This window comes from Thamnophis elegans, chromosome 10 (assembly GCF_009769535.1).
Source record: "Thamnophis elegans isolate rThaEle1 chromosome 10, rThaEle1.pri, whole genome shotgun sequence".
Lineage (NCBI taxonomy): Eukaryota > Metazoa > Chordata > Lepidosauria > Squamata > Colubridae > Thamnophis > Thamnophis elegans.
The window spans coordinates 62517551-62645526 of record NC_045550.1 but is presented as its reverse complement, the minus strand read 5'-3'; the positions used below and the strand labels follow the sequence as shown (position 1 = coordinate 62645526).

At 45.1% G+C, this 127976-nt stretch overlaps 4 protein-coding genes across 5 annotated transcripts in view; all 4 read left to right on the top strand.

Annotated features, from left to right (window-relative positions):
* The window catches only part of LOC116513722 (probable guanine nucleotide exchange factor MCF2L2), a 73620-nt gene extending 72261 nt beyond the window's left edge, over positions 1 to 1359 (top strand). Inside the window, exon 5 of the mRNA XM_032224905.1 lies at positions 1345 to 1359. Coding sequence (XP_032080796.1) covers positions 1345 to 1359 — 15 coding nt within the window. The remainder of the gene's footprint in view (positions 1 to 1344) is intronic.
* A 38590-nt stretch (positions 1360 to 39949) lies between these two features.
* On the top strand, positions 39950 to 82386 carry LOC116513721 (guanine nucleotide exchange factor DBS-like). The gene is made up of 11 exons (XM_032224903.1): positions 39950 to 40053; positions 40628 to 40697; positions 43115 to 43207; positions 47898 to 47990; positions 49937 to 50062; positions 50901 to 51122; positions 55225 to 55317; positions 57128 to 57206; positions 62194 to 62266; positions 72792 to 72895; positions 82283 to 82386. The coding sequence occupies exons 1-11, from the start codon at positions 39950 to 39952 to the stop codon at positions 82384 to 82386; spliced, it is 1161 nt and encodes a 386-aa protein (XP_032080794.1).
* Positions 82387 to 86639: 4253 nt separating this feature from the next.
* On the top strand, positions 86640 to 98844 carry LOC116514382 (guanine nucleotide exchange factor DBS-like). Its single transcript, XM_032225951.1, has 5 exons — positions 86640 to 86739; positions 91819 to 91937; positions 95732 to 95844; positions 96553 to 96656; positions 97588 to 98844. The coding sequence occupies exons 1-5, from the start codon at positions 86712 to 86714 to the stop codon at positions 97683 to 97685; spliced, it is 462 nt and encodes a 153-aa protein (XP_032081842.1). The 5' UTR covers positions 86640 to 86711; the 3' UTR covers positions 97686 to 98844.
* Positions 98845 to 108882: 10038 nt separating this feature from the next.
* LAMP3 (lysosomal associated membrane protein 3) lies at positions 108883 to 125103 on the top strand. Of its 2 annotated transcripts, none has more exons than XM_032224785.1 (6): positions 108883 to 109104; positions 114116 to 114783; positions 116421 to 116543; positions 122031 to 122088; positions 123411 to 123578; positions 124923 to 125103. In XM_032224785.1, exons 1-6 carry the CDS (start codon positions 109062 to 109064, stop codon positions 125060 to 125062), a joined length of 1200 nt encoding a protein of 399 aa, XP_032080676.1. In that variant the 5' UTR covers positions 108883 to 109061; the 3' UTR covers positions 125063 to 125103. The 2 variants fall into 2 exon arrangements, with proteins under 2 accessions (XP_032080676.1, XP_032080675.1); XM_032224784.1 differs by having other exon boundaries at positions 114113 to 114783.
* The last annotated feature ends 2873 nt before the right edge of the window (positions 125104 to 127976 follow it).

Below are 127976 nucleotides of genomic sequence, written 5' to 3'. Positions count from 1 at the left end.
CACTACTCATCCTCTTCACCACCTCTTTTCCTTGTTACCTTCTGGCAGGAGGCTTCGTGTTATCCTAAGCAGAACATCTAGATTTGGTCATAGTTTGTTCCATATAGCATCAACCTTGTGAATTCTCAAGCTTCCTCTTTCCAATATGTATTCAAGATGGACAGTGATTAATATATCTATATGTATTTATGTGTGGGGGTGTGTGTGGAACTGTGGGTGCATATATGGATATAGTATGGTATGGTATAGTATAGTATGTGTGTTATGTATGTGTATACCAGGGGTGGGTTCCTGCCAGTTCTAACCTCTTCTATAGAAGAGGTTCCACAAATCTACCGTGCCATTTAGAACCGATTCCAGCTCCCTCCCGCACATCATCAAGATGAAGAGCGAGAGGAGGAATTCTGGGAGTTGAAGCCCACAAGTCTTAAAGCTGTCAAGTTTGAATACCCCTGGGTTTTTTTTTCCCTAAAGGGTTAGGGGTGCAAGGGTCTTGTAATTTGACAGCTTTAAGACTTGCGTACTTCAAATGCCAGAGTTTCTGAGCCAATATTTTGATTGCTAAGCAAGAGCGTTATTAAATGAGTTTCCCCACATTTTACAAGTTGGCCACTCTCACCCAGTCACGTGGCTGGCAAGCCACTCCCACCCAGTCACATGGTCAGCAAGCCACTCCCACAAAGCAGGCCACACCTACAGAAGAGGTTCTAAAAAAATTTGAAACCCACCACTGGTGTATACTTTGAGAGCAGGAAACACAATTTCACTTTCGATGTGTGCCAGTGTGCCCACAGAAAAAAAATGACAATAAAGGTTATCTATTTATTAAAACCAAGATTAATTTCAGACTAACAATCAAGCAGTAAATAATATCCCAATCAAGGAACTGCCAACCAAGCTTACAGTAAACAGCCCAACCTAGGTCCACTTCCATCAGTACTGATAGGCAAGCCACTGAAAAATACACGGAGAGCAAAACCTACTTCCTGCCGGCATTTGTTTAGCCCCCACAACTGCATCCAGTAACTTGTTCAGTAAATGAAGGGACAGCTAAATGAAACTGGCTGCTTCAGCTTTCCTTTCCATTGCTGACCTGCAAAAGTTGTAAATGCAAGGATTGGTTGCAAGATTATTTTGACATCATCAACATCATAACTGCGAACAGTTATGAGGCAGTTGCTGAATGAGGACCTCTAGAGACTTCTTGTGGCTTATTAAGACTAGCAAAGTAATTAATTATCAGAACAGGACACTCAGACACCTACTGGTACTATTGTTGCTAGGTGATACTATATATTCTAACAGGCTCATAAATAGGTCTTTTTTTCCTTTTTATGGTTTTAGCTTGTGCTTCAGTGATGGGTTGTAGGAGGTACGCCCTGGTACGGGCATACCAGAGCCTGCCCGGAGCACCGGATACCGTTCCGGTAGGGAGCCCCGGAGGGCCCGCCTGAGCTCCTTACCTGTGCTTAAGCCTTTGGCGCTTACGTGCATGGTGCATATGGTGCTTGCGTAACGCTCCGCTGAGAAGCTGGAGCGTTGCGGAGGCTTACAGAAGCATCGCAGGCAAGTATGACGTATGTGCGCGCGTCCATGTGGATGGCGCCGGGGCCATTCCAACCGTACCATTTGGAACGGAATCCGGAACCCACCACTCTTCTGCTTGTAATTTAATATTGCAGCCCAATTTCCTGCAGCATCTGTTAAACAAAGTCACTACTATTATTTTTAAATGGAAGGTTTGCACAAAATGGTGTCAGCTCTATTCTTTATCTATATTCTTTATTCAAGTCATCAATACAAATGGTAAAGATTTGTTCGTTGTATTTAAGTACAATGACAATAAAGATTATACTATGCTGATACAAGGTGCAAAACTATGAACCTATAATAGACTTCATTTCTGTTTTATGGGGAACCTTTGATTTTTCAAGTTTTGTATCTACAAATTGTCATCTCATCTAGACCCGTCTTAACTAATCAAAATTTAGTCTATTTTGTCAACGATTTCATAGAAATCAATATATATTATGTCATTTACATTCCCACAATTGACTAAGAAAGCTACCAATTTTTTAAAAAAAAAGTAAGACAAAGTTAAATGAGCAAGACTAGTTCTTGACCCACCCACACTGGTAATTATCACTTATTTTTCAAGATGTTTATACATCAATGTCTTTTTGATCTGCTCCAGAGTCTTAATAGGTAAAGACTAACTTGTAGTTGAATTCTCTTTATCTCCATGTTTTGAAGGCAGGAACTATGTATGTTCTCCAATTATCCATCCCTTTATCTCTCCTCCCGGATTCCTCAAGATAAAGCCTGAATTCAGACCATCAGTTAGTAATCTCAGTACTATGGGATTCAGTTCATCTGGCCCATATTTACATTCATTTAAGTAAAGTGGTTACAATCTTGTCCCTTCATCCTGTTCTTCAGTTGGCTGATAGAGCACATATTGTTTATCAGACAGGGCTGAGTGAGAATGCTCAATCTGCTTTGTGGTTAACTATTAACGCGTGGTATATTAACTCATTTATCTTCCTTGTATCTTGATCTTTTTGAAGAAGCCCATTTAATGTTTGTTAGCTTCCCGTGTTCCATCCACAGAACCTATGTGCATTAGCAGCAGAACATTTACTCCACACTGTTTGGTTCTATGAGTAGCCCTCAATTTATGAGCCTTCTTTCAGTGACCTTTCGAAATTACAATGGCCTCAACGAAGGGATTTATGATCTCTACCGGAAGTTATGGCCATCTCAGTCATGTGATAAAATCCCGGCACATGGATGTGTACCTTTCCTTACAGTCATGGTAGCCTGCAAGAGCCGGGGTGGTGCAGTGGTTAGAATGCAGCATCACAGGCTAACTCTGTCAACTGCCAGCAGTTCGATCCTGACCGGCTCAAGGTCGACTCACCTTTCCATCCTTCCGAGGTCGACAAAATGAGGACCCAGATTGTTGGGGGTGATATGCTGACTCTGTAAACTGCTTAGAGAGGGCTGTAAAGCACTGTATATAAGTCTTAAGTGCTATTGCTTCCCCACCTACGTATCTCCTCACCCATCTAGGCCAATCTGCACAGCAGCACTCAGCGGTGGCCTCTTCAATGACTATTCTCCAAACCGGTATCCCTTTCCCTCCACAAGCAGGCCTTCTTTTGCCTCTGAAAGTGGACTTTCTTTAGCTTCTCAAGCAGCTCTCCCTTATCTTCTGCAAGATCCCATTGGAAACTGGTCTTCTCCCACAAATAGGACACATGAACAACAGGAGCCTTGTTCTCATGATGACAGCAATAGCATTGAGACTTATATACCGCTTCACAGGGCTTTACAGCCCCTCTCTAAGCGGTTTGCAGAGTCAGCCTATTGCCCCCAACAATCTGGGTCCTCATTTTACCCACCTTGGAAGGATGGAAGGCTGAACCAACCTTGAGCCTGGTGAGATTCCAACTGCCAAGTTTCAGGCAGCCGGCAGTCAGTCAGGAGAAGTAGCCTGCAGTACTGCATTCTAACCACTGCACCACCACAGCTCTGACATTATCCGTTCAGTGATTTCTGACTCTTGATGATTCTGTGGGCCAGGTCTGTCCACATCTTCCAATCTGGCACCACTACTTTGAGTTGTTCTATGCTCTGGCTGGTGTCCACCCATCATGTGCTCTGATGGCCTGATTTCCTTTTACCCCAACTCTTCCCCAATGAATTATCCTGTGTGACGTGGCCAAAGTAAGTGAAACACAGTTTTGCTTTCTAGTGACATATCTGCTGTAACGCACTCCAATACCCTAATGTTGGGAAAGATTGAAGGCAAAAGGAAAAGGCAACAACAGAAGATGAGATAGTTAGGTAGTGTCATCAACGCAATGAATCTAACTGAGATAGTTAGATAGTGTCATCAACGCAATGAATCTAACTACAGAAGACAGAGGACTGGAGCCCCATAGGGTCATAGAATCAGACACAACTTGATGAATGAACCAAGACTTCTGGCTGAAAAATATAGGTGGTTCTTGTCTTACAACCATAATGGAGCCTGCTTATTACGGTGGTGGTGGTCATAAAGCAGATCATCATGCGAGCAACTCAATTTTACTTTTTTTTAGCAGTCTTTAAAAACACTACAATTGAAATAATAAGGTGGTTAATACCATTTTATAATGCCTTGGTAGTGCCACATTTGGAATTCTGCATCCCGTTTTAGTCACCACGATGTAAAAAAGATGTGGAGACTCTAGAAAGAGTGCAGAGAAGAGCAACAAAGATGATTAGGGGATTCGAGACTAAAACATATGAGGAACGATTGCAGGAACTGGGTATGTCTAATTTAATGAAAAGGAGGACTAGGGGAGACACGATAGCAGTCTTCCAATATCTCAGTGGCTGCCACAAAGAAGAGGGAGTAAAGCTATTCTCCAAAGGGCCTGAGGGCAGGACAAGAAGCAATGGGTGGAAACTAATAAAGGAGAGAAGCAACTTAGAACTGAGGAGAAATTTCCTAACAGAACATTAATCAGTGGAACAGCTTGCCTCCAGAAGTTGTGAATGCTCCAACAGTGGGAGTTTGAAGAAATTGGACAACCATTTGTCTGAAATGGAAAATGGAAAAGGATTCCTGTTTGAGCAGGAGGTTGGACTAGAAGCCCTCCAAGGTCTTCCAACTCTATTATTCTGTTCTTTTATCCTATTAAGTAAACCCATTCTTCACTATGGAACATTTTTAGCAAAACTGGAAGTAAACACTGTTTTCTCGCAAAAACATAACTCGCAGCCATGCGACCACAGGACACTACAAATCCTAATAATGTGGGTTGATTGCTGAGCACTCAAAATGTGGTTATATGACCATAGGGGGATGGCCACCAAAACTAAGTTATAAGTAACTCCATCTAACTTCAAATGGTCATAAGTCAGGGGCAACCTGTGTTGCATTGCAGGCTGCCCACTACCTGTATTCTCCAATGTGAAGTTCAACTTTAGAAATAAAGCTATAATTTTTCTGGATAGGGGAAAGAGGCTTTTTTTTTAAAAAAAAAAACCTCATATATCTCATAAAATTTTCAAATCTCTTTGGAATTCCACCTGGAAGGGCCAACAGAGATTAGATTCAATCTAACTACATTCCAGCTGGACAGAGGGACAAATCAGTACCAACCTTTTTTACTGGAAGAGGAAACTACTAATCCAACTACCTTTTCTTCCACCATGAAAGACCAAACAAAAACAAGGACAGCTTTAAAACAGCCTTGCACTGATGATGTTACCTAGTCTGGTAATGAAACGTCTGAAATAAAATCACCAAACTCAGCCCCAAGGACCCCACAATTCAATCCTGAGCTACAAATCTTCTATCTGTAAAGCTCTGAATGGCTGGCTGATTATGTACAGGTAGTCCTCGGCCTACAACAGTTCATTTAGTGAGCATTCAAAGTTACAACAGCATTGAAAAAAGTGACCTACGGCCGTTTTTCAGTTACTTCAATTACTAATTTTATCAACTGCAGGCAGTGATTCACTTAACAATTGTGGCAAGAAAGGTCGGGAAATGGGGCAAATCTCACTTAACAAATGTTTCACTAAGCAGAAATTTTGGACTCAGTTGCTGGTAAATTGAGGAATATCTGGATTTATTTCTGTTTGAAGTTTGGTTGGCTCTCAAGAGAAACGGAAAGATCGGAATTCAGTTCCTACACCTGAAGCCTTTATAAACAAGAGAACACAGACTCTGACATATATGTATGTATGTATGTATGTAGGTAGGTAGGTAGGTAGGTAGGTACGTACATACATACGTATGTATGCCAAGTACCACAAACTTGAAAAAATTTGGCACGTATGTTCTTGGCTTCTAAGTGCTTGCTAAGAAAGGATTTGTTGAAATGACCATCAGATCATTATACAGTAATTAACATGCTCTAATGCTAACCAGTTCTACTCCCCCTCCCCACCTGAAAAGAACTCTGTTCTAACTGCCCGTTGCAACTGGGTGCTGGTGGGATTAAAGGGCTTAAACCCATCTATTTTATTGTTGTTCAATTTACAACAATGTAAATAATAATATCTCCTGGAAAGCAAAGAGTTTGGGAAGCATGTAGAGTGCAAAAACTTTTTTTTTAAATTTACCTCTTCAAAATCATGATGCGTCTTATACTCCGGTGCATCTGATAGTCCGAAAAATATGGTAAATGCTTAGTTTAGTTTAAAAAGTTTTAGTGCAGATAAAAAAGTGGTCTGCTCAGTTAAATGGGATGAAAATTAAAATTCAAAATCGAAGCATTATGGAAGCCAATGGTATGGAATCTATAACATGGAAATAATACAGTACTTTTTTAAACTATTCGTTAATTTTCAAGCTTTAAGTGTCAATTTATCAAGCCCGATGACATAGTTTAGTAGGGAAGCAGGGGGTAGCCGCTAGCTAGGCACATACACACACATATATCTGAATTTATTTCTGCGTGGGATAAAACAAAGCAAAACAAACAAATCGCCTTTGCCATTTGCAAGGGAAGAGCGCACGGAACGATAGGTATATTGAGGAAATTCGGGAAAGAAAAAAGAATCCAAGGGAAGGAGAGAAGTTTAAGTCCTGGAAGAAAGAAACGCGCACCTGAAGGGCAAACGAACCCAGGCGGTTCGGCAGCATCAAAATAAAAGGGGGAAAATCGAGACGCTCCGGTCGGCGCACATTCAGACTTACCCGGGAGTAACCTTAAGCGAGATTAAAGGGACCGATTTCCAAGTCAACCGGAGGCGCGTTCGCGGCTTCAAATCAATGGGTGGAAGGAGGGTTGAAACGGGGGGGGGGGGGTTTTCCTCTCCCACCCCCCTTACATAGCCTTCGCGGGTGGAAAGGCAGGGGAGCCCTTGAGAGTCGGCCGAAAGCAACCCGGGACTGGAAGGTAGAAGGGAGCCGGTTGGTCGAACCCCCGCCGCCTTCCACCACCCACCCACCCACCTCCACTTCAAAGGCGCAAAAGGCGATGTTGCAACGCTGCAGCAGGTGGCAAAAGCCGAAGCGAAGCTGGATGAGCTCGTTCCGTCGGGTGGCAACCCCGCTGGGGAATCGGCCAGGGAGGGCGGCGGCGGCTTATGGCCAGTGAAAAATCACTCTCCGCCAGGCGGGACTGGTGGAGAGCCGGCTCGGCTTTTTTCCAAAGAGAAAGAAAGAAAAGAAAAAGAAAGAACGAAAGAAAGAAAGAAAAGAAAGGGAGAAAGGAAAGAGAAGCAGAAAGAAAGAAAAGAAAGAAGGGTGAGAAAGAAAGGAAAGAAGAAGAAAAGAAAAGCAAGGAGAAAAGAAGCAGAAAGAAAGAAGGAAAAAAGGAAGAAAGAAGGGAAGAAATAGAAGGAAAGAAACAGAAATGGAGAAAGAAGGAAAAAGAAAAGAAAGGAGAAAAAGAAAGAAAGAAGCAGAAAGAAAGAAGAAAAAAGGAAAGAAAGAAGGGAAGAAAACAGAAAGGAAAGAAAAGGGAGAAAGAAAGAAGAAAGAAGGAAAAAGAAAAGAAAGAAGCAGAAAGAAGGAAAAAGGAAAGAAAGGGAAGAAATAGAAGGAAAGAAAAAGGGAGAAAGAAAGGAAAGAAAGGAAAAAGAAAAGAAAGAAGAAAGGAAAGAAAGAAGGAAAAAGGAAAGAAAGAAGGGAAGAAATAGAAAGGAAAGAAAAAGAAAGGGAGAAAGAAAGGAAAGAGAAAGAAAAAGAAAAGGAGAAGGAAAGAAAGAAAGAAAAGGAGAAAGGAAGGGACCGGGCGAGATTTCAGAAACTGGAATGGGGGGGGGGGGGAATCTAGGGGACCCCAATAGATCGGCGCATTGCAAAGCCAAGGATCGGCTTCATCGAGGCGGGGAAAACTTCTACAACCTCAAAGCAGCCGAAGCCGGCAGGCGAAGCAACTTTTTTCCCTGGGAGAAAGCGAAGAGGCCGCTTGGCTGAAGCTTCCTTTCCTTTTGCCGGGCACCTTCTTCGCCTTCCGACGGGCTGCTTCTCTTCCCCACCCTCGCAAAAAGCCGAGCATTCGAACGCGTTCTCCCCGCTCGCAGCCCAACCACGAAGGAAACTCCAGCTGCTGACCTCTCTGTCCGGAGCCTCCGGGGATCTTCTAGTCCAGCCTCGTGTCGTGACGTCCAGTTGGCCCGACTGGCTTCCACTGCAAACTCAAGCGCTCCCTTCAACCCCGGGCAGGCGAACGGGGGAACCCGAGTCGCCCCGGAGGAAAAAAAGCGGCCGAGGTTCCGCCGTGCCTAAGGGCTCCATTCAGTTTTTGCTGGGCGGCTTCGAGGGGCGCTGATTGGCTTAGACGGAGAGCGCTGATTGGCTTAGACGGAGAGCGCCTCGTTTGCATCCCAGCCCGGCCTCGTTTACCTTTGCATCCCGCCTTCTTTTCCACCCTCCGGGGGTTGGAGGCGGGGGAGAACGATGGGGCTTGTAGTCCGGCACATCTAGAATTCCCTTCAACCGGAAAGACAGGTGCGGTGTCTCGACCCGTATGTCACAGTCCGGCAAGAGTGGATTTGAATGTCAGAGGAAGACAAGGATGTCACTCACTCCCCTGGCAAATCTATAAACCCCGATCGGGGAAACCAGAGTTTGGCTGCGGGCAAATGAAACCTGTGATGGCTTCAATTAATTGCTTGTCTTGCATAGCGGGCAGTGCTTGGATTCCCAGAACAATGGACCGCAAGGTAGATATCAGCCCGGATATAACAGTAACAGAGTTGGAAGGGACTTTGGAGGTCATCTAGTCCAACCCACTGCTCATGCAGGAGACCTGTACTAGGGATTAGAACCTCCGAACTGCCAACCTTTCTGATCGACAAGCTCAGTGTCGCTTAGCCACTGAGCCACCTCGTCATGCTAACCCCATATATTGTCCAGTGTTTTCTGGATCTTTGAGAGAATATAAATCTTGTATGTGGTTGTGTGAATCCACTTTTCTGCTCTTAACCAGGTTCACATGCAGTAAAATGCATCATGTGCCATCAGATATTTTCCAACTCTTAGCAAGCACCTGTATTTTCTCCCCGAATACCATGATAAGCTACATTTAGGTAAGCTACATCATACTCATGATTTGGAGAATATTTTCTAGAGTATGTTAGTATTTCTCAAAGTCTCTGGAGATTCTCAATCATGCAGGTTATGGTGGTCCCAAAGTTGCTTTTTCAAAAGGCAACTAGACTTCCTTGCCCCCCCCCCCCCTTGAATTTTCGCTCCTCATCCAAGAAAGTTCTTCAGTTCTGGTTTGTGTTTCTCAACCTCAGCCACGTTAAGATGGGTAGACGTAGGCTTTAACTCCTAAAATTTCAGGAATTGAGGTCCACCCATTTAGTTGAGCAACGCCACTTAATCTAGAAAAAGGAAACGGATACCTGGCAATTAAGAATCATGATGAGATCCTTGATTGAAATTTATGCAGGATTCTTAGCCATGATGAGCTGCCAGACCAAACCATAAACTATGGCTTACTTAAAATAAGCCCTATTTTATGAGTTTACATAGGATCCAGACTGTTTAACCAAGTATATATACTGTTTGCTCAACCTTTGCCAAACTGAAATGAGATTGGCTAATCTTTTGTGCGTTGTCTGGCTTGGCAGTCTTAACTTCCAACAAGTCAAGTTGTCTGGGCAAGAAGTTTGAAGAGAAGTACAAGTTTAACAGGCTTTTCATCCCGGAAGATAGTTTATTTCTTTCACTTATAAAAAAAAACAAAACGATCCCTTCCATACACTTAAAGCAGTAAGTTTGTTGTGAAACGTCTCTGCTGAGAAAAAGATGAAATTTGGATCCCTAAAACTTAAAGCTTTACATCCTTGGAAACCTTGGCTCCAAGACTTTGTGCTAATTGGTGTGCTGAATTGGTTTTGGCATATATGTGTTCTATACATTCCTGAGCTTTATGGGGGGGGGGGTGTTAAAAATATTTGTGGTTATGGTTCAGGCACAAAATCCTATCTGACTCTTTGCAACCCCTATTGACCATAACACTCCAGGCCAGGGGGGGATTGCTGCTGGCATTACTGCCTCCAACACAAGAGTCCTCATCAGAGCTTTCCCCAGACTCCAGGAATGGCCCATGTTCTTCCCCAACCTCCTCACTATCCGAATCTACTGCCAGCTCCGCTGATGACTGGCGGACCACAACAAAAACAACTCTTTTTGATCAGTTTTGAATGCTCTATTCTCATATTTATTGTTCAGTTCCTAAGTTGTGTTCCACTCTTTGTTACCCCAATGATCATAGCTGTCCTCCCTTGTCTTCCGGAGTTTCCGAAACTCATATTCACTGGTTGATGACACCATCTAGCACTCAAGCAATAGCACTTAAACTTATATACCACTTCATAATGCTTTACAGCCCTCTGTAAGCAGTTTATAGAGTCAACATATCATCCCTAACAATCTGGGTCCTCATTTTACCAATCTCAGAAGGATGAAAGGCTGAGTCAACCTTGAGCCAGTGAGAATTGAACTGCGGACAGTCGGCAGAATTAGCCTGCAATGCTCAGAGGTGGGTTCCTACCAGTTCGCACCTACTCGGTAGAACCAGTTCGTCAAATCTACCGAACCGGTTAGAAGAGGTTCCACCAGTGGACCTGGAAAGCAGGCCACACCTACATTTTTTGAAACCCACCACTGGTCCTTGGAGATGATTATTCTACACTATCATGCTCCTATTTATAAAACTTAGTGCCTCTGTGAAAGGGAAGGATGACTACTGCGTTTGTGGTACAATCAGAACATTGCGTGTGTTGAAGTTGTTTTAACGCAAACCAAAGATGCCTTTTAAAAAACAAGTTTACATCATATTCTGATGCATGCCAGTGCTGTGTGAGAGGTGATTTAAGGTGGTTCTGACAAGTGTCGTCGGCATCTTCGTATCCGGTCACATGGGCGGCAAGCCACTCCCATCCGGTCACATGGGCGGCAAGCCACTCCCACAAAGGAGGCCACACCCACAGAGTAGGTTCGAACAATTTTTGAAACCCACCACTGGCAATGCTGCATTCTAACCACTGCATCACCAGGGCTCTGACCATTTCAACCACTGCCTTCCCCTTCTCCCTTTTGCCTTCCATCTTTCCCAACATCAGGGAAGGAGTCCTCTCTTCTCATTCAGTGGCCAAAGTATTTGAGCTTCAGCTTCAGCATCTGCCCTTCCAAAGAAGAGTCAGGGTTGATTTGTCTCAGGATTGACTGATTTGATCTCTTTGCAATCCAAGGGACTCTCAAGAAGTCCCTCAAGGGTCTTCTTCAACACCATCTATTCTCCAAATAATGCCATAAAGTAGGCTGTTCCCAGTTTGCAGATAAGAAAGTAAACGCCACTACTGAGGAAGGACTATCAACTTTCAGAAATATCACCTGGTTTCCTAATCATTGCAGGAAACCATCTGCTCTGTCAACATTTGCAGAACCTTGTTGAGTTACATAAACACCACTGATAGTAAAGAAAGCTATTCTTGAGAAGTCCCAGCAATCTAAATTACATTGTTTCTCATTGTTCATTTGAGGAACAAATACTGATTCATTTATTTAAATAAATTAGTATTTATTTCTGATAAAGCACGATAAAAGGAGAAGATACTTCATGGAAAACGCGGCGATCACATTTTCCTTTGTTTACTCTGATTGTCATGTTACCGTTGGATGCTTGCAAGACAATAAATTAGAAATTTCAGTGCTGAATCTCTGCCTTGAGTATTTCATTCTACGTAGTTATGGCAGATGCATTTACCTGAAAAAGTAAATTTGATTAATGCAAATCTTGATTAGTTGTTGGGGTTTTTTTGGCTGAGAAAATTCTATGAAATCAGTCCATATGACTGATACTACATATGGTTCACTGTATTGGATAAACCCACAAGCTAATTTAATTCAGTAGGTAGGTTAAGCACATGATGGGAATACCACCAACTATCAAACATACAACACCCCCGTCCCCCCACCCGGTGACAGTCATTCACAGCCCAACGTTTTTTTCTTCCTCATTGTTTAGTCTCTAAACAGCATCTTCTTGTTACAAAGTTCAGGGATCTATTACAATATCCATGTTCACTTTTAGTTCCCATTGTTAACTTTCCCAGATTTAAGTCCCTGCTGTTCTCCTTGTTGCCCACATATACCATAGGTTCCAGTTAAGATAATGTTCTCTTTCTCCTTTGTCTCTCAGCCAACCCGTCATTCTGTCCATTTCTGCACACTCATAAATCTTAAACATTACCTTAGCTGGAACTTATGGTATATGTGGGCGACAAGGAGAACAGCAGGGACTTAAAATGGGGAAAGTTAAAAGTGAACATGGGTATTGTAATAGATCCCTGCATTTTGTAATGAGAAGATGTGGCTTAGAGACCTAACAATGAGGAAGGAAAGAAAAAAGTTGGGCTGTGAATGACTGTCACCGCGGGGGGGGGGGAGGGGAGGGGGGGTTGTATGTTTAAAATTGTATTTGTATTTGTATGTTTTACTCTTAAAAAAATGTATAACTAATAAAGATTACTTTTTAAAAAAAATCTTTTTAATTATGGCATCTTCCGATGGTATGGTAGTAGATTTCCAAAACTGCGCATAGGTTATTCTTGCGGCCACAATTATATGCCATATAGATTTACTCATGTTTTCTGGTTTTATGCTTAGTAAAAAAGTCTCGGGTTTCCATTCCATACTTGCCCCAGTAACCTCTTTTAGCTAGTTTTGAATCCTTCTCCAATATTTCGTGGCCTCAATACAAGACCACCAAATATGGTAGAATGTGCCATCCCTTCTTCCACATTTCCAACACAGTGGGGATAACCCAGGAAACATTTTGGCTAACCTCTTTGGGGGAAAGTGCCATCTATAAACCATCTTGTATATGTTTTCTTTAAACGCTGTAGATATCGTAGGTTTAATAGTCTTATTCCATAGATCCCACCATTTGCCCATTTCAATCTCATAGCCAAAATTTCTCTCCCATGCTATTAGAAGGCTTTTATCCATCTCTTTTTTAGCATCTTGGCAGGTCAAAAATTGATAGATCTTCGACAACATTTTCTTATCTCCGCCAAGCAAAATCTTATCCAACTCCTGAAGATTTGGGTAGATCCCAAACCGTTCCTTATCGCTTTTAAACCTATTTCTAATCTGTAAATATTCCCACCATTCCAGATTCCTGCCCTGCTGCTCTAATTCCATCTTTGTTTTCATGTTGCCATCTTCTGTCATAATGTCTTTATATATTATGTTTCTTGTCCAATTAAATTTACTGGGATGCGTTAAGGCCTCCAACGGTGCCAACCAACACGGAACCCTAAGAATGTACTTTTTCCTCATCTTTTCCCACACCCGCATCAAAATCTTCCAAATATAATGTCCCACTTGTTTTTTCTTTTGAAGACATTTCACTTCTCATCCAAGAAGCTTCTTCAGCTCTGACAGGATAGCGGGAACTAGAAGGATTTATATGCCTTGCAGACAGCTGTTAATTTGCATCCTTTTAAAGCCAACTGTTTTGCCAACTGTTTCTCATGGTGGCTCCTTAGCTCCAGGAACCGCTTCTTGTTGGGGGGGGGCTAAGGAACCCGGGTGGGCAGGTGAGGAGTGGCTGGGAGGGGAGGGTGGGGAGTAGAGGCCATTGAAGCGCCCCTCGACATGAATGACATCAAGTTGGCCATGCCCACCCAGTCATATGACCAGCTAGCCACGCCCACCCAGACAGTCATTAGGCAGATCATATTAGTGGGATTTAAAATTATGAATTTTATAAGGTCCGAAAGGTTGGTGAACCCTGTTGTAGATGATACCATTTTGAGGGGTCTTTTGGTTTACTTAGGATATTTTGCAGAACTTTCCAGAGTTGGTTTGTGTCCTGTAGTGATGCCATGTGATTAAAATAGTCTGTTGGTGGTTTCTTGAGTTGTTTTAAATGTACGGCAATGTTCCCCTTTTTACAGCTTGGGTTGAATTGTGCTATATATTGGGTTGAATTGTCAGGCTCTTTTTCGTAAAATTGCATAAACACCCCCTTCATCAGAAGATCTTGTAGATGTGATCTGTTTCCTTTTTCTGCTCTTCACGATTGCTGCAATGTTATTCTTAAGCAAGGTTAAGTTGCGGGAAGCTGGGTTGTGACTTTGGCAGTGGAGCACCTGGTTGATGTGGATGGTTTTTCACTACACTTCTATTTCTAGTTTACCGTCGTAGTCTCAGCTGATAAGAATATCCGGAAAGGGTAGTGTCTTGTTGTTTTCTTCTTCCCTTGTGAACTGTATTCCTTTGAAGACGTTGTTGATAGTATTGTGTGTCTTCTCTACTTGGTCCTTTGTAGGGGTGGCATTCACTTACCTTCCCAAACAGTTCGCAAATGTGAATGTGTTTGTGTGCTTTTGGTGAAGAAAAAAAATGGCCTAAATGGGATGCCGTAGAGCAGTGGTAGGTTTCAAATTTTTTTTAGAACCTCTTCTGTAGGTGTGGCCTACTTTGTGGGAGTGGCTTGCCGGCCATGTGACCGGGTGAGAGTGGCTTGCCGGCCATGTGACCGGGTGAGAGCGGCTTGCCAGCCATGTGACTGGGTGGGCTTGTAAAATGTGGGGAAACTCACTTAACAACGCTCTTGCTTAGCAACCAAAATGTTGGCTCAGAAACTCTGGCATTTGAAGCACGCAAGTCTTAAAGCTGTCAAGTTACAAGACCCTTGCACCCCTAACCCTTTAGGGAAAAAAACACCCCAGGGATATTCAAACTTGACAGCTTTAAGACTTGTGGACTTCAACTCCCAGAATTCCTCCTCCGCAGAGCTGAAACCGGTTCTAAACGGCACTGTAGATTTGTGGTACCTCTTCTATAGAAGAGGTTAGAACTGGCAGGAAGCCAACCCTGCCGTAGAGCCAGGGCAAGTGGGCGGGGCCACCCACAATTTCCGCTACCAGTTTGGGCAAACTGGTCCAAACCGGTAAAATACCATCTCTGGTCCTTTGTTATTATAGTGAAAGGACTTTATCTATATACCTGATCCAGATGTGTGGGAGTGCTAAATTCCAGACATTGCATTATGAACTCTGCTATGATCCTGAAAGCGATGATCCCATGGGTGTATTTTTGATTTGTTGATAAGTGTGTCCGTTGTATTGAAAGTGTGTGGCTGGTAAGATCCATGATTCTGGGTGTTTCAATCTTTGTGTAAAGGTAAAGGTAAAGTTTCCCCTCGCACATGTGTGCTAGTCATTCCTGACTCTAGGGGGCGGTACTCATCTCCGTTTCAAAGCCGAAGAGCCAGCATTGTCCAAAGACATCTCCATGGTCATGTGGCCAGCATAACTAAATGCCGAAGGCATACGGAACGCTGTTACCTCCCCACCAAAGGTGGTTCCTATTTTTCTACTTGCGTTTTTACGTGCTTTTGAACTGCTAGGTTGGCAGAAGCTGGGACAAGTAACGGAAGCTCACTCTGTCACGTGGTGCTAGGGATTCGAACTGCCCAACTGCCGACCTTTGTGATTGACAAGCTCAGTGTCTGAGCCACAGTGTCCCTAGATCTTTGTGTATTTGATCTTAAATAATAAGCCAAACTCCCACAAGAGAATGGGATGGACTTCAGATTTCTGCCAGGACAAGTCCCCTTTTACGATTCAATGAATTACAGGCAGTCCTCAACTTACGGCAACAATTGAGCCCAAAATTTCTGTTGCTAAGCAAGACAGGTGTTAAGTGAGTATTGCCCCATTTTACAAATTTTCTTGCCACGGTTAAGTGAATCACTGCAGTTGTTAAATTGGTCACACGCTTGTTAAATGAATGAATCTGCCTTCCGCGTTGACTTTGCTGATCAGAAGTTCGAAAAAGATTATCACATGACACTACAACCATCATAAATAGGACTCAGTTGCCAAACATCTGGAATTTTGATCATGTGATCCTGGGGGGATGCAGGGGGATTAACCTGCAACGGTTGTAAGGGTGAAAAACGACCGCAAGTCACTTTTTCAGTGCCTTCGTAAATTCAAACAGTCGCTAAGTAAACTGTTGTAAGTCAAGGACTCCATGTATTTATTTAGGCACATGGGGACAGGAGGGAAATGAAAAAATAATAATTACACTCAGAACTTCTAAACTTTTCCTCTCTCTACTAATCATTTTCTCACGTTATCTTCCAAATGAGCCTCCTACATTGTAAGGGATCAGAGCCTTACTGTCTGTGTAGAATGTGGTTGAGTTTACCAAGGTAGCGGTTTATGAAGTATTCAAACATTTGTTACTTGTGGGGAACACCCAGAAAGAGCACAACTTTTGTTCTTTGCCAGATAACAGTGGAATGTTGGCTTCGACACCTGTATGAGTAATGCCGTATTTTTCGGAGTATAAGACCCACCTTTTTCCCTCAAAGAAGAGGCTGAAAATCTGGGTGCGTCTTATACACTGAATACAGCACAGCTTGCCTCCAGAGGTTGTGGGAGCTTCATCACTGGAGGTTTTTAAGAAGCAACTGGACAACCATTTGTCTGAAATGGTAGGGTCTCCTGCTTGAGTAGGGGGTTGGACTAGACGACCATCTAGGTCCCTTCCATGATTGATTCTGGTAATCTTGAGAGTTAGTTTCATTTCATGGTTGAAGGCTATGGATTAGGTTTGTGAATTCTAGATATGCCTTAGGCACTAAGCAGAGGTGGCATTCACCAGGTTCTGACCAGTTCTGGAGAACAGGTAGCGAAAATTTTGAGTAGTTTGGAGAATACCACCTCTGGCCCCACCCCCATCTATTCTTTGGCTCCCAAGTTCCAGCTGATCAGGAGGGAATGGCGATTTTACAATATCCTTCCCCTGGAGTGGGGAGGGAATGGCGATTTTACACTATCCTTCTCCTGGAGTGGGGAGGGAATGGAGATTTTACAGTATCCTTCCCCTGGAGTGGGGAGGGAATGGCGATTTTACACTATCCTTCTCCTGGAGTGGGGAGGGAATGGCGATTTTACAATATCTTTCCCCTGGAGTGGGGAGGGAATGGCGATTTTACACTATCCTTCTCCTGGAGTGGGGAGGGAATGGAGATTTTACAGTATCCTTCCCCTGGAGTGGGGAGGGAATGGCGATTTTACACTATCCTTCTCCTGGAGTGGGGAGGGAATGGCGATTTTACAATATCCTTCCCCTGGAGTGGGGAGGGAATGGAGATTTTACAATATCCTTCCCCTGGAGTGGGGAGGGAATGGAGATTTTACAGTATCCTTCCCCTGCCACACCCACCAAGCCATGCCACGCCCACCAAGCCACACCCACAGAACTCATAGTAAAAAAAATTTGAATCCCACCACTGGCACCAAGCCAGCTGGATGACCATGGCCATCGTCTTGATTTTTTTCATTTGCCCCTTCCCCCTGCCCAATGAATGCCCCTGAAATGGAATAATATTTATTAGGTGATAATGGGAACCAGTACTTGTATATTTTGCAAAGGCTGAAAATGTCAGAATGAGTCAACCCCCAGCTGACTCATTCAGCTGTCCCTCCCCCACCCCTCCAGCCTTCGGTAGGTACAAGTTGTGAGTTGTCTGGTTTGCTCAGAGAAGATACAGCACACGAAGACCTTGTGAACCATATCAACTTTTCCCCTTCTTCTTATCCTGACAAACATGGGAAGGTATCCAATCTGATAACTAAGCAAGCAGAATTCAGCTAACAGTCTCCTAATTCCATCATAGATAGTCATCTTCCTTCTTTGTTTTCCAACTTCCTTACAAAAATCCTTCTGTAGCTTCTTAACACATTCCAACTTCTGTGGAGTCTTGCGACACCCTCTGTGCATGCACCACTCCCAGTGAGGCTGGTAAGGTCAAGAAACAAGGACCACTAGGATTTCTAGAATGACCTTTATCCCTAGTAGGTGTTCTGATCGAGGCTTCCCAAGAGCATGAAGCAAACTCCTGGTCCCGACAAAAATCCCTTTTATTAATTTACTGTGAGTTCTGCTCATTCACATCCAGTCTTTCAAGGGAGGATTTTCAGTCACAGACCTTATCTGGCTTGGAGACCTGGCAGGCCGATATCTGCAAAACTTGGCAAGGAGTCTCAGAGAGTCATAAACCAATTAAGCAAACTAATTGTCTCCTGCAAACTCCATTCCCCTTTTATTTCCTTTGGGAGGGGCCATTCATCATCCACCTGTGGCCTTACTCCCAAGTCGACCTCTGTTCTTTAGCTGTTCCCTTCATCTGGCAACTCTGTGCATGCGCACACTGGGAACAGGCTCCAGCTGTTCGTCTGCTCCACTGATCTCCAACTCTGGAAGCAGCTGATAACTGTCAGATGGCCCTCGCCCATCTCTGCCTCTGACTCAGAGCCCTCATCAGAATCTTCCCCAGACTCCGGGAATGGTCCATGTTCCTCCCAGCCTCCTCATTGTCCGAATCTGCTGCCAGCTCTGCTGGCTGGCCACAACAATAGCAACAGAATCATGAAAGCCTACCAAAGCCAGTTTTCCAATACAATGTATACCTAGTGTAATTAAGCTAATTAGTAATGTATAGCTGTGAGCGTTGGCTGAGTGCTGAGGTTTCAAATTGTGGTGTTGGAGAAGACTTTTGAAAGTCCCTTGGACTGCAAGGAGATCAAATCAGTCAATCCTAAAGGAAATCACCCTGGTTGTCCTTTGGAAGGAGAGACATTGAAGTTGAACGTCAAATACTTTGGCCACCTAATGAGAAGAGAGGACTCATTGAAGAAGAACATGATGTTGGGAAAAGAGCGCCGTGAAAATATTTACAGACCTCTCGTATCCTGGACATAAATTGTTTCAACTCCTACCCTCAAAACGATGCTATAGAGCACAGCACACCAAGACAGCTAGACAAAAGGACAGTTTCCCCCCGAACGCCATCATTCTGCTAATCAAATAATTCCCTCACCACTGTCAAACTATTCACTAAGGCTGAATTACCATTACTATTCGTCTTCTCATCATTCCTCTCACCCATCTCCTCCCACTTATGACTTTCTTTGAAATGGTATAAGGTCTCCTGCTTGAGCAGGGGGTTGGACTTGAAGACCTCCAAGGTCCCTCCCAACTCTGTTATTCGGTAGTTGATAACAATAACAGCTGATATTGCCCTTGGGTAAGGTTGAATTCCAGTCATCTGCTTATCTTATTCTAGACAGGAAGAAAAATCCCCCCTCAACTATAACTGAGTTGATGGCAGATAGTTTGTTTGCTAGGGCATCACAGCAGAGGTGGGATTCAGCAGGTTCTGTCCAGTTCTGGAGAACTGGTAGTAGAAATTTGGGGTAGTTCAGAGAACCGGTAAATACCACTTCTGGCTGGCCCAGAGGTGGGTTCCTACCAGGTCGCACCTATTCGGTAGAACAGGTTCGTCAAATCTACCGAACCGGTTAGAAGAGGTTGCATCAGTGGACCCGGAAAGCAGGCCACACCTACAGAAGAAGTTCCAAAAATTTTTGAAACCCACCACTGCCACACACACACACACACACACACACACACACACACACACACACACAGATTGACACAGAGAGAGAGAGAAAGAGAAAGAAAGGAAGAAATAAATAAAAAAAAGAAAAAAGAAAAAGAGTAAGAGAGAGATGAAAGAAAAAAAGGAAAAAGGGACAGAGAGACAAAAGGAAGGAAAGAGAGAGAGAGAAAGAGAGAGAGAGAACACATGGTCAGCAAGCCACTCCCACCAGGTCACATGGCTGGCAAGCCACTCCCACAAAGGAGGCCACACCCACAGAGTAGGTTCCAAAAAATTTTGAAACCCACCACTGGGCTGGCCCCACCGCCATCTATTCCCTGCCTCCCCAGTCCCAGCTGAGGGAATGGGGATTTTGCAGTAACTTTCCCCTGCCACGCCCACCAAGCCATGCAATGCCCACCAAGCCATGCCCACAGAACGCAGTAAAAAAAATGTGAATCTCACCACTGCATCACAGGTATTCCCCAGCCTGGCCATTGGTTCTCTGTTACCCTTCTACAAGTTGGACAGTGGTCACAAACTCATTTTTGACCACCAGTGAATGTTCCCTTAGCTCCTTTTCTGCTGTTGGCACGTTCTACAAAAGGTCTCTTTTTCACTCTGCTAACGTTCCTAGTAATAGTAGCCTTCTGCGTACCAGTAAGCATCAGCCCCGGCACAAATGGAGCGTGGAAAGGAAGCTGTTTATAGGACGCTGTTTTTTTAAAAAAACCAATAATTTCAAAGCATAACAAGAGTTGGTTGATTGGTAATGCTTCTCTCCTGTCTTAATGGGTTCAAGTTGCAGCCCAAGAGTCACTGGAACAATTCCCAACCCCCAAAGTGACGGTTATCAGTTGTATTAAAACTGATATGCAGAGAACAGATACGCATGGTTTGATCTACAGCAGGGGTTTCCAACCTTGGCAACTTTAAGACCCATGGACCTCAACTCCCCGAATTCCTCAGCCAACTCGCCTTTATGAGAATTGAAGTCCTCAAGTCTTGCCAAGGTTGGACAACCTGATCTATAGTTCAGGGCACGTAATCTATGTTAGCAATCAAAGACGGTAGAGCAGTTAAACTTTGCCAGTTCCCGTCAAGGCTGAGGATTTCTGCCATGCCCACCAAGCCACACCCACAAAACCGGTAGTAAAATTTTTTTAGTCCCACCACTGAGTGGGGCTAATTAAAAGGATGTCTAGATGCAACACCCCTAGCTTCCTCCCCCCCCCCAAAATAATTGGGATCATTCCTCTTTAAGGAAAAAAAAGAGCTTACCTTTCCTCAAGTTTGTAAAACAAGCGTGGCTGTTTTCTGTTCTCAGTATTTAGAGGATTGTGCTCTTTTCAAAACAGAGCCAGTAATACTTGCCTTGCAGAGGCTGTTGCAAGGCTTAAATAGACGCTTGTGTAATAATCCTGTTGAAACTCTTCTTTTTTTAAAACAACTGTTATTTGCAGTGCACCTGGCTCAGACGCAACCTCTTTAAGAAACGCTCCAGTTATTTAATGCTTTCCACAACTAAGGGAAGGGAGAAGTCAAAGATTAATAGCAAGCTTAGCGCCCTGTGCAGGTGCCATATACTGTGGTGGCAGTGGTGAAATTAATTTTTTTTTGCCACCGGTTTTGTGGGCGTGGCTTAGGGGGGTCATGTGACTGGGTGGGCGTGCCAACTCCCCCCCCACCACTTTTTCGTTTTCAAAAGTTTTATTTCTTTTAAGGCAAACATTTCATCATTCCTCAATCAGTAAGACATCGAAGTACAATTTCTTGTATATCAAAATAATTCTAGTTTACCACCAAATTCTTGTCTAGCCTAATATATACCCCTCCCTCCCTACACCCTCTCCCCCAACCCCCCTCCACCTTCCCCCCCCCGACTTCCCAGAACCCGTACACGGTATGGATTTCTAACAAACGCAGTCTAAAATCTATTGAGAAAAAAAAGAAATAAAAAAAATTAATAACATTCTACATTGACCTTAGCTTCTTCTTGCTGAACCAACTTTAAACAATTTAAATCATTTCTGATCTTAAGCATAGGCTAACTGGAATTTCTTGGTCCCATATTTATTTTGTATATAGTCAATCCATTTTTTCCAGTCTCGTTTATATCTCTCATTTGAGTGATCTTTAAGATATGCCGATATTTTAGCCATATTCCCCCCCCCCCCACTTTTTAAAGCATTTTTTCCTGACTATTCGCCCAAACCAGCAGGGAAAAAAATGCTTTAAAAAGTGGGGGAAAAGCTTCCGACAATTATATGGCTCAAAGCTGAGCTGCGCGATCCTCAGAAGTTTTTTTTTTTTTTACTACAGTTTGCAGACCCAACAACAATCATCCCTACCAGTTTGGCTGAACTGGGCCGAACCGGGAGGATTTCACCCCTGTGTAGTGGGTCCCGGTAATGAGAAGACTTTACGATAAAAAGACTAAGAAAAAGGAAGTGTTGTTTGCAAGACCTTTGGGAATTATTGGGTATCATTCTGGCCCTATTACCCCCTAGCAGCGAAGAAGCTATGGGACTTAGTTTATGACTTGGAGAAGAGGCTCATAAAGGTCAATCCTCTGCCAGGAATCTCAGGTTACATAGAAAATTTATATAATTTTTGTTGCAAAAATTCTGGCTGCTCTAGGAGAACAATGTTGTTATGCAGTCAATTGTTCCTTGAGGTCTACCAGTGTTGTGGCTAGCAGAGCTGGCAGCAATTTCGGAGAGTAAGGAGGTTGAGGAGGAAGATGGGCCAGTCCTGGAGTCTGGGGAAGGCTCTGAGGAGGGCTCTGTGTCGGAGGCAGAGAGGGGGCCAGGGCCGTATGCCATTTATCAGCTGCCTTCAGAGTCAGACATCAGTGAGGCAGACGAACAGCAGGAGCCTGTTCCCAGTGTGTGCATGCACAGAGTTGCCAGACGAAGGGAACAGCTAAAAAACAGGGATCGACTTGGGAGTAAGGCCACAGGTGGACGATGAATGGCCCCTCCCAGAGGAAATAAAAGAGGAGCGAAAGAGGAGTGGAGTTTGCAGGAGACAGTTAGTTCGCTTAATCAGTTCGTGACTCTCCTTGCCAAGTTTTGCAGATATGGCCGGGCAGCTTTCCAAGCCAGATAAGGTCTGTGACTGAAAATCCTCCCTTGAAAGACTTTGCTGAGCAGAATTCACAGTAAATTAATAAAAGGGATTTTTGTCGGGACCAGGAGTTTGCTTCATGCTCTTGGGAAACCTCGGTCAGAACAACCAGATTAGAAAGCATTTCTTTTGGGCGGCCAAAATCTAGATCTGTTTTTTCCCCCATTTTGGCTACTTTAAGAGGTATGGATTCCAACTCCCAGAATTCCCCAGCAAGGAATTGGGGAATTCTGGGAGTTGAAGTCCATGTGTCTTCAAGTTGCCAAGGTGGGGAATATCCTGGCTAGACTCAGTGAAGCCTTACTTAACCTTTCCCCAACTGTCTTCTTATCAGCCCTTCAAAGTAGAAAGCAGGAAATTAGAAACCAGATTAGGAAATAAACTTCTCTAAAATACTAGTTTGCTGGAAGGCTGCCAGCCTTAACTCTTTCCTCCTTCTTACGTCAGAGTCAAGGTAGACTCACTTTATGTTTGAAATGTTTTCTTCTTTTCCCAAGCTTATTTTCTGTTTTACTAAGTGTCCCATTCCTTTTCCAAAACCATCACTGCAGTTCTCAATAGCTCTCCAAATGTATCCTAGGCCAAGTTCCCAGAATTCCTAAACTTGATGGCCAATTTCTGGACAGGAATTCGGGAAGTTACAATCTGACTAGCTGATAACCTGGCATTGTCCAGGTATTTATTTATAGGGGGGAAATGTCTGGACCAAACATAATTTCTAATGTTGGATTTCCCCCCTTACCTTTACCTTAGAGCCGAGGTGGCGCAGTGGTTAGGGTGCAGTACTTCAGGCCACTTCAGCTGACTGTTATCTGCAGTTCAGCAGTTCTAATCTCACCGGCTCAAGGTTGACTCAGCCTTCCATCCTTCCGAGGTGGGTGAAATGAGGACCCAGACTGTGGGGGCGATATGCTGACTCTGTAAACTGCTTAGAGGGGGCTGAAAGCCCTATGAAGCAGTATATAAGTCTAACTGCTGTTGCTATTGCTATACCTTGTAGAATACTGTGAAGCTGTTACCATGGCAACTCCACTGCACTGTACAGTAGAAGCCATTTTACAGTAGTACAGTAGAAGCCATTTAAAGGCACAACAGGCTATATTGTAATAGAGCACACACCCTGAAAGGTGTTAGGGGCGTCTTACCCCCTCAGTATTTGTTTCCAGAGAATAAGTCATCTATGTACCAAGTTTGGTTAAAAGGTGGCGCTTGAGGCGTTCCAGAGTTATGCTAGAACACACACACACATTTCTTTAATATATAGATCTGTGATGGCGAACCTATCCCACAGGTGGCACACAGAGCCCTCTCTGTGGGCACGTGAGACATCATCCAGCTCAGCTGCATTGCGCATGTGTGCATTCCTCCCGCTGGCCAGCTGATTTTCAGGTCACTGTCATGCATACGGGAGGCATACGTGCATGTGTTGGTGGGGCAGGGGGTTGCACACGCATGTGTGCGGGGCGGGGGAAGCCCCCCTGCATCCCATTTTTTGTCCTAAGAAGCTTCAGGGAGGCCTGCTAAGCTTAAAATTGGGTGCAGGTGTGCGCATGAGCAGAGCTGCCAGAAGACGAGAACAACTAAGAAAGCAGGGTTGACTCGGGAGTAAAGCCACACCTTGGAGGTGATTGGACTCTCCCATAGGAAACAAAAGAGGAGCGAAGTGGGAGGGGGCTTTTGCAGGAAACAATTTGTTCATTTGGTCGTTTCAAGAGTGGAAAGTTCTGTTTGTGTCTATAAGAGACTGTGTGCTAAGTTTTGCCTTTCCCTGAGTTTGGATACTAGTTATTTGGCAGCTTTCCAAACGAGATAAGGTTCGTGTTGATAAACATTCCGCGGAAACACTGTCTGCTAAGCCTTGCAGACTGTGAATGAAAGGAATTCACAGTCGTGTAAATAAAAGGGGTTTTGCCAGGACTCTGCTTCTTGCTTTTTAAGGAAGCCTGGGTCAGAACATTGTTAACCGAAGTTGAAGTCTTCATCTTAGAATTACCCAGTCTGAGTTACTCTGAAGTTAACTCAGGGTAAGTACAAGGAGCAACGGTGCTTATGTTGCAGCTGGATTAAAGCTGAAAGGACATGTGACCTCAGATGCACCCAAAGGCAAAGGGGAAATTTAGTATTGCAAACATATGTACATGTTTCTCTATACATCCAATCTTCTACTGAAGTCAAGAACATCTTAGAAAAAAATGAAGTAACCGTAATTATTAGCAAGTCATTGCTTAGATACAGTCCCTCTTCCCCCATCCCTCAAAATATAGAATGATTCCCAGTTGACTCCAAAGTAAGTTCACCAATATTACTGTGATTCAAGTCTATATTTCAACAGACACAGAGAAAGTGAAAGGTAAACAGTTCTTAGCAACGTATTGACACAATGCCAAAAACAATTATGATTTTAATTGTATGAGGATGAAACGCTAAAGTTGAAAGTAAAATAGAATCTGGAGTAATAGGAAAAGTTGGCCTCTGTGTATGAATGAAGCAGGACTTATAGTAATACGCCCAATAAATTTTAATGTTTATAGGAAGTGTTATTTCCCAATAGCCTAAAGCAATGATGGCGAACATTTTTTGTCTTGGGTGCCAAAAGCACTTTTGCGCACTTTCACGTACACTCGCGTGCCACCCCCATAATTTAATGCCCCCCCTCATGCCATGCCTCCTGTGTATGTGCATTTAAGCCCCGCCCCACTGGCTTGCACATGCGCGCATGACTTTCTTGGAGCCTGGGGAGGGCAAATATGGCCTCCCCCGCACGCTCGGAGGCCCTCAGGAGGCCAGAAACGACCCGTTTTCCAACTTCTGGTGAGCCCAACATGTCTGTTTTTTGCCCTCCCCAGGCGCCAGAGGCTTTCTAAGAGCCTGGGGAGGGTGATAAACGGCCTAACACGCAAACCGGAAGTTCAAAGGGGACTTCTGGGTTGCCCGTTGGGCCGTTTTTCTCCCTCCGGAGGCTTCAGGAGGCTTCCCACGGCCGAAAATCAAGGCCGAAAATCAGTTGGCCAGTGCGCGCATCCGTGCTGGAGCTGACAGGGCAACACTTTGCATGCCCTCAGAAATGGCTCCGTATGGCACCTGCCATCACAGGCCTAAAGGAAGCCTCTATGCATGTACATCAGTAGATAGGCAACACTGACATTAAATTGACTATATACTCTGCGAGCAGAAATGGAGAAGTTCTATTCAATCAGTAAGAAGTCCGATCTGGGGCTCACTGCAGTAATTCAAATCATAAACCCTTCCTTGCCAAAATGCAAGTCAAAGTAAAGAAAACGAGTAAAAAAAAATAATTCAGACCAGGGGTGGGTTTCTTGCCCCGTTCCAACCGGTTCGGTTGGAATGGGGCCGGCGGCGTCCTCATGCACGCGCGCAGTGCATGCATGCGTACTAGCATCTGTGCGATGCTCCAGCTGCTCCTGGAGGATCGCGCAGGCACTGTATGCGTCCTGAGCATGCGTGGAAGCGCAGGGCTCTCCCGAGCTCCGTTTTCACTGGCAGAGGGTTGCAGGAGGCTGTGGCAGCTGAAAATGGAGCTCGGGAGCCCGTTTTAACTGGTGGAGTGCTCAGGCCACCAGAGGTGCCGCCAACACAAGTGATGTCGAGCTGGCCATGCCCAGCCCAGCTCCCGAAAGTCAAACACAACCCTGATGCGGCCCTCAATGAAATCGAGTTTGACACTCCTGATCTAGATTCTCCCATTGCATCTGTAGGTCAGTGGTGGGTTTCAAAAATTGTTCAAACCTACTCTGTGGGTGTGGCCTCCTTTGTGGGAGTGGCTTGCCGCCCATGTGACTGGATGGGAGTGGCTTGCCGCCCATGTGACCGGATATGAAGATGTCGACGACACTTGTCAGAACCACCTTAAATTACCTCACAAACAGTACTGGCCTGCATAAGAATATGATGTCAACTTGTTTTTTAAAAGGCATCTTTCGTTCGTGACCCGTCAAAAGCGCGGTCCACAAAAGCGCAATCGACGAAAACGCGCATTTGACGTCATCACAGCGCGACGAAAAAAATTAAAAATTGAAATAAAAATTAAATTAAAGCAAGCCGATTCACATAAAGGTAAGGGTTAGGGTTAGGGTTAGGGTTAGGTTAAGGGTTAGGGTTAGGTTTAGAGCGTTAGGGTTACGTTTAGCGTTAGGTTAAGGGTTAGCGTTAGGTTTAGCGTTACATTAACGGTTAGGTTTAGGGTTAGATTTAGGGTTAGGTTAAGGGTTAGGTTTAGGGTTAGGTTTAGGGTTAGGTTTGGGGGGGTTAGGGTAAGGTTTTCGCTTTATTTTTACATTTTTCGATCACAGCGCGATGTTTTCGTCGCGCTGTGATGACGTCAAATGCGCGCTTTCGTCGACCGCGATTTTGTCATCCGCGGTTTTGTGGTGGAACCTCTTTGGTTTGCGTTAAAACAACTTCAACACACGCAATGTTCTGATTGCACCACAAACGCAGTAGTCATCCTTACCTTTCACAGAGTCACTGAGTTTTATAAATATGAGCATTATAGTGTAGAATAATCATATCCAAGGACCAGTGGTGGGTTTCAAAAAAATTTGGAACCTCTTCTGTAGGTGTGGCCTGCTTTCTGGGTCCACTGATGGAACCTCTTCTAACCGGTTCGGTAGATTTGACGAACCGGTTCTACTGAATAGGTGCGAACTGGTAGGAACCCACCTCTGCTGTAGGTATTCCTCGACTTACAATCGTTGTTTACTAGTTCAAAGTTACAGCAGCACTGAAACAAAGGGACGAGCATTTTTCACCTTTATGACTGTTGCACCACCCTCAGGGTGACATGATCAAAATTCAGACCCTTGGCAACTGATTCGTCTTTATGACGGTTGCAATCCTATGCAGACCGGCTGGGGGTCAACTGATCCTCTTTTGCGACCTTCTGACAAGCAAAGTCAAATGGGGAAGCCAAATTCATTTCACAACTGTGATCCTAACTTCACCACTGCAGTGATTCACTTAACAACTGCCGCAAAAAAGTTTGTGAAATGAGGCAAAACCTACTTTTCTCGCTTGGCAACAGAAATTTTGGGCTCAGTTATGGTTGTAAGTCAAGGACTACTTGTACTCATAAAGCCACTGAGTTTAATTTTAGATTTCCAGCTGAAGGCAGGGCTCTGAGCTCATGTATAATCCCTGCAAATTAGAAAAGCACCTTTGGTAAAAACAAGACTCCATTACCCTCTTCTGCCTCATATAATTGTTTTTCTAGCTACCTCAGTGCTTCTCCTTTCTGACCATTAGTGGTGGTGTGGGGGAAGGAAATGATTGGTTTTTCTTCTTAAAAATTCAAAAGAGCAGCATTTTCCCATAGGAAAGAAGGTTTGCATTTACATGAAACTTATTCCGAAATTCATCAGTATCAAACAGACTGTTTGTAACTATCCAAAATTAACATTCCAATTACCGTTTTCCTGTTTATTCCTTCGCCCCCAAAAATAGTTTTTTAAGTCATCAGTTTTGAATCTTTATATAGCCATAAGAGATCTGAGTCCAAACATCCATGAATTCTGTTGACTCTTATCTATCATGAGTTTGCCTTGACCATTAGTACATCAGATTTTTGTCTATAGATTGCATTTAACAATTTTTAGTGCTTTGAACTCAATTCCTGTTTACTCACACCTGACATTGACTAAGGATTGAAGGAAACATATCTAGTGCTGCAGTGGTGGGTTTCAACATTTTTTAGAACCTCTTCTATAGGTGTGGCCTGCTTTGTGGGAGTGGCTTGCCAGCCATGTGACTGGGTGGGAATGGCTTGCCAGCCATGTGACTGAGTGGGAGTGGCTTGCCAGCCATGTGACTGGGTGGCCGTGGCCATCTTGTAAAATGTGGTGAAACTCACTTAACTTGCTTAGCAACCAAAATGTTGGCTCAGAAACTCTGGCATTTGAAGCACGCAAGTCTTAAAGCTGTCAAGTTGCAAGACCCTTGCACCCCTAACCCTTTAGAAAAAAAATGCAGGGGTATTCAAACTTGACAGCTTTAAGACTTGTGGACTTCAAAAAAAAGAAGACAAAAAAGACAACCCCCCCCCCCAAAAATAAATCATCATCACATGCAGCATGTCGTTTGGTTACAGTTGTTTTAAGCTCTGCATCTTCAAATAATATTTACCATCTCAGATATTTCATCTAATATAACTAAAGGCCTTATTTTCATTCTACAATATATATTTACTTAACATTAGCATTATTTTCCCCCAGAGAGTATACTTCTATTTATTGTTAACCTTGCATTTCATACCTTCAAACAGAGATCTTATTCCTTCATTGTTCAACAAAGCATCGCTGCCTATATATACCAGTTTTCATTTGTTCCCCTATTAGAATTGCTTTATCAGCAGCGACATATCATTATAATAAGTTCTTAACCTTATACATTATATCCCCAGACCTTATGTTAATACTTCATTGTGTCATTATTAGATTATTTCACAGCATAATTATATCATCATTTACTTTTTTCAATTAAGGCATAAGTATATCATTTTTCATTTCCAAGGTGTTTTTTTTTCCCCCAGCCACCGATAAAACAAATCCCATATCTTATAAAATTGTTCATCCTCTTGCTCTCTAATTTCAAATGTCAATTTACTCATTTCAGCACAGTCCATTATTTTTCGGATAACTTCTTCCTGTTTTGGTATTGTTTCGTTTTTCCAGTTTTTTGCAAATACAATTCTGGCTGCTGTTAACACATTTACAATCAGATATTTTAAGTCTTTGTTATAGGTTTCTGGTATAATCCCCCTGGTTTAAAGTCTATTTGTTTGTGTGTCATTTTCTCCAACCACATGTGGATTTTAGTCCAGTATCTTTTAGCTTCAGTGCAAGTCCACCACATGTGGTAGTATGAGCCAGGTATCTGGTGACATTTCCAACATTTTTCTGATTTATTCTTGAACATTCTTGCGATTCTGGTCGGGGGTATGTGCCACCTGTAGAACATCTTATACAAGTTTTCTCTATATGCAGCAGACATTGTCATTTTGTAATTTTGAGACCACAATTTCTGCCAATTCTCTAAATCAATCCCATACCTAAAGTTTTTTCCCCAAGCTATCATAGTTTCTTTAACTTGTTCTTCATGCAATTTAAACTCCAATAAATATCCATATAGTTTTTTAATTACTTTTTCATCAGTACCTGTTAGAATTTTGTCTAACTCAGTCATTTTATTATACTTTAGTTTTTCTATCTTCATTATATCTAGATTGTATCTGTACATATGAATACCAGTTCATTTCCATCCCTTCTTGTTTCAACTCTTGACTAGATTTGAGCTCACCCTCTATATTCAATAATTCTGTATATCTAACTGTTTGTTCCTTTTTATATATTATCGGATATGAAAATGCTTCAATTGTTGATATCCAGACTGGAATTTTTAAATAATGTAGTCTTTTAATCTTTTCCCAATTTAACAACAACACCTCCCTTACATAATGTCTTCTAAAGTAACCATGTGATTTAGTACCCTTGTACCATAAGAAAGCATGCCATCCCAACAGCAAGTCGTGACCTTCTACATTCAATAATCTAGAATTTCTTAATAATATCCATTCCTTAATCCACATCAAGTTTGTTGCCTGATAGTATAGCTCCCAATCAGGTAACCCAAAACCTCCTCTCGATCTAACATCTTGTAGTAATTTAAGTTTTATTCTAGCTTTTTTCCCTTGCCAAATAAATTTCAAAACTATTTTATTTAAATCTTGAAAAAAAACCTTACCCAATCTGATTGGGATTGTCTGAAACAGATATAGAATTCTAGGTAGAATGTTCATTTTAATTGTAGAGATTCTTCCCATCATTGATAAATGCAAATTTTCCCATTTCTCCAAGTCAATTGCTATTTGTCGTTTTAATCTGGTATAGTTATCCTCTTTAAGAGCGAGTCAAACTATTCTCCAAGGCATTTGAGGGTACAATAAGAAGCAATGGGTGGAAACTAATCAAGGAGAGAAGCAACTTAGAACTGAGGAGAAATTTCCTGACAGTGAGAACAATGAATCAGTGGAACAGAAGTTGCCTCCAGAAGTTGTGAATGCCCCAACACTGGAAGTCTTTAAGAAGATGTTGGATAGCCATTTGTCTGAAATGGTATAGGGTTTCCTGCCTAGGCAGGGGGTTGGACTAGAACAGTGTTTTTCAACCTTTTTTGTGCAAAGGCACACTTTTTTCATGAAAAAAATCACGAGGCACACCACCATTAGAAAATGTTAAAAAATTTAACTCTGTGCCTATATTGACTATATATAAAGTGTTTTTCCCACGGCACACCTTACACTATGTCATGGCACACTAGTGTGCCGCGGCACAGTGGTTGAAAAACACTGGACTAGAAGACCTCCAAGGTCCCTTCCAACTCTGCTATTGTATTGTATTGTATTGTATTGTATTGTATTGTATTGTATTGTATTGTATTGAAAGAAGACTCCAAGGCTCGAGTTTCCTCAAAGTTCCATTTCATATTGTCACATCTGGGAAAACCCGAATTTGAAAGCTTCCAGGTTTTTCCCACCCAAATGAAAGTTCAAGTCCCTACCCAGCACCCATGTGTCCGTCGCATGGTCCAATCGGGTACCATCCAAAACTGGAGATGCCTCCCAATCACACAGTTCCAGGTTCAGGGCAAGATGTCCTTGACTCTCTGAGAAAGAATGTTATTTAGGCTATATATCTCCCATACTCCATATAATACCCCCTCCCATTTTACCACAGTAGAAAATGTAGGCCCAAAGTAAAAGATGGCTTCCAGGACTGACAATCTGTATATTTCCTGCACGTTTGTGATTTTTGACACACACTAACTACCCAAAAGCAAAGAAATCTTGCAGGAAGTTGTAATCACACAGTGGTGGGATTCAGCCAATTCACACCTATTTGGGAAAACCGGTTGTTGGAAGAAATCTCCTTTTGTTTTTTCCCCACTTTACAGGGCTAATCCTGTAAGGAAAGCAGGAAGGAAACATTCTGGTGTTGTTTCTAGCCTGATCTTTATTGCCCTGCTTACAGAAACCCTAATTACATTGTAACAGCTAAAACGAAGCACCCATCGACGTGAGTGATGTTGAGTTGGCCACACCCACCCAGTCACATGACCACCAAGCCCCGCCTACCCAGCTGGTCATTAGGGCAGAGAACCGGTTGTTAATTTATTTGAATCCCACCAATGGAGTCACACCACTCCCACTGGTCATTCTATTACCTGTTTAGGTAAATAAATACTGACTTAATTATTGGAATTCCTTTGCCACTGGAATTATTTTTCTATTTATGATGTATACTCTTCTTTGATCACAGACAGTCAGCACTGGTGTGACAAATATAGTCGGTCTAAAATTTAATATTCCTTTTCGCCATATCAGATTGCACCTTCTTTCTCTTAAAGGATGAGCCAAGAGGTTGTCACAAGATTGCCTAGGAGCTTATAAAAACATGACAATATTTGCACATCTTACAAACAGAGAAACAAACTGACCACGGAAAAAGACTATCCAGTCTACCTTTTGAGCTTATTTGGTTTTTTTTCCTTTTTAATTTATTTAGTCATTATTTTAAATGATTATATTATTTACATTTTATTTATTTTTATCATAACACTTCTTCAGTTTACTCTTGTTCTACTGCATGAACCCATTTTTTAAATTTAGAATTGTGGCCTCTGAGCTTTATTGTTTGCTTATATTATAATGTCATAAATATATGACATTATAACAATGCCTTCTGGATTCTGCACTTCGTTGTCTTCAAATCCCTACGTGGCCTGTTTGAAAGATTGTCTTTTCCCAATTATATCTACCCGTCCCACCAGAGCAGGGAGGCAAGGGATAGCAATAGCACTTAAGACTTATATACCGCTTCACAGTGCTTTTACAGCCCTCTCTAAGTGGTTTACAGAGTCAGCCTTTTGCCCCCAACAATCTGGGTCCTCATTTTACCCACCTCAGAAGGTTGGAAGGCTGCGTCTGGGGAGATTTGAATTGCCAAATTGCAGGCAATCAGCAGTCAGCAGAAGTAGCCTGCAGTACTGCACTCTAACCACTTTGCCACCATGGAATGTTACAAGTCCCCTCTCTTAAGGAGACCCATCTGGTATAAGGTGACCAGTCATTCTGCTTTTGGCGGGACAGTCACGATTTTTAATAATTTTTCCCGCGGCGTTTTAAAAAAGTCCCGATTTTTGTAGAAAGGGTGCCCCCCCTCTTTTGGGTCCACCACGTGGCTTCCTCTTGCAAACATTTTCACTCATTTTTCCAGGTCTATCTTTGTCTATAGACTAGTGGCTGTGGGCCGGGAGGGCGGCCTGCGGGGCTGGAGGCTGCACGGTGGCTGTGCGCTGCTGAGCACTAGCAGGAGTCGCAGGGTGGGCTGGCCGAGCGGCCTCGCATGCAGCTCGCCTCGCCGCCCGATGGAGGCTACCTGGCTGCTTTCCCTCCACCTGAGTCACCTTTTTCCTCCCCTTCCTCCTCCTCCTCCTCGCTGCGATCTGGATGCCCGACATGCCTTCCTTTCCTCTGCGTTCGGCCCTTTCGTGTGGAGCCGCGGAAGATGCCACTGCCACCCCCTCGCCGGCTCTTCCCGCCCGGACGCCCGCCGCCCAGGAGCCGCCCGAAGCCTTCCTGCCCACCACCGGCTGTACAGTGGCCGACTCGCCCCGGGAGGGCTGAGAGGGAGAGAGGCTGAAGAAGTGTGTATGCAAAGGAGGGGGAATTTTAAAAACTTCTGAGTGAATCCAGGAAGAGGAGAGGGAGGAGGGAGAGAGGGAGAGAGAGAAGCTGAAGGAGTGTGTATGCACAGGAGGGGGAATTTTATAAACCTCCCAGTGAATCCAGAGGAGGAGAGAGAGATAGAGAATTTGAAGGAGTGTGTATGTACAGGAGGGGGAATTTTAAAAATGTCCCAGTGAATCCAGAGGAGGAGAGAGAGAGAGTGTGTGTCTGTGTGTGTGTGTGTGTGTGTGAGAGAGAGAGAGAGAGGTGGAAGGAGTGTTTATGCACAGGAGAGGGAATTTTAAAAACTTTGGACTGAAACCAGGAAGAGGGGGAATGGAGATAGAGAGAGGCTGAAGGAGTGTGTATGTATGCACAGGAGGGGGAATTTTAAAAACGTCCCAGTGAATCCAGAGGAGGGGAGACAGAGAGAGAGGGGGGCTGAAGAAGTGTGTATGCACAGGAGGTGGATTTTAAAAAGTTCGGAGTGAATCCAGGAAGAGGGGAGAGAGAGAGAGAGAGAGAGAGAGAGAGAGAGAGGCTGAAGGAGTGATTATGCAGAGAAGAGGGAATTTTAAAAATTTCGGAGCAAATCCAGGAGAGGGGAGAGAGAGGCTGAAGGAGTGTGTATGCACAGGAGGGGGATTTAAAAAAGTTCAGAGTGAATCCAGGAAGAGGGAGGAGAGGGGGGGCCTGAAGGAGTGATTATGCACAGAAGAGGGAATTTTAGAAATTTTGGAGCAAATCCAGGAGAGGGGAGAGAGAGGCTGAAGGAGTGTGTATGCACAGAAGGGAGATTTTAAAAAGTTCGGAGTGAATCCAGGAAGAGGGGAGAGAGAGGCTGAAGGAGTGTTTATGCACAGGAGAGGGAATTTTAAAAACTTCTGAGTGAATCCAGGAAGAGGAGAGGGGGGGAGGGAGAGAGTGAGAGAGTGAGAGAGAGAGAGAGAGAGAGAGAGGCTGAAGAAGTGTTTATGCACAGGAGGGGGAATTTTAAAAACGTCCCTGTGAATCCAGAGGAGGGGGGACAGAGAGAAAGGGAGAGAGAGTGAGAGAGAGAGAGGCTGAAGGAGTGTTTATGCACAGGAGAGGGAATTTTAAAAAACTTCGGAGTGAAACCAGGAAGAGGGGGGACAGAGATAGAAAGCGGCTGAAGTAGTGTTTATGCACAGAAGGGGGATTTAAAAAACTTCAGAGTGAATCCAGGAAGAGGGAAGAGATGGAGGACTGGCTTTTCGCTCCGATTCCTGAGCCCCAGCTGTTAGTGACGGAGGAGGAGGATGAAGGAAGGGGTTGCATTTTGTCAGGCTGACAGCTCATTCCTAGATCGGGTTCCCCTGTCTCTCCCACCCCTTCTGCACAAGATATCAGCAGCCCCCGGGCTGCGAGCTCCTCCCACTACGGTAAGCCAAAAGGTTCTTTCTTGCTGGCCAGAAGGTTCAATCCTGTCGCCTCGTTCCTTTGAGTGAGGTTTCTCGAGGAGGGGGAAAACAGGATGCCGCCGCTTTCGTTTTTGGGGAGGTGGAGCGGGGAGCCTTCCGGGGAATGTCAAGGGCTGAGTCCTAACAAGGATAACGGGTGGGGAGGCTTTGGGGACTCTTTTCCTATAAGCTCGGTGAGTTGGGGGCTTGTTCGCGCGGGGCACCTTCTCTGCGCTTGGTTTAATCCTCTCCCAACCCCAGCTCAGGAATTTGGGGTTTTCTTCAAGAGAACCACCTGTTGGATAAGCTTGAACGTGGGAACAAGGAGCTGATGGTCTGGGACTGATAATCATGATTTCTGAGAATCCTTCCCTGGTGAACTTCCTGGGCTCCCATGGTGCTTGGGCTGGTATCATTTTTAAGGGGTTCTGGACAGAGCATCCTCATGTGGCGGATATTGGAGAGGAGTTTCTGATATATATAGAGCCAAGGTGGCGCAGTGGTTAAATGCAGCACTGCAGGCTACTGCTAGATCAGCAGTTCAGCGGTTCAAATCTCACCGGCTCAGGGTTGACTCAGCCTTCCATCCTTCCGAGGTGGGTAAAATGAGGACCCAGATTGTTGGGGGCAATATGCTGACTCTCTGTAAACCGCTTAGAGAGGGCTGAAAGCCCTATGAAGCGGTATATAAGTCTACTGCTATTGCTATTGCTATATCTCAGCAAACCATCTAACAATGAGTGAAAGATTATTAGAATGCTAACGTGTCCGTTCCTCCCCCACATCCTTTTGCGGCTAAATTTTTGCAAGACACAGTTTTGCTAAGCTCCCCAAGCCTCAGTGTAAGCGAAAAGGGTGGAGAGAATGTCCCTTATCCCCCCCCCCTTTATATAAAAGTTTTGAAAAACAATCATCAAAAGCTGCGCTGCTGTCTCAGCTAAGCCATAAGGAACAGCAAAGAAAAATTTTCCCCTCTCTGCCAGCGAAAGTGTGATTAAATGACTTTTGGAATATACCTCTCGGCAGAAGAATTTGATTAATGTGGTTGATATCACGAATGATAACTGTGTGAACAGATGTTCTGAGACTGAATAACATGTAAACAGTATAATCTGCCAGTGTATAAACAGAAACATTCTTTGTCATTGAGATTATTTTGACATGGAAACTGCTTTGGTGATTTGTGTGGGATCAAAGCTAGTTTAGCAAGGGCTTTGGGAGGGATTTTAGTTTTTTTCTTGCTATTTAAAAGCAATCCCTTTTAATTTTTGTGGGGTTGGAGACATAATTCTCCATTTACCCCCAACAATCTAGGTCAGTGTTTTTCAACCTTGGCAACTTGAAGATGTCTGGACTTCAACTCCCAGAATTCCCCATTCTGGGACTTAGCAATAGCAATAGCAGTTAGACTTATATACCGCTTCATAGGGCTTTCAGCCCTCTCTAAGCGGTTTACAGAGTCAGCATATCGCCCCCAACAACAATCCGGGTCCTCATTTCACCCACCTCGGAAGGATGGAAGGCTGAGTCAACCTTGAGCCGGTGAGATTTGAACCTGCTGAACTGCAGATAGCAGTCAGCTGAAGTGACCTGCAGTACTGCACTCTAACCACTGCGCCACCTCGGCTCTATGACTTGAAGTCCAGACATCTTCAAGTTGCCAAGGTTGAGAAACATTGATCTAGGTCCTCATTTTACCCACCTGGGAAGGATGGAAGGCTGAGTCAACCTTGAGCCTGGTGAGATTTGAACTACCAAATTGCAGGCAGCCGGCAGTCAACAGAAGTAACCTGCAGTACTGCACTCTAACCACTGCGCCACCGCGGCTCATTATAATGAATACTGTTGTAAATGCTGACTATTACTGCACAAAGATATTTGTACCCAGACAACACACTATTTAATGGAAGATGGAATTATTATACTAAAAAATGAAATAAAAAATAAAAAAAGAAAGAAAGAAAGACTCCAAAGACATAGTATTGCCAAGGGGGTAATAATGGAGCCCATCAAGTGGTTGGCTTGATTGTTGTCTTATTGGGTTTTGCATTCGGGGAATCACCAGGATTGAGTTGATAGGCCATATACAGGTAGTCCTCAACTTACGACCGCAATTGAGCCTAACATTTATGTTGCTGCTAAGTGAGAAATTTGTTAAGTGAGTTTTGCCCCAATTTCATGACTCTGCTTGCCACGTTCCTGAAAGGAATCATTACAGTTCTTGAATGAGGAACACGGTTGTTAAGTGAATCCGCTCTCCCCATTGATTTTTCTTCTTACAAGGTCGCAAAAGGGGATCACGTGACTCTGGGACACTGCAACCCTCATAAATGTGAGTCTGTTGTAAAGCGAACCAATGTAAATGGTGTAACCATGCGGATGATACAAGGGTCGTAAGTGTGAAAAATGGTCATGTCTTTTTTTCAGTGCTGCCATAACTTTGAACCGTCACTAAATGAACTTCTGTCAGTCGAAGACTACCTGTAAATGTTCTTAATAAATAATAAATCTGAATATTCAGGCACATCGTCTCATTTATGGCTTTGGTATCTCATTACAATCCTCCTTACAAATATTTACTGACTCTCTCTCTCCCCCACCCTCCCTCTGTCCCTCTCTCTGTCTGTCCCTCCCTCTCCCTCCCCACCTCTCTCTCCCCCCCTCTCTCTCCCCCTCCCTCTGTCCGTCTCTCTCTGTGTCCCTCTTTCTCTCTGTGTCCCTCCCTCCCCCTCTCTCCCTCCCCCTCCCCCTCTCTCCCTCCCCCTCCTTCTCTCCCCCTCCTCCCCCTTTCTCTGTCCCTCTCTCTGTCACTCTCTCTCTCTCTGTGTCCCCTCCACTCCTCCCCCTCTCTCTGTCCCTCCTTCCCCCCTCTCCCTTCCCCTCCCCTCTCTCTCTGTCTCCCTTCCTCCCTCTCCCTCTATCCCTCTCCCCCTCCCTCTTTCTCTCTCTGTGTCTCCCCTCTCCCTCTCTCACCTTCCCCCTCTCCCTCCCCCTCTCCCTCCCCACCTCTCTCCCTCCCCCTCTCTCTCTCCCCCTCCTCCCCCCTCTGTCCCCCTCTCTCTCTGTCCCTCTTTCTCCCTCTGTGTCCCCTCTCCCTCCCTCCCTCTCCCTCCCTCACCCCCTCTCCCTCACCCCCTCTCTCCCTCCCCCGCCCCCCTCTCTCTGTCCCTTCCCCCTCTCTCCCTCCCCTCTCTCTCTCTCCCTCCCCCTCCCTCTCTCCCTCCCCCTCCCTCCCCCATCTCTCTCTGTCCCTCTCTCTCTCCCTCCCTTCCACCCCCTCTCCATCCTTCTCTCTCTCCCTCCCCCTCTCTCTGTCCCTCTCCCTTCCTCTCTCACTTTTGTTTCCACAGCCATATCATAAATGAACTGATAGAAACTGAACGTGCTTACGTAGAGGAACTTCAGAGCATAATTGAGGTACGTCGAGGATCTTGCGAAACATGAGCGTTGAAACTGAAGTCAAAGACAGTGCAAAGGCTTTTACCAGTTGTCTTCCTTTTCCTTAGAAGCTTCAGTAAAACTACCCTGTTTCCCTGAAAATAAGACCTCCCTGCATAATAAGCCCAGTCGGGATTTTGAGCACATGCACTAAAATAAACCCTCCCCCTAAAATAAGGCCTCCCTAAAAATATTGCAACACAGTTGGAGCCATGAGATGACCACGCTCACTACCTCCTGCACCTCAAAAATAATAAGAACACCCTGAAAATAAGGCCAAGTGCTTATTTGGGGGGGGGGGGTGTCAAAAGAAAATAAGACACTGTCTTATTTTCGGGAAAACGTGGTATCTGATTTTACTGGTGAAAGTATGTAGACCTACATACTTGCTTTTTAAAACTGGCACCTCAAATGTTCATGCATTTATCCTCTCATCTATCGCATGATTCTTTGCTTTTGCAAAGGCTCAAGTCCCAAAAATGATTAGGACAACCTCTGCTTCAGAACTTTAAAATAAACAGGTTGAGTAGATGTATTTATTTATGGAATTGGACAGTTCTGGTGCTCCAGATTAAACAACTGAATTCTGGGAGTTCAGAAGTCCACACATCTGAAAATTGCTGACGTTAAGGCTGACTAGGCAATAAGGGCTCAGTGGCTAAGATGCTGAGCTTGTCGATCAGAAAGCTCGATGGTTCGAATCCCTAGCACCACGTAACGGAGTGAGCTCCCGTTATTTGTCCCAGCTTCTGCCAACCTAGCAGTTCGAAAGCACATAAAAATGCAAGTAGAAAAATAGGGGCCACATAAACGCCTTCGACATTTAGTCATGCCAGCCACATGACCATGGAGACGTCTTCAGACAGCGCTGGTTCTTCGACTTCGAAACAGACATGAGCACCGTCTCTAGAGTCGGGAATGACTAGCACATATGTGCAAGGGGAACCTTTACCTTTAAGAATGTCTGGACTTCAAAAACAGTAGGTTGATAGGAAATACATGATGAAAAATGAGAAAACCAGACAAATTTGCTTATAGTATGAAATGAGTCCAGGTAGTGGAATTCACATGTTGAGTTGCAAAATATATATTCCTTTTGGTGCAGAATTTATCTACTTTGCGTTCAAAGGGAAAGGCCAGATTTAACATTTCCTAAGCAATCTTAGAATGGAGAAACTGACCTGAGGGGCAGGTAGAAGATACTTCTCTGCTTCTGATATTTTACTCATTACTGATAGTTCGGTCTCCTCTCACTGTTTTCTCTCTTTCTCTCAAATAGGGCTATGCATCAGAAATGGAGAACCCTGATTTAATTCACTTGATCCCAGCTGTAGTTTTGAACAAGAAAGAAATTCTTTTTGGAAACCTCTCAGAAATCTATGAATTTCACAACAGGTTTGTGGTGGGACTCCGAATGCTGCTACAAAGTGTTTCTTTAAAGGACGTGTCTTTTAGAGGCCATAAAACGGGGGTGTCAAACTCAATTTCATTGAGGGCTGCATCAAGGTTGACCTCGGGGGCATGGGTGGGCATGGCCAGGGTGGATTGTAGCCACCTCGACGTCATTCATGTTGGGGTGCTTGTGGTGGCCCGAGCACTATATCAGCAAAATCGGGCTCCCGAGCTCTGTTTTTGGCTGCGACAGCCTCCTGCAACCCTCTACCAATAAAAATGGAGCTTGGGAAGGCTGCGGGCAGCCCTTGCAAGTTCCGTTTTCGGCACTGATGATGTTGCCTAGTTTGGTAATGAAACATCTGCAAGAAAACAACCAAGGACCCCACAGAACAGTGATGGAGAACCTTTTCACCACCGAACGCCAAAACCGGAACGTTGGTGCATGCGCCTTCATGCGCGCGCAGGAGCACCGGAAACTTGAAGACCAGATGGCTGGCGCGTGTGTGCCTGTTTTTTGGCCATTTTCACTCTGTGTTTGGGCCATTTTTCAGCTGTTTTCGGACCAAAAACTGTCTGAAAAAGGCCCTAAAAACAGGCTGGTTTTTTGGCTGGTTTTGGCAGTTTTTCAGGCTGTTTTCGGGCACTCAGGTGCTCACAAAGATCGTCTGGAAACCATGCGCCCTAGAAGCCAGAAGAGCAGCTGGCGATGGCACACATGCCCACAGAGAGGGCTCTGTGTGCCACCTCTGGCACTCGTGCCATAGGTTCGCCATCACAGCCATAGAACTTATTCTAAATGAGACAGCAGCAATCAACAATCTTAAACAGCATCTCTGTCTTCCTCAGCCACGCGACTTTCCTTAGTGGCCATTTTGCTGAAGCAATTGTGTTTGCTAAACGAGGAGCCTCTATATATATATTCTCCAAAGCCGTGCCGAAATTATTGAAATTATACCCCGCAGACCTCCGTTAATCTAACTTGTTAGGGGAGCTTGTAGGTTAAATTCAGGGGGGAGGGGACTCAGCTGAAGAGCCCCTTTTAAACTTCCGCTTTTGTTTTGTGTCCATTCTAGAATCTTCCTCAAAGAGCTGGAAAACTGCATAGAAAAACCTGAGCTTTTGGGTCGGTGCTTTTTAAAAAGGGTAGGTGAATCGCAGTGTTTCTTTTAATCTGGTTTCTTGACAGTGTTCTGACCAACTTCCTTTGGCATCTATTCTTCTTCTCAGGCTGGGCTTTTAGTGGGCAGCGAAACGGGAAGTCATTGAGGTTAAGAAACTTGCTTCGGCAGTTAACAAATAACCAAAAACATTAAAAGGTCACCTTCCTTCCTTCCTTCCTTCCTTCCTTCCTTCCTTCCTTCCGGTTAGTTGGCAAGAGGATGCTAGAGATTTTGTTGTCCCATATATTTTCATTTCCATCTTTCATTCTCTTCCCCTCCCCAACCTGCCACCACTCCATGCCTTTTCTTACTGCACAACTTGAGAAACAAAAACAAGTAGCCCTTGATTTACAATTGCTTAGTGACCGTTCAAACTTACGACGGACCCGGAAAAAGGGACTTAGAACCCAGATTCAAACTTCCAATGTTTGGGCTACCCCCATAGTAATGGGTGCTTAACACTTGCCCTGCATTTATGGATATTGGCAGCAATGGTGGGTTCTGGATCCCAGTGAACTGGTACGGTGCAACGGGGCTCGGGGTCCATCACATGAACGCGCGCAGCACACATGAACAGCATGTGCATGCATCCTTACCTCCTGCGACACTCTGTGATGCTCCAGCTGCTCGGCAGAGCTTTGCACAGGCGCTGTACGCTCCGTGTGCAGAAGCGCCGCAGAGCTCAAATACAGGTAAGGATGACGGGCAGGCACATAGGCCCTCCGGAGCACCGTACCGTAACAGTACCCGGTGTTTCGGCAGGCACCGGTACGCCTGTTCTGGGGCGTACCGCTTGCAACTCACCACTGATTTGCAGTATCTTGCATCTCATATTGCAACGACTTGATTGAGGTCATTTTGACTAGAAACTGATATTTACTTCCAGCTTCCAGCAAAAAAAAAAAGAATGTCTCATAATCAGGGGTGATAATCACTCACCTTCCCTACTTGTTCACAAATGTGAGCCCACTCATTCGCTTAGCTCACATGCGCCCCATCTGCACCGGCACTCAGTCTTCAACACATGTGCTTTGGCAAAAAAAAAGTGCCTAAATGGAATGGCATAGCGCTGGGGTAGGTGGGCGGAGCCACTAATGATTTTCCGCTACTGAAGATCAACTCGGCTCAGAGAGAAACTAGGTGCTTGTTTCTCTTTTGTGTTTTGGATTTGTTTCTGAAACATTTCCTGAAGGTCGCCTATGGTTTGAGAATAATAGGATAACAGAGCTGAAAGGGATCTTGGAGGTCTTCTAGTCCAGTGGTCACCAACCAGTGGTCCATGAGAAAAATAAGGTGGTCCTCAGAAAAAAATATTTGCATTGTTATATTTTCACTAAATACTATTTATCTTTTTTAAAAATCGTATTAGGGGTCTGCGGGATTTAAAGTTACGAATTTAGTGGTCCCTGAGGTCCGAAAGGTTGGTGACCCTTGTTCTAGTGCAACCCACTGCTCGGGCAGGAGACCCTCTAACATTTCAGACCAATGGTTGTCCAGTCTATTCTTAAAAATCTGCAGTAATGGAACAGTACGGTAGTTATCCAACATTTTCTTCAAAACTACCAGTGTTGGAGCCTTCACAACTTCTGGAGGAAAGTCGTTCCACTGATGAATTTGTTCTGACTGTCAGGAAATTTTTCCTTAGTTCTAGGTTTGTGCTCTTCTTGGTTAATTACAATTAAAATTGTTCTGCGCATGCGCAGAAGCGAAAAACAAGATAGCAATAGCAATAGCAGTTAGACTTATATACCGCTTCATAGAGCTTTCAGCCCTCTCTAAGCGGTTTACAGAGTCAGCATATTGCCCCCAACAATCCGGGTCCTCATTTTAACCACCTTGGAAGGATGGAAGGCTGAGTCAACCTTGAGCCGGTGAGATTTGAACCGCTGAACTGCAACTAGCAGTCAGCTGAAGTGGCTGCAGTACTGCACTCTAACCACTGTGCCACCTCGTCTCTTCTGCGCCGCCGATGGCGCCGACTGAGGAACAGGTTTGGGGGCGTGGCAGGCCTGGGTCGCTGCCGGTTCCAGCGATCCAGGCCGCCAAACCACTACCGGTTCAGCCTAACTGATCAGAACCGGTAGGAAACCACCACTGGTGGGGTGGGAAGAGAGGGGTGGGCGGGGCCAGCCAGGGGTGGGAGTTGTTGTTTCTCCAAACCGGCCATAGCATTAGCTACGGGTTCTCCCAAACCTAAGCGAACCCATAGCATCCCATCCCTGAGCATGACCCATAAGCCTAAAGCAAAGCTTGCTCTTAAAATACGAAATGTGCAGTAGACATGATGCAAAGTTACAAAAGAAGCGGTTTGCACATTCTGGTGCATTTATGTGAGGAGAAAGTTTCTCCTTTGGGCATGTTGACTGACATGATTCAACACCGACATCTTTTGTCTTGCAGAAAGAAGATCTCCAGATCTATGAAAAGTATTGCCAAAACAAGCCAAAGTCAGAGGCTCTTTGGAGGCAGTGTGGGGACAGCCTTTTTTTCCAGGTATGCTCAATATAAGAAGCCAACTGAGAGACCGTTTGTTCTCGTGTTTTAGAAGTCTGTTAGAAGATCCCACACCAGGCAAAGGGTTAGCCTAATCAGTTCTTCTTAATTCTGGATACTTTTAAGGCCAGTGGACTACAGCTCCCAGAATTCCCCAGCCAGCATGTAATAGAATGTCAGCATTCCATATAGCATCCCAAAGTAAATCAGAGTCCAAGGCAAAGTATTGCTCAAAGTTCCAATTTATGAAGAGAGCCACGTTGGCACATCTGGGAAAACCTAAATCTGAAAGCTTCCCAGTTTCCCCACCCAGTTGAAAGTTCAAGATCTTGCCCCGCATGCACAAGCCCATCACATGGTCCAATCTCCCATTGCCATGATGGCAGTTCCACCCATCCAGTTCTGGTCAGGTGCGGAGACAAAGATGACCTTGGCTTTCTAGAAAGAATTTTGTTATGGCTATACAATCCCCACTCCAATTTTCCCACAATAGGAAATGCATAGCAGAATAATAGAAAGTGTGGCAGGCCAAAGATCCAAAATAAAAGCTGGCTATCTATCTATCTATCTATCTATCTATCTATCTATCTATCTATCTATCTATCTATCATCTATCTGTCTGTCTGTCTGTCTGTCTGTCTGTCTGTCTGTCTGTCTGTCTGTACATATATTCCTCTTATAATTATTAGTCTGTACTATTTTATATACAATATATCCTACTCCCCACCCTTATTTATTTATGCAGTTTTGCTTGTTCTCTGATTGCTTAATCTTTCTTCCCTTAAAGATGCATATTCTTTGCATCTTTCCTCTAGCCATTTGTACCATAAATTCTATACTAAATAATAATCAAATTTTTCTTTATGTTTTTTTTCTTTATGTTTTTTTTAAGTCTGTCCATCTCAGCGCACTCTAATACTTTTTTTATCACATTTTCCTCTGTTGGTATATTTTTGTTCTTCAGTTTTGTGCATATAGGATTCTTGCTGCAGTTGTTACGTGTAATATTAAGCATAAAAGAGCCAAGGTGGCGCAGTGGTTAAATGCAGCACTGCAGGCTACTGCTAGATCAGCAGTTCAGCGGTTCAAATCTCACCGGCTCAGGGTTGACTCAGCCTTCCATCCTTCCGAGGTGGGTAAAATGAGGACCCAGATTGTTGGGGGCAATATGCTGACTCTCTGTAAACCGCTTAGAGAGGGCTGAAAGCCCTATGAAGCGGTATATAAGTCTACTGCTATTGCTATTGAATTTTTTTAATCATAGTTCCCTGTAATCATCCCTAACACCATGTCAGACAAATGGTTGTCCAATCTCTTCTTAAAAATTTCCAGTGTTGGAGAATTCACCACTTCTGGATGCAAGTTGTTCTGCTGATTAATTGTTCTAACTGTCAGGAAATCTCTCCTCAGTTCTAGTAGAGGTGGAGACGAAGCAACATACAAGGGGGAGGTTCAAAAATTATCCCCATGGTGCTCTGAAAACAATTTGCACCTGAACACCAGCAAGACAAAGGGGATGGTGCTAGACTTCCAGAAGAAGAGAGAGGAATTTCCCCCACTTTACATCCAGGGGGGCTGTGTGGAGAGAGTCCCCTCCTTCAAATTTCTGGGAGTTTATCTTAGCAAAGATTTCACCAGGCAAACCTTTTCGGCACCGAGTGCCCAAAACGGAATGTGCATGCATGTGCGCACCGGTGTGCTGAAAACCCAAAAACCAGCTGGCTGGTGCACGCAGGCCTGCTTTTTGGCTGTTTTTTTGCGCCATTTTCAGGCTGTTTTTCGACCCGAAAACAGCCTGAAAAATGGCCTGCAAACAGGCCCTGAAAACGGTTTTCAGGGCATTTTCCACTGCTCCCCTGCCCACGAAGACCAGCTGGCCAGCACGCATGTGCATGCCAGAAACCAGAAGATCAGCTGGTGATGGCACACTTGCCCACAGAGAGGGCTCTGCGTGCCACCTCTGGCACACGTGCCATAGGTTGGCCATCATGAGTATAGGGTTTCCTGCCTGAGCAGGAGATGGCTGGACTAGAAGACCTCCAAGGTCCCTTCCAACTCTGTCATTTTATTCTAGACACTTGGCTGAGTTGCTTCTGAATATTATCTTGTTTTCCAGGAGTCGAATAATGTTTAAGCTCCCCTTATTTATATTATGGTCACTCTCTGCATATTTCTAACAAGGTCACCTCCCTTCCTCTTTACAAGAAAATAATTCTGCCAGAGAGAAGTTCCCTGAGGATGGGCTCCAGCGCGAGTCCGAAAGCTTGGAAGAATAAACCTCTGGTCTTGATGACCCAGATCGAATCCTGAAACATTATCCTGGGACACAATATATTTCCCTCCATTCGTGAGAGATTGAATTGCTAGTGACACCCAAGAGCATCCAGTAGCTGCTTGAACTATCCGGTGGCAATCACACTATGCATGTCTGTAGCTGAAACAATGGAAGTTCTAGAAGAGGGGAACAAAGGCAGTTTGAGTGTCAGCGAAATGAATGGCCTTTGCAAGTTAGCATCCAAATCTCTTTGCAGGAAAGGAATGGCAATTGGACGTTTGCAACCTGCTGAAAGAGACAGATCACTCAGATGAACTGCTGTGTATTTTTCTTTCTTGTAGAAAGTCAGTGTTAACGTCTGGTGGCTGCCTGGGCAAATGCCTGCAGTTTTCTTGACAACCTTTTCAAAAATGGTTCACTCTTGCCTTCTTCTTAGGCCTGGCAGAGAGTGACTGGCCCAAAGTTACCCAGCTGATTCTGAATCTAAGTTAGGATTAGAACTAAGGTTTTCCTGGTTCTAGCCTGAGAACCGTTAACTGCTGCATCAAACTGATACATCAATTTATTTTTGTACCACTGTGTTATTTGTCTATAGGCCCAGGATACCTGCGAGACCACCTACTGCCACCAGTAGCCTCCCACCATCCAGTGTGATCCCACAGAGTTGGCCTCCTCAGGGTGCCATCGGCCAGACAGTGTCGGCTAGCGACCCCCAGGGGGAGAGCCTTCTCTTTGGGAGCACCTTCCCTCTGGAATGAGCTGCCCCCGGAGCTACGCATAATCTCCGACCTCCGGTCCTTCCGACGCGCCCTAAAAAGTTGCCTTTTCCAGCAAGCCGGCCTGGCCTGAATAGAATAAAATATAGGATTAATTTGGTTGTTAATTTTAATTTAATTTTTAAATTTTTATTGTAAATATCAATTGGGGGTTTTTTTTGGATACTTTATTTAATGTCCCTTTTAATTTTTGTAATATTTGTTTTCTTTTCGCTTCTCATCAAAGAATCATCCTCGGTTCTGACTGAATGCTGGGGAATGGAAGGATTTATATGTCAACCCTGAAGCTCAACTGACGGAGGCCATTTTGAGGCTTCAGGGTTGCCACACTGGAGCTGGGGGATAAGGAGGGGGGAATTTATATAGCTGAGTCCTTGGGAGAAGGGCGGCATATAAATCCAATAAACCTATAAACCTACGGAGATTCTCCGTCATCTAGGTCAGTGATGGTGAGCATGTGCCGGAAGTGGAAGGCAGAGCCATCTCTCTGGGCACGTGAACTGTCACCTGTTCTTCTGGGCTCCAGTGTGCTGGCCAGCTGGTCTTCACATGCGCATGCATGCCATAAACCAGAAGACCTGGTAGCCGATGCGCATGCCATAAACCGGAAGATCTTCCTGGCAGCGCAAGTGCAGGGAGGAAATGCTCTTCCGGTTTCCTGCAAGTGCGAATTCCCGTTTCGGCACTCAGTGCCAGAAAGGTTCGCCAACACTGATCTAGGCCATGGTTGTCCCAAAGGTGCTTTTTTTCCCCAAAAGGCAACTGGAGTTCGTTTTTTCTTAAAGACATTTCGCTTCTCATCCAAGAATCATCCTCGGTTCTGACTGAATGCTGGGGAATGGAAGGATTTATAATATCAACCCTGAAGCTGAACTGACGGAGGCCGTTTTGAGGCTTCAGGGTTGCCACACTGGAGCTGGGGGAGAGGGAAGGGGAGAATTTATATAGCTGGGGGTTTTGTAGCCAAAGCAAAATATTTTCTCCTGGGAACCAAGGACATTTCTACGTTTGGCCGGATGAAAAGGGGGGGGGGGTGAAGTTACCAGGGAACCGGATGGCACCCTGATTGGACCATGTGACTGATCGTTTGGGAAAAAAAGGGGGAAGCTTTTACTTTTAATTAGGTGAAAACCACAGGAACAATCAGAGTCAGTTTTAGACCAGATTGTGCCAATATGAGATGTCCAACAAAACTATTCTTTACTGTACCTGCCTCAGAGTTCTTTTTGCTCTATTGGCATATTACCTTGACATTATATCCTTTGCAGTCATCTGGTTGTTAGCTTTGGATCTCTAATTCCCCAGTATTCAATCGGAACTGAGGATGCTTTTTGGGTACAAAGCGTAATGATTTCAAGAAAAGAAAAGTCCAGTTGCTTTCTGAAAAAAAAACCACCTTTGGGACAGTGTGCTGTTTATTTCCTAATATCATCTAATCTCCCTAAGACATGGAAAAAATTTTTTGTAAGACACAACCATCTTTTTTATAATTGGCCACAGGCTAGCCAAGACATTGGGTTTATAACAGCAAAAAGATTTTTAGTTTTTAAAAAAGATATATTTTTAATTTTGTTCTTAGTATACCCTGTTAGACCAGAAGTGCCTCATTCCCTCTTTTTCTTACATGTTTTTTTTGCAGGAGTGTCAGAGGAAATTAGATCATAAACTCTCCCTTGATGCTTATCTTTTAAAACCGGTCCAGAGGATTACCAAATATCAGTTGCTTCTGAAGGTAAGAGGTTTATCTCCTAATAACATATAAAAAAGGATGTGTGTGTGTGTATATGTTCCAACTTAACACCTCAAGCAATTTCAACCAAACTTGGTACATAGATGACTTACTCTCTGGAAAAAAATATTGTGGGGGTAAGATAACCCTAAAACCCTTTAGGGGTTGTGTGTTCTGTTAAGATACAGCCTGTTGTGCCTTCAAATAGCTTCTACTGTACTGCTGTAAAATGGCTTCTACTGTACTGCTGTAAAATGGCTTCTACTGCGCAGTGCAGCATCAGAGTATTCCACAAGGGGGCTCCTTCTGGTAAGGGAGAAAACCCAACATTAGAAATTACGTTTAGTCCGGACATTTCCCCCCTGTAAATAAATACCCGGGGAACACCAGGTTATCAGCTAGTCTGCTAATAAAAGTACTGTATTTTTGCAGTACTGAATTGCACAAGATGGTGATTATTCAGTCCATTCTGAAAGTGTGTTGATGCTGAGCGTGCGGGGGGCAGGGGAACAAATGAATGAAACAGAAACAGAACAATGGCGTTGGAAGGGACCTTGGAGGTCTTCTAGTGCAATCCCCTACTCAAGCAGGAAAGCCTATACCAGGGGTGTCAAACTCGATTTCATTGAAGGCCACATCAGGATTGACATGGGGGGAGTGGGTGTGGCCAGGGTGGGCATGGGCATGGCCAGTTCGACGTCCTGCAGCCCTCTGCCAGCAAAAACGGAGTTCAGGAGGGCCTCCTGGACTCCATTTTCGCTGGCAGAGGCACCACGAGGCAGTCCATCACTGTTTCCAGGGTGACCCCCCAGGCCAGATCCAAGCACTCCATGGACCGTATCCAGTTTGACACCATTCAGAGAAATGGTGGTGTTAACCAGTGGTGGGTTTCAAACATTTTTAGAACCTCTTCTGTAGGTGTGGCCTACTTTGTGGGAGTGGCTTGCTGGCCATGTGACTGGGTGGGCATGGCCAACTTGTAAAATATGGTGAAACTCACTTAACAATGCTCTTGCTTAACAGCCAAAAGTTTGGATCAGGAACTCTGGCATTTGAAGCATGCAAGTCTTAAAGCTGTCAAGTTACAAGACTGTTGCACTCCTAACCCTTTAGGAAAAAAAAAACCCAGGGGTGTTCAAATTTGACAGCTTTAAGACTTGTGGACTTCAACTCCCAGAATTCCTCCTCTCGCTCTTCATCTTGATGATGTCCAGACGGGCGGGGGGAGGAAGCTGGAACCGGTTCTAAACGGCATTGTAGATTTGTGGAACCTCTTCTATAGAAGAGGTTAGAACTGGCAGGAACCCATCCCTGGTGTTAACGTATAGTTTGGGCAAAACCATCCCATGGCAAACAATGGGTTTAACAACTGATGCAAAACATGGTGTAAAATCAGGTCTGGTCACATGATTATCTGCTTTGCAACCTTCTCAACACTTCTCAACACACAGGCTCCATTGTGGTCGTAAGTTGAGGAGTCCTTGTATTTTAGAATGATATTCAATAAACTTGCATATAACATTCAGAGGTATTCAGCAGTTTTTGACCAGTTCTGGAAAACCTGTAGCAGAAATTTTGAGTAGTTCAGAGAACTGGTAAATACCACCTCTGGCTGGCTCCACTCTCATCTATTCTCTGCCTCTCAAGTCCCAGCTGATTGGGAGGAAATGGGGATTTTGCAGTATCCTTCCCTTGCCACACCTACCAAGCCACGCCCACCAATCCATGCCACACCCACCAAGCCACGCCCACAGAACCGGCAGTAAAAAAAATGAATCCCACCACTGATAACATTGTTTTCTTTCCTTTCATGGATTATGTACTTATCAGGAATGGATTGACCAAAAAAAAAATACCAATTTTTCTTCTATGTAAGAATGTCAACATTCTGGAGCATTTTAAGGCCTCGTGATGTGACGTTTGCTTTTTTAAATTCTCTTTACAACCAGGAAATGTTAAAATGCAGCAAGAATTCTGAAGGCACTGCTGAACTTGAAGAAGCTCTCGCAACCGTCCTTGATATTATCAAGTCGGCGAACGATTCCATGCACCAAATAGCCATTACAGGCTATGAGGTAGGCCTTGCCCAAATAATTAAAAACAAGCAGTGTTTCTCAAGCTTAGCAGCTTTAAGATGTGTGGACTCCGATTCCCAGAATTCCAAATGCTGGCTGAGGAATTCTGGGACTTAAAAGTCCACACATCTTAAAGGGCCCAAGCTTGAGAAACGTTGTGATAATGCATGTTGCTGAACTCTGATTTTCAAACAATAGGGTCTTGAAATCTTGTTATTTTCCTTAAAATAAGGATGTTTCAGGCCTCCATCATTTTTCCTTAACCAGATTCTCTCCAAGTATCTTGGAGCTCTGATTCTGAGAATTTCAGACAATATCTAGAAGATGCAACATGGGGAAAATGTGATTTATGAAGAAAAAAACAACGAGTAATGGTAAAATAATGTCACACCTGTCAGCACTTAAAATCTCTAAATAGAAATAACTCTTGGCTCCATTTGTTCAGAAAGATATAATTTTGTTAGAAGTCAAGTGTATTGTAGTAATGCATAGCCAGAACTAAGAATTGTGCACCAAAATCCCTAAGGCCAAGCCCCCCCCCCTCCACCTTACTTGCCTCCCATTGCTGACCCCCACCCCATGATCAATGAGGTTTAAGCAAGATGTTTTTAGTTCAAGCATAGATTGGTATGCAACTGCCTTCTTCTTCTCCCAGCCAGATAACCTTGAGGCAGCTTCTCAGGGAGATGCAGAAGTTACTTTCATTTTCCCTCAAGCATCCACGCTTCCCATCTGTGCTTCCCAGAGTTTATGGCAGACTGTCACCGCATGATAAAGGCAAGAATTAAAACCTGCTTTATTCTTGGATTTCTCCTGTCCTGGTTCTCTTTTCCTCTAGGGTGATGTGGCCGAGTTGGGTAAATTGCTCCTTCAAGGCTCTTTCAATATCTGGACCGATCACAAGAAAGGACACAACAAAGTCAAAGATTTGGCCAGGTTCAAGCCAATGCAGAGGCACCTCTTCTTATATGCAAAAAGCCTCCTTTTTTGCAAGAAACGGGAAGAAAACACGGACGGTCACGAGAAGTCTCCTTCCTACAGCTTTAAAAATTCCTTGAAGGTAAATCATTTCTTATGGTGGAAGGGAGAGAAGTTTAAAGTCAAAGGATGAACCAACATCAACACCTGTGTGAGCAGAGATGAACACCAAAATTAACACTAGACAGCATTAATTAATAAGTAATCAGTGCCCAAATCAAGAAAGTTCCAATATAGATAAACAAGCTAACCACAAACAACAGCCTAATTAAGGGACCACCAAAATTGACAGGGCAAACCACTAGTATATAAAATTAAAAGCAAAACCCATTCCCACTCCCTTGTAGCACTGATGATGCTACCTAGTTTGGTAGTGAAATGTCTACCAAGGACCCCACAGAAACCCTTTAAATCAACAAATATATCAAAATAACAAAACTCTGCATTGAAACAAACATAACACTGTCTCTTTTCTTGTAAAAAGATGCAGGTGGAATAGCTTTCATGTTTTATGGAAGGGAGCCTTGGAGCTTCCATTGGCTTTCTTAATATTTGTTTTATCTATTTATATAAAAACAGATGTGTTTGTGTGTCGGGGGGGGGGGTGCATGTTCTGGAATGCCTCAAACAATTTCAACCAAACTTGATACACAGATGACTTACTCTCTGGAGAAATATACTGTGGGGGTAAGAAAACCCTAAAACCCCTTGGGATGTGTGTTTTGTTAAGATACAGCCTGTTGTGTCTTAAAATGGCTTTTACTGTACTGCCGTAAAATGGCTTCTACTGTACAGCACTGTGGAGTTGCCATGCCAATGGCTTCACAGTACTCCACAAGGGGGCTTCCTCTGGTAAGGGGGAAAATCCAACATCAAATTGTGTTTGGTCTGGACGTTTCCCCCCTATAAATAAATACCTGGGCAACACCGGGTTATCGGCTAGTCTACTAATAAAGTACTATTTGCTAGTGCAAATAGACTACTAGAGGAAGGTTGCCTATGGAGGATTTGTATCTTGAAAAGATGGAATATGCCCATCAAATTAACGGCATTAAAAATAAAAGTTAAACATCACCCTCTTGCCTCAGGCAATTAAAAGAAACAATTTTCAAATTAAATTCTATGATCCCTCATAACCCCAAACTCCCTGGGCTAAATTTAAAAAAGTCCGTCCGAGGCTTTCCATCTCCTTGGTTAATTCTGATGACTCCATCTGAAAACGGGAAAGTAAATTCTAGTGTTAGGTTTCCCACTTAACCCAAAGGTGCTTTTTCAAGAGGCAACCGAACTTTCTGATTTTTCTTTGAAGACGTTTCACTTCTCATCCAAGAAGCTTCTTCAGCTCAGAGCTGAAAGTACAGTTGCCTCTTGAAAAAGCCCCTTTGGGACAACCATGAACTGAGAATCTCCATAGACATTTCCTGCTTAAGAAATCTTGTTTTCTTAGGCACAGTGGTTAGAAAGGAGTATTGCAGGCTAATTATGCTGACTGCCAGGAGTTCGATTCCTTTGGTCTCGATCAGCAGAAGGTTGACTCAGCCTTTCATCCTTACGACGTCGGTGAAGGAGGACCCAGATGGTTGGTGGCAAGATGTTGACTCCGTAGGCCACTTAGAGAGGGCTGTAAAGCACAGTGAAACAGTATATAAGTCCAAGTGTTATTGCTATTGCTGTTTAGTTTCCCCGTATCCATTGGTGAGCGTTCTATATACAATAAGATTATTTACACTCATCACTTGAGCTATCAAGGAAAACAAACTTGATAATGTTTTTTTCTTGGCAAACTCGATGAATCAATTGGCAGATAAAGATGCAACCTCATTCTGTTTCTTTCCAAGGACAAAACCACTCAGCAGTTTATTGACTTATTCTAGAATTTCAAGAGTGTTCATTTGTCAACGGAAGTCAAGGATAGATCTTTTCAAGCCAGGTTCAAAGGAATCATGGCAAAAATTCAACTTTTGCCCTTGTGGAACAGTTTCTGTTTCAAGAGGAAAAAGCTTTATATAAAGAGCTAAGTGGCTAAAATGCTGACCTTGTCGATCAGAAAGGTTAGCAGTTCGGTGGTTCGAAACCCTAGTGCAGGTCTCTTGCATGTGCAGGGGGTTGGACTAGATGACCTCCAAGGTCCCCTCCAACTCTATTACTGTTTTCTTGTCCCAGCTTCTGCCAACCTAGCAGTTCAAAAGCATGTAAAAATGCAAGTAGAAAAATAGGAACCACCTTTGGTGGGAAGGTAACAGCGTTCTGTGTGCCTTCGGCATTTAGTCATGCCAGCCACATGACCACGGAGACGTCTTCGGACAGCGCTGGCTCTTCGGCTTTGAAACGGATATGAGCACTGCTCCCTAGAATTGGGAACGACGTACATACGTGCAAGGGGAACCTTTACCTTTTTAAACATAAAAATGAGTTTTTTCCAAACACTATAAAAGACAAGCTCATTTATAAATAGAAAAAAAAATGCACTGATACAGGACGCAGATTGTATGGCTTGATGATAACCTTGAAACAAAATTGCAGATGGATTCAAAACTTAAAGCACTAAAAGACAAATAGGAATGGAGCATGAATATCTTAGTAATGCAAGCTGAAAATAATAGAATAGCATTCATTGCAGACAAAGACCAACATGCTTATACAGCATTGTTTGGCTATATTATATGTGAAAAAGATCTTGGAATAAAGATCTGAATATGAGTCAGAAATGTGATGCCATTTCAAATCCAAAAAAAGCAAATTTAACTTTGGGCTTCATCAACACAACATAATTTCCAAATGTTGGGAAGTCATGATTCTATTTAACTGATCAGATTTCACCCCTTCAGAATTATGTCCATTGCTAGCAGCACACTTTAAGATGGATTCAGACAAACAGGAAGAGCTTCAGAGAATGGCAGCGAAGGTGACCAGGGAACTAAAAAGTAAGATCTATGGTATAAAGAAACATTGAAGGAATTAGGAAGGACAAGAGAAGATGGAATTGGGTGTAATAATACTCTGGCCAAGAGCAGACAGCTGTCAGATTACACTTCAAATAGAATTTGGAATAAACACATTACTCTTCACTTTTCATCTTTTTTAAGGGATTATCCTTGACAGTCTACCAGGCTCCCATCATATTCTAGTTTTAACCTAATTGCTAAGACGCTGAGCTTGTCAATCAGAAAGATTGGCAGTTCAGCGGTTCGAATCCCTACGTAACGGAGTGAGCTCCTGTTAACTTGTCCCGGCTTCTGCCAACCTAGCAGTTCGAAAGCACGTTAAAAAAAATCAAATAGAAAAATAGGAACCACTTTTGGTAGGAAGATAACAGTGTTCAGCATTTAGTCATTCCAGCCACATGACCATGGAGACGTCTTCGGACAGCGCTGGCTCTTCGGCTTTGAAACGGAGATGAGCGCTGCCCCCTAGAGTTGGGAACGACTAACACATACGTGCGAGGGGAACCTTTACCTTTAACATGAGCAAGATTGAACCTCTGCTTGGCAGGTACTTGGAAATGTACCATCTTTGTGACTTCTGTATTGCTTCTGTATTATCTGTGCCGTAAGGAGGGAGTGTAGTTAACAAGCAACCTTCCTCGTGCCTTCCCCTTGCTATATTTATATTCCCCAGCCCCCAGGACTTAATGCTAACGCAAACTTTAACTCTAGACAAAGTTAAAATATCACCCTGCCTTATGTCTTTGGAGATTCTTAGTCATCCAGATCATGATTGTCCCGAAGGTGCTTTTTCAGAGCTGAAGAAGCTTCTTAGATAAGAAGCAAAACAACTTCAAAGAAAAATCAGAAAATATTTAAAGGTAACCCAAGGTGATGAACATACATAATATTCTTCTTCCTCCTATTTTCTCCAAATCAACAACCCTGTGAGGAGGATTGGGTTAAAAGAGAAAGACTGGCCCAAAGTCACCAAGATGGCTTTCATGCCTAAGGCGGGACTAGAACTCACAGTCTCCTGGTGGTTGGTCCAGAGTCTCTGTGAGCCTCCGGGTGATTCGCCCTAAGTCACCCAACTGGCTTTCATGCCTAAAGTGGGACTAGAACTCCCAATCTCCTGGTTTCTGGGGCTTAAACCCTATAGGAAACTGGCTCATGTCCTTTTAAGGTGTACTAAAAAGAACAAAATGTATTGCAATGACCAGTGATCATGTTCTGTTTTCAAACTTCTCTTTCGAACAGATGAGCACTGTTGGCATTACTGAAAATGTCAAAGGGGATTGTAAGAAATTTGAGATCTGGTACAATGGCAGAGAAGAGGTCTATATTATTCAGGTATTACAGTTTCTCTTCCCTTCTTTTTCAGTTGGTTTTCTCCCCCCCCCCCCCGCTAATACATTATTCATATTCTTGATTATTCAGAATTACAGGGCAAAATAAGCCTTGGTCCATAGCAAGCCTAAAAAAGGAACAAGATTTTGCTTCCCTCTTTTCTAAGATTAATATTTGATTCCTAGCCAGTAAGTCTGGTTCACAGTTCATTCCAACTATTAATTCATTGATCAGATCAGAGGTGATATTCAGCTGGTTCTGATCAGTTCTGGAGAACTGGTAGCGGAAATTTTGAGTAGTCCAGAGAACCGGTAAATATCACCTCTGATTGGCCCCGCCCCCTCTCTATTCTCTGCCTCCCGAGTCCCAGCTGATTGGGAGGAAATAGAGATTTTTGCAGTATCATTCCCCTGCCACGCCCACCAAGCCACACCCACAGAACAGGTAGTAAAAATGTTTGAAACCCACCACTGGAACAGCTTTTGACAAGTTACTCTGCAGTAAGCATCCCTTCAAGCAGAAGTTGGAAAGAGTGTTTAGATTTCCAGAACTAAGGAGAAATTTCCTGGCAGTCAAAGCAATTAACCAGTGGAACAGAAGTTGCCTTCTGAAATAGTGGATGCTCCATCACTTGAGGTTTTTAAGAAGATCCTTGACAGTCACCTGTCTGAAATGCTATAGGGTCTCCTGCTTGAGCTGGGGGCTGGACTAGAAGACCTCCAAGATCCTTTCCAACTCTGCTGTTCTGTAGACTAAGATACTTAGACCTCCAAGGGATTAAAAATAGCCAAATAAATAGGAAGGGGAAGGTATATTAGATGCAAAACAGTTTAGCTGAACCCTTGCCTGAATTTCTTGCAATTGCTAAGTATGAGGGTGGAGGTTTGTTCTCCCAGCTTATGAGTTGGTTTCTGAATATTTACCAGACAAGGTAACACCTTCAGTGGAGTTTAGGGGATGTCATTGTTGGTGTGCTTCTGCTTATAAGAACTTTGTGTGTGGTCAGTAGGTGACGGGAGGGTCATATCAGACAGGGGTGGGCTACCGGGAGTTTGCAGGGGTTCGGGAGAACCTATAGCTAAGATTCTGTGCAGTTCAGAGAACCCCCAAATCCCACTCCTGGCTGGCCTTACCCACCCCTCACCTCCCAGGAGTCCCCATGCAACCCATTTCGGATGCAGGTAAGTGCAGGGCGCTTGAAAAAGGGAGGGTGAAAAATGGGCCTACCGGAAATTCAGAAAGGCCGGAAACGGACCTGTTTCTGGTCTCCAGAGCCTGGGGAAGGCGTTTTTGCCCTCCCAGAGGCTTGAGAAAAGCCTTCGAAGCCCGGGGAGGACAAAAATGCCCCCACCTGCTGTGGTGCAGGAGGCTGACTAGGCCACACCCATCATGGCCACGCCCACCCAGCAACCAGGCAGAGACCCCTTGCTAAAATATTTGAAGCCCACTCATGACATCAGGTAAGAGTCTAGTGTGGGTGCCAGGTATGGATCACGTTAGGTGAGGGTCTTGTGATGGGGAGGTCATGTCAGGTGAAGATCATTGGGTGATGAAGTGCTGTGTGTCTGTGTGTGTGTTTTGTGGGTCAGTTGAGTCCTTATAAGCAAAAGAACACCCACTCTGACATTCCCTAAATTCCGCTGAAGATGTTACCTGGCCTGATAATGAAACTTTGTGGAAACCAACCCACAAACTCAAGCGAACAAACCTCCACCCTCATCCTACACCCGAGCTACCGATATTGGCCACTATCGCATTGCTAAGTATTCTGTTGCGACTGTAATTGTAACTGCAGTTGTATCCTGTTTTTCAGGCGGCATCTATGGAACTGAAGAACACGTGGGTGTCAGAGATCAGGAAAGTTCTAACAGGGCAACTGGAAGCTTGCAGAGGTAGGATGCCATATAAAGAGGGCGGTAGCTGGGAGACACATCAACACTGCACATTCTTTCCCTTTCTGAAAGCTATAAAGGGGGCCGTAGCTGGGAGACACATCAACACTGCGCATTCTTTCCCTTTCTGAAAGCTTGTAGAAACATATTCCAAGCACACTTCACTGGAGTGCATCGAGATAGGTATTTAGGTATTTATTGTACATTTATAGGCCGCCCTTTTCCCTGAGGGGACTCAGGGCGGCTTACAATAAAAGGGGAAAGGGAGTGTAGGACAAATACAAAAAGAAGTGTAAACGAGAATAAATTAAACAGTAAAACACAACATTCACTCGACATTCGGGAGGGGTGAAAGTAAAAACTTATCCCCAGGCCTGACGGGCTAGCCAGATCTTGAGGGCTGTGCGGAAGGCCTGGACGGTGGTGAGGGTGCGAATCTCCACGGGGAGATTATTCCATAGCGTCGGAGCCACAACAGAGAAGGCTCTCCTCTGAGTAGTCGCAAGTCGGCACTGACTGGCGGATGGAATACGGAGGAGGCCAGCTCTATGCGATCTGATGGGACGCAGGGAGGTAATTGGCAGAAGGCGGTCTCTCAAATAGCCAGACCCACTACCATGGAGCGCTTTATGGGTGGTGAGTAGGACCTTGAAGTGCACCCGGAGATCGACAGGTAGCCAGCGCAGCTCACGGAGGATCGGTGTTATGTGGGCGAACCGTGGTGCGCCCACGATCACTCGCGCCTATAGAGAAATCAGTTGCACTCTTAATCATCCCTTTGAACCCTCAGAAAAAGCACAGAGGGGAACAGCCCCTCTCTCCTTATATAAGCGAGATGCAGAAGGCAAGTGACCACTGGTTTTGTAGCCTCACAACACTGGTGTGCCATAGCAGTGCTACAACCAGCCTTCAGGAAGTAAGTAGGCAGCTTCATAGGTAGAATAGAAGAGAAGAGAATTCCTTTATTGGCCAAGTGTGATTGGACACACAAGGCATTTGTCTTTGGTGCATAGGCTCTCAGTGTGCATAAAAAGACAAGATACATTTGTCAAGAATCATAAGGTACAACACTTAATGCTAGTCATAGGCTACAAATAAGCAATCATGAAACAATCAATATCAGTATAAATCGTAAGGATACAAGCAACAAACTGTGAAGCTGATCTTTCCAGATAGTCCAGTGTAAAGGAAACATAGCAGTCTAATCATGAGATGACAAGAATGTGAGGGGCTACCTTCAATATATCTTGAGTTGAGGCTCCCTATCATGGCTTCTGACCATAACTTCTACCAATCCATAAATAAGTACATCAGAGGTGGGTTCCTACCAGTTCGCACCTGTTCGGTAGAACCGGTTCGTCAAATCTACCGAACCGGTTAGAAGAGGTTCCACCAGTGGACCCGGAAAGCAGGCCACACCTACAGAAGAGGTTCCAAAAATTTTTGAAACCCACCAGTGGCAAAAACACACACACACACACACACAGAGACTCACACAGAGAGAGAAAGAGAAAGAAAGAAAACAAGAAAAAAGAAAGAAAAAAGAGAGATGAAAGAAAAAAAGGGAAAAGGGACAGAGACAAAAGGAAGGAAAGAGAGAGAGAAAAAGAAAACACATGGCCAGCAAGCCACTCCCATCAGGTCACATGGCCGGCAAGCCACTCCCACAAAGGAGGCCACACCCACAGAGTAGGTTCGAAAAATTTTTGAAACCCACCACTGAAGTACATGGATACTAATACAAGTAAAGTATAGAAAATCAATATATATATTTCAACCAAACTTGGTACACAGATGATTTATTCTCTGGAAACAAATACTGTGTAGGTAAGACTCCCCTAACACCCCTTGGGGTGTGTGTTCTGTTACGATACAGCCTGTTGTGCCTTCAAATGGCTTCTACTGTACTGCCGTAAAATGGCTTCCACTGTACAGTGCAGTGGAGTTGCCATGGTAATGGCTTCACAGTACTCCACAAGGGGGCTCCTTCTGGTAAGGGGGAAAAATCCAAAATTAGAAATTACATTTGGTCCGGACATTTCCTCCCCTATAAATAAATACCTGGGCAATGCCGGGTTATCAGCTAGTTAGAGCATAAAAGACAAAAGAGATTCAAAAAGAAAAGTGAGAAAAATATAGTAGTATCACTTCCGCCCTTCTTTCCATCAAAGGCTTGCCATCTTAAATTTCCCCTTCCTCTTTAGTCATTTTTAATGCCCAGATCCATAAATCCTCCGTTCGGTCTTTTCTTCTTTCAGCAAAAAGTCATGAACTTCCACCAACTGTGATTACTGCTATGCTTGTGTGTGCAAACATCTGTGCAAATTTATTTATTTGTTTAGTTTGTCAAACATGTCCGAGATAACAGGTTTAAGTATAAACATGGACGTGAACATGAACACAGGAAACGGGTACAAATAAATGGTGACAGTAGGACAGGGACGGTAGGCACGCTGGTGCGTTTATTCATGCCCCCTTTACCGACCTCTTAGGAGTGGGGTGAGGTCCAAGCTAGACAGTTTAAGGTTGAAGCTGTGGGGATTTGAGGATGTAACAATGGAGTCAAGTAGAGCATTCCAGGCGTTGACCATTGTGTTGCTGAAGTTGTATTTTCTGCAATTGAGTTTAGAGCAGTTTACCTTGAGTTTGTATCTATTGTTTGCCCGTGTATTATTGCGGTTGAAGCTGAAGTAGTCGTTGACAGGTAGGATGTTGTAGCAGACAATTTTGTGTACTACACTTAGGTCAGACCTTAGTCGGCGTAGTTCTAGGTTGTGCAAGCCCAAAATTTCAAGCATGGTGGCATTGATGCGTGGGCATCGCATCTAGCAGCTTTTCTTCGCTTCCTCCACCTTGGATGACCTTCTCAATAAAACTTCATGATGCTGCCGCGTTGACTTTTCCCTCCCCCCCCATAAATATTTCTATTGTGTGGAGTCCAAGACACCATAAAAACTTGATCTCTCCCCAGTGTTTGCTCCTCTCTTTGCTTTCGAGGCCAGGCAACCCTTGGGACCCATGTTTAGCCAAGCTACAGCTGCTCAGATTGTTCTGCATCGCTCTGACTGTTGTCTTAATCCTGTACCAGCTGTGGCAAAGTGGCAGGAGGGTCCTCTGTGCCTTTCCCTCCTACATTTGTCCCCTAGGAATGAATGCTAAGGCAACCTTCGTGCTAATGGGAGTGGTGTTTGCTCTGTTTATATACTAGTGCAGGGGTCAGCAGCCTGCGGCTCTGGAGCCGCATGTGTTCATCCCTCTGCTGTGGCTCCCTGTCGCTCAAAATATGCATTACAACCGCCAATGGGTGATACCCGCCCGGCATGCGATTTATTGAGCTTTTCGACCTCCGGTAGGCCAACCATAAATAAATCCAAGAAAAGTTTCAGAAGAAAACAGAACTTTTAATTCAACTATGTATGTGAGTTCTGTGGCTGCTCAGGAAATAGTCAGGCATGGGAAGGGTTTTGTGGCTCCTGGTGTTTTCTTTTCTGTGGGAAACGGGTCCAAATGGCTCTTTGAGTGTTTAGGGTTGCCGACCCCTGTATTTGTGGGCTTGCACAACATTCCTCACCAGCAATCAACACCCAGCTCAGCAGAGATTAACCGTGGCACGACAAAACCGTGAAGCCCTTATCCGCGGAGACATAAGCGCGTCGCTAAAGCCGTGACGTCATCACCGCGCATCATCACCGCTGCGACAACAGCGCGGCAACAGAAGGGCGCTTTAAAACGGCGCCGCGGCAGAAAGCCGATTTCAATTAAGGTAAGGGTTAGGATTAGGTTTAGGGGTTAGGTTTAGGGTTAGGTTTAGGGTTAGGTTTAGGGTTAGGTTTAGGGTTAGGTTTAGGGTACTGAGTGCTTGGGAATGCGCGGATTTGCCCTCCGCGATTATGTCATCGCGGTAGGGTCGCGTTTTTCCTTAGCGCTTCGAACGGCGCGAATTAGTCTTCGCGCTTATGTCTCCGCGGATAAGGGCTTCGCGGATTTGTGGTGGAACTGAGATTAACACCAAGATTAACACTAGACCAACAATCAACACTAGACCAAAGTAAACAGTATCCCAATCAAGGAACTACCAACAGACAAACAGCCTAATCAAGGAACTGCCAAGTCAATTCCCACCTACATTAACAGGGCAAGTTGCTGTATAAAAAAATAGAGGAATTGCCACTCCCTTGTAACCCTGGTAATGCTATTTTTCATGTCCCTGTTACGTTGCCCACTTAAGTGGTACCCATTTATCTACTCGCAGTTGCCTCCTTTCAAACTGCTGGGTCAGCAGGAGTTGGAGCGGGTGATAGCAACTCACCATATTTTTCAGAGTATAAGACGCACCAAGATTTTAAAGAGGCAAATTTTTTAAAAAAGGTTGTGCACTCTGCAGACCTCCCAAAAACGGTTAAAAAAAAGGGCACACATTGCCTTTAGGAGGCTTATAGAGTGTTCCTGGGGATTGGGAGGGCAAAAACGAGCAAAAATCGGCCTGTTTTTCACTTATTTTTGTCCTCCCCAGCCCCCAGGAGCACTCTGGAAGCCTCCTAAAGGCTATGCATGGCCATTTTTGCAAAGGGGGTGGGGTTTCAGGAGGCCAAAAATGCTGTATTCAACGTATAAAGCAAACCCAGATTTTCACCCTCCTTTTGGCCGTTTTTCACCCTCCGGAGGATTCAGGGAAGCCTCCTGAAGCATCTGAAGGGCTTCCGGGGGTGGGAGGTGGAGGCTGTTTTCACCCTCCGCAAGCTCCTATAAAGCCTTTGAAGCCTGGGGAGGGCGAAAAAAGCATGGAAAAATGGGGGGAGCACCTCTCATTCATGCATGCGCACTGGGGGTATCGTATGTTGCATTATGGGTATGGCACGCGAGCCAAAAAAAGGTTCGCCAACGCTGGTCTAGGCTATTGGAAAAAGACCTTATCCTCAAGCTTATTTGTTCCAGTAGGTGAAGAAATGAAATATTCATTTTGGTTTTCCTTCTTTTCCTTCAACAGAAGCAAGCCAGCTTCACCAAAGAATCACAGAGAGCGTTTATCACGCACCAATGAATTCAGGAAACTCTTCCAGGTACGAAACACCCAAACTGTGTGGCCTAGAACAACCCTGGCAACGTTAAGACTTGTGGACTTCAACTCCCAGAATTCCCCAGCCAGCAAGGCCTAGGACAGGGGTCAGCAACCTCAAACACTCAAAGAACCATAAAGGTCTTAACTGGAATCCCCCCCATTCAAATTCTGGAGCTGACCAGAAGTCCAGTTCCCCCACCATAGAATCTCCTCCTAGTGCGGCATCCTTTTTCCTCTACCTGTCTTGACCAAAAGCCCTATCAATTGTGGAGCCAGCCGGCGACAGGAAGCTGCAGCAGGGGGATAAAAGAGCCGCTGGTTGCTGACCTCTGGCCTAGAGCGATGGTTCTCAACCTTTTCTTCCCCACAAACCCCCCTTTAAATACTTTATGTGACCACGGATCATGGCCACGGACCAGTGGTGGGTTTCAAAAATTGTTCGAACCTACTCTGTGGGTGTGGTCTCCTTTGTAGGAGTGGCTTGCCACCCATGTGACCAGATGGGAGTGGCTTGCCGCCCATGTGACCAGATATGAAGATGCCGACACTTGTCAGAACCACCTTAAATTACCTCACACACAGCACTGGCATGCATAAGAATATGATGTAAAGTTGTTTTTTAAAAGGCATCTTTGGTTTGCGTTAAAACAACTTCAACACACGCAATCTTCTGATTGCACCACAAACGCAGTAGTCATCCTTACCTTTCACAGAGGCACTGAGTTTTATAAATAGGAGCATGATAGTGTAGAATAATCATATCCAAGGACCAGTGGTGGGTTTCAAAAATTTTTGGGACCTCTTCTGTAGGTGTGGCCTGCTTTCCGGGTCCACTGGTGGAACCTCTTCTAACCAGTTCGGTAGATTTGACGAACCGGTTCTACCGAATAGGTGCGAACTGGTAGGAACCCAACTCTGCCACAGACCCCCACCACTTAAGATTTAAATCATGACATTTCTTCAAGTATTTGTGAACCTTGTTGTGATGACATCGCAGCCCCCAGGGGTCCACGGACCACAGGTTGAGAACCACTGGCCTACAATCTTTCTATGACTTCTCAACAATTCTGGTGGCTTCAGCGCTGGGAAACCAGAATGTGGCTCCTAGTTTTTCACAGGTGCCAGCAGGGAAACTCACAAGGTGGTAGATGCCATCTTGACCATTTTTGACCCCGCCTCTCAACTTATGTGGTCATAAATCAAGGATTTCCTGTGTAGAGGCCCTAGTCTAAAGCTACTCTCAGGAACCCCTTTGGGTTTCTCCTATAGAATAAAGCAGTAGAACATCTTTTTGCATGAGATATGGTCAGACTGTCATGTAATTTAATCCAAAATAAACATAAAGGTTTTGGAGAAAAGATGAGGCCAGCGAAGTTATAGAACTGTGATGGTGAACTTACAGCACGTATGCCACAGATGGCACGTGGAGCCATTTGTTAGGGCACATGAGGCATTCCCCTGTCAGCTCCAGCGCACAAGGGCGCATTGACCAGCTGACTTTAGGCTTCAATTTTGGCCCTTTTTTGCCCTCCAGAGGATTTAGGGAAGCCTCCTCAAGCTTCTCGAGGGCTTCTGGGGGTGCGGTGAAGGCCGTTTTCACCCTCCCCAGGCTCCTAGAAAGCCTCTGGAGCCTGGAGGGGGTGAAAAATGGGTCAATCATGCACCAAAAGCAGAGGGGCGTGCACATAGAATTATGGATGTGGGCATACCCGTGCATGACCCCCCTGCGTGCCCCCCCCCCCCCCGCTTTTGGCATGCGTTGGGAAAAAGGTTAGCCATCACTGCTATAGAAGGTTGCATGCAGGGATTAAAGCAGGTTTTAAAGTTTGCTGTGTTTTGATTTGTTACCCACAAGAGAAGAAATTCAGAGAGGAAAAATCCACTGCATCCAAAGACAGCCTCAAGGAAAACCTATAATGACGTGACATTCATATCTTGTTTTTAAAGAATTGCAGTATTGCAAAGGGAATTACATCACAGCCTTTGTCTTCAGGCTGATGGATTATAAGAAGGGGCTGACAAGAGTGTAGGAGCAGCTAATCAAGAGCATTTTCTACGTGTGGCATTTACTCAGCAAAACATTTGGGTTGTTTCCTGATGAGGATTAAAATGTCCAGAGGTATAAATTGACAGTTACAGAAATATAAATGTAGAATTATGGAACTTATTTGAAGTTTTCTTAAAGGTAAACCAGATAAACTAAAAAAATACAGTAATCTACGTGTGCACAAATATGCAGAGAGTTGAGGACCTGACTTGCAGTCCAGATCAGTAGTAATAGCACCTCACTAATCAAACATAACAAGAGATGAACATGGGGCATGTTGTTTGAAGAGCTCAATTCCCATAATAGGTTTAAACTGGTCTTTTAGAATTTCCCAGGAAATGGCACGTAGGTGTTATGTCTAATCAACAGCTGGATGATACAGGTAATCATTGACTTAAAATCACTTAGCAACTGTTTGGAGTTACAACAGCACTGAAAAAAGTGACTTACAAACTGTCCTTGGACTAGCGACCCTAGCAGCCTCCCCATGGTTATGTGATCAAAATTTGGGCATTCGGCAACTGGCATGGATTTATAAGGGTTGCCATGTACATGTGATCATCCTTTTGTCACTTTCCCAGGGAGATTTCGACAACTGTGGCAAGAAATTGGGAGCTTATTTGTGGTCATAAGTTAAGGACTTACGTGTATCCAAAGAGGCAAGCCTAGCTGTTACAACCATCTCCAACAATCAAACCATGGGCTGGCAAGGGGTCGAAGACAATGGCATGAAGGGCTGGCGGGGGGGGGGGGAAGGTTGCTAGGCATTGCAGTATTTGAGTTAGTGGGGTGCGAGAGAGAACATCCCAGGCTTCAGCCCATTGCTTCAACTTCTTAGTCTAATCCAGTATTGGCTAACCTTTTCAGCATTGTGTGCCGAAATGGGAGCGCAGGCGGGCGGATGGGGGAGCACCAGAAACAGGAAGAGCAGTTCCCCAGTGCGGATGCGTGTGGAGGTCACCTGGCCTTCTGGTTTCTGGCATGCATGCACACATGAAGACCAGTTGGCCGGCACACATGTGCGCACCGGAAACCAGAAGCTCAGCCTCCCAGCAGTTGCATGCGTGGCAGGGACCTGCTCTTCCGATTTCCAGCACTCCTGCATGCACGAAGACCAGCTGGCATGTGCACGCCGGAACCGGGAGAGCAATTGATTTTAGAATTAGAATTGATTTTATTTGTAGGCCGCCCTTTTCCCTGAGGGGACTCAGGGCGGCTCACAGAAACCAGGGAGAGGGGAATACAAAACAATACAATACTAAAACAACAACACATAATAAAATAATACACAACATGCATACAACATTCGGGCGGGGCAATGGTCCTTATCCCCAGGCCTGACGGGCGAGCCAGTTCTTCAAGGCTATGCGGAAGGCCTGGACGGTGGAGAGGGTGCGGATCTCTACGGGGAGCTCGTTCCAAAGGGTCGGGGCCGCTACTGAGAAGGCCCTCCTCCTTGTGGTTGCCAGCCGGCATTGGCTGGCCGATGGGATGCGGAGGAGGCCTAACCTATGAGATCTTATAGGCCGTAGGGAGGTAATTGGCAGAAGGCGGTCTCTCAAGTATCCAGATCCACTGCCATGTAGGGCTTTATGGGTGGTCAATAGCACCTTGAAGCGCATCCGGAGATCGACAGGTAGCCAACGCAGCTCGCGGAGGATAGGTGTAATGCGGGTGAATCGAGGTGCACCCGCGATCACTCGCGCGGCTGCGTTTTGTACTAGCTGAAGTCGCCGGATGCTCTTCAAGGGCAGCCCCATGTAGAGCACATTGCAGTATTCCAGCCTAGAAATCACGAGGGCCCGAGTGACAGTTGTGAGCGCCTCCCGGTTCAGGTAGGGTCGCAACTGGCGCACCAGGCGTACCTGGGCGAATGCCCCCCTGGTCACAGCCGCTATATGATGGTCGAATGACAGCTGTGGATCCAGGAGGACTCCCAGGTTGCGAACCCTCTCTGAGGGGTGTAGAATTTGACCCCCCAGCCTGAGTGTTGGATTAATGGCCGAATTTTTGGGAGGAAAACACAACAGCCACTCGGTCTTTTCTGGGTTGAGCACAAGCTTGTTAATCCTCATCCAGTCCATGACGGCTTCGAGCCCCCGGTCCATTACGTCAACCGCTTCATTGATTTGGCACGGGGCGGACAGATACAATTGAGTATCGTCCGCATATTGATGGTATCTAATCCCGTGCCTACGGATGATCTCTCCCAGCGGTTTCATGTAAATGTTAAATAGTAGGGGGGATAAGACCGAACCCTGCGGCACCCCATATTTTAGGGGCCTTGGGGACGATCTCTGCCCTCCCACTAACACCGACTGCGACCTGTCCGAGAGGTAGGAGGAGAACCACCGTAACACGGTGCCTCCCACTCCCACCTCCCGCAGTCTTCGCAGAAGGATACCATGGTCGATGGTATCGAAAGCCGCTGAGAGGTCAAGGAGGACCAGGATGGAGGGATGTCCTTCATCTCTGGCTCTCCAGAGATCATCCATCAATGCGACCAAGGCGGTTTCAGTGCTGTAACCGGGTCTGAAGCCTGACTGGAAGGGGTCTAGATAGTCTGCTTCCTCCAAGGACCGTTGGAGCTGGAAGGCCACCACCTTCTCAACAACCTTCCCCAAAAAGGGGAGGTTGGAGACCGGGCGGTAGTTATTAAGGACAGCTGGATCTAGGGATGGCTTCTTCAGGAGGGGTCTCACCACCGCCGCCTTCAGTGCGGCGGGGAAGTTCCCCTCCCGAAGGGAGGCGGTTACAACCGCCTGGATCCAGCCTCGTGTCACCTCACTGCTGTTAGAAACCAGCCATGAGGGACACGGATCCAAAGCACAGGTGGAGGAACTCACAGCTCTCATGGCCTTGTCCACATCCCCGGGGGTAACCTCTTGAAACTCAACCCAGAGCTGTTGTACTTGGTCCCCCTGAGTCTCGGCTGGAACTGCAGATGTGGAGTCCAAGTCCATCCGAAACCGAGCAATTTTGTCCGCTAAGAATTGGGCATATTCTTCAGCTCTGCCCTGCAAGGGTTCCCCCGCCTCCCTTTTGTTCAACAGGGAGCGGGTTATCCTAAACAGGGCGGCTGGCCGGGACTCTGCGGACGCAACCAGGGAGGCTATATGTGATCTTTTAGCTGCCCTAAGTGCCCTAGTATATTCCCTGGTGCAGGTGGTTACCATTGCTCGGTTCGATGCGGACTTATCGGACCTCCAACGGTGCTCTAGGCATCTCCTCCGGCGCTTCATCTCCCGGAGCTCCTCGGTGAACCAAGGTGGTCTCCGGGATCCGCCGCCTCGGAGGGGCCGCAGTGGCGCAATCCGGTCGAGGGCCTCTGACGCTGCCGAGTGCCACGCAGCAGCCAGAGTCTCCACCGGACTGTGGGTGAGAGTATCAGGAATAACCCCAAGCTCTGTCTGGAACCTTACTGGCTCCATAAGACGCCTGGGGCGGAACCACCTGGTCGGTTCCTCCTCCCTACAGTGGGGGTTGGGCTTCCGGAAGTCGAGCCTCAGTAGGCAATGGTCTGACCACGACAGGGGTATGATGTCGCTCCCCCTCAGACCAAGATCACACATCCACTGCTCCGAGAGAAATACAAGGTCAAGCATGTGTCCCGCCGAATGGGTTGGGCCTCGGATTACTTGAGTCAAGCCCATGGCTGTCATGGAAGCCATGAACTCCAGCGCCCCGTCAGAGTTTTCACCGAGCGTCGGCAGATTAAAGTCCCCCAGGACCATCAGCCTAGGGAACTCAACTGCCAGCTCGGCTACTGACTCGAGGAGCGAGGGGAGGGCTGCTGCAACGCTGTTGGGAGGCAGGTACGTTAGCAGCAAACCCACTTGACCCTTGAGGTCCAACTTTAACAGCAAAGACTCACACCCGACAATCTCCGGAGCAGGGACCCTACGAGGAACTAACGACTCCCGGATGACAGCGGCCACACCCCCACCCCTTCCCTGGGCTCTCGGCTGATGCAGCACCTGAAAACCTTCTGGGCACAGTTCTACGAGGGGGACTCCTCCCTCTGGGCCCAGCCAGGTCTCAGTAATACATGCCAGGTCTGCCCTCTCGTCTAAAATTAAGTCCCGGACGAGAGGTGCTTTATGTACAACAGACCTGGCATTTAGCGACAACAGCCTGAGACCAGGGTCCTGATTACTTACACCATCTGGTCTTGGAGTGGGACTCCTAGGGCCGGAAGGAGGGATCTCTGTGATGTAGCGAACCCTCCTTCCCCGGTAATGGCCTGCCCTAGAGTCCCCGCCGTATCTGCCCCTCCCTGTCACGACCGCAATACCCCGACCCTCTCCCGTGTCTTTAGCCCCCTCAGCCACCCCCATAGCCCCCGCAATTCCCGGCAGGTCCTCCGAATCAAGCACACTCATTTATACACTCAAGCAGTCCCCACGTGATAATTAAAACACATAAAATACAAGAGTCATAGGGTAATAAAAGTGGGATCATCCAATTCACACATACAATCACATGCACTCGCCATACCATTTAAGAGTGTGCGCAGCGTGCGTAGATCTTATAAAAGAGTATATATAGAAGGGGGAGTAGCCTTCGTCCCTTCTTATGTATTTGGGAAGGTCCCAAAAAGTCCAGGCGATTAGAAGAAATCGTTAAAGCTGTTAAAGTCCGATTTATCGATAGTGTCAGTGAAGGCAAAGTCTGGGCAGTTAAGATGGTTTCCCTTGGGCGATAAAAGATAATATTGACCAGATGGATGCAGTTAGTTCGTACGTGCAGAGGCCTGGCAGATGTAATTATAGATGTAATTGTAGGTGGAGTGAGTAGGTGGTAATTAAGAAGGCGGTAGAGATGGTAAAAATGATGAAACCAGCCAAGAACTAGAGGAAGCGCCAGTAACGGCCACTGGAGGGAGTCAGAGGTCCACATATGCTGCCTTTCCGGAGTAATGGTGTCCAATACAAGATGGTCTGGTAGACCGTTTTGCCTGACGTGGCACTCCTGAGGCAGCAACAGCAGCAGATGGTACCCAACACAATAAAAAGTTTGTTGTTGCAGTCCTGGGATCACAGTCCAGGAAGGTAGATGGTGAATAAAACCTTGCAAAGCCCAGTGAAAGCAGCAGCAGAACCCAAAGGAGATGTCGTACCAAGGGGAAAGAAAGCAGTCAACAGGGCCGCAATACCAGACAGTACAATTGTGGTGGGGGTAGAAACCAAGTCCTCCGGACCAAACAGGCACTTCCATGCAGCTCCTTACCCTCTGATCAGGGCACGGAACAAGCTCCCCAGGGTAGCGGGGCAGCTTCTTGGGACAGCGGGGCCAAAGCCACCGCCGCTCATGCAACGCCGCCACCACCGCCACCCAGCTGTTCAAGAGGGAGCAGTCAACAGGGCCGTAATGCCAGGCACCAGAATTGCGGTGAGGGTAGAAAAATAATCCTCCAAACCAAGCAGGCACTTCAAAGCACGGATCCAGCCTCCCAGGATAGCGGGGCAGCCTCCTAAGGCAGCGGGGCCGAAGCCGCCGCCGCTCGCGCAACGCCGCCACCGCCGCCGCCCAGCTGATCGAAAGAAAAGTCACCGAGGGAGGTAACGCCGTCCCGGGACCACCCGCAGGCAGCCCCCTCCTCAAAAAGTTACCTTCCCTGGAAGCCTGACAGCTGATCGTTTGCGAGGACCCCTCCGTTGTCATATTCGGGGTCCTCGTCGCCTGGAATTTTCCGCTGTTTCTTTTCAGTAGCCGGAGCGTTAGAGCTCGGCGGCCATTCCCATTCTCGCGCATGCGCATGCGCAATGGGCAATGGCTGGCATGCCTGGAGAGATGGCTCTGTATGCCACTTCTGGCATGCGTGCCATGGGTTCGCCATCACGGGTCTAATGTATCTAGAGAAAAGATGGACCACGGGGGACATGATAGCAATGTTCCAACCTTTGAGGGGCTGCCACAAAGGAGGGGGTGGCCCACCTGCTCTCCAAAGCACCTGAAGGCCAGACAAGAAACAATTGATGGAAACGAATCAAGGAGAAAAGAAACATAGAACTAAGGAGAAATTTTCTAACAGTGAGAACAATTAACCAATGGAACCGCTTGACTCCAGAAATTGTGGTTGCTCCATCACTGGACAAAGAGATTGGACAGCAACTTGTCTGAAATGGTATAGGGTCTCCTGCGTGAGCAGGGGGTTGGGCTAGAAGACCTCCAAGCTCCCTTCCAACGCTGTTATTCTGTTAAATGTGACTTCAGATTGTCCTTGGCACTACCAGGTGTAATATTTTCCCTCTCCTCTTGAAATCATTTCTGCCATGGATACAATCTAGTACAGCGGTCACCAACTGGTGGTCCACAGAAAAATTATTTGCATTTTTTATATTGCACTAAATCAGGGGTCCTCAAACTACGGCCCCTGGGCCAGATACATGCAACAAACATCTTGCTGCATAGTCTCTCCCTTCGGGGTCTTTTCGTGCGGGTCAGAGGAGGGTAGAAATTCTGACTCGGGGTCTGCTTCCTGGTGCGGGGCTTTGGGTGAAGGCTAGAGGGAAGCGCTGCTGGTGGTGAAGAGCTGGAGGGGCTCGTTCCAGTGGGACAGCATCAAGGCCTGGAACTGGGCATGCCCACCCAGTCACATGCCCACCTAGCCACGCCCACCCAGCAGATCATATTAGTGGTCCGCGGGATTTAAAACTATGATTCTAGTGGGCCCTGAGGTCCAAAAGGTTGGGAACCCCTGATCTAGTACACTTCATTGAAAAAGAATTATTATATTGCAATCTGCACAGCTCCTATTGGACTGTTGGATTACGGGTTGACACTCCCTGTAGGAAGAACTAGGACCCAAGATTTTTAAAAAAGTTTTTTTTTTAATGTTATGGTGTTGCGGGCACCAAATGTAAGTTTTACAGAGAGGACCAGTTGCTGGCAATTAGCTATCAATGCAGATGTCCCTCTCCCTTTTCTGATCTCTGGAATTGCCCTCTGTAGTCATTTCAACTTGGGCTACATGAAAGGTTGAACATCCAGCTGCCTTTTTGATGCTTGGCTGGTGCTTCTCATAGAGTTGGTCAGATTTTACGCAGGTTGAGACAGGTTTTGGGTTAGATTGGAAGAGCTGCACACATTCAACCAGTTGCATGTTGCAAGTCCTGTCTATATCACAGAAAGTCACAGCTGATGCTGTGATAACAGGGAATCTGTTTACTAATTCTGCCACTTTTATTATTTTGGGAAACACACACGAGTGTTTCAACTGTTGATCGGTATTTTTCAAACTCCCAAAACTCCCTAGAAAAAATCCTGGGAGTTCAGCTTCACAAATCTCAAAAATGTTGCCAACTCCAGAGATCTCAGAGTTGACGTAGTTGTGACGTAGTTCTTTCCATTGGGTTTTTAAGTGAGTCAGTGTGGGTTGTTAAGCGAACCATCCCGTGATACAACTTGCGACTCTGCTTGTCGGAAGTCAGCTGTGAAATACACAAATGGCAATCGCATGGCTGAGGGGATGCTGCTATAGACATAAATGCGAGGACTGGTTGCAGATTTACTTTTTTCAGCACTGCTGTAACGTCGAATGGCTGCTAAACAAGGCTGTTGGTAAGCGGGGTTTACATATACACACACAGATTCATTCTACAAGGAATACAATACAATACAATACAATAGCAGAGTTAGAAGGGACCTTGGAGGTCTTCTAGTCCAACCCCCTGCCTAGGCAGGAAACCCTTTACCATTTCAGTCAAATGGCTATCCAACATCTTTTTAAAGACTTCCAGTGTTGGAGCATTCACAACTTCTGGAGGCAAGTCGTTCCACTGATTAATTGTTCTCACTGTCAGGAAATTTCTCCTCAGTTCTAAGTGGCTTCTCTCCTTGATTAGTTGCCACCCATTGCTTCTTGTTCTGCCCCCAGGTGCTTTGGAGAATAATTTGACTCCCTCTTCTTTGTAGCAACCCCTGAGATATTGGAACACTGCTATCATGTCTTCCCTAGTCCTTCTTTCTATTAAACTAGACATACCCAGTTCCTGAAACTGTTCTTCATATGTTTTAGTCTCCAGTCCCCTAATCGTCTTTGTTGCTCCTCTCTGCACCCTTTCAAGAGCAGTGGGTCTCAACCTTCCTAATGCCGCAACCCTTTAATACAGTTCCTCATGTTATGGTGACCCCCAACTATAAAATTATTTTATGTTTTCCATATTTGTTTGAAAATATGTGTTTTTCGATGGTCTTAGGCGACCCCTGTGAAAGGGTCGTTCGAACCCCCAAAGGGGTCCTGACCCACAGGTTGAGAACCCTTGTTCTGGAGTCTCAACATCTTTTCTACATCGTGGCGACCAAAACTGAACGCAGTATTCCAAGTGTGGCCTTACCAAGGCATTATAAAGTGGTATATTTTTAAAACAAGTATCCCTGTAAGAAGATGCTGAAATGCTCTGCTTGATGCAACAGATCCCTTTCAACATGTTAGCCGTCACCTAACCATGTTTGTTACATCTCTTGACTCCACAAGGTACGGCAGAAAATCCCTGAGTTTGTGTGAAAATAAATCTGAACTCTCAAGCTTGGAAACGTCAAACAACCGGAATATGAGCCCCAGCACCAGGCAGAAAAGAGGTAAGCCGTGTAGAAGACCCTCTGACCAAAAAGCTATGTTGTGGCCCACCGGCAGCCAGCAGAGCTGGCAACAGAGTCAGACGGTGTGGAGGTTGGGGAGGAACATGGCCCAGTCCTGGGGACTGAGGGAAGCTCAGATGAGGGCTCTGCATCGGAGGCAGAGAGGGAGGTAGACAGCAGCGAGGTAGAGGAACAGCTGGAGCCTGTTCCCACTGTGTGCATGCGCAGAGCTGCCAGAAGACAAGAACAACTAAGAAAGCAGGGTTAACTTAGGAGGAAAGCCACTCCTTGGAGGTGATTGGCCCCTCCCATAGGAAACAAAAGAGGAGCGAAAGGGGAGTGGGCTTTTGCAGGAAGCAATTCGTTCATTTGGTTGTTTCAAGAGTGGAAAGTTCTGTTTGTGACTATAAGAGACTTTGTGCCAAGTTTTGCCTTGCCCTGCGTTTGGTTACTAGTTATTTGGCAGCTCTCCAAAGGAGATAAGGTTCGTGTTGATAAACATTCCTCTGAAAGGCTGTTTGCTAAGTCTTGTGGACTGTGAATGAAAGGAATTCACAGTCATGTAAATAAAAGGGGTTTTGCCGGGACCAAGACCCTGCTTCTTGCTTTTTAAGGAAGCTTGGGTCAGAACAAGCTAGAAGAAAGGGATCATGGGAACAGAAGCACTTGAACAATTAGCCTATCAAAATAGGGATTGATACAGTGAAATTGTTGGCTCTATCATGCTCTTGTCACTAGAAGGCAAAATCACAACATTGAATCTCACTTACTTTGACCATATCATGCGGGAGAAAAGATGGGAAGACAGGGAGAGACCTGGCCCAGATGAATGGGCAACATCATCCCAGCATCTCTTGTGCACCCCCTGCTGGCCGAGAAGAAATTCTACAATGGTTTAATGTCAGGTCTCTTCAATCTAAGGCATGCCTGTCCACATTGCAGCAATAAAAATGGGGGATGTATATTTCCCAAAATCCGGTGCACAAACGTTTTTGCCCTCCTTCCCCATACCCAATGCATCTTTCAGCTCCTGTATAATTCCAGCCAAATAAGCCATCCAGACAAGGATATATTTATTTCATAATGCTTTATAAAAGGACAGAAAATCTTACATCTCCCAGTTCCAGTAGAGGTTTCAAGGACCGCATTCCAGTTGAGAGGGGGACAAAGTTAAAATAGAATAGAATAGAATAGAATAGAATTCTTTATTGGCCCAGTGTGATTGGACACACAAGGAATTTGGTGCATATGCTGTCAGTGTGCATAAGAGAATAAAATACATTCATCAAGAATAAAAAGATACAACACTTAGTGATAGTCAAGGTTGCTAATAAGCAATCAAATCGTACTAGGAAACAAATAAAAACAATATAAATTGAAAGATAGAAACAACATTGTTATAGTCATAAGTGGGGAGAGATAGATACTAGGAAGGAAGAGAAGAATAATAGTAACTCAGTCTTAGTAGATAATTTGACAGTGTTGTGCGGATTAATTGTTAAGAAGAATGATAGCATTTGGGGAAAAACTGTCCTTGTATCTAGTGTCAGAGCCCTATAGCATCGTTTTGAGGGTAGAAGTTGAAACAATTTATGTCCAGGATGTGAGGGGTCTACAGATATTTTCACAGCCCTCTTTTTGACCTGTGCAATGTACAGGTCCTCAATGGAAGGTGGATTGGTAGCAATTGTTTTTTCTGCCATTCTGATTATCCCCTGAAGTCTCTGTCTGTCTTGTTGGGTTGCAAAGCCAAACCAGACAGTTATGGAGATGCAGATGACAGACTCAATGATTCCTCTGTAGAACAGAATCAGCAGCTATTTGGGCAGTTTGAGCTTCCTGAGTTGGCACAGAAAGAACATTCTTTGTCATGCTTTTTTGATAACGTTTTTGATCTTAGGTGTCCATTTTAAGTCTTGAGATATGATAGAACCTAGAAACTTGAATCTAGATGATAGAACCCAGAGAGTGAATAGAATCGGGGATTAAAAAAAAAAGACTATCGAAGTTATCAGAGGCATCAATTGCATACACCTTTCCCTATGAGTCTACTCTGAAGTAAGGAAGAGCCAGACCTTTGGAGGAACAGTATGAAGCTGAACAAAGTTAAATTTATTCATTTCACCTGTTTTGGAATCTCGGATTCTTTAGGAAGGCTTTTATGGCATGATTGCAACTGTCCTTGGTAAAATACGTCAGAAGCAAGAAACAAATAATTTGTACTGGACTGACCCAGTTTCCAGGTGTGAGATGAGGATAAACAAGATAGTTAGGGCTTTATTTAGAATGATGATTACTAGGTGCAGGAGAATAATAGCCAGCCTGGGATGAGTTGCCTAAGTGACCATGTTGAATTCCCTCCATGCTTCAGAAATTCTTGTCTTAATTGTATGATAAAGACAGAAGAGCTAAGTTGATTTGGCAGGACTAACCTTATTGTTTGACATCAACAAGCCAAAGCAAGTTTTTTTCCACCGTGTTTCCCTGAAAATAAGACAGGGTCTTATTTTCTTTTGGCCTCCAAAATAAGCACATGGCCTTATTTTCAGGGAGGTCTTATTATTTTTGCTCTTGTTGCTGTGTTGCAATATTTTCGGCGAGGTCTTATTATTTTTGAGGTGCAGGAGGCGACAAGCATGGTCACCTCATGGCTGCTGCTGTGTTGCAATATTTTCAGGGAGGGCTTATTTTACCACATGCCCTCAGAAGCCCGATTGGAGAGGTCTTATTTTCAGGGAAACAGGGTAGATCTAAAGCTTATATCTTATATTATAACAGGAAAACATTTTTCTCCTTCCTTCCTTCCTTCCTTCCTTCCTTCCTATTTCTGACCTGGAGTACATCTATTGCTGAGTAGGAATTAATAGAGTAAATGAACAGAAAAACACACCAGCAAACCCTAATATCCTTAATTTTCTTTCATCTCAATTTCACCTCCTGCACTTAGTCACAGACTTTAAAAAGTGAGGTATTTAATATTTTAACATAATGAATTAAAATCCAATCGTTTTTAATCCCCCCCCCCCCGAAACCTATTGTTACAATGCTCAAAGTTCAAATCTCTTCCTTTGATTCTGGATTGCAAATTAATCTAGCCTCATGATAGCAATAGCAGTTAAACTTATATACCGCTTCATAGGGCTTTCAGCCCTCTCTAAGCGGTTTACAGAGTCAGCATATCACCCCCACAGTCTGGGTCCTCATTTCACCCACCTCGGAAGGATGGAAGGCTGAGTCAACCTTGAGCCGGTGGGATTAGAACCGCTGAACTGCAGATAACAGTCAGCTGAAGTGGCCTGCAGTACTGCACCCTAACCACTGCGCCACCTCTGCTCTAGGGAACCTATCGCACGTGTGCCCAAAGTGGCACGCAGAGCCATGTCAAACCCAACAGTTCTTCTTCCAGGTTGCATCCCAGACAAGCATGCATGCTCCCTTTTTGGCACTTGGTGCCGAAAAGGTTCGCCATCACTGATCTAGATCTTGTCCAAGATACTGTGAGGCTTACAATAGTTGTTGTGCCTGCAAATCGTGAAATTATTGGGTTAAATATTGCTTGTTTCCCGGTTGGGCAAACTTGGAGGATTTATGAAAGTTAATTGAGACCACTAGGGAAGGCTGTAGACTGGAGTAGAAGTCAAAAAAAGTATCTTCGGAGATAAAATTAATAGAAAACTTCCAAGAAAGCTGGAAGTCATCTTCAGGAGCTGAGCTCAACTCAAAGGAGACATTTATTGAAACTTGTTTACCTTAGTATTTTGTTATTTTTCTACTAGCATTAGCACAGCTGCTAATTGAAGCGTATACTTTTGTACGAGACCAACACTATATTCAACAAAATGCTTTGTATTTGTTATTTTTAAGTAATTCTTAACATTTCATGGGGGTGTGGTGCCCTAGCAGTTAAGATGTTTGTTGATAGAAGGTTGGAAGTTTGAGATTCAAGTATTGTGTGATCTCCCATTCTTGCCCAGTTCCTACCAACCTAGCAGTTTGAAAGCATGTAAACGCAAGTAGATAAATAGGTTGTCAGGGTTCCAAGTAATATACCCACAGCAACCAGAACTCCGAGGAAGGTAGATTCCTTAAAGAACAGTTTTATTGGATATATCATTTCACAGACTGGTGGAAACCGACTCTAAAGGTTCCCACAGTTTTCACCTAATTAAAAGTTTCCCCACCTTCCCAAACAACCAGTCATATGGTCCAATCAAGGTTTCCGTAGCTGCTTGGAAACTTCACTCCTCCTCTCTTCCGCCACCTTTGCGGGAACGTCCTTGGTTTTCAGGGGAAACTATTTTGTTTTGGCTACAAAACCCCAACCATCTCTTCCCCCCATCGTAGCCCTCATCTCCATTGTGGCAACCCTGGAGCCTCAAAATGGCCTCAGTCAGGCCAGCTTCAGAGTTGACATAGGTACCACTTTGGTGGGAAGGTAACAGCTTCTGTGCACCTTTGGCATGTTAGCAATGCTGCTGGCCAATTGACCATGGAAGTATCTTCCGACAATGCTGGCTTCCTTGGCTAGGAAACAGAGATGAGCACTGCCCTCTAGAGGCAGACACAACTGGACAGGGGAAACTTTTACCTTGAAGAACACATCATTATTTTCAAGAGAACTGTTGTTGTTTCAGTATGCCATGTTTGTTTTCTTAAGCTGAAAAGTTATTATCATATATAGCAAATGAATCAGGAGTGGTATTGACTTACCTTCCCTACCGGTTCACAAATGTGAGCGCGCATATGTGCACAGCCTGCGCTGTGCAGGCGCTTTTGATGAAAAAAGGGGCCTAAATGGGATGCCGTAGAGCTGGGGTGGGAGGGCGGGGCCACCCGCAATTTCCGCTACCGGTTCGGGCAAACCAGTCCGAACCGGTAGAATACCACCTCTGAAATGAATGGATGCTGAGGAAATCCTAGAGCCAATGGTCAGCCAGCCATTTTGGCTACATTGTGAATACACAACAGGCAACCTTCATACCTCTTTTGTTCCACTAGAGGTGTTCCACTCTTTAAACCCAAAACCTCTCATGTACAAACTGACGATAATTATGTGATGGCTGCCGTATAAACCTGACTGCGTGTAATTCCAATCTCCGCATTGGGATATTTTGTGGGCACTGATCTTTGCTTTCTTTAATTACTTTGCGCTGAGTTGTCCTTTCAGGATTGCAAATCCCCTCCCCCCCCAATTTCCATTTTGCTCACTAATGAAACCCAGCTACTAAAACCCATTTTCCTGTGCATGATAGTCCCAGTTTGGCTCAGCCGGTTCGATTCCTGTTTTCCTGCTCCACCGTTTGACTCAGTCCCTGTTCCTTCCTGGTTCCCTGCTCCAGCAGCAATGGGCTCAAACTGCCCCGCCATTCCTGGTCCCTTCCTCAAGCTTGAACCTTGGCCTGTCTTCCTAAGCTGCCAGATTAACCCCTTCTTGCCTTCCTTCTCTCCTCCCTCTGCCTTTCTCTCCTAGCCGATTCTTCCACCAGCCTTAACCTTGAGCGGTCAGCTCTTGCTCGAAAGCGGTTTACATTACAAGGGCTTTCCAACCGCAGAGCTCTACCCAAAGGTAAACGCCTCCACATCTGTCTCCATTCCACCTTCACTATCCGCCATCGCTGCTGCGGCTTCATTCCCATCTGATCTGATTTGTCTCATGCCCACTCCCCATCCCTCACGCACTGCAGCAAAGTTTTCTTTCCGACAGCCATGTCTTCTGTTTGCGCTGGTTGTGCATCCGTGCCTTTCACAGAAGGCTGATAACATGCATGGAGTGAACGGGGGTGTTCCCCCTCCATGTGTGCAAGTAAGCCACTGAAAAGCTACGCCCATCCCAAGCGGGGAATGAAAACTGAAAATAAGTGTGGTTAAAACTCTTAAGTGGGACTTGACAAAATGGTTTATAATAAATTCTGACACTTAGGATTCATTAGCAGAAAGGGCTAATAGGAGGAGACACACAAGATAGTCTGCATTCAAATAACACATTTAACTTGGTTATAATTTAAAAACACATTAACCAACCCATGAATTCGGATTTGCATGATGAATTAAGCCCTCCACCACTTATAAACTAATTGGGGGCCTGAGAACCAAGCATGTGTTTGCTAAAAACATTTTTTATCAGTTATCTTCTGGAAACATTACCACATCTGGGCTGTAAATATCAATACAACCACTAGATGGCAGCAAGTATTTCCACATTTAAAGATCTCACAGCTGCCTCTTGGTGAACGTCAGGCATTTTGCAGCCAAAGTTTAGTTATTCTGGTGAGCATATTTTATAAGCCCTCCCGGCCATCAATTTAGCAATAAAATTTGATTTGGCATCATAGCAATTCGGGTAGATTCTATAAGATGTTAAGAATCAAGGATGATGAAAATTCTACTTGTAAACCCACATCGTCTGAAGGGCACCAAGGCTGGGCAGAATTGCCGTTCAATTTATTTATTCATTTTTGCATGTTTTCTACCTTACCCTTAACCTGCATCTATCTGCTCTCCCAGATCCAGGGTCTAAAGAGAGAGACGTTCCCCGTCGCTTTTCCTTAGCTTCCTCCATCAACACCACAACTAACACATCTTCTCTAACCAAAGGTATGGACACATTAACTAACCCATTAGGTCAGGGTATACCCTTCCCTTCCCTACTGGTTTGCGAATGTGAACGGGGTGCAAATGTGAGCACACAGCCTTCCATGCATGCATTTTTGGCAAATAAAGGGCCTAAATGGATGTTTAGGGGTGGGATTCTACCAGTTCGGACAGGCTCGCGAACCGCAAACCTGTAGCTACCGCGAACCGGTAGCTCCGACTATCAGCTGGGAGCGAACTGGTTCACCCCGACGATCAGATGGGCCCACCCGCCGGCTCTATTTTCCTACCTTTATCTTCTCAGCTGATTCACAGAGCAGGGCAGATTGCCACATGAAGAAGCTGTGTTATTTTCATTGTCAAGCACGGCAGTTCTTAAGTGAGCTGCATCTGATTTTACAGTCTTTTTTTTTGCCATAGTTATTAAGTGAATCGTATAGGGTTGCCTGCCTGAGCAGGGGGTTGGACTAGAAGACCTCCAAGGTCCCTTCCGACTCTGTTATTTTGTTTGGTCGCAATTGTTCAGTGTATCATTGTGGTTGTTAAGCACATGTGGCTTTTCCCCACCCAAAAGAAAGTTCAAGTCCCTGCCCAGCACCCACATGTCCATCACAGGGTCCAATCAGGCACCATCCCAACTGGAGATGCCTCCCAGTCACACCACTCCAGGTGCAGGGCAAGACGTCCTTGACTCTCTGAGAAAGGAATGTTATTTTGACTATATATCTCCCATACTCCATATATTCTCCCCTCCCAATTTCCCACAGCGTTAAATGTGGCTGGCTTGAAGGCCCAATGCACAAAGTGGCTTCCAGGCCTGACAGAAGGAAGAGGAAAACCAAGGCCCAACTTTGTAATGCTGCATGGAAAACCTTTGGATCACCAAAATATTAGTTTCTCCTGGAAACCCGTGATTCAGTATCTATCATGATACTCAGCATGTTATCAATACTTAACTGAGTTTAGTGGGTCTCTGCAGTTAAGTGGGGTCAGCCCAGTTAACCCTTGGATGGAAAAGTCCCCCCCCCCCCCAAAAAAAATCCCAGGGCTGTTAGCTAGACTTGGAAATAAAAAACAACACACCAAGTTTTTCAGAAGAGTTGCTGAGAGAGATAATGGTGTGTAATTACCAGGTGTGAAATGGATGCAGTTACCAAGAGCAGGGTGTGACTCAGGGGTGGGTTTCAGGTGGTTTGCGGCGGTCCCCGCGAACCGGTTGGTCGGCGAACCTGGAAGTAAGTAACTTCCGGGAACGCCGAAGGATCCACCCGCCCGCCCACGTTTCTTACCCGGTTTTGACGAGTTCTGCGCTTCCACGCATGCGCAGAACGCATACAGCGCCTGCACGATCCTCCAGGAGCAGCTGGAGCATCGCACAGGTGCTAGTACGCATGCATGCACTGCGCGCGTGCACGAGGACGCCACCGGCCCCGTTCCAACCGAACCGGTTGGAACGGGGCGAGAAACCCACCCCTGGTGTGACTCAAGGACATCTTTATTATCCCAGGTTATAGCTGATTAAAAACATGGTAATATTACGTAAGTCAGTGTCAAATTCAAATTTTGCCCATGGGACAAAATCCGGCCCAGGATGTGGTTAGATCTGGCCCATGGGGCTACTCTTGAGCAGGGGTGGGATTCAAAACTTTTAGCAACTAGTTTTCTGCCCAGTTGCTGGGTGGGCATGGCCTACTCGGCCTCCTGCACCACGGCGGTGGAGGGGTGTTTTCACCCTCCCCAGGCTCCGGAGGCTTTCCTCGAGCCTCCAGGAGAGCAAAAACAGCCTCCCCTGGGCTCCGGAATCCAAAAAACGGGCCTAATTCCAGACTTCTGGAACTTCCGAGTGGCCCGTTTTTCACACTCCCAGAGCCTCTGCATGGGCCCTGCACTCACCTGACATCCAAAACGGGGACTCCTGGGAGGTGAGGGGTGGGAGGGGCCAGCCAGTCCTAGCAACTATTGGTTCAGTGAACCAGGTGTAAAATTAGCATCTGATTCGCCCCAACCAGTCCGAACTGGCTGAATCCCACCCTTGCCCTTGAGACAGCGAAGGATCGGCCCCTGGTGCCTCAGCTGTGGTCCAGGTCCTAATCTATAACTTGATGGCTGCCATCCTGGCTGGAACACAGTCAGCCTTAGAAGGAAGGAAAGACATGGGAATGGAAAGGAGAGAAGGAGAGAGGGAGGGAAATGGGAATGAGAAGGAGAAGGAGGGAGGGAGGGAGGGAGGGAAGCTGGTCACTTCCACCCTGCTTACATCCATCCCAGCCTGGTCTCCAAGGTGAGCCACAACCCTCTTTGAAATCAAGTTTGACACCCCTGATGTAAGTGAACAAACTTCCATCGCCGAGAGGAAAAAACTAAGGGGAAATTTACTATCTATCAATGCAAAATGTATTCTCGTGGTCGACATAATATTAGAGGCTCTGTTGTCTTATCCATTTTTAACTTCCAATTTTCTGCAGTCAGAGAGAATATGGAGGCAGAGTTGCATGCGCTGGAATCACGCAAAGTTTCGTGTGAACAGAAACTCATATATATGGGCATGAAATGTAATAATTCTTAAAGCATGAAGAGAGGAGATCAGTCTGAGCCCAACTCCCTTGGTAGGAATCCTATAGTTCTTTCGCTAAGCAGAAATAATTGATAAAAGTGAAGCATTGGATAGTTTGCTGCCGATCTCACAACCTTGTGCTTCTTCCATCAAGTGCTGAACCTTTTTCTCCATGCTAAGAGAGCAGGCCTGGCATCATCTAACTGGATTTCCAATCTTTATTATCTGCAAACTTTGCACAGGTCCCCTTGTTCCTGCGTTGAAAGTCAAGAGGCACGAAATCAAAAGCGATCCAACTCCTTTCGGTTTTGAAGGTACAGCTTCCGAATCCCTGCATGCTGTTTGATTTGTAGATTGTCCTTATATCACTCGCTAACATTTCAAACCATCCTCTGAATCGCTCAAATCAGATGAGTTTTGTTGGTTGTCCATCACTATATTTAACTGCTGAACACTCCATCTCTGAACACTCAAAGGTGCTTTTTCAAGAGGCCACTGAGCTTTTTTTTTTTCCCCTTGATTTGAAGACGTTTCGCTTCTCACTTGAAAAAGTTTCTTCAGAACTGGACAAATCAATTAGTTAAATCGATGCATTTGTTTTTTAAATGCAATCAATCACAGTTCTTCTTGATTGATTTGATTTTGATTTTATTATATTTATATGCCGCCCTTTTCCCCCGAAGGGGACTCAGGGCGGCTCACAATTCAAATCAGGGAAGGGGGGTACAGACAAAAAATAAAAAATGAAACATAACAATGCATAATTTAAAAACACACAACAGTCATACCATTCGAGACGGGGGCAACAGCTCTTTAGCCCCAGGCCTGTCGGAACAGCCAGGTTTTAAGGGCTTTGCGGAAGGCCTGGAGGGTGGTGAGGGTTCGAATCTCCACGGGGAGTTCGTTCCAGAGGGTCGGAGCAGCCACAGAGAAGGCTCTCCTCCGGGTAGTCGCCAGTCGACACTGGCCGGCGGATGGAATTCGGAGGAGGCCTAATCTGTGGTATATAATCGGTCTAGTGGAGGTGATTGGCAGCAGGCGGTCTCTCAAGTACCCAGGTCCAATACCATGAAGGGCTTTATAAGTGACGACTAGCTTCACCTGTCTCCACCTGTCTCTTATTGTTTTGACACGAAACCCTGAAATGGCATGATCAAAGGCAGCCTTAGCCTAAAAAAATATCTATTTTTCTTCACAGTTCAATTCATTCTACTCTTCCCTATTCTTAATCTTCTCCATCTCCATCGCTCATATTTGAATGAATGCAGCTCTGCCTTCTGCTTTCTTTGAGAATGCTAACTCCTGGTGACTTTGAATGTGTGCTTACCTGTGGCATTCACTCTTTTTGCCTGTGCTGTGCTTGGTTAATGCTAATCTTGTTTAATTTGCTAATCGGTAACTACGCGGAATGTGTCGTCAGTCCATTGATGGCGTGTCGTCAGATATAAAAGGGAAATAATTCTGGGTGGATAGAGATTCACCTGATTGATTCTAGAACGATGTCCTCTTGTGACTTTTTGACTGCATGCTTTCCACGTTCAGATTGCACTGGCATCTAAGTTCTTACATTATCTTTTAAATCCAAAAATTATAGCATTCACTTAACGTGGAAGAGGATATAAAATGATTCCCTGCACAGGAGAGTTTTAATATCACTGCTCCCTCTAGTGGTAGGAAAGTTCTGTTGGTGAACACCTCAAGTTCTCCATGAAAATGTCAGATGCCTTTCTCAAGTCTGTCCCTCTAGAGCAGTGTTTCTCAACGTTGGCCCACCTGAAGATGCGTGGACTTCAACTCCCAGAATTCCCAGCCAGCTCTGCTGGCTGGGGGATTCTGGGAGTTGAAGTCCACGCATCTTCAGGTGGGCCAACGTTGAGAAACACTGCTGTAGAACAAGGCTGTAAACCTTGTAACTTCACGCACTGGCCACGCCTACAGCCGGTTTAGCGAAGGACGGGGAAGTCACAATACGTCACGTGATGACAATGTGACACCCCTGCTCTAGATTTTTTGTGACTCCTGGCCTTTCCATAGACTTAACCATGGCACCAATCCCAGACAATAGGATGGCTCTCCCATGTGTCCATGATAATCCCTTTACCTTGATCCCAGTCCACAGGTGAGATGGTGACTTTTGCCTCCTTTTTTTTCACCACAATTGTTAAGTGAATCGCTGCGGTTGTTAACTTAGTAGCAGTAGCAATAGCAGACTGATACGGGTACTCCTCAACTTAGGACCCCCAATTGAGCCTAAAATGTAAGTTGCTGAGTGAGAAATGTGTTAAGTGAATTTTGCCTCCCATTTTACGACATCTCTCAGCACATTTGTTAAGCGGATCACTATGGTTCTTAAATTAGCAACACAGTTGTTAAGTGAATCTGGTTTCCCCATTGAGTCTGCTTGTCGGAAGGGGAATGGATAACCCCGGGACACTGCAGCTGTCACAAATATGAATCAGTTGTCAAGCATCTGATTGTAAGTCACATGACCATGGGGATGTTGCAACTGTCCTACCTGTGAAAAATGGTCATAAGTCACTTTTTTTCAATGCAGTTGTGACTTTGAACCGTCACTAAATGAGCTTTTGTAAGTTGAGGACTACCTTCACAGTGATTTACAGCCCTCTCTAAGCGGTTTTACAGAGTCAGCCTATTTGCCCCCAACAATCTGGGTCCTCATTTTACCCACCTCGGAAGGATGGAAGGCTGAGTCAACCTTGAGCCAGTCAGTATCGAACTGCCAAACGGCTGTGAGACAGCAGTCAGGAGAATTAGCCTGCAGTACTGCATTCTAACCACTGCACCACCATGGCTCTTAGTAACGCAATTCTTCCATGTCTAGAGCAGTGGTAGTCAACCTGGTCCCTACCGCCCACTAGTGGGCGTTCCAGCTTTCATAGTGGGCGGTACGGGTTTTGTCCGATATTGAAGCACTTTCCTTTTTAAAGTTTAATTGACTTCCCTACTTTATAAATCACCATTACTGTGGAACCGGTGGGCGGTTAAATTTTTTTACTACTAACAGAGATACAAAAGTGGGCGGTAGGTATAAAAAGGCTGACTACTCCTAGTCTAGAGAAACCAATTTTGAATGAGGATATGAATAGCATGTATTTCCACAATTTGGGAACAGCTTTTTAAAATGTTCTGTGGAGATTTTAGAAACAATTGGCAGAACCTTTTCTAAGAATATCACAGTCCGCTCCCCACTGAATGTGACTGCCAAGGGGAACTGGTCTTGCTTTCCAATTTGTCAAAGCAAAGACACCTACAAGTCTTCTGCCACCCCATGACCCGTCAAAACCGCGCTCGACTAAGCCGCGCCCGATTAAACCGCGTCGCTGACGTCATCAACAGGGCGACAACAGCCAGCGCGGAGAAAGAAGGGCGCTTTAAATAGCGTTTTGAAAGCAAGCCGATTCAACTTAAGGTAAGGGTTAGGTTTAGGGTTACGTTTAGGGTTAGGTTAAGGGTTAGGGTTAGGGTTAGGTTTAGGGTTAGGTTAAGGGTTAGGGTTAGGTTTAGGTTAAGGGTTAGGATTAGGTTTAGGGTTGGGTTAAGGGTTAGGATTAGGATTAGGTTTAGGGGGGTTAGGTTTAGGTTTAGGGGTTAATTTTAGGTTTAGGGTTTACAGCGTGCTTCTGTCTCCGCGCTGTTGTCGCCCTGTTGATGACGTCAGCGACGCGGTTTAGTCGGGCGCGGTTTAGTCGAGCGCGGTTTTGTGGTGGAACCCTGCCGCACACCTCCCTAAGACCGATAAGATCGCACAGCCTGGGCCTTCTCCAGGTGCCATCAGCTAGACAATGTCGGCTGGCGACGCCTCGGAGGAGGGCCTTCTCTGTTGCCGCTCCGGCCCTATGGAATGAACTACCCCCAGAGATCCGGACCCTACCCACTCTCATGGCCTTCCGAAAAGCTATCAAAACCTGGCTATTCCGGCAGGCCTGGGGCTGTTGACCTCTTGTCCGAGGTCCAGCCCCGCTTAAACTGGGTGCATGGTGTGTTTCTTTTAATCTGCTCTCTTCTGTCTGTTTTTTAACCTTTTTTCTTAAAATTTTATTTCTGTAAGCCGCCCGGAGTCCTTCGGGATTGGGCGGCCTATAAATTTAATAAATAGAAATAGTAATAGTAACACAAGTGAGGCTTCAGTTATGTAGGTGAGGCTGCCATCTTGATATAAGAGCCGAGGTGGCGCAGTGGTTAAATGCAGCACTGCAGGCTACTTCAGCTGACTGCAGTTCAGCAGTTCGGCTGTTCAAATCTCACCGGCTCAGGGTTGACTCAGCCTTCCATCCTTCCGAGGTGGGTAAAATGAGAACCCGGATTGTTGGAGGCAATATGCTGACTCTGTAAACCGCTTAGAGAGGGCTGAAAGCCCTATGAAGCGGTATATAAGTCTAACTGCTATTGCTATTGCTATTTATTTATTTTTTTGGGATGTTCTATCTACAGTCTCCACTGATCCAGAGTAAGTGGTCCTGGGGACACCTGTTTTCCTTAACACAATCTTTGATCTTTGTCAAAGGGAAGTTTGCATGCTCACCATTTCACCTTTAAGATGGATGCCAACCAGCATTTTTAAAATTATAGAAAACTCTGCTTCCTATCCCAGATGCCTTCGAAAGCACCCTCTTGGCTCAAGCTAACTCCAATGCCATTTCCTCTGCAAGAATGGTGCCCAGATCAGCTTCACAGACAGGTAAAAAGAAATCAGGGTAATCTTTTTTGAGATCAGATGCTCATATGCACTTGAGAATATCTTTGGAGAGAGAGAAAAAAAAAGATCTGGTACGGAGAAAATTTATCTGGGTTATGAAATGGACTGGAGCTCTTTTACATAAAGTCCTAGATTCTTAAACATGCCCTCCACACTTGACTGGGGTTTTATGCCAGAACAGACTTGATTGATTAAAGCATGAAAATCATTTTTTTATTTCCTCTTGGCCACCTAAACTTTTTTCTTTCTACCATCGACTTCAGTTGTATTCTATTTGTCCATCCTCTTCTTTTCTTTCGCCCCATTTTGAAAATCATAAGCTCTTCAGAGTGCTGACTTACCTACGCTGCTCCCTGAGTCGAGTTGATTCCTGGTGATTTCATGGATACAGTGCAGTTTTCTTGGCAACACTGCTGAAATTGTTGGCTATTGTCTTCTTCTGGGATGTCTCTTTTCCCAACTTCCCAGGGATGCCCATAGTCTCCGGCACCATCTGGAAGTCTCCCACTCAAATATTAACAACTGGCCAAGCCCCAAAAAAGATCAAGCAGAAGTGGTCCCTTTCAGAACACACCTCATGCATTGCTGATATTCTCACCATGTTGTCATGATTAAAAGACTCCAGAGAAGGTCTCTACTCCAGTGGTTCGAGTCCTACCATTGCTTGACGGAGTGAGCTCCCGCCACTTGCCTCAGCTTCTGTGAACCTAGCAGTTCGAAAGCACGTAAATGCAAGCAGATAAATAGGTACCACTCGGTGGGAAGCTCACAGTGTTCTGTGTTTCACCGTACACTTTACACTGCGGCATGACAACATGCTGGCCTCATGATTGTGGAAATGTCTTTGAACAGTGCGGGCTCACTGGCTTAAAGAAATGGGGATGAGAACTGTCCCCTAAAGTCAGCTATGACTAGTAAAACCCACAGGGATTCCTTTATTTTTGTCTCGATTACGACTTTTCAGAAGAAATACCTGTTTTGATTGTGATGCAGCAATCTCTAATAAAGTGATGTTCTCTAGGTGTGTTTAACCGCCTAACCGAGCCAGTGGTGAAATTCAAAACATTTTACTACTGGTTCTGTGGGCGAGGCAGGCGAAGTTGTCCTGATTGTAATTGGAGCCCTTGGAGCAATACCCAAAGGGCTACCTCGCTATTTGGAAATTTTAAATTTATCAGACTTGAACGTTCTGATTCTACAAAAAACCACCCTACTTGGAACAGCTTATATCCTCCGACGTTACCTTAACAGTTCCTAGGTTGCCTCGGAGGACCTGCTGGGGAACGCGGGGGTCATCGGGGTGGCTGGGGGGACCAGGAATACGGGAGTGGGTCGGAGCATAACAGTCACTACAGGGAGAGGCAGATACGGCGGGGACTTTAGGGCTGGCCATTACCGGGGAAGGAGGGTTCGCTATATTACAGAGATCCCTCCTTCCGGCCCTAGGAGTCCCACTCCAAGGCCAGATGGCGTGAGTAATCAGGACCCTGGTCTCAGGCTGCTGTTGCTAAATGCCAGGTCTGTTGTTCACAAGGCTCCTCTCGTCCGGGACTTAATTTCTGACGAGAGGGCAGACCTGGCATGTATTACTGAAACCTGGCTGGGCACAGAAGGAGGAGTCCCCCTTGTAGAGATGTGCCCAGAAGGATTTCAGGTGCTTCATCAGCCGAGAGCCCAGGGAAGGGGTGGCGGTGTGGCTATTGTTATCCGGGAGTCTCTAGTACCTCGTAGGGTCCCTGCTCCGGAGCTTGTCGGGTGTGAGACTCTGCTAGTGAAGTTGGACCTCAAGGGTCAAGTGGGTCTGCTGCTAACGTACCTGCCTCCCAACTGTGTTGCAGCAGCCCTCCCCTCGCTCCTCGAGTCAGTAGCCGAGCTGGCAATTGAGTTCCCCAGGCTTATGGTTCTGGGGGACTTCAATTTGCCATCGCTCGGTGAACATTCTGATGGCGCGCAGGAGTTCATGGCTTCCATGACAGCCATGGGCTTGACCCAGGTAATTCGGGGCCCAACCCACTCAGCGGGTCACATGCTCGACCTCGTATTTCTCTCGGAGCAGTGGATGTGTGATCTTGGTCTGAGGGGAAATGACACCATACCCCTGTCGTGGTCAGACCACTGCCTACTGGGGCTTGACTTCTGGAGGCCAAACCCCCACCGTAGGGAGGAGGAACCGACCAGGTGGTTCCGCCCCAGGTGACTGATGGACCCCTTGAGGTTCCAGACGGAGCTTGGGGTTATTCCTGATACTCTCGCCCACAGTTCGGCGGAGACTCTGGCTGCTGCCTGGTACTCGGCGGCATCGGAGTCTCTTGACCGGATTGCGCCACTACGGCCCCTCCGGGTCAGCGGATCCCGGAGACCTCCTTGGTTCACCGAGGAGCTCCAGGAGAAGAAGCACCGGAGGAGACGCCTAGAGCACTTGTGGAGGTCCGATAAGTCCGAGTCGAACCGAGCATTATTAACAACCTGCACCAAGGATTACATCAGGGCACTTAGGGCAGCAAAAAGATCTCATATTGCCACCTTGGTTGTGTCCGCTGAGTCCCGCCCAGCCGCCCTGTTTAGGATAACCCGTTCCCTCCTAAATAGGAGGGATACGGGGGAACCCTTGTAGGGTAGAGCTGAGGATTATGCCCAATTCTTAGCGGACAAAGTTGCTCGGTTTCGGTCGGACTTGGACTCCACCGCAGCAGATCCAGCCGGGACACAAGAGGATCACTTGGCAAACCATCTCTGGGTTGAGTTTCAGGATGTTGCCTCTGGGGATGTGGACAAGGCCATTCGAGCTGTGAGTGCCTCCACCTGTATTCTGGACCCGTGTCCCTCCTGGCTGGTTGCCAACAGCAGTGAGGTGACACGTGGCTGGATCCAGGCGGTCGTAACCGCCTCCCTTCGGGAGGGGCACTTCCCTGCCGCACTAAAAACGGCGGTGGTGAGACCCCTCCTGAAGAAACCATCCTTGGATCCAGCCATTTTAAATAACTACCGTCCTGTCTCCAACCTTCCCTTTGTTGGGAAGGTTGTTGAGAAGGTGGTGGCCTTCCAGCTTCAACGGGCCTTGGATGAAGCTAGCTACCTTGACCCCTTCCAGTCCGGCTTCATACCCGGTTACAGCACAGAAACCGCTTTGGTCGCATTGACCGATGATCTCTGGAGGGCCAGAGATGGAGGCCATGCGTCCATCCTGGTTCTCCTTGACCTCTCGGCGGCTTTCGATACCATCGACCATGGTATCCTTCTGCGACGACTGCGGGAGGTGGGGGTGGGAGGCACTGTTTTGCAGTGGTTCTCCTCCTACCTCTCGGACAGGTCGCAGTCGGTGTTGGTGGGGGGGCAGAGATCGTCCCTGAGGCCCCTAAAATATGGGGTGCCGCAGGGCTCGGTCTTATCCCCCCTACTATTTAACATATACATGAAACCGCTGGGCGAGATCATTCGGAGGCACGGGATAAAATACCATCAATATGCGGACGATACGCAATTGTATCTGTCCGCCCCGTGCCAACTCAATGAAGCGGTGGACGTGATGAACCAGGGTCTGGAGGCCGTTAAGAACTGGATGAGCGCTAACAAACTGGTACTCAACCCGGACAAGACCGAGTGGCTGTTGTGTTTCCCTCCCAACAATTTGGCTAATGTTCCATCTATCAGGCTGGGGGGTCAAATTTTATACCCCTCAGATAGGGTTCGTAACTTAGGAGTCCTCCTGGATCCACAGCTGACTCTCGATCATCATCTGTCGGCTGTGACCAGGGGGGCATTTGCCCAGGTTCGCCTGGTCCGCCAGTTACGACCCTACCTGAATCGGGAGGCTCTCACAACAGTCACTCGAGCCCTTGTGATCTCTAGGCTGGAATACTGCAATGTGCTCTACATGGGGCTGCCCCTGAAGTGCATCCGGCGACTGCAGTTAGTTCAGAATGCGGCCGCGCGAGTGATAGTGGGCGCACCGCGGTTCGCCCACATAACACCCATCCTCCGCGAGCTGCACTGGCTACCTGTTGATCTCCGGGTGCGCTTCAGGGTGCTGTTGACCACCTTTAAAGCCCTTCATGGTAGTGGATCTGAGTACTTGAGAGACCGCCTTCTGCCGATTACCTCCCTCCGACCGATAAGATCGCACAGACTGGGCCTCCTCCGAATTCCATCCGCCAGTCAATGTCGACTGGCGACTACACGGAGGAGAGCCTTTTCTGTTGCAGCTCCGACCCTGTGGAACGATCTCCCCGTTGAGATACGCACCCTCACCACCGTCCAGGCCTTCCGCGCAGCCCTCAAGACCTGGCTCTCCCACAGGCCTGGGGATAAGTCCTTAATTTGCCCCACCCGAGTGTTGAATGTAGAATGCATGTTGTGTTTTTACTACTTATTTTGTTTATATATTGTTTATTTTGTATTGTACCCCCTTCCTAATGGTTGTAAGCCGCCCTGAGTCCCCTCAGGGAAAAGGGCGGCCTATAAATCTTAATAAATACCTAAATACCTAAATACCTAGGTTCTTGGTTAGGACTCGAGCTGTTGAGCTATCAACCAGCCCCAAAGGCTGTGAATCTCACCAAACATTAACCACATAATAATAATAATGATAATGATGATGATTATTATTATTATAATTCTTTATTGTGAAAAATAGTTGGACATGGTGCAACTATCCTGGCGTTATCTTCACCATACAAAACTAAAGTATAACATAAATATCTTCTGTATTCAATATACTTTACTAATTACTAATTATATACACATACCCAACTCCTTATAAACGCTTACATTTACCTAATATATTACATCTTCTTTTCATCTACACATGCTTGTTCTTTTCCGTTCCATTCCTCAAATCCAACCATTGGTAGAATCTATTCCAAATCTCATAGTATTCTGTCTCTCCTTTAATTTTTTAGTTCCAGCGTTAATCTTTCGAGCCGACAGCTGGCTCTGCCTCCCAATTATGATTACTTTTACAAGACTGCTTTTATCTTATCTAAAAAAATCAAATTGGATTTGATATCTAACATGCAACAGGAGATAATGCCAAGTGTTGTGTTCTGTTTTTTTTTAATGAAGGTTGGCCGAGCAAACAGATGCCCTCGCTAGATACATTTGAGGACTTCGAAGCCATTCCATCCAGCACTGAGGACCTCTCAAACTCTTCAGACTTGGAGGAAGACAGCCACCCTTCTAATGTAGGTAACATCCTTCTGACCACAGGTACAGTATAGGTGGCACCTTGCTCAATAGTAGCAGGGACGTGCAGTCACTAGAGGCAAGGGAGGCAGAGCCTCACCAGTCTCCTCAGGAAAAAGAAAGAAATTTAAATATTTTTTTTAAATAATTAAAGCCAAGATAGTTGCTACCAGATTCCAGCTCACAGTGGCTTGGTGTCTGCTTAGTGTTAACCAAAGCAGGAGGCGAGAGAACTTTTCCATAAGAGTTTTAGAGTTTTTAGAGTTTTATTAGTATTTGTAGGCCGCCCTTTTCCCTGAGGGGACTCAGGGCGGCTCACATAAAACCGGGAAGGGGGAATACAGACATCAAGATAGAAACATATAATAAAATAGTAGGCAACATACATTCATCATTCGGGAGGGGTAACTATCCTTATCCCCAGGCCTGACGGGCGAGCCAGTTCTTCAAGGCTATGCGGAAGGCTTGTACGGTGGAGAGGGTACGAATCTCCACGGGGAGCTCGTTCCAAAGGGTCGGGGCTACTGCTGAGAAGGCCCTCCTCCTTGTAGTTGCCAGCCGACACTGGCTGGCCGATGGGATACGGAGGAGGCCTAATCTATGGGATCTTATTGGTCGCAGGGATGTAATTGGCAGAAGGCGGTCTCTCAAGTATCCAGATCCACTGCCATGTAGGGCTTTATGGGTGATTAATAGCACCTTGAAGCGCATCCGGAGATCGACAGGCAGCCAGCGCAGCTCGCGGAGGATAGGTGTTATGCGGGTGAATCGAGGTGCACCCGCAATCACTCGCGCGGCTGCGTTCTGCACTAGCTGAAGTCGCCGGATGCTCTTCAAGGGCAGCCCCATGTAGAGCACATTGCAGTATTCCAGCCTAGAGATCACAAGGGCCCGAGTGACTGTTGTGAGAGCCTCCCGATTCAGGTAGGGTCGCAACTGGCGCACCAGGCGAACCTGGGCAAATGCCCCCCTGGTCACAGCCGTTAGGTGGTGGTCAAATGACAGCTGTGGATCCAGGAGGACTCCCAAGTTGCGAACCCTCTCTGAGGGGTGTAAAATTTGACCCCCCAGCCTGAGTGGTGGAATATTAGTCAAATCTTTGGGAGGAAAACACAACAGCCACTCGGTCTTTTCTGGGTTGAGCACAAGCTTGTTAACCCTCATCCAGTCCATAACGGCCTCAAGGCCCCGGCTCATCACGTCTACCGCTTCATTGAGTTGGCACGGGGCGGACAGATACAGTTGAGTATCGTCCACATATTGATGGTATCTAATCCCGTGCCTGCGGATGATCTCTCCCAGCGGTTTCATGTAGATGTTGAATAGTAGGGGGGATAAGACCGAACCCTGAGGCACCCCATAATTTAGGGGCCTAGGGGACGATCTCTGCCCCCCCACTAACACCGACTGCGACCTGTCCGAGAGGTAGGAGGAGAACCACCGTAGCACGGTGCCTCCCACTCCCACCTCCCGCAGTCGTCGCAGAAGGATACCATGGTCGATGGTATCGAAAGCCGCTGAGAGGTCAAGGAGGACCAGGATGGAGGAATGTCCTTCATCTCTGGCTCTCCAGAGATCATCAATCAATGCGACCAAAGCGGTTTCTGTGCTGTAACCGGGTCTGAAGCCTGACTGGAAGGGGTCTAGGTAGTTTGCTTCCTCCAAGGACCGTTGGAGCTGGAAGGCCACCACCTTCTCAACAACCTTCCCCAAGAAGGGAAGGTTGGAGACTGGGCGATAGCTATTAAGAACAGCTGGATCCAAGGATGGTTTCTTCAGGAGGGGTCTCACCACCGCCGCTTTCAGTGCGGCAGGGAAGTTCCCCTCCCGAAGGGAGGCGGTTACAACCGCCTGGATCCAGCCTCGTGTCACCTCACTGCAGTTCGTAACCAGCCATGAGGGACACGGATCCAGGACACAGGTGGAGGTACTTACAGCTCTCATGGCCTTGTCCACATCCCTGGGGGTAACGTCCTGAAACTCAACCCAGAGCTGTTCTACTTGGTCCCCCTGTGCCTCGGCTGGAACTGCGGGGGTGGAGTCCAAGTCCGACCGAAACCGAGCAATTTTGTCCGCTAAGAATTGGGCATACTCTTCAGCTCTGCCCTGCAAGGGTTCCCCCGCCTCCCTTTTGTTCAATAAAATTCATAAGGAATTTTTCGCCTTCTAAAAGTTAAGAAAGAGTTAAAAGGCAAAGAAGTTCAGATGGAAAAGAGGCACTAATTCTCCCGCCTCCTGATTTGGAAGCAGCCAATCGTGTCTTCTTGAGCACGCTTACGTTGGGCAGGGCGTGCTTCAGAGGAGAGAGGAGTGGGCGAGAAGGAGGAGGCTGCCTCTTTGCTGCAGACCTGGGCGCTTGGCGGCTCCCGCGATGCAAAGTGCCCCACCGCCCCAGCCTGCTTCTCCAGGCTCCGCCGCTGGAAGTCCCGGATCGCCTCTGGGGGAAGGCTGGGTGAGAAGCGGAGCGAAGCTTCTCTGCGGCCTCCCGACGCTGTGCAGAGGCTCTTACAGGAGCGCGTGCCAGCGGCTGGTGGCCCGGAGTGGCCTCGGCTGCAAGACAAGGGAGTGCTTAAAGCAGCCGCTGCCGCCGCCCCCACCCCTCCTTCGCCCGGCAGGATATGGTGAAACTGGGGAAAATAGGGATACTTAGAGTAGGAACCAAATACAAGATAGACAGTATTGAGTTACTGCTGAACATAACAATTAATAAATGCAAGCAATTTAAATCTCACCAGCGATAGCAGTTAGCAATAGCAGTTAGACTTATATACTGCTTCATAGGGCTTTCAGCCCTCTCTAAGTGGTTTACAGAGTCAGCATATTGCCCCCAACAACAATCTGGGTCCTCATTTTACCCACCTCGGAAGGATGGAAGGCTGAGTCAACCTTGAGCCGGTAAGATTTGAACAGCCGAACTGCAGAACTGCAGTCAGCTGAAGTAGCCTGCAGTGCTGCATTTAACCACTGCGCCACCTTGGCTCTTGGTGATGCTCTGTGTGTGGGATGTGGGTTTGTCCTTGGATGACCAGGTGATTCTGCCTTCTCCAAATGCTAAAGGAAATGGAGCCTGGCTTCCCAGCATGCACTTGTTTGAGAGTGTGGGCTGATGGTTAAATGGATAGCTTCAAACAATATCCTTGGGGCATTTTTGTCTCTCCGACCACTAGATGAGACTAGAGGAGTGGTGGGTTGCAGGCGGTTCGCCCCGGTACAGGTGTACTGGTGCCTGCCCAGAGCAGCAGTGACCGTTCTGATACTCTGGAGAGCTCCTTGCCTGTATTTGAGCTCTTTGGCGCTTCTGCACATGTGCATGGAGCGTGTGGCGCCTGTGCGATGCTCTGCCGAGCAGCTGGAGCGTCACAGAGGCTCGCGGAGGTGTCGCAAGAGGTAAGTATGCATGTGCGCGCTGCACACATTGATGTGGTGCACGTTGGGCCCCGTTGCAACCGTACCGGTTGCAATGGGATCCGGAACCCACCACTGGACTAGAGGACAACAACAGTATATAAAGGTCGTATATTGTGGCATGATACTGATTATTGTCTGGTTGGTGGTTTTTTTTCTCCTGTCTCCCAAGTTCGTTCCCGCATACCATTACAGAGATTAACATGTAGACATTACTATACCAAATATTTGTAGATCCTTTATATTTATTATATGCTAGGAAAAGAGAAACCTACTTTCTCTTTTCCTAGCATGATTTATATTAATGAACATTTGCAGTGTATCAATAAAATACCGCTGGCTATATTTGGGAATAACCGTCTGTGGCTTGGTTTCATTCATATTTTAGGGATCGAATCTATACCGGGTGGAAGGGAGTTTTGACACCTGCTTCCCAGACTCCCTTACCTTAGAAGAGGGCGATCTAGTGCAGTTTATTCAGGAAGGAGAGAATGGACAATGGTGAGTAAATGATATATATACTTGCTCATACAATTTTTAAGTCATAATTAAAATGCTTTCCTCTGGGTTATTGGCTGAATCTTGAAAAAAACAGAAATTGAAGGAGAAGGAAGGAAGGAGTGATTCTCCGGAAGAAAAAAAAATCTTTAATGGTATTAGATGGATTTATAATTGGTTTTGGACCTGTCTCTGAACATTTCCCTAACCTCTGATTGCTTTCTGCAAGAAGCACTTTTATGTGGACTAGCTTTATTACAATCCTATATTAAGGTGGCTCGGTGACTAAGTCGCTGAGCATGACGATCAGAAAGGTCGGCAGTTAGGCAGTTCGAATCCTTAGTGCCGTGTAACGGAGTGAACTCCCATTACTTGTCCCAGCTTCTGCCAACCTAGCAATTCTAAAGCATGTAAAAATGCAAGTAGAAAAATAGGAACCACCTTTGGTGGGAAGGTAACAGTGTTCCGTGCGCCTTCGGTGTTTAGTCATGCTGGTCACATGACCATGGAGACGTCTTTGGACAGCACTGGCTCTTCAGCTTTAAAACAGAGATGAGTATTATTCCCTAGAGTCGGGAACGACTAGCACATATGTGCGAGGGGAACCTTTACCTTTATTAACTTAGAAAGATTGCATGCTATATACAACACCAGCATTGGCTGAAATGTAGGGAAAAAAGGAAATTATTTTTTTTCCCCCTCCAAACTCAGGTTAGTGAAGAAGCTAGTTTCGGAAAAAACAGACTGGATACCTTCCAGTCTGTTACAACCAGCAGAAAGTGAAGCCAACAACAGTTGTAGAATCAGCAATTCAGGTAAGCCATAGCAAAATTTGCAAAGTTTTATGTTTCTAATTTAATTCTGCATTCTTAAGTAGTAAAAAAAAATAATATTCTGGCATATTGTTTCTTTGGAAACAACTATCCTTATCATAGTAATATACTCATTAATATCCCAAAGGGGATGCAGATAAGGGCCTAGTAACAACATCAATAAGCCACAGGCCTTTTTCCATCCGTCCTCATCCATCCTGACCCAGGGATGGGCGTCAAAAATTTTAGCAAGGGGTTTGCTGCCCGGCTGCTGTATGGGCATGGCTCTGGTGGGCGTGGCCTAGTCAACCTCCTGCTCCAGAGGCTTTCTTCAAGCCTCTAGGAGGGCGAAAATGGACTCCTCCAGAAAACGGGCCTAACGGAAATTCAGTAAGGCCAGAAACAGGCCCGTTTCCAGCCTTACCGAACTTCCGTTAGGCCCATTTTTCACCCGCCCAGAGCCACCTTGCGTGCCTGAAGTACATGTAAGGGCTGAAGGAATGAGGGTGCAGTACATTTAGTTGCAAGTGAGATAAGAATGGGAGAGAAGGGAGGGGAGGGGCAATGTGATGGAATATTAATGTAAAAAATGCAACTTTATTCAGATAGTCCTTGACTCACAACCATTCATTTAGTGAAACAAACGGCATTGAAAAAAGTGACTTATGACTGTTTTTCACACTTACGAAAAAAACCGCATTACTAACTTAACAGATGCACTGATTCAACAAATATGGCAAGAAAGGTTGTAAAATGGGGCAGAACTCACTTAACAATGGCCTCGCTTAGCAAGATAAATTTTGAGCTCAATTGTGGTTGTAAGTCAAGGGTACTTGTATTGTGAGCTTCTTTGAGTTGAGGAAGAGCTTCAAGATTGTATTGGTGATTTATTACCTAGAAGGTGAATGATACTGTTGGTATGTTCCCATTTCAGATGTCTACAGCGATACCCACAGCTCTGTATCCACAAACTCAGAAATGAAGGTGGAGCTGAACAGAAGCTTAACAGCTGGACAGAAAGCTGGAAGCTGAGCAGACCAGGAAACATCACCTCAGGGCTCAATCTTCTTTGTTTACCTGCAGAAGCTGGACCAAATTGCCTTTTACACCCCCCTTCCCCCAAGCTCCGGATTTCACAATTCAATATTTTGTCAACGTGAAACACATTAAAAAAAGAAGAAGAAGAAGAAGAAGAAGCTAGTAAATTTCAAAATCGGTTAAACTTTAAAGGTGTCCCAGTTACCTTATCATATGCTTTTTTTTTGCACTGCATTTTTGAACGTCGAAATTAGCCTAAATTAGATGGACGATCCCCCCGTTCAGCTTCGGGGCGGAGTGTTGGATTCTTGAAACTCTCAGATCACCAGATCCTCAAGGTGATCTTCTCTTGGGCGGAATGAAAGGTGTTCCTTCCCAATTTGGATCAGCTGATCAGCCACTCGTTTTCTGTGGCTCAATCTACTACTTACATGCTGTTATCTCAAGACAATCAAAAAACAGAGGAGCCCCCCCCCCCAAAAAAACACGTCAAAGCTGAGTGACGATGAAGAAAGTGCAATTCCTGAACCTGAGCCAGCGGTCACACCTTTTGCATGACAGCGAAAGGTGTAACTTGCTTTGGGTTATATGTAATCTTTTGTCTCTACAGGGTGTTTTGGATGCTAACTGGAAGCAAATACGTAGCGTGAAAACGAAAAAAAAGGGGAGGGATGAGGAAAGGGCTTTCATGAAGGCAATTCTGAGATGTGGCATCGACAAGCCAGCTTTGTTCCCCTCCGGAGGTTTCGCATCCAGTTCTGTCTAATGCTGCAATTCAGTGTTTTACACTTGCGTGGAATGCGTTTGGGCATTGTCCTATGCTGGGCTCTGGATTAGAATACAGAGTTTCTTCCCCACCCCACCCCAATATTTAATGAATCCCCTTATAATGTCTCTCTCCCCCATCGCTCCCCTCCCCCCAAAAATGAGGTACTTGCAAAGAGAATATTTGCCAAGGAGAATGTGTTGTCGCTTGAAAGTTTCTTGCCATGTCATATTTCAGGGGCTGTGAAGCTCTTCATCCCTCTGAACAATATCATGAGTTTGCCATAGGTATAAAATGAAATTAGCCTGGTTCCATTTAAAAGCTTCAGAGACTCTCATCCTGTTTAAACAATACAGAACAACAGAGTTAGGAGGTCTTTTAGTCCAATCCCCTGCTCAAGCAGTAGGCCCTATCCCCGTGATGGTGAACCTATGGTACGTGTGCCAGAGATGGCACGCAGAGCCCTCTCTGTGCACATGTGCTGGTTTCTGGTGTGCATGTGGTCTTCGTGGGCGCCAGAACGCAGGAAAACGGCCAGAAAAACAGCTAGAAAACAGCCCTAAAATGGCCAAACAATGGCCTGAAAATGGCTTGGAAAAGGGCTGGAAAACGTCCCCCAAAATAGCCTGAAAACAGCCAAAAAACAGGCATGCGCGCACTGGCCAGCTGGTCTTCAGGTTTCCGGTGCTCCACATTTGGGCACTTGGTGCCGAAAAGATTCGCCATCATTGCCCTATCCAATATTTCTCAACCTTGGCGGCTTGAAGATGTGAGGACTTCAACTCATCTGGACACAGATAAACCTCCATGCTGGCTGTGGAATTCTGGGAGTTGAAGTCCATCCATCTTCAAGTGTCCAAGGTTGAGAAACACTGCCCTATACCATTTTCGGACAAGTGGCTGTCAGATCTCTCCTTAAAAACCTCCCGTTTTTTCGTTTTAAACCTCCAGGCATTGCAATTTGCAGGATTCAAGGCGCATGTCAATACCAGAGGGAGGGACTTATATGTGAAAATATTTTGCATGAAGACTTCATTTTGATGATAAAGGGGAAAGCCAGGTTCTACAAATCTGCCTATAGTGTCATGTCCCCCCCCCCCCCAAAAAAAAAATAGGAATAGGATGATTTGATGAGTGCTATATAAAAGTCTGGTCAATCAAGAGAAATCCAAAGATTCTCTTCCAACCCCTGGAATGTGGCAACACCACATAACCTGAAAGTTGCCTTTCCGGGGTCTTAGCAATGTCCCAGGCTAATTGCATGCCTCTTGACTGGCACGTCAATAGGTGTTCTGATCTCGGCTTCCCCAGCAGCACAAAGCCGAGTCGTCATGCCGATTAACCCCTTTTATTTAATACAGTGAATTCGTCTCCAGCAAAGTCTTTCCTCTCCCACAGCCTTTCAAGATAGTTCACAATTACCAACCTTTATCAGGCTTGGAGAATGGCCAGGCTGATATCTTTCAGACACCGCAATATTTGGCCAAGAATGCAGGAATTAACTAATTGTCTCCTGCAAACTCCACTCCCCTTTCGCTCCTCTTTTATTCCCTATGGAAGGGGCCAGTCACCATCCACCTGTGGCCTTACTCCCAAGTTGACCCTTGTTCCTTAGCTGTTCCCTTTGTCTGGCAACTATGCCAGAACAGGCTCCAGCTGTTCGTCCGCCTCACTGTCTGACTCCGAAGGCAGCTGATAACTGTCAGATGGCCCTGGTCCCCTCTCTGCCTCCAACACAGAGCCCTCATCAGAGCCTTCCCCAGACTCCAGGACTGGCTCAGGTTCCTCCTCAATCTGCTGCCAGCTTTGCTGGCTGCTAGCGGGCCACAACAATAGGTAGATGTGCTGCTGGAACTGTTTGACTGATCTTGGTATCCCACTATAAAAGCGGAATTATTTCCCAGAATAAGGATTTGTCCTGCTGAAATGTTAGCCCAGTGGTTTTCAACCTATGAACTGCAGACCACAGGGGGAGGGGGGAACTCGATGTCATCACAGGGGGTCCACGAAGGCTTGAAGAAATCTCATGATTTAAGTCTTGGGGGGGGGGGGTCCACGGCCAGAAAAGGCATTTAAATGGGGTTTGTGGTGAAGAAAAGGTTGAGAATCACTGTGTTAGGCCACTTTCCTTCCGAATTTGCAACTTTACTTTAAGGCAAATCTTCCTCAAACCCCTTCAGCTCATCGACTCCTTCGTGAAATTTATGATCGCTTATCAACTCCCCAAACATTTACAATATGAAAATAGCAAATAAAACTTTAATTCACAGTACTACAAATCATCATCATAATAATAGCAACAGCGGGAACTCTCTGGATATTCCCATCAACCCTTTGGAACCTCTGTTTAAGGCAGGGATATCCAACTTGTTAGTTTTAAAACCTGTGCACTTCCATTCCCAGAATTCCCCAGGCAGCCATGCCGCTGCAGGAATTCTGGGAGTTGAAGTTCCCAGGTCGTAAAGGGGCCTTAGTTGCCCACTCCTGGACTGGTGGTACAGGGAAAGCCTTGCTAATGCTTTCCTGGTGCGAGGGCTCATGGAATACCAGGCGTTCTTGGGGAAGGAAGGAAGGAATTTTATCATAAAATGGGTGCCGCAGACAAGAGCAGTTGAGAAATGCTGGCAGGGCAATTCTGTGAGTTGAAGTCTACAAGTCTTAAAAGTTGCCAAAGTTGGGCATCCATTTCAGGAGTTTTAAGATCCAGATGGGCTTCCAGGTCACCTGGTATTTTCATCAACCAAACAGTATGAAACAACAATGTGGCCTGTGTGGTATAAACCAGTTGTTTACCTTGGCAACCTTAAGACTGGCAGACTTCGACTCCCAGAATGCTTCAGCCAGCTATGAATTCTGGGAGTTGAAGTCCGCAAGTCTTAAAAGGCGCCAAGGTCGGTGACCCCTGCTTTAAAGCATGCCCGTATGATAAGACTGGTAATGAGAGATTGTAACTTTAAAGCAGTGTTTGTCCACCTCAGCAGCTTTTAAGATGGGAGGACTTCAATTCCCAGAATCCCCCCTGCCAGCAGGGGAATTCTGGGAGTTGAAGTCCACCCGTCTTAAAGTTGCTGAGGTGGACAAACACTGATTTAAGCAACGGGAATCCATCCATGGGAATCGGGGTATCTTTTAATTTTTGATCTGCTTTTCTAAGTACTATACTGATCAGGAGTCACAGTGACAACAATTTTGAGGCATGTAGATGGGCGGAGGGGGTGGGAGATTCTTGCATCCCAATTCAACAAGAGAGGCCTGATTTTCTGTGTGTTTGCATTTGTCAAGAAGATGCCTGTTATACATTCACACACACTCCAGGGCCCTTTTGAGTTTCCTTGATCCAGAGACACATGATATTGTTTTGTTTTGGAAAAAAAACCTTATCCTGTTCAATTTTAATGGCACGTTTAGGAGGTTAGAAAGTTGCAAAAATTGGCAATGAAATACAGTTGAACCTGGCTTTCATTACAGGACATATTTCTGCCCTTACAGAACGGAGAACATGTTGAGACACATCGGATTCATTCCGAACACACGGTGGCAGCTTCTAGCTATATTTGCATTAAATTCCCTAGCTTCCCCATCTTTCCTTAAATACACCGAACAGCTTTGAAAAACATCTGGGGCAGGGGTGAAATGCTACCGGTTTGGACCGGTTTGCCTGAACCGGTAATAAAAACGTTACTGGTTCGCCCAAACTGGTAGTAAAATAAGTGAAACCGTTTTTTCCAACGATCAGTTGTGACGCACCATTCATGTTAGCTCGAAAGCAGGATTTCCTGCTTTCGAGCTAACATAAATTGTGCGGCACAGCGGATTCCCCCTCGCCTTACCTTTTTGACGCTCTGCACATGCGCAGGTCCTGTGCATGCACAGAGGTGGTGCGTACAAGCGAACATGCGCACGCACATGCGTGCTCAAATTGCTACCGAGCCAATAGCAAAGGTAAGTGTATTTCACCCCTGATCTGGGGATCAAAAAGATATCACGCTACAGGTAATCCTCGACTTATCATCATTTGTTTAGCCACTGCTCAAAGCCACAACAGCCCTGAAAAAAACGTGACTTCCAACCAGCGGAAATCGCACTTATGACTTTTGCAACATCCCCACTGTCACATGATCAGAATCCGGGTGCTTGGCAAGCAGAATATATTTATAATAGTTGCAGCGTCCTGGAATCCCATGGTCATTGTTTGCAACAAGGAAAGTGACTACGGGAAGCCGGATTAACTTAACAACTGTAGAAAAAATCCCCCAGGCACAATTCACATATCAACCGCCTTGCATTCCAACGGAACCTCTGGTCTCAACTGTGGTCACAAGCTGAGGACTACTTGTATTTAAAATCCTGTATTGCGAGTATTAGCCTCAGAGCTGCTAAATTCTGCTGCTAAAACTCCTGCGAATGTTATTTGCAGGGACGGGAAAAGAATGTTTAAAAAAAGGAGGGGGGAATCAAGACCGCGACCACCTAATCAAAGCCCCACCCCTTTTTGTACGTGTCACAAAGAGGCGGAGCTTTGGTTGCATCCGCTTGTTGGCCGATCTCTTGACTTAGTTATCTCTTCCCTCAAGATGTCCTTGATTATTTGGCTCGGGATCTGTAATTTTTAAATTTGTTTTTCACGTTGAGGATAATGTTATTTGTGGTTCATCATTGCTGGAAGAGCAGCAGGGGAATTCTGCTTTCTTCCTTCATTCCTTGTTATCAGGACCGAATGTATGAATGTACTCCAAAATGTGTGTTTGTGTGAAGCTGAACATTCTGTAAATAGACCATTACGAACTGTGTAAAACCAGTCCTTGTTTTGACTTTCTAAGAATTATAAATACCATGTTACAAAACGATCTTTTTTCCTTACTTTGAAGTGCGACCTGAAGCGGCGATCAATCCGTCTCAAACGATGAAACCGAAGCGTAAAAAATCAAAGGAGATTTGGCGTTAATCCATCTCAAATCCATCATTTCTTTCTTTCTTTGGTTAAATGCAGCAGCAAGATTGTTGGGAGAGCAGGCAAGGGACCTTTTGACCATTTTTGAAAGAAAAATCTCCTTTTTTGAAAGCTAAACACCGATTAGAAGGAGCCTATCGAACGGAAAATGTGCAAACACTTCTGTCTTCATGGACACATTAGCAGTTTTGCATGCTAAACTAGTCAGAAGTATGCCATGATCCATTATTTTGCTAAGTGTCCAGGCAGTGATCAGATGCCCAGGCAAACTGGCTCTTTTGGATCCAGAGACAATGAACTTTCCAATAAATAAAGGGGTGTTAAGCTTCAGTATTAGCGCTAGTAAATAGATCTAAAAACATGACATATAAAGCATACATGCAAGCAAGGTGACATCCAAATCTCTTATGTCAGGAGTTCCTTAATAACGACAGCAGAGAGACTCCAAAGGCAGTCTGGTTCCACAAAACTCAGTTCACAATAATCAACAACAAGACCCAAGTTTTATCAGAACTTAACAGAATGACTTCATAGCCCGGTTTTTGTAGTCACAAGACTGCAAGATTTGACCTTGGCTGAATGGCACATGATAGTGGGGTAGGAACTGTATGTGTGAGGTTTTCATGGCTTTGCAGCTATGAATAGAATAGAATAGAATAACAGAGTTGGAAAGGACCTTGGAGGTCTTCTAGTCCAACCCCCTGCTTAGGCAGGAAACCCTACACCACTTCAGACAGATGGTTATCCAACATCTTCTTAAAAACCTCCAGTGATGGAGCATTCACAACTTCTGGAGGCAAGTTGTTCCACAGATTTATTGATCTAACTGTCAGGAAATTTCTCCTTAGTTCTAAGTTGCTTTTCTCCTTGATTCGTTTCCACCCATTGCTTCTTGTCCAACCCGCAGGAGCTTTGGAGAATAGGTTGACTCCCTCTCCATTGTGGCAGATCCTGAGATATTGGAAGACTGGTTTTCCCTCTTCTTTATTCAGCAGGCAAGAGTTGAAAAAGCAAGCAGATCAGCTCAGAATTCGACCTCACGCTCTAGACTTTTCTTAATATGAAGGAGAAATCAAAATTGCCTCTAATCTCTTTGCAATAACAATGGTCTTCAGCATTACCATTACATCCATCTGTTAAAAATATATATAACTTTAATTATTGAAGAATCAAGTTAGAACACAACTAGATCAGAATTATATTACTGACCATAATTTTCCTAAGTATGGTACTGAATATAACTCCAATTCCTGATAGAATAAATTCCGTTAGGCCTTTGATATCACCCAACCAATAAAGCTCAGAACATATTTATTATGACTTTTTAAATTATGTCTATGGAGATTCTAGGGACGCGATGACTCAGTGGATAAGATGCTGAGCTTGTCGATCAGAAAGGTCAGCAGTTTGGTGGTTCGAATCCCTAGTGCCGCGGAACGGAGTGAGCTCCTGTTACTTGTCCCAGCTTCTGCCAACCTAGTAGTTTGAAAGCACGTAAAAAATGCAAGTAGAAAAATAAGGACCACTTTTAGTGGGAAGGTAACAGTGTTTGGCGTTTAGTCATAGATTTTTAGATTTTATTGGAAATTTATATGCCGCCCTTTTCCCTGAGGGGACTCAGGGCGGCTTACAACAATGAAGGGAAGGGAGTGCAAGACAAGACTTAAAAAGAAAAGAATCGTGATTAAAAGAAAATTAACCATAAAAACACAACATTCACTCAACATTCGGGCGGGGTGAGAGTCATGCCGGCCACATGACCATGGAATTCTCATCAGACACACTGGCTCTTCGGCTTTGAATGGAAATGAGCACTGCCCCCTAGAGTCAGGAACAACTAACACATATGTGCGAGGAGAACCTTTACCTACGGAGAAACTTAATTGTCCAGCGAATGGTTGTCCGAAAGATGCTTTCTTCCAAAAAGTTTTCTTGTTTTGCTAGCTTCTCATCTAAGAAGCTTCCTCAGTTCTGACTGAATAGTGGAGAACGGAAGGATTTATATCCCAAGGGCTAACATCCATGTGACTTCAAGGAATATAAATCCTTCCATTCTCTATTATTCAGTCAGAACTGAAGAACCTTCTTGAATGAGAAGAAGTCTTCTAGCAAAACAAGGAAGCTCAGTTGCCTTTTGAAAGAAAGCTTATTTTATGATGTTGGAATGACCATAGCTAACCTGCTACAAAAGCGTGAACATTAAGTAACAAACTGTACAACAAAGAGCCCGGTCAAAAGATTATTTCTTTTATTTCTATACTTAACAGATCTTTCTGGTAAGAAATAAATAAAAAGAAACATTGCTTGGAAATACTTGAATAATAAAAATGGGAGGCAATGACCATGGATGGCGAAGTCCAGAGTCCTTCGGGATTGGGCGGCATATAAATTTTAATAATAAATAAATAAAATCAATAAATGGCTTCTAAAATTCAGTGAATTAAGCAAGGAAATGGCAAGATCAAAGTTTTGAAACCTTCCAAGTAGATTTACAACTACATGTAATGTTAATTCGGTCCACAAGGAGGCAAGAAGGAGGCAAGAAGGAAAGATTTTATGTACATTTGGGATGTATTGTTTCACTAAAGGAAGCTTGTCATGTTGCCACACTCAATTTGCACAAGGGACATTGTTCAAATTCATAAGGGGTAGCGTGTGGCAACTCTCTCCTCTCTATTTTAGAAACTTTCTCTCTTCAGTTACTCTGATCAGAAATTGAAACGTTTCGCAAATTGTTGTGGAAAGCTTCCATGAATTCTGGAAGTTTGGGAAATATTCAAGGGGCAGCCCTTGAAGAGTGTTTGGAGACTCCAGGTGGTCCAGAATGCAGCCGTGTGAGCAATTGTGGGTGCACCCCGGTACACCCACGTTACACCTATCCTCCGCGAGCTTCACTGGTTACCTATTGGTCTCCGGATACGCTTCAGGGTGCTAGTTATTACTTATAAAGCCCTACCTGGGTACTTGAGAGACCGCCTTCTGCCGATTACCTCCCACAGACCCATTTGATCCCACAGATTAGGCCTCCTCTGTATTCCATCCGCTGGCCAATGTCGGCTAGCGACTACTCGGAGGAGGGCCTTCTCTGTGGCTGCCCCGGCCCTTTGGAACGAGCTCCCCGTGAAGATTCGGACCCTCTCCACCCGTCAGGCCTTCCGGACGGCCGTGAAGACCTAGCTGTCCCAGCAAGCCTGGGGTTGAGTCCCTCCCCCCACTCAAAATTGCTGTCTGTTGTGCTTTTAAACTGTTCGTATTGTCTGATTGTCTTTGTCTTACTTTTTGTAATTTCCCCTTCCTTGGTTTTGTTCAGCCGCCCTGAGTCCCTTCGGGGAATAGGGCAGCCTACAAATTAAATAAACTCCAAACTCCAAATATGTGATTCTGTGCTGAACATTTATCACATCTGTAAGGAATAATATTGGGAGTTTTTTTTTTAAAAAAATCCACAAAATAAAGTGCAACCTGTATCAGGGCATTTTAGACCACTATCATATATTACTTTTGTCAGAGAAAATTTGCTGCAGAAAATTGCTTCCAGAAAGCACACACAGATAACTGATTCAGCTGGATTCAATAACTTATTTATATACATATTAACACATGAAGATAAATGTACAATAACACTATAGGTTTTCTCCAACGTAGTAGTAGGTACAAGCAATCACAGGTAGCAGTACAGCAGAGAGGAATTTTCAGTTCAGAGTTCAAAGCAGAGAGTAGTTTCAGTTTCGATTCTCATCACAGACTCAGATCTGCTTAAGCTCCCATTGGTTGACTTAGTTGCCATGCTTATTCATTGGTTGACCTTGTTACCATGTCTCTCCCAGTCATGAATATACTAACAACTTTCAGTATGACTGTGAAACATGCAATTAATAAATCTTATTCCTTCTACAATTCAAGACTTAAGTAATGACAAGCAATTAATGAAAAAAATATTATTTGTGGTAACTAGTTTGTGGGAAGTTATCATCCAGCCCTCTCCCAGAAAAATGAAATATCCTAGGAAATATTGAAAAGGCAGAATATTTCTCTGGATGTGAAAAGAAAGAAACATGTTTTAAAAGACAGAATAGTTGCCTGTAGCTTTCTGCCCATCCCCAGTTAATGGGCCATTAAGACTAGCCAGGCTAGCCCACTTTACATAATAAAGACTTCACCAGCAGCTACAGAAAGGCATGATAATATACTCAACTGACCACAAGGCATCTGAGAACTCATCACAGCCTAGAGAGTAGCCCCCTGCATGGCACCATGGGAGTCTGACAACCAATCAGAATACATTTCTTACACAGGAACAGGAAACAGAGAGGTGGGACTAAACGGGGTATAAAAAGCCTAGCAAGCCCCTTCCTCAGTCCTTTTCTTCTTCTCCATCAACATTTAAACATGTGATCACCTTTTCTGGTCAGGGCTCAAGCCATGTGGCCCTGTCCAACAATAAACCATCTTTCCGAACAGCCTCCATGTCTCCAGTGTCTTCTTCCCCACTTGGAGCTGAACCCAGAAGGACATTTCTTTCAACAAGTTAAAAAATAAACTAATGCTGCCATGTCATTTTTTTCTGCTTAATAACCTCACCCATGATTGCAGGCAAGGAATACTTACTTTTATTGATTAAAATTCTGCAGGAATGCTTCATCGGTTTCCATTGACCAGTGCTGTAAAGAAGGTTCCCATAATCTGAAAGAATTTGGGGTAGGATGGGAAAAACTACAAGGGTTTTTATATTTTCTTCCTGCTTCTGAGAATCAACAAGATGTTTCTGGATTAGTGGTGCTCAATCTTAACCACTTTTAAGATAACTGGATTTCAATCCCCAGAATTCCCCAGCCAGCCATGTTGGCTGGGGAATTCTGGGAGTTGAAGTTTACATATCTCAAGTAAAAAATGATCAAGGTTGAAAATATGGTTCTATCTAGATAATCAGGATTTGTCTCTGGGATCCATTCTTCTGCTCAGACTGAAATGCTTATTGCAGAATTTTAACTTTCATTTTAATTTTAATGCAATATTGGATTTTCAATTTCAATTATATAGCATGTGTAGAGTGTGTGCTTGTGTTTTATTTTTATCGTTATAATATATGCTGAAGATGGCATTTAATTTCATTGTACGATGTGCAATGACAATAAACTAAACCAGTGGTTCCCAAACTTGGCAACTTTAAGACTTGTGGACTTCAACTCCCAGAATTCTCCAGCCAGCTCTGCAGAGTTGAAGTCCACAAGTCTTAAAGTTGCCAAGTTTGGGAACCACTGAACTAAACTAACAAGCAGGTTCAAAGGAAATGAAATTAGCCAGTCATAGCCTCTGCAGTCTTGCTTTTAATTTCGGTTCCCCAAACCTTTTAGTAAGCATGCTCACATGTTGCAAAGATGCTTTCCCCCCACCCTTTCCTTCTCGCATGTGACTTACCAACTGCCTATATAACCCAGAAATTTCACTCTTCGTGAGCACAACTTCCTCTTTGCTCAAAAACTCTTCATCAGAAAACAGTGGATGTTTTTGTTCTCCAGAGAACTGGCTAAGTGAACCTGCTGGCAGGGAGGAAAAAAAACCACCAAAACCATTGTGGCACCTTAAGGGCCAAAACGTGGCATTAATCCAATCCCTCTTCTACCGCAATAATTCAGTTTAAAGTGGTTGCATTATGTGGAAGCCATTCATTGAATTTCTTCTAATCACGGCTGGAGGTGAGTAGACAACTAATTCAATGAATGTTATGGTATGTCTAGTTTAATGAAAAGAAGGACTAGGGGAGACACGATAGCAGTCTTCCAATATCTCAGGGGCTGCCACAAAGAAGAGGGAGTCAAGCTATTCTCCAAAGCACCTGAGGGCAGGACAAAAAACAATGGGTGGAAATTAATCAAGGAGAGAAGCAACTTAGAACTAAGGAGAAATTAGTTCTGACAGTTAAAACAATTAATCAGTGGAACAACTTGCCTCCAGAAGTTGTGAATGCTCCAACACTGGAAGTTTTAAAGAAGATGTTGATAACAATTTGTCTGAAGGGGTGTAGGGTTTCCTGCCTGGGCAGGGGGTCGGACTAGAAGACCTCCAAGGTCCCTTCCAACTCTGTTATTCTATCTACAGACTTGGCTACACGTTACACTTTATTTGCATGTGTTAGAATTATGTTTGTGTGCAAGTGAAGGTTCAGTTTTGACTATCCAGGAAGTAGCTTGTCAGACAAGTGGTGGGAAAAGAAATCTGTTGTGAAATAACTTTTATCCAACTTTTTGTCCTTGACTTGCAACCATTCATTTAAGGACCGTTCTAAGCTACATCACTGAAAGAAAGTGACTTATGACCGTTTTTCACACTTATGACCTGACATGACCATATAATCAAAATTCAGATGCTTGGAAACTGGCATGTATTTCTGACAGTTGCGGTGTTTGGAGGGTCACATGACCCCCCCTTTTGCGACCTAACCCTAACCCTAACCCTAACCCTAACCCTAATCCTAACCATTAACCTAACCCTAAACCTAACCCTAAACCTAAACCTAACCCTAACCCTTAACCTAACCCTAAACCTAACCCTAACCCTAAACCTAAACCTAACCCTTACCTTAAGTTGAATCGGCTTGCTTTCAAAGCGCTATTTAAAGCGCCCTTCTTTCTCCGCGCTCGCTGTTGTCGCCCTGTTGATGACGTCAGCGACGCGGTTTAATTGGGCGCGGCTTAGTCGAGCGCGGTTTTGTCGTGCCACGGCTCGGTGGTCATGTGACAATGTGGCCATGGCCAACTCACATTGATGGGCGCTTCGCCTTAGCTGTTACAACGTAATAAGGGTTAACCGGAGAGGCAGTTTCTGTAAGCAGGGCAATCAAGATGAGGCTAGAAACAGCACCAGAATGTTTCTTTCCTTCCTGCCTTCCTTACAGGATTAGCCCTGTAAAGTGGGGAAAAAATAAAATAAGATTTCTTCCAACAACCGGTTCTCCGAACTGCTTAGAAAGTTACCAACCGGTTCTCCTGAACAGGTGCGAACCGGCTGAATCCCATCACTGGCGCTTGCCCTCTCATCCCAAGCGCAAAACAGCCCAATAATGGATGGAAACTGATCAAGGAGAGATTCAACCTGGAAATAAGGAGAAACTTCTTAACAGTGAGAACAATTAACCCATGGAACAGAAGCTGCCTTCAGAAACAGTGGGAAATTCATCACTGGAGGCTTTCAAGAAGAGATTGGGCTACCATTTGTCAGAAAGGGTGTAGGGTCTCTCCTGCTTGAGCGGGGGTTGGACTAGATGACCTTCCAACTTTGTTAATCTTAAAGTAACCCGAAAAGAACAGTTACAGGAACTGGGCATGGCTAGTCTAGTGAAGAGAAGGAGCAGGGAAGACCTGATAGCGGTCCTCCAATATTCAAGGAAGTGCCACAGAGAGGACAGGCTATTTTCCAAGGCACCCAAAGGCCAGACAAGGAATAATGGATGGAAACTGACCAAGAAGAGATTCAACTGAGAAATAAGGAAGATCTTTCTGACAGTGAGAACAATCAAGCCATGGAACAGAAGTTTCCTTCGGAAGTTGTGGGAGCTTCATCACTGGAGACTTTCAAGAAGAGATTGGACTGCCATTTATCAGAAATGATGTAGGATCTCCTGCTTGGGGAGGGGGTTGGAATAGATGGCCTACAAGATCCCTTCCAACACTCTTCCAATTCAGATCTGTTAAATCTGAATACATTCTGTAAACAAATGAGAAATTAAAAAAACGAACCGAAGTGGCCTTTAGTCGTAACAAAAATGAAAGCCATATTTTATTTTGATATTGTCCGAGGGCCCCCCTCAGCGCGTGCATCTTCTACTAATCTTGGTTAACATGGACCTTAGAGAGAAACCGGCAGTGAGCAAATACGGGTAGTCCCCAACTTATGACCACAACTGAGCCCAAAATTGATAACGTTAAGTGAATTTTGCCCCATTTTACGACTTTTCTTGCCACATTTGTTAAGTGAATCACTGCAGTTGTTAAGTTAGTCACACCGTTGAGAAGTGGATCTGGTTTTCCTCAAAAGGTTGCACAAAGGGGTTAGATGACCCCGGGACACTGCAACCGTCATAAATATGAACCAGTTTGTCAAACGTCAAACATGTAAATCACCTGACCCTGGGGGAATGCTGCCACGGTCGTAAGTGTGAAAAATGGTCATCGTTCACTTTTTCCAGGGCCCTTGGAACTTGGAACGGTCCGTAAATGAACTGTTGTAAGTCAATGCAAAACTGGGCAGGCAAACACTTTCAATTCTGTAGTATGGAAACCCCCCTGTGATTGGAGAGAGTGAGAAACAGGAAATTGAAGGCTCTATGTGGCTCTGTTTTGCAACTGAAACAAATACTCCAATAGAAATAGATGTACAATTGGTTCACAAAATTATATGTTTGAGAAATTCTGAAAGGATTTCAAGATGCTAAATGTAAAGCAATCTTCTCCTCCTCCTCCTTCTCCTCCTCTTCCTCCTCCTCCTCCTCCTCTTCCTTCCAGCAGCATAAATTTTAACAGAAACTCTTAACAGAGTTGTAAGGGACCTTGGAGGTCTTCTAGTCCAACCCCTTATTAAAGCAAGTGACCTTATACCAGTGGTGAAATTCAATTTTTTTTTTACTACCGGTTCTGTGGGTGTGGCTTGGTGGACGTGGCAGGGGAAGGATACTGCAAAATCGCCATTCCACACACACACACCCCATTCCTCGGGGAAGGATATTGCAAAATCTCCATTCCCACTTCACTCTGGGGCCAGCCAGAAGTGGTATTTGACGTTTCTCCGAACGACTCAAAATTTCTGCTACTAGTTCTCCAGAAGCTGCCAGAACATGCTGGATTTCACCCCTGCCTTATATCATTGCAGACAAATGGTTGTGCAATCTCTTCTTAAAAACTTCCAGTGCTGTAGCACTCACAACTTCCGCAGACAAGCAGTTCCACTGGTTAATTGTTCTCACTGCTAGGAAATATCTCCTTAGTTCTAAGTGGCTTCTCTCCTTGATTAGTTTCCACCCATTGCTGCTTCTTTCTGTCTTCAGGTGCTTTGGAGAACAGTTTGACTCCCTCTTCTTTGTGGCAACCCCTGAGATATTGGAAGACTGCTATCAGGTCTCCCCTAGTCCTTCTTTTCATCAAACTAGACATACCCAGTTCCTGCAACCCAGTGGTGGATTTCAAAATTTTTTAGAACCTCTTCTGTAGGTGTGGCCTGCTTTGTGGGAGTGGCTTGCTGGCCATCTGACCGGGTGGGAGTGGCTTGCCAGCCATGTGACTGGGTAGGCGTGGCCAACTTGTAAAATGTGGTGAAACTCAATTAACAACGCTCTTGCTTAGCAACCAAAATGTTGGCTCAGAAACTCTGGCATTTGAAGCACGCAAGTCTTAAAGCTGTCAAGTTACAAGACCCTTGCACCCCTAACCCTTTAGAAAAAAAGGTTCCACCACAAATCCGCGAAGCCCTTATCCGCGGAGACATAAGCGCGAAGACTAATTCGTGCCGTTCGAAGCGCTAAGGAAAAACGCGACCCTACCGCGATGACATAATCGCGGAGGGCAAATCCGCACATTCCCAAGCACTCAGTACCCTAAACCTAACCCTAAACCTAAACCTAACCCTAAACCTAACCCTAAACCTAACGCTAAACCTAACGCTAAACCTAACCCTAACCCTAACCCTAAACCTAACCCTAAACCTAACCCTAAAACAAACCCCTAAACCTAATCCTAACCCTTACCTTAATTGAAATCGGCTTTCTGCCGCGGCGCCATTTTAAAGCTCCCTTCTGATGCCGCGCTGTTGTCGCGGCGGTGATGATGTGCGGTGATGACATCGCAGCTTTAGCGAGGCGATTTTATCACCGCTATTTTGACGAACACAGTTTTGTCGTGCCACGGGAAAAAAAACCCCAGGGGTGTTCAAACTTGACAGCTTTAAGACTTGTGGACTTCAACTCCCAGAATTCCTCCTCTCGCTCTTCATCTTGATGATGTGCGGATGTGCGGAGGGACGGAGCTGGAACCGGTTCTAAAAGGCACTGTAGATTTGTGGAACCTCTTCTATAGAAGAGGTTAGAACTGGCAGGAACCCACCCCTGCTGCAACCATTCTTCATATGTTTTAGCTTCCAGGCCCCTAATCGTCTTTGTTGCTCTTCTCTGCACTCTTTCTAGAGTCTCAACATCTTTTTTTTATAATGTGGTGACCAAAACTGGATGCCGTATTCCAGGTGTGGTCTTCCTAAGGTTTTGTAAAGCTGTAATAATAATTATAACCTTTCCATAATTGCAGTTCTATAGTGGTGAGCAAATTCAGAAGGCACACCAAGAACTTAGGCTAAGGAGAAAGGTCTTCATTTTTTTTTCTCGAGGTACATGAAGAAGCGCAGGGACATTTTATGCAACCAATTTCATTGTATACATGATGTACAATGACAATAAAGGCTATACTATACATAGCCAAGGTGGTATTCAGCCGATTTGGACCAGTTCGGCCGAACCAGTAGTGAAAATCATGGGGAGGGGACTACTCACACACCCCGGCTGTATGCTGTCCTATTTAGGCACGTTTTCAAGCCAAAGCGCATGCGTGGAAGGCCACACACGCCCACATTTGCGAACCAGTAGGGAAAGTAAGTGAATACTACCCCGATGTACAGTAACGAGATCTGATGGAAAACAAGACTAACTCTCTCTTCTGTTTACAGCAGTATTTTCTTGCACTGCTCATGTGCTGGATGAAGAGGCTGCAGGTGGGACAACTCTACAACCCACCTCATTTCTGCAGAGAGCACCATTTCCTCCTTCCAGTTCCCAAGCCACGATTCCTCCATACCATCATTCACAAGCTTTGGCTAATCAATCATTAGGCCATGGCACAGAACGAGGAATTCCTCCAGCGCCCACAGCTGAGATGTTAAAGGCAGAATCCATCCCGTTGACAAAATCACAGGCTGTGGAGAAACCCACAACGGCTGCAAGGACAACCCTTTTGCCCTCTGAGCCACAAACTGATTGGACCAGAACCCACAAAACAGGAACGGCAACTCAAGAAACAACCTCAACCCTGCCGCTATCAGCTCGTCGGAAAAAGGAGACTCCTGTTCCGAGCAGAACTAAGGAACACGTAGATAAGACCGTCTCCGGGACTACTCAGCAGCACACTACGAAGTTGAGGACGCACACAACTCTTGTGCAAACGAGTTTTGCGACACACAAGAGCGTGAGCTCTTCCCCAATGCCAACAAGTCAAACTGGACCAGCATTGGCACTTCAACCATCACCCGCTGTTACGGGCGCTTACAGTGTTTCCAATGGAACCGCAGATTGCATTAAAGCCTTAACTGGCTTGACCATGATTCTTATAAACACAAAAACGGTAAGCTGTTGTGTAGCTCTGCCACCCCCTTTCTTTTTGTTCCTCCTGTTGTCAGAACGGTTTGAATCCAGTCTTCCCCCAGTCTGAGAGCCGAGGTGGCGCAGTGGTTAGGGTACAGTACTGCAGGCCTCTTCAGCTGACTGTTATCTGCAGTTCAGCGGTTCAAATCACACCGGCTCAAAGTTGACTCAGCCTTCCATCCTTCCGAGGTGGGTGAAATGAGGACCCAGACTGTGGGGGCGATATGCTGACTCTGTAAACTGCTTAGAGAGGGCTGAAAGCCCAATGAAGCGGTATTTAAGTCTAACTGCTATTGCTATAGTCTGGTTCCAGTTAGGTGACCCTAAAAATTTAAAGATGAGAGGTCGGAATTAGAACAGAGCTGGAAGGGACCTTGGGGGTCTTCTAGTCCAGCCCCCTGCTCATGCAGGAGATCCTATACCATTGCAGACAAGTGATCGTCCAGTGTCTTCTTAAAAACCTCCAGTGATGGAGTGCCTTCGATTTCTGGAGGCAACTTCTGTTCCACTGGTTACCGCATATACTCGAGTATAGGCCGACCCGAATATAAGCCGAGGCACCTAATTTTACCACAAAAAACTGGAAAAGTTATTGACTCGAGTATAAGCCTAGGGTGGGAAATGCAGCAGCTACCGGTAAATTTTAAAAATAAAAATAGATACCAATAATGTTTTTGAATATTTATTTCAAAGAAAAACAGTAAACTAGCGGTGTATTCAATGAAATACTTCACTCACCTCATGATGCTGATGTCCCTCTGTGATGATGATGTCCCGTGCAGCCGCAGGAGCGATGTCCCGCCTCCTATGACACACGGCACAGTGATTCCTATCATTGGATCACTGTACCAGAGGAGGTGGGACATCGCTATGTGGCTGCTTGCCATAACAAGGAGGAGGTGGGACATCGTTGCAGAGCGGCAGGAGGGGGAGGAAGGGGAATCGTAAGACAGCCCTGCATTACATTAGAAGGTGAGGGGGGATGGTGCGGTGCGCGCTGCGCGGCAAACTGACACAGAGGGAGGGGAAACTCACAGGGGCACTGGGCCATTCACGAGTGTCACCCAGCGGCATGGCCCCGCCCCTTTTTCTCCTCCATTTCGGGCAAATTTTTCACTGACTCGAGTATAAGCCGAGGCGGCTTTTTTCAGCCCAAAAAGTGGGCTGAAAAACTAGGCTTATACTTGAGTATATACAGTAATTGTCCTCGCTGTTAGGAAGTTTCTCCTCAATTCCAGATAGCTTCTCTCCTTGATTAGTTTCCCACCATCGTTTCTTTTCCTGCTCTCGGGTGCTTTGGTAAATAAATTGATCCCCTCCTCTTTGTGGCAGCCTCTCAAACACAGCAATACTACTACCATGCCCCTCCACTCCTTCTTTTCTCTAGATTAGCCATAGCCAAATCCTGCAACCGTTCTTCCTATGTTTTAGTCTCCAGGCCTTTAATCATCTTAGTTGCTCTTCTTTGCACTTTTCCCAAAGTCTCAACATCCTTTTTTGTAATGTGGTGACCAAATAGGTGTAGCTAATCATTCTCTCTTGTTCTACGTTTATAAGCAATAATAATTTGTCAGTCTTTGTTGAAATTAATGCACTGACGTCTTGCGTATTTCACAGGGCGAACTACAATATTTTAATGTTGACCCCAACACTACACACACCACAGGATATTGCGGCTATGGTCAGTCGATGCTCAACATCTCGTTTGAAGGTGGCTTCGTACATTTTATTTTTACTAAGGTAAGATTTTCTTCAGGAATGGCGCAGGTAGTCCTCGGATTACAACAGTTCATTTAGTGACCATTAAGGTTTCAACGGCACTGAAAAAGTGACTTTTGACCATTTTCCACATACGACCATTGCAGCAACCCCATGGGTCAGGTGATCAAAATTCGGACACTTAACAATTGACTCATATTTATGATGATTGCAGGGTCCTGGAATCATGTGATCCTATTTTGTGATGTTCTGACAAGCAAAAGTCAAGGGGGAAGCCAGGTTCACTTAACAACCATGTCACTTAGTGTAACTCCAGGTGCTAAGGAGTTAGACATTCTACTCCCCCTCCCCACCTGAAAAGAACTCTGTTCCAGCTGCCAGTTGCCTTATATTAACATACTCGGATTCTAAGGAGCTAGACATTCTACTCCCCCTCCCCACTTGAAAAGAACTCTGTTCCAACTGCCAGTTGCCTTATATTAACATGCTTGGATGCTAAGGAGTTAGATATTCTACTCCCCCTCCCCACCTGAAAAGAACTCTGTTTCAACTGCCAGTTGCCTTATATTAACATACTCGGATGCTAAGGAGTTAGACATTCTACTCTCCCCCTCCCCACCTAAAAAGAACTCTGTTCCAACTGCCAGTTGCCTTATATTAACATACTCGGATGCTAAGGAATTAGACATTCTACTCCCCCTCCCCACCTGAAAAGAACTCTTAGTTAACAACTGCAGTGATTCACTTAACAACAGTGGCAAAAAAGGTCGTGAAATAGGTCAAAGTTCACTTAACATCTCACTTAACAACAGAAATTTTGGGCTCAAACTATGGTCGTACGTTGAAGACTACCTGTATATTGGAGAATTGAGGTCTTTGGAATCCTCTTCAAATAAATGACTGAATGAGCAGGCCAGAATCCATGGTTAACAAAATCATGATTAATTCAATTGATACATCTCTATATATCTAAATACGGTAATTATCTTTGTTTTGCTGAAGTTAGGTCAAGTTTCCTAAAGACACAAAACGGTGTATCCAGCAGGCAGAAAATGCAACACACAAACACAATGAACCAGCTTAACTAACACAAGGGTTATATATTCATATTGGCTTTGTACTTCTTACTTTAGTGTTGTGAAATGCTTGGCTTTGGTTTTATTTGTATAAGATTCTCCCTCAAATGTTCTTTCAAGAGAAGTACTCAGATCCTGGTTATCGACACTCAAGTATCACCTTACTTTTGCCAACTGCCCTAGTGAAGGAACTAAAATAAATGCAGACATGTTTAACTTAAAATAAGTCCAAACCACAGAAAATTCGGGCTTCTCAAACAGAAAATTGATCATAGTTAACTTCCTTATGCCTTGCTTCGAACATTGTGAATTTGGTTACAAGTTTAGGCACAGTATAAAAACAAACTAAGACTAAGCCACAAAGCTTCCGCTTCTTGGAATTAACAAGCCAACATTAAACAGGTTTCTAAGCTGTGGTTTTCTTCCCTTAACCAAGCCATGCTGTTTATCCATGGAATCAGTTCTGCATGTCTCATAAGCCTCGGAAGAATATGATGTGGAAAACAGAATGCATACAAAGGGACACACAATATATCTTTTTAAGTAGCTTATGAACTTCTGGGATAGAAAAATGTGTTGTATCGTTGGGCAATGGTGAGGCAAAATGTGTAAATAAACACCAGATAAAATAATGCAATTGGACCATAAGAAAGGCTGAGTGCCAAAGAATGGAGGCCTTTGAACTCTGGTGCTGGAGAAGACACCTGCGAGTCCCTTGGACTGCAAGGCGATCAAATGGGTCAGTCCTAGAGGAGGTCAACCCTGACTGCTCTTTAGAAGGTCAGATCCTGAGGATGAAACTCAAATACTTTGGCCACCTAATGAGAAGGAAGGACTCCCTGGAGGAGAGTCTAATTCTGGGAAAGATTGAGGGGAAAAGAAGAAGGGGACGACAGAGAATGAGGTGGCTGGATGGAGTCACTGAAGCAGCAGGCATGAGCTTAAATGGACTCCAGAGGAAGGTAGAGGACAGGAAGGCCTGGAGGAATGTTGTCCATGGGGTTTGCGATGGGTGGGGCATGACTTCGCAACTAACAACAAAAATGTAATACGTCCCCACTGCATGAAATTTACTAGTTGTGATGCTGTGAGTTTAACTTCCAATTTTCCATCATGTGGTTTCCTTTCCATTTTTAATGCGGCAGTTCCATAAAGCTATTTTAATTTCTCATGGTTGGTGGATTATGATGAATCATCATGCATTTCTCTCCTTCTGGGAGCATCCGGTTGTAAGCCATGGTCCGTGGCTTGCTGAAATGCATCCAATCTGGAGTATCTGCAGAGGAGAAGATACAAATAATCGGTTCCACCACAAAACCGCATTCGACTAAAGGGCGCTCGACGAAACCGCATAGCTGACGTCATAACAGCGCGACAACAGCACGGAGAAAAAAGCACGCTGTAAACGCTAAACCTAAAATTAACCCCTAAACCTAAACCTAACCCCCCTAAACCTAATCCTAAACCTAACCCTAACCCTAACCCTAACCCTAACCCTTAACCTAACCCTAAACCTAACCCTAACCCTTAACCTAACCCTACACCTAACCCTAAACCTAACCCTTACCTTAACTTGAATCGGCTTGCTTTCAAAGCGCTATTTAAAGCGCCCTTCTTTCTCCGCGCTCGCTGTTGTCGCCCTGTTGATGGCGTCAGCGACGCGGTTAAATCGGGCGCGCTTTAGTCGAGCGCGGTTTTGTCGTGCCACGCAAATAATCAAGAAAGTGGACACATGGCCACACGAGGAGCTTCAATGGCATATGGACTGGGTGAAACCAGGCTTAATAGCAGTAACTATGCGAGGGATCTTGGAGTCTTAGTGGACAACCAATTAAATATGAGCCATCGGTGTGTAGCAGCAGCCAAAAAAGCCAATGCAATCCTAAATTGCATTAACAGAGGGATACAATCAAGGTCAAATGAGGTACTAATACCACTCTTTAAAGCCTTAGTAAGACCATCTCTAGAATACTGCATTCAGTTTTGGTCAACATACTATAAAAAAGATGTGGAGACTCTAGAAAGAGTGCAGAGAAGAGCAACCAGCATGATTAGGGGACTGGAGGCGAAAACATATGAAGAACGGTTGCAGGAACTGGGCATGGCTAGTCTAGTGAAGAGAAGGACCAGGGGAGACATGATAGCAGTCTTCCAATATTTGAGGGGCTGCCACAGAGTGGAAGGGGGTCCAGCTCTTTTCCAAAGCACCTGAAGGCCAGATAAGGAATAATCGATGGAAACTGAACAAGGAGAGATTGCTGGCTGGGGAATTCTGGGAGTTGAAGGTTGGAGACCCCTGCTGTACAAAATACACTCCATAATCCCCTCTCCATCTCTCCAACCCCCAGCCTTTCAAATAAAGGCTGGGCTTCTAGTGTTTGTTCTCTCTGCTTCTCCGCAGGTGAAGTATTCTGTCACTCAAGTAAGATTTTAGAAAGGTCCTCTCTGCGCACTTGAGAGGCACCTCAATGGCTTTCGTGAAACAATGATGTAAATTCTGAATTGGCTAATCCTTCCCACTGCAAGGCTGGTGTCTCTAAAGATATTTCATTGCATAATCCGATCCTTTCATAATTCAAGAAGTAGTTCAAATCTGCTCCTTGAAATATGAGTAGGTATGAAGTTTCTCTCCCATTTCCTCAAGAGGTACGTTTAACAGCCTGAATCCAAGTTACTGGATTCCTAATATTTACATAGGTCAGTGTTTCTCAACCTTGGCAACTTGAAGATGTCCGGACTTCAACTCCCAGAATTCCCCAGCCAGCATTCGCTGGCTGGGGAATTCTGGGAGTTGAAGTCCAGACATCTTCAAGTTGCCAAGGTTGAGAAACACTGACATAGGTACTGTATAATTTTCCTTTATGATCGGCCCTCAAAAGATGGAAACTGTAGAAAAGGTTTGAAAGAGAAAGACCTGGCCATATCATAAATACTTTTACCTGGTGACATTCACACAATAGTGGAGGGGGTTATTATTGTATTATTATGTATTGTTATTGTTATAAACTTTTATTCATTGTTAAGAGCCGAGGTGGCGCAGTGGTTAGGGTGCAGTACTGCAGGCCACTTCAGCTGACTGTTATCTGCAGTTCAGCAGTTCTAATCTCACCGGCTCAAGGTTGACTCAGCCTTCCATCCTTCCGAGGTGGGTGAAATGAGGACCCAGACTGTGGGGGCGATACGCTGACTCTGTAAACCGCTTAGAGAGGGCTGAAAGCCCTATGAAACGGTATATAAGTCTAACTGCTATTGCTATTGCTATTGCTACTGCTATTGCTAACATGAAACTCCGTCAACCAAACATTTAAAAATGTCACAAATATCATTGACTGGCTCTGATGCTTGATACGGGTTGCTGCCAGCATCCTGGGTATTGACCAAGTATCTTGTTGTTGTTGTTGTTGTTGTTGTTGTTATCTCTTTTATTCATTAAACATAAAACTCAAGTCAACTGAACATTTTAAAACGTGTAACAAATACCACTGACTGGTGCTAATGATTGATATGGGTTGCTGCCAGCGTACTAGGTATCAACCAAGTATCTTCTTAAAATATACGATGTTCTGAGTGTTGCTATTAGCAGCAGTAGCAGCAGTTATACTTATATACCGCTTCATAGGGCTTTCAGCCCTCTCTAAGCAGTTTACAGAGTCAGCATATTGCCCCCAACAATCCGGGTCCTCATTTTACCCACCTCGGAAGGATGGAAGGCTGAGTCAACCCTGAGCCGGTGAGATTTGAACCGCCGAACTGCAGCTTAGCAGTCAGCTGAAGTGGCTGCAGTACTGCACTCTAACCACTGCGCTACCTCGGCTCTATTATTATTGTTGTTGTTGCTGTTGTTGTTATTTCTATATTGTTTGATTTTCTGTAAGCTGCCTAAAGTCACTGTGAGTGAGTAGGCAGCTATATCGATTTTCCTAAATAAATAAACACCTCTAAACATAACCATGGGGTCACCACTGCAACAGTGGTGTGAAAAATGGTCATACATCACTTTTTTCAGTCCCGTTGTAACTTTGAATGGTCACTGAATGAATTGTTGTAAGCTGCCGACTACCTGCAGCTTGTTGAATCTGGTGAATACAATTTGGCGTAAAGAAATAATAAATTGGGGTAAATAAATAACAAAACATATTTTGCTTAACTATGATTTGCAGAGCAAAGACAATTACATGAATTTATCCAAATGGCTAAACTCCTAGAGTTTGTAAACTACATTGGCTGGAGATTGACATAGCAGGCTAAGCTTAAATGAAACTAACCAGATGATGTCAGCTTGGGGTAGAAATGAAGCTGCTGGGCACACAAGATCAGCCTTGAAAAAATATCAAGGCATAATGTGATGCAGGAATCCAAGCTAATTCTAAGAAGTCTCTGGGATTACCAAAAAAAAACACCTCTTTATTTCTCTTTCCACTGTTATTTCCAGAAAGAAAATATCTATTATATCAGCATGATTGAAGCTGCTTTGACGGTTCTCTCCCAAGGTAGGTATCAGGTATCTTCTACCTATTCAGGTGATTGCTAAAGTGGAATCCACCTCTCCCCGAGATACTGTCACAACTAAAAGCTGGATTACAAATACAACATAGAATCATAGAGGTGGAAGGGACCTTGGGGGACTTCTAGTCCAAACCCCTACTCAAAGTAGATCTTACATCCAGGATGGCGAACCTATGGCACACAGAGCCATCTCTCCGTGCACACGAGCCCTCGCCCATTACTCTTCTCGATTCTGGCACTCCGGCCAACTGATCTTCATGCATGTAGAAGCACTAAAAACTGGAAGAGCAGCGCCCCGGTGCGCATATGCACCAGCCACCTGGTCTTCTGGTTTTTGGTGCACATGCACATGTGAAGACCAGCTGACCAGGGTGCATTAGCATGATCATCTTCCCAGTGTAGACATGTGCACCGGGAGGCTGCTCTTCCAGTTTCCGGCACATACATGCTCCCGTTTTGGCACTTTGTGCCAAAAAGGTTCGCCTCCACGGTCTTATATCATCCCAAATGGTTTTCCAATCTATTTTTAAAAACTTTCAGTGATGGAGCATTCACAACACCAGGATGCAAACTATCCCGCTGATTTATTTTTTTCATTAGCAGAAAATTCTGGGAGTTGAAGTCCACATATCTTAAAAAGTCCAAGGTTGAGAAACATTGGCCTAGTAGTTCATGAGTCCCCCAACTTGGTAACTTTAAGGCTTCTGCACTTCAACTCCCATTCTGAAAGTTGAAGTCCACAAGCCTTAAAGTTGCCAAATTTGGAGATCCTTGAACTAATGAAAAGAAGGACTAGGGGAGACATGATAGCAGTGTTCCAATATCTCAGTGGCTGCCACAAAAAAAGAGGGAGTCAAACTATTCTCCAAGGCACCTGAGGGCAGAACAAGAAGCAAAGGGTGGAAATTAATCAAGGAGAGAAGCAACTTAGAACTGAGGAGAAATTTCCTGACAGTGAGAATAATTAATCAGTGGAACAGCTTGCCTCCAGAAGTTCTGAATGCCCCAACACCGCAAGTCTTTAAGAAGATGCTGGATAGCCATTTGTCTGAAATGGTATAAGGTTTCCTCCCTAAGCAGGGGATTAGACTAGAAGACCACCAATGTCACTTCCAACTCTGATACTCTTCTATCCTATCCTATCCTTACATTAATCTATCATATTGACTCCAATCAGGACATCAATGTTGTGCAAAAACCAGACATTAGTTTTAGGGTTTGGTATTGCACAGACACAGAGATATACCAGAGATAAAAATTAGCCACACAAATCAACGGTGATGTGTTCTTTCTCTGCAAATTTCAGGTTTGGAGTACAACGGAATTAAAAATGACCAGCTCTTTTCCACAGCTGTGGGAAACTCCTTCAAGTGTCTCAGTAAGCAAACGGTGGACTTGGCCAGCAACTTTCAACTGCAGGCTGCCAATTCCCAGCTTCAGGCCTTTGATATCGTAAATAACCAATTTGGAAAAGGTTAGTATATGCATCCTTGGTGTTCCTATGATTAAGAGTTTCCTGCTGAGGGCACAAAGGGGCATTTTCACACCATGAGCTCCAGGTCAATGAAGATTTCACTGATTCTCTCTCAGCCATGCTGCATTTAATCCAAGCCAACTTTGCATGCATATAAATATGTGGTAGGACTCCTGTACGTATTTATTTAATACATTTCCCAGTAGCCCCGAAAAGGCTTTTATAGTTTTCGGATGTACAGATGTACCAGGAGAACAACGTACAACCAGTTTCAATCTGATTGGGGTTGTCAAGACATTTATAGCCTTATTATTTATTTATTATTTTGATCATGCCTTTATCTCTATATTCAATAAAAGCAAAATACCACTCATGCATAATCACGAAATCTCCAGAGCCGTAAAGCCTACAAACTTGAAATTTGGCACATATGTTCCCCTTGGCTCCTAGGTGCTCACTAGGAAAGGATATTTTGAAATGACCATCAGATCATTACTATTTCTTTTAGTATTAACAACACACTCTGATGCAAAGAAGTTAGACATTCTACTCCCCCTCCCCACCTGAAAAGAACTCTGTTCCAACTGCCACTTGGGTATGGACGTGGTCAGCACGTGACTCATCCCACCTGCAGGTTCTGATGCTAAGGAGTTAGACTGAGGGAGAGAAGGGGATAAAAAAGGAAAGGCCTCTGTGGGGCAAGCCTGAAGGAGAGAAGGGGATAGGAGAGGATCAATGGGTCCAGGCTGAGGGAGAGAAGGGGGATAGACCTCTGTGGGGCTGAGGGAAAGAAGGGGAGAGGAGAGGCTGATTGTAACTACTAATTACTAGTAACTACTAATTAATTTTCAAGCTGTAAGTGTCAAGTTATCAAGCCCAATCACATAGTTTCTTAGCGGAGCATGGGTATCCAGCTAGTTGTTATATAAACAGTTATAAAAATAACTGATAAGCAAACATATCCAAGGCATCTTCCTCCCCCTATTTTCATCACAACAACAACTCTTGTCAGGTGAGTTGAGCTGAGAGATAGTGACTGCCTCAAAGTCACACAGCCGGCTTTCATCCCTAAGGCAGGACTTGAACTCATGGTTGACTCGACTGGCTTTCTAGTCTGGTGCCTCAACCACTAAGCCAAACTGCCTAAGGATTTGCCATAGTTCAAATGATTTTAACTGGTACAAAGATAACTTTCACGTATGGTGCTCACAAGATCCGGGATAATTCTCCATAGCTTTATTTGACTAAGATGAAAATCACCGTGGAAGACGAAAATCACTCTGGAATCATATGATGCTCTTTTATTGAAGTCTAATATGTTCTTTTTTTTTTTCTGAATTGCAGAAGAGGAGTGCACGTTGGATAGAAACAAGAAGTGGATCCCAGCCGCAATCGGCTTCAGTCTGTCGGGATTAGTTATCATCATCCTGTTCTCCTGTGTGCTTTATAGAAGGAAACCTGAGTCTGGATACAGCCGTATCTGAACCCTGAAATGAATTTATGAATGGGTGTAGAAGCAACAAATGATAACATCAGGAAGAATGGGAGATTCTGCTTGCTTTGCTGTGGCAATCAGATGTAAAAACAGCAGTCGGGCATCTTTAAGTGATCTTTAAATTTCTGACACTTTTAACACTTAATTGGAAATTAATCAGCTCAATGCAGGTGCATTCACGTCTTATTATCTGTCTACAACAGTAGCGATGCATTTATTTGCTTGGGGGTTATTGGGGTTTTCTTAAATTAGCCAGCATGTATTTGCAAAGGTAATCCATGAATTCAAGTAACATTAATAGTTATAATGTGTGTCTCTTTATCAGGCAGACCTGTCTGCAGCAGACACATTGTAAAGGGTATTTAGGCAAAAACTTCAACACACATTATGCTCTGAGCTTTAGTAACGGTATTATAACACACTGAGGGCAGGAAGAGAAGCAATGGGTGGAAGCTTGTCAGAGGTAAGTTCAACCTGGAACTAAAGAGGAATTTCCTTACAACAAGAACAATGAATCAACAGGCCACCTTGCCTCTCAAGGCTGTGGGTGCTCCAAATTGGAAGTTTTAAAGAAGAGATTGGAGAGCCATTTATCTGGGATGGTATAAGGCAACCTGAGGCTCTGGTGGAGCCGCAAGTGGCTCTTTCATCCTTTTGTTGCAGCTCCCTATTGCCGGTTGGCTCCACAATTGATAAGAGCTTTCGGTTAGGACAGGTAGAGGAAAAAGGATGCCGCGCTAGGAGGAGACTCTGTGGTGAGTTAACCGGACTTCCGGTTGGCTCCAGAATTGAAAACGGGGGGCTTCCAGTTAGGACCTTTGGGGATCTTTGAGTGTTTAAGGTTGCCAACCTTAAACAGAGGTGGGTTCTAACTTCCTACAGTACAACCCCAGGAAAATGAAATACTGAAATAAACCATGTTTCAGTTAACCACAGATTGGTTCAAGACCAATCAAGACCAAGCATTGGACTAGAAGACCTCCAAGGTCTCTTCCAGTCCTATCATTCTATGGTTCTGTGACTGAAATAAATTACATCACTCCTTAGTTAGGGAATAGGATGTCTGCCCTTCTCTATTTTATGAATGTAGGATATTTTCAGAATCAACTCCACGCTGACTTATCACTCACAAATCATCATTTCCCATCTGCTGCCAACTTCAAGGTTACAATAATGGGTGGATACACTCTTTGTACTAAGCGATGACTTCATCATGGTTTATTGAGTAACATTAACTGGCTTAGCAATAAATAAATGGTTTATAAAAACACCCAGGCTGGTGTTTTGTTTTTTTTTAACACGTTGTGCTGTGCTAAAACCAAACCATATTATGGCATATCATAGCGTGTTAATTCAACCAACTCTGCAGACTTTCACACATACAGATTGTTGCTTCACAACATGCTTGGCCAGAATGGTTAAATCTGAAACTCACTGAATTGTACTGTTGGAAGAAATGTCCATCTGGGTTCAGTTCCAAGTGGGGGAAAAGACACTGGATTCATGGTGGCTGCTTGGAAAGAAGGTTTTAATGGTGGGCAGGACCACATGCTTCAAGATCTTGGGTGAAGAAAAAAAGGGAAGAGATGCTGAGAGTGACTAAGTTTCATACCCTCTCTGGGCTTTTGAATTTGAGTTTGTATTCTGATTGGTTGTCAGACTCCCATGGGGCCATGCAGGGGCAATTCTGTAGGCTCTCCTGAGTCCCAAGCTTGGTTGACTCCTGCTGGGTGATGAAGTAGTGAAAGGGCTTTGGGATTCCTATTATGGCTCTGCCTGAAGGAGGTAGATCTTTGTTATGTAGAATAGACTGGCACAGGCCTTAATGGCCCATTGAGAAAAGTGGCGGGGATGGGACTGAGTGTCTGCCTTCCTTTTAGGGGAAATATTCCTCCCTTTTAACATTTCCTAAAATATCTCATTTTCCTAGGAGAGAGGTGGGTGCTAACTTCCTACAGTGCAACCCCAGGAAAATGAAATGCTGAAATAATAAACCATGTTTCAGTTAACCACAGATTGGTTCAAAAATGCATTATCTGTCTCATGTAATTCAATCTACCTAGTCTAGTTTTCAAACTGCTGAAAGGCAGAATGGAAAGGGCCAAGCAAATTCTGCCAAATCAGTTGACTTGAGGTTGCACAGCCTTGTATTCTCTGGTATTTAATCCATTTTCCCGTAGTTATTCGATAAAAAGCATAACCTTCCTGGACCTAGAGATCACGCTTTCCTTTAAATTTCTGGGCAGAGAATAGAAGTGATCTGCTACTCCCTTCTCCTTGAGGGATATTTTAAACTCCCGAGGCTCAGAAAAACACTGTTAAAAAAAAAGGAACTATTTTTCAAGTCAACGTTTTCTGCAGAAAATATTCCTCTTTAGGCAAATTTATCTTTCCAAAATTGTGAGATGTTATCAGGTGATTTATCTGAATTGTGGAGAAACTAGAAGTACATTGCAATTACAAAGGTTTTTTTTGGGGGGGGGGTAACTAAGAACACTGCCACTGCCTTGTCAATTTCCCTGCTTTTGCATTTTTTACCTTTTTTTTACTTGGGAGTTTTAACCTGATTTTAATTTATGCTTTTATTCATTTTTTTATATGGTTTTCTAAGGATGTTCTAAAACCGTCCGGACCCATTTAGGTGAGATGGTTGCAGGAGTGGGTTCCTGCCAGTTCTAACCTCTTCTACAGAAGAGGTTCCACAAATCTATCATGCTGTTTAGAACCGGTCCCAGCTCCCTCCCCCTCCCCACCGCCCATCCACACCACACTTGCCCCGCCCGCCGCTCACTGATTGGCTGGCTCACCAATTGCCCCACCCACCTCGAAGAGTCCCATCTAAACCTTAAAGTCTTAAAGCTGTCAAATTTGAACATCCCTGGGGTACTTTTTCTAAAGGGTTA

Bases quoted from the DNA above. Each gene is read 5' to 3' on its own strand.
- LOC116513721 (XM_032224903.1), top strand. From the start codon at position 39,950: ATGGAGAACCTTTTCACCACCGAACGCCAAAACCGGAACGTTGGTGCA. The intron at 55,318-57,127 runs GTATTACAGTTT...CCTGTTTTTCAG, and splicing joins AAGAGGTCTATATTATTCAG to GCGGCATCTATGGAACTGAA. The intron at 62,267-72,791 runs GTACGAAACACC...TGACTCCACAAG, and splicing joins AATTCAGGAAACTCTTCCAG to GTACGGCAGAAAATCCCTGA.
- LOC116514382 (XM_032225951.1), top strand. From the start codon at position 86,712: ATGGTGCCCAGATCAGCTTCACAGACAG. The intron at 91,938-95,731 runs GTAGGTAACATC...TTCATATTTTAG, and splicing joins AAGACAGCCACCCTTCTAAT to GGATCGAATCTATACCGGGT. The intron at 96,657-97,587 runs GTAAGCCATAGC...TTCCCATTTCAG, and splicing joins TTGTAGAATCAGCAATTCAG to ATGTCTACAGCGATACCCAC.
- LAMP3 (XM_032224784.1), top strand. From the start codon at position 109,062: ATGTGGAAGCCATTCATTGAATTTCTTCTAATCACGGCTGGAG. The intron at 114,784-116,420 runs GTAAGCTGTTGT...CGTATTTCACAG, and splicing joins TTCTTATAAACACAAAAACG to GGCGAACTACAATATTTTAA. The intron at 116,544-122,030 runs GTAAGATTTTCT...TGTTATTTCCAG, and splicing joins TACATTTTATTTTTACTAAG to AAAGAAAATATCTATTATAT.